This window comes from Panthera onca, chromosome D3 (assembly GCF_046562875.1).
Source record: "Panthera onca isolate mPanOnc1 chromosome D3, mPanOnc1 haplotype 2, whole genome shotgun sequence".
Classification (NCBI taxonomy): domain Eukaryota; kingdom Metazoa; phylum Chordata; class Mammalia; order Carnivora; family Felidae; genus Panthera; species Panthera onca.
The window spans coordinates 88,493,147-88,630,319 of record NC_138350.1 but is presented as its reverse complement, the minus strand read 5'-3'; the positions used below and the strand labels follow the sequence as shown (position 1 = coordinate 88,630,319).

At 44.0% G+C, this 137,173-nt stretch overlaps 1 protein-coding gene and 1 long non-coding RNA gene across 2 annotated transcripts; both read left to right on the top strand.

Moving 5' to 3' along the window:
- The first annotated feature begins 15,641 nt into the window (after positions 1–15,641).
- LOC132665033 (uncharacterized) lies at positions 15,642–77,798 on the top strand. Its single transcript, XM_078436019.2, has 5 exons — positions 15,642–15,825; positions 27,175–27,377; positions 73,128–73,330; positions 74,515–74,600; positions 77,438–77,798. Exons 2-5 carry the CDS (start codon positions 27,319–27,321, stop codon positions 77,534–77,536), a joined length of 447 nt encoding a protein of 148 aa, XP_078292145.1. The 5' UTR covers positions 15,642–15,825; positions 27,175–27,318; the 3' UTR covers positions 77,537–77,798.
- A 21,893-nt stretch (positions 77,799–99,691) lies between these two features.
- LOC144613936 (uncharacterized) lies at positions 99,692–116,313 on the top strand. Its single transcript, XR_013551432.2, has 3 exons — positions 99,692–99,901; positions 103,756–103,877; positions 116,192–116,313. It is a non-coding gene; the product is annotated as an uncharacterized LOC144613936 (long non-coding RNA).
- Positions 116,314–137,173: the final 20,860 nt, after the last annotated feature.

Genomic DNA, 137,173 nt, shown 5'->3' with positions numbered 1-137,173 from the left:
GGCCTCAGGAACCAACCTCTGCCAGCTTCCAGATGTTCTCCTGCAGTTTCCTCACCTCTCTCAGCCTTCACAGAGGTGAGGAGCCAAAGCTTCTCTCCGGATTAGGCTTCGACTTACGGGACTGCCGTGGCTGCTTTCATCTTCTATCCAGACCACGAAAACTTTCTCCATGTCAGCAGTAAGGGCTTTTTGCTTTCTTATCGTCAGTGTGTTCGCCGGAGGAACCCTTTTGATTTTCTTCGAGAACTTTTCCTTTGCATTCACAACTCCTACTTTTGGCACAAGAGGCCTACCTTTCAGCCTGTCTCAGCCTGTCTCAGCCTTCCTCACTGAGCTTAGTCATTTCTAGCTTTGGATTTAAAGTGAGAGATGCTTGGGGTGCCTGGGTGGCTCAGTCGGTTGAGCGTCCGACTTCGGCTCGGGTCATGATCTCACAGCTCGTGAGTTCGATCCCCGCGTCGGGCTCTGTGCTGGCAGCTCAGAGCCTGGAGCCTCTTCAGATTCTGTGTCTCCCTCTCTCTCTGTCCCTAACCACTCGCATTCTGTCTCTGTGTCTCTCAAAAAAATAAACAAACATTAAAGTGAGAGATGCTTGGGGCGCCTGGGTGGCTCAGTCGGTTAAGCGTCCGACTTCGGTCTGTGATCTCGCGGTCTGTGAGTTCAAGCCCCGCGTCAGGCTCTGGGCTGATGGCTCAGAGCCTGGAGCCTGCTTCCGGTTCTGTGTCTCCCTCTCTCTCTGCCCCTCCCCCGTTCATGCTCTGTCTCTCTCTGTCTCAAAAATAAATAAACGTTAAAAAAAATTAAAAAAAAAAGTGAGAGATGCTTGACTCTTCCTTTCACTTGAACACTTAGAAGCCATTGTAGGGTTATTCATTGTCCTAATTTCCGTACTGTGGCATCTCAGGGAACAGGGAGGCCTGAACAGAGAGAGAGAGACAGGGGAACGACCGGTTGGTGGGACAGTCAGAACACACACCATACTTATTAAGTTCTCATTTATGTGGGTGTGGTTCACGGTGCCCCCAAGCACTTACAATAGCAACATCAGCGGTCACTGATCACAGGTCACCATAACAAATATAACAATAACAAACGGATTTGAAATATTGTGAGAATGACCAAACTGTGACACAGAGACACCAAGGGAGCAAATGCTGTTGGAAAGGTGGCACCAATAGAGTTTACTGATGTGGGACTGCCACAGACACTTAGTTTGTAAAAAGCACATTATCTGTGAGACGCAAGAAAGCCAAGTGTGGTAAAACAAGGCAAAAACTGGACTGAGGAAGTATCTCTGATTTGAGTTTTAAGATACAAATTTATCGGGCCAACGAGCACAACATGATTGTAAACCTTTCCATCACATGCTCTGATGTCTTTTTCTTCGTACGTTAGATTACCCCACATTAGGCTACACTAGAAGTCACTTATTCAGTCCCCTGACTCCTTGATTTGAAGAGAACTTCTCTGTGTAGCTTTAGAACTGATGCGAAATGAGGAGTAATCTCTGCTAGGAGCAAGGAACTGGTGATGCACAGCTGAGTCCTTAGTTCTCGTAATCAGAGCTCTGCTGTCGCTTCCAGATTTGACTGGGAGGAACTACAAAATCTCATTAAGACAACGATGGCCCTTGAGTCACCTTGGGGCTGATTGTGACTATGTACCAATTTGCAAAGTCGTTTTAGGTGATGGGCAAGTCAAGTGGGCTTGTTGTGAACGCTACACCGTGGCTTACCTCCTGCTGCTCTCTTGTTAGAAATGTACTTCAAGGGCATTAGCATCAACTGTGGACTCTCAGAAAGAAGCCTGAAAAGAGGACTGTGCTATCTTGCAGCAGAAAGATGGAAATTTAGGTGAAAATACTAGAACATCTGCTATTAGCTTTTGAAAGCTTCCGAAGATTCTTCTCTTGGTCACCTGTGCACGGAGAGAGCTGCAGTTACAGCACAGGCTGATTCCTGCACCGGGGTGTTCAGCCACCCAGACAGAGGTGTCCACTGCATCTGTTTCTGGGTACAGCTGGGCGCTTCAGTCCTCTTGGATGGAGGGGGATGCTGATGAGTGTTGGCACACAGGATGTTTGGGCTTCTTTTCCTCCCAGAACGCTGATCAACCACAGTGCCCGGCACACAGTCAAGACCCAATAAAAATGTAATTTACTTAATGAAAAAATGAATGAAAATCCATCATTTGTCTGCCATCGTAGTCTGACTTGGTGCAGGGACATGTCAGTGGCTTTTAGTTCTGAACACATGCGGCCCGTTTTACCAAGCTTGGCAAGTTCTTTCACACTCTTGTACTTTATGTAGGTCAAGGAGATAATTGCTACTTAATATTTGAAAAGCAAATAGATGTCATGGATAGTGAAGAACGGTCTGACGCTTTGCATTTATAGCCTTATTATCCTACGTCCCCATTTTATTCTTTGACTTGTCCTTTTGGTTCTGACCATGTTCTGCTCAGTGTCAATCAGAAGGCCCTAAAGAGCCTGGAGAGAACCCTACAATTATGTCTGTAATAGGCAGGTGCTTTAAAGATAAAAACAGTTTATAAATAAAAGGTTTTGGCCTTCTCATTTTGATCACGTATTTTATTAGGAGCCGTACGAAAGGGAGAATCGCCATCATTTGCTTTTGGTTGCCAAGACCTACAAGATGGCGGGCATGAGGATAAGAAGGGGCTTCCACTGGGGCCAGGCATGGACAGAGGTCCACTGGAAGCTGGGGCAGAGTAAGATCTGCTAAGGGAAAGATTCTAACTTAGGGTCCAAAATGAGGAGCTGTAGACATCAGAGGAAACCGTCTTTACCCAGCCTTCTGGCCTTCACATTTTAGCTACGTCTGTTGGATATATTGAAATAAGTCACTTCATTATAATTTTTTTTTGTTTCATTATTTACTTTGACAAGAGGGGGGAAAGGCAGAGAGAGAGGGAGAAAGAATCCGAATCAAGAATGTGCGGCTTGAACTCATGAACTGTGAGATGACCTGAGCTGAGAGCAACAGTTGGACACTCAACCAACTGAGCCCCCCAGGCGCCCTGAAATAAGTCACTCTAAAAACCTGAATTTCTTAGAGAAGCTGCGCTTTATAAACCCGCAAAATTAGGAGGCTGAAGTGGAAAAGTGCAAGCGCTTTGGAGTTCAACAAATTCAGATTCAAATCACAACCTTGTCAGTTACCAGGATGCGATCTGAGCCACATCCTTCGCTTCTCCCATTCCCTGTGTGTCATCTGCCAAATGGACATACCGCCTGCTGCTCAGTAGTGGGTCGCTGTCACCTCTGTCACGTGGGAGGTTGCCTCTGGGAGGTGCCTGCTCTCTGTTCATTCTCTTCCCCAGGGAGCGTAGGAAATCTGAATGGATGTGAGGCCTAAAAGTGAGCTAAAGTGGGAAACGAAGACTTGTGTGTGTGACCTGCTGACTACCCAGTGTTTGGGCTTCATGTTCGGATGAGTTGTGTGTGTTTCTGTGGTGGGAGAGTGGAGGGGGGCACCTTTGCACTTTGACTTTGGCTCTGTCGCTTATATTAAAACAGAAGCTGATGGCGTTGTGTTTTTGTTATATGTGCGGGACTTCTAGGTGCTGTGTTGTGTGATGTGGACGTGAGGAGCCAGCCTGCCTGGCTCCTCAGGTGCCCTCAGGTGCAGGAGGAAACGGTGATCCCTTTGTGCCCCCAGGTTCCAGGGACACTGAGGACAACGCTGCATCGATGTGACTGAATCACGCAACTGTCTGGTTCAGCCGAGCTCTGTAATTAGCACCCTGAGAATTTTAGGAGTCATATTTTCATGAGACTACATTTCTTAAAATGTATTTTATGACTGCTGTTTGTATGGGGGTGTTTGGAGCGGTCTGTCATTGTTTGATGCAGTGAGCTTCTTGTTTCTTCTTAGGAGACAAGGAAGTGAAAATATGGAGACGTCTACTGGGCTGATGAAGGAAAAGAGAAAAAAGGAAGACAAGTAGGAAGGATAGGTCTGTGTGCTGCGCTTGCGTGTATGTGAAGGTGTGTGTACACGTGTATGTACGGACGTGTGTGTGTAATAGAAAACACACGGACACCTTTGGAGAACAGAAGGAGATAAATAAGGGAAAAGACAGGGGTGCCTGGGTGACTCAGTTGGTTAGGCATCCAACTCTTGATTTCAGCTCAGGTCATGATCTCATGGTTCATGACTTCAAGCCCTGCATTGGGCTCCATGCAAACAGTGCAGAGCCTGCTTGGGATTCTCTGCCTCACCCTCTCTCTGTTCCTCCACTGCTCATGCTCTCTCTCTGTCTCTAAATAAATAAGCTTAAAAAAGAGAGAGAGAGAAGACAGCACGATAAAATCCAAAGGGTTGTTCAGTTTTCTCACCAAACATTTTCTCCCTGAGTTTTTAGAAAAAAATTTTTTTATTATTTTTTTGAGATAACTGTTCATTTTGAGGTCTTGATGTAATGATCTGAGTAGGAAAGACTGGAGAAGAAATTGTGATAGAGATGAGATCCTTTTTATTTTTATTTATTTATTTTTTTTTAACATTTATTTATTTTTGAGACAGAGAGAGAGCATGAACAGGGAGGGTCAGAGAAAGAGGGAGACACAGAATCTGAAACAAGCTCCAGGCTCTGAGCTGTCAGCACAGAGCCTGACGTGGGGCTCGAACCCACGGACTGTGAGATCATGACCTGAGCCGAAGTCGGACGCTTAACTGACTGAGCCACCCAGGCGCCCCATGAGATCCTTTTTAAAGTTGGAGAGTATTCATCACGTTTGGGAGAAATCACCAGTAGTCTTTCAAGTGTGGTTTTCCCTGTACGTGACCTTCGGCTCAGAGGCAGGCTGGTAGAAGGGCCAAAGCATTGATTTTGGCATCACTGCTCTTCCGCACCTTAACTGAGGAGCCTGGTGTATATGATTTAAATGAGTCTCACTTTTGTCACTTGTAAGATGTCATCTTATAACAACAGTGGATTCTTCACAGGATTGCTGTATTAAATGGGATGGGAGGAACCTGGTCCATAATAAATGTCCAACTAATACAGTTATTCTGTGTGTTTTGCCGGGCAGCTTATCACAATGAATTGTGTCTGTGCATCAGGACTTAGCAGCAACATGGGCTAATGCAAACGGTGAGCAGAACTGGGGACATTTGGGTAACATAGGCTTGAGAAGCTGACAGAAACCTTATCCTAAAGTTTGGAAGCTGCTGGTGAAATATACATAAAATACACGCTTTTCTCTTCCTTTGCATTCTTTCTGATTTAAAATGTTGTCATTTAAAGATGTGTTTTCTTCATTTATTGGGTCATTTCAGCCAACGCTTTCTGAGGGCCGGGCGCTGTGCTGAATGCCAGTGGGCTGGAAACAGGGGAGGAGAAATATAAAGGGGAACCAGATGGAAGGGAGGTGCCTGGCTTCCCCCCAGACACTGGAGACCAGGGCCCGTCTCCTTGGTGGTCACATACCAAAGGGCTGGCTCCCAGGTCTTCAAGAAAGACATTCCTGGAACCGTACAACTGGCAAGCAGCTGGGAGAAGATTGGCATCTCGGAGGGGTGGATGAAGGATTTACAATGACACGTCCTCTAAAGTAAATGCTCTAAGGAAAGGGAGGTCAGGGGCTGCAGTCAGGAGCAAGCCTGTCAGAATGTCTTCGGGCTGAGGGTCTGTGGGTGGCGGGGCGGACAGGGAGGGTGGGGAAGGACAGCCATGAGAGGAACCGTAGAGCACAATGGCCCAGAGGAACTTAAAGCCACAGCTTCTGAAAGGGGCCAGTGGCTTCATTTTCTCCTCCACCACTTCCTAAATGTGTGACCTGGACCAAGTTACTTAAGCTCTGAGACTCATCTCTCTAGTGGGTCAACTGGGGATATTGTTTGAAGGATTCAAGAGTGATGCATGGAAATGCTCCATGGCAAGTGATCATGTGAAGGCTTCTTACCTGTGCAGAGAGAAGGCGAATGGTTCAGCCTTCTTAGCCACGTGGCTGGCAGCCGGCTGTCTGCCCTGGGCCCGGTGGTGGAGGGCTGGGTGTGTCCTTCTAAGGATTTCGGCCTCAGGGGCTGCCTGTGAGACCTTGGAGCAGGGAAGTGACATGGTGACAGGGAGGTAACTTAGAACAGGCGGGCGTCCCTGAAGAGGGTACATAACATACACAAAGCAGGAAGTTAATTTTTTGCTTTTACTTTTGAGAATGACAATTTTTTAAAATGTTTATTTATTTATTTTTTTGAAAGAGAGCATGAGGGGGAGGGCAGAGAGGGAGGGAGAGAGAGAATCCCAAGCAGGCTCTGCACTGTCAGCACAGAGCCCCATGTGGGGCTGGATCCCATGAACCGTGAGACCATGACCTGAGCCAAAATCAGGAGTCAGATCTCAACCGACTGAGTCACCCAGGCACCACCGATTTTTATTATTTTTTTTTAATTTAAAAATGTTTATTTTTGAGAGAGAGAGCGAGTGGGGTAGGGGCAGAGAGGGAGACACAGAATCTGATGAGACTCCGGGCTCTGAGCTGTCAGCACAGATCCTGACGCAGGGCTCAGACTCACGAGCCATGAGATCGTGACCTGAGTCAAAGTCGGACGCTCAACCGACTGAGCCACCGAGGTGCCCCTAGTATTTTTAATTTCCCTACATGATGTTGATCTGTAAATCTCACTCTTTTTCTTCTTTTCCTCTCCACTACTTTTTTTTTTTTTTTTTGCCATCCATTCATACTGCTAAATATATACTTAGCTTGTTGCTTTTAACTAGAGTGTCATGATCCACAGTATGTATTTTCCCACATATTTCTTATTTATTCCCCTAGTGATAGACAGCACATCAGTTATCTCATGCTACGTGACAAGATGCCCCAAAGTTTGTGCCTTACAACAGCTGCTTTGCTTGCTTGTGATTCTGGGGGACAACAGTCAGAGGGCTCAGCAGTCTGGTCTTGCTGAGGGTTCCTCGTGTGGCCGCAGCCATCTGGTTGCTCCCGTGGGGCTGGATGGCCTATGACAGCCTCCCAACCACATTGACAGTCCACTGGGCTACGTGTTCCAACAGGCTGGCCAAACCTGACGCTGCTGTAAGGGCCGTGGGTGTCTTATTGCCATGAAGTGTCATCATGATAATTGTGTAGTAGGATCACCAGACTCAAAAACTTAGAATTTTCTGTAAAAGAAAACTTAAACATTACTTATTTTTTAATTGTTGGAAATGGCTCGTACTTACACCCAGCACATAATTTTCTGAATTGTCGCCAAAATAGTCACTCTTGGCAAAAAGAAATTATTCTCACTTTCCGAACTTCTGTGGTGACTGCTTAAGTCCATAAGGAAAGATGAACGTATCTATAGGAGACTTACTCTGAGTATGACATTACTCTTTGAAGGAGAAAATATGAAGAATTTGAGCTTCTTCCTTCTTTCCTTGCTGGGCCATTTGTTCACTCACCAAATTCACCCTCTTGGCAAACATTTATCTAATGCTGTTTTCTACTGGACTATAGGAAAAATGCAGTTGAATGAAACAATGTGTTCTCCTGAGGAAATAATAATCCAGATGGAAGATGTGACATGTTCGTAAAAAAATACCACGTAGTGCCAGAGGAGTGTCCTATGGGAGTTTTGGACCAGGTACTATAAGACTTGGGGGAGCATTTTCCTCTAGCTGGGAAGGAAGGAACTAAAATGAATGAATGAATGAATTTATTTTAAGTTTATGTATTTTGAGTTGGAGGGAGGGGCAGAGAGAGGGAGAGAGAGAATCCCAAGCAGGCTGTGTGCTGTCAGTGCAGAACCTGATGCTGGGCTCGCACCCATGAACCATGAGATTGTGACCTGAGCCCAAATCAAGAGTCAAATGCTTAATCGACTGAGCTACCCAGGTGCCCTAAGGAACTAATATTTATTAAGCAGAGAACAGGTGTCACAACCCATTATCCGTGTAATGGATGACTCTGTGCCCACAGGAAGGTCAGAGCGAGTTAAGAGGGGACTTTTCTGGGGGATGGAGTGAATGAAGGCAGGGGTGCCCCAGAAATGGACAGTGGGCAGGCACATCCATGGATTAAGACGATGGGAGGGTGTGCGTGAGCTGAGAACAAACTGCAGAGACCTTGGACACTGGTAAGTCATTTGGACATTGCTTTGCAGGAAATGGGAGAACAACAGCACTCGTTAAGCATGAGGATGTGATCAAAATTCTGTTTTAAGAAAATAAATTTGAGTGACTTCAGAGTTTGTTTAAAGCTCCTTCCTGAGATGGGAGAGACTGAAAATGAGCCAAGAATATACTGGAAAAACACACAAGTGGGGAGATCTCCTAATGGGGAAGGTGGTGCTATTTAATATAGTCCCTGCTCCAAGATGACCCTGCTTGGTTTTCTTCCCAGTTCCCATCACTACTGGCGATCACCTTGCCTGTTTATGCATTTAAGTGTTTAAAGTTTGTCCCACCCCTACTAGAATCTACATCATTTACCCTCAGGGCCAGGAACCCTTGCTTACATTTAGAGTTAATCAAAAATAGGTTAATGTTAATGGAAAACAGGTTAGAAACACTTAAGTCCCAATTTGACTTGATTTTCTCCAGTAAGATTGGGTTTGGGCACGAATATGGAGAAATATTTAATTTCTGTATAGAGTTGCATGATTTTCAAGTACTCACACGTTTTATTTTTATGCCTCCCAACACCCACAAAAGCCAATCTGAAAGGCAGACATTCATTCACTCAACGTTTATTGAGCACTTACTCTCTGCCTGATGTTGTACTGTGTCGTGCTTACAAAGATGCATTTGAGGTAGTTCTTGCAACTTTAGGTCTTATGTTGTGGTGAAGAAAACCAATACACTCAGAGAATTGTAATGCAATATGTCTGTGTTAGCTAGGGCTCTCCAGAGAGACAGAACCAATAAGATGTGCATATATATAGAAAGAGATTTATTGTAAGGAATCGACTTACATGATTATGGAGGCTGAGATATCCCAAGATCTGCAGTCAGCAAGCTGGAGACCCAGGAGAGCTGATGATGTATTTCTAGTCTGAGTCCGACAGGCTTGAGACGCAGGGATAGCTGATGCTTCAGTTTGAGTCTGAAGGCAGGAAAATACCAGTGTCCCAGTTTGAAGGCATTCAGGCAGGAGGAGCTTCCTTTTACTCCAAGGAGAATCCGTCTTTTTGTTCTTTTCAGACCTTCAACTGATTGGACGAGGCCCACCCACCTGGGAAGGGCAATCTGCTTTACTCACTGTATTGATTTAAATATTCATCTCATCTCACCTTTACAGACATAACCAGAATTATGTTTAACCAAGTGTCTTTTCACCTCATGGCTAGGTCCAGTTGACACATAAAATTAGCTATCACAATGTCCATTGTTATTATAGAGATATAATCCAAGTTCCGTTCAAACTAATTCCATCTTGGGCAACTAGAGAAGGCTTTATAAAGGAGGTACCATAGAAATAGTTGATGGATATTACTGTCATCTCTATTTTTAAAATATATATATATATATATTTTAATGTTTATTTATTTTTGAAAGAGAGAGAGACAGAGGGAGACAGAGACAGAGACAGCATGAGTGAGGGAGGGGCAGAGAAAGAGGGAGACATAGAATCCGAGGCAGGCTCCAGGCACAGAGCCTGATGTAGGGCTCGCACCCATAGACTGTGAGATCATGACCTGAGCCAAAGTCAGACACTTAACTGACTGAGCCCTCCAGGCACCCAAATCATCTCTATTTTTTCAAAGAAGGAAATAGACATTCAGGGAGATTAAATAATTTCCCATCATACATGGACAGGAAGTAATAAGGCCAGGAGTTGAGCCCACATGTTTCTGATTCCAGTTTTGTGTTTTTGCATTAGGTAGAATAAGCAATTCGAAGAAAGAATTATATTTTAAGACAGTGAAAGAACATCCAATTTTAAAAAATTATTTTCAATTCAGGTCTTAGTTCAGTTATACCCTAAGCTGCCAGAAGGGCTTGTGAGGGTCATTTTAGGGTCATGGTAGAGAGTCTTCCTCCCCCTGTCCCCTGTGTTCCTCAGCATTCCCTGTGCTGGTTGTGGGATGGGCAGTGGTGGCCTTTGGCTTTGGTACTTGGGGTTTCCCAGTGATCGTCCTGGTTTTGGGGTAGGTGAGGGTCTCTCGTAATGGTAGAGCAGAGTCTTGTAGCTCCCAGTTGTGGGAGCCTTGGGGGTGTTGGAACATGTCCTGTGCATTCGTTCCCCCAGAAGTTCATTTCTCATGTGCACCTGCTTTGGACTGGTTTCCCTATGGGCTTTAACTCTTGCCCCCTCCTGACATCAATAAACAAGTGGCTATTGAGTGTGAGGCATGTCCACAACTGTGTGTGAGCTTGCGTGGTCAATGCCTGGCACAATCCAGTGCGGGTGGATTGTTTTTAACTTTCAATTCAAACTCTTCAGGTAGAAGTAAAATCCTGTTGGTCTACCCTGGGTCAAGTGCCCACTCTGGCACAATGCTGGGTATCTCCTAGAGCCACCCCCTAGCACAGAATGCAGATAGTATTTTAGAAGAGATGGGCTACACAGGCATCTCCGATGTATTTCTACAAAAGTCCCACCTCTGACTCCCACCTGGGACTCCAGTATGCTTATCTCAGCAGTGACTGATTGTGTCTGGGCATTCATCATTCTCCGCCTGGGAACACAGCAATTATGACTCGTCTTTCTGGCCACTCACAGGGTCCTCGAGAAACCACACTGGCTTACAGGTGGTTAAGTCCATCCTGCTTAACTACTGTTGAACTATGGAAGGAAAAACCTCCCCTCCCCTTAAATCTGCAGTCGAATCACTTTCAAGGCTGTTCTTGCTGTGGATTTTCAACTGCCATCTGAAAGGGTGTTAGTCATCTTAATAACGTGAATTAATCATAACCCAGCCTGCTGGACAATATTGCAATCAAAACAACAGAGACTGAAATGTTCCAGCCAGAATGAGAACATATGAACATAGCTTAACTCAGAAATATTGCAGCTGCATTCAACAGGGTTCCAATCAAAAGAGACTTACAAGCCATATCTAAGATGTTTTGGTTGTTAAAAGTGCTTTTGTCACTAAAGGGATGTCAGCTCTGTAATTTCAGGCTCAAATAATGAAGAGAATGACAGTAATTATGGACATTTTGTGACCAGAACACTTCCAACCAAATGATACAGTTGCAGTTGTATCTTTTTGAAGCAGCTGAATTCTGTTGGTTCTCATATGTCAATTTCTGAAGAATGGGATTGTTATTAATAAGACATTAACAGGATATCATTTCCTTCAAAGATAACTTGATCTCTCTGTAAAAGTGAGTTATTAGAACAATTAAGAACTGTATTAGAGTCTATGGTCCAGACATGATTCAGTGTTTTCTCCCCTTGTTGGCATATTTGATGCTTTTGAAAAATGTGCCTTCTCTTTTTTTTTCCCCCTGCCAATCTGCTTTAAATTGTATGGGAGTTAAAACTCCTTTGTTCTTTTTGAAGATTTTTACAAATTGCTTTTTGGAATGACTAAGCGACTTTAGAATTCTCTTTATTATCGACCCAATCGTAAAGCCTAGCAGAACAGAACAGAAGACACTGTGGATCGCACGTCAGGCACCGTGTAGACGCTTTCAGATCATTCAGTTTCTCCTCACAGCACCCCCCGGAAAGTAGGTACTTCTCTTCCCACTTTTAAAAATGAGACTACTGAAGGTCACATGACTGGCCACGACACTGCGTAACACTCAGGTTATCAATGACGGCAAGGACCAGCTTCTGCCTTCCAGAACATTCCTCTCCCTCTACCCCCTTCGCTAAGCCCCCTACACTAACCAGCTGAAGTCTGCCTTAGGTCCACTTATGGTGTTGTGCCCAAACACAGAGCGTGCTGGCTACAGACGGGGCGGGCGGCGTGGGCATCCTGCCCCTCTGATCCCAAACCCCCTCCTCTGTGGACTCAACCTGAGTTGAGGCCTTCCAGTAACAAAGCAGCCTCTAGACATCAGCGGCCGGGAGAGCTCTTCGGGGACACTGCAGGATGCAGCAGAGCAACGGGGTCCTTGGACACCGGGGTAGATTGTCTCCCTAGCTGGGCTCTCCCCTCCTCGTGTCTCAGCTGCGCTGTCTCTGAGGGAGACGTGCTGATGTGGGGGCTAGGCCAGCAAGGGTCTGCGGAGACGGTTCCCTGGTGAGAACACAGGAAGGGCAGCTCCTGTGCAGAAGGCGCTTCAGGAGAGTTGCCTGCGGGACTGGAATCCACCTTCCATCCCCTTATGGCTCACCCAGCAGGTTGCAGCGACAGGCCATGAACGCCAGTGCCACGGGGCTGACATTGCACAGTGTCACAGGAGTTGGGAAGGGTCCTGGAGTGCACTCTCTCCCTGAGGAAACGGGTCACTGTGGGGTGGGGGTCTTTAAGCATTTGTGCAAAACTCTGTAGGCACGTTGAGTTACGTCTGTGTGTGTGTGTGTGAGCACGCGTGTCCCAAAGAAGCCTTTATTCAGTGTCCCTTTTGTATGAGGACCAGTGTCACTTCTATGCTGTTTTTCCTTTGAAATTGCCTTTATCCTCAGGGACAAGATCTGCCCCTTCCAGCCCAGTTAGGGACATCCATCCTGTGACAGGGGGGCACACAGACGTGTTCTCACACCTCCTGACTCCCAGCCTCAAGCGGGGACTGACGTGAGCCTGTGGGGAGTCCTGGCCTCGGGTTCTAGGCGATGCATAAGCATATGAGAACACAGCCTCAACAGAAGCCTCAGGCAGTGGCGAGAGCCTATTCTCCACCAGCCGGAAGATGGTGAGGCCAGCCCTTCTCCTATTGCCCCAGGGGCGGGAGAAGGAGAAAAGGAGAGTGCTGGTGAGCTCCGGGGCACCATGGGGGACTGTGCAGAGCCAGGTGGCCAGCCAGGGAGCACCGTGGAGGGACGGCGACACTCCTCTCCTCCCTTTCATCTTCTGGCAGCCGCTCTGTCTGGGGCAGGTTGTGTGTCTGAGTCCCCCCACCCAGACCCACGCTCATTCTTTAAGCCCTCTCAGGGCTCATCTGAGAGCCAGGGGACTTGTGTTCTTTTAGTTCTTGAAACACAGTGGGCTGCATTCGGGTCCCCTCTCCTGCACCCCGGTGCGTGCCCGCTCTTTCTCCCTTTCTGAATAAAGCCGAACACGGCCTAGACTGGCTGAGCTCGCAAGAAGAGCAGGGTGTCTACCCAGAATTGTCCTGGGAAAGGGTAACCTGTCTGCCCTGCCATTCCTAGAGTGGACATGAGTACATTCAAGTTTGTTTACAACGCACGCTCTTCTAGGCAGGAATTGAAAGCAGGTTAAATCTTCGTTCATTTAAAAACGCCTGCGTTATAATCAGTTTTTTTTTGTGATGGGGAAGGACTTACCTCTTGTTTCCTGGAACTGGCTGCCAGTCCCCGCTGTGGGTTCACCATCCAGCAGGGGGCGCTCACTGCAAAGGCAGGAGCCTGGCTGGAGGGGGGGGGGGTAGACCAGAGACCCGGTGACGCTTGTCTTTATTGTGCCCCCCCCGCAGTGGTCCTTCAGCCCCCCATGACAGCTCGACAGCTCGGAGGAGGATCCCTGGCTTCTTGGCTTAGTTAGAGGTTTGTTGACAGACTAGATTTGTAGGCGTATTCTTTTCTGAAATGATGCCTGTGGAAATCATAAGTAATTAGAGAGAAGTGCACCCAGTAGGTAGGTAGATGAGTGGAAAGACAGTGGGACTCTGGGGGGGACCCTGAGGAAAGCCCTAAGGGCAAGGAGGGGCACCCCACCGAGCAGTGGGCTGGTGTGACCCTTTGCCTGGAGCAGCGGTCTGGCGGGAGGAGCTGAGCTGAGCTGGCAGCCATGGGGAGCCTCCAAAGGCTTTGAGCAGGGACTTGATCAGCTGTGTGGTTTTAGGAAAAGGACTCCTTCAGCAGTGTTGAGGGTGACTGAAGGAGAGAATGGAAGGGAAGAAGCAAGTCAGCAAGCTGTGCCCACACTCCAGACGGAGAGGAGACAGTAGCTTTGGAAGACACTTGGGAGGGAGAGTGGACAGAATTTTAAAATCTGGCTTCTGCTCCCTTGTTTCTGTCCACTGCTTCCTCCCTGCAGGCGGGCACTCTGTCAGCCTCTCTGCCCTTCCCTCCTGCCCATGCTGTTCCATCTACTCTGGCTTTACCCACCTTCCCTTTCCTGCCCCCTCGGACACCTCCTCTCCCCACCGCGCCCTGACCTGACCTCAGTCTGTGGCCTGCCCTGTCATTTTACACCATTTACTCTCATCGTAACGACTTTGGTTTCAACTCCACTGGGTTCGTCCATCTTCCCACCGGAATATGAGTGAGTGGCAGGGCCTCTGTGCACAGAGTCTTGTCTGCTGTTGAATCTTCAAGGTGCAGCAGTGACCGCGGGCACAAGTGAGCAGGAAGAGAGCTCGGAGGTCAGGGGGACTCCCGGGAGTGTCTAGTGATGCCCCACAGCACGAGGACATGTGGCATGAGCAGCAGGTTCAGGAGGAAAGACCACGGTTGCGTATCAGTTGTGTCATTTTGGCAGTGCTGTGTGTGGGACGTGGAGGGAGCAGTGTTGATCACGTGGCTTGCTGTGTGGCGCCGGCTCTCAGAGACAACTGGGGACCAAAGATCCAGACCTGGGAGCTCTCTGGCCTCACGCTGGCATTCACATTAGCTGATGACACTGGGAGAATATTCTCAGGGACAGCATACTTTTGTGACTCGGGCAAGTCTCTTAACCTCTTTAACTTTGACTTTCCCTGTGTGTCGGCTGAGGCTAATCCTACCCATCTCTAGCTCTCGTGATCATTAAAGACTGATGTCTACACGGAGCTCAACCCAATGACAAGTGCACAGCACGCAAGCAATGAACAGTAGCTAAAAGGAGGGAAAAAATGGAACTCGGGGAATACGTAGTGGGGCAGGGGAAGAGTTTACATGAAAAAACAGAAAGGTAAGAGCGAAGCTAGCAAAAGCTTAGTTGCTTTTCTTTTTAATAATAATGTGAAAATTCAGCATAATTCTAGAGTTGTATTTGCAGCATTCTCCTAAACGATAGCTTTAAGTCAAACAAGTATGTAAAGGTTTTCATTTTTTTGGTTCTGTATGATATTTCAAATAAGTAAAACTAAAGAAACATTTTCAATGAAGTAGTTTTGAAAAATTGTTTGTACAGCACGTCACATTATAAATGACGTTTGTTCAGATCTGGTTTTTACTTGATTATATTTACTTATCTTTAGTGTCAAGACTAACGTTTCACATAAAACTTCTCCTACATGGCTGCTGAAGGCTAGTCAGAGTTTATTTAATTAAAGTTTAACTTGTGTAGAGGAGGAATTTCAGAATTAATTCCTATTGCCAAAAGTTAAGAGTATAAATTAATGGTTTTAGAAGTTTTATCAGGCTGAAATGTATTTTCTCAGTTAATGGCTTCCCGAGAAGTGATTTACAGTTCTCTACAAATGTAGGTAACAAGTGTAAGTGGCGGGTGCAAATGCTTTAGAAACGTCAGCATCCATCCATGTGATTTTAAATCAATGGGTTGTGAAATTTTTCTGTCAGAACAATGGATTATGACTCTTTAGGACCCACTACAAAATTATTCCTGTCATTCACGAATTAAAAATAATCTTTCCGCCATGTCTTTTCCCAGTAGCCTTGTCCACTTACCCTTGAATGTCAGACATTGTGTTCGACGTCGTCACGCGGTTGAGGCAGCAGAGCGTGGTGGGCTTGGGCGTCTCACACTCGGGAAGAAAGGTCTCACCCTCTATTAATGAAAGACAAATTAGAACAGCAATGAGAGACCAACCGTCTTTCATCTACCAAGTTGGAAGCAGGTAATAAAAAGCATACCTGGTGGTGTTAGATTGTGGGCACAGAGGTGACAATCCTCTTTCACAGCTGGTATGAGTGAGAATTAGGATGATTTTTGTTCAGGACAGTTTGACCAGAACCATAAAGAACATTTAGCCCTTGGAGGCTCTGATTACGCACCCAGAATTCATCCAGAGAAAGTGAAATATTTGGGCACAGATTTGTACACAGGACTGCTCACTATGGATGCCGTGTATCCTAGTGAAAATGTGCAAGCCACCTGCCTGCCCGTCACATACAAACCACGAGAGCCACACAAGGAGATCTATGTAGACATTAAAAAAGTCACATTATGGAAGAATGTGAATATTTAGTGAAAACGGAAAGAGTTTCTAAGTGACGAAAGCAGAGTACAACATAGGTTTAGAGTATGCACATAAACATATACTCATGCATACAAGAGAATATGAGGATGAAGTCTTAGTGATCTTTTGCTGTAAAACAGCAATAATTTATTGCTTCTTGTGATTCTCTAGCTTGACTAGGCCTAGCTGGTGCTTGGGTTGGGGTTCCTTCCTCCTGGGTTTGGCTGGGGTCGCTCACATGACTCTATCTCGCTGGGGGTTGGACGTGGCTGGTGGGACCAAGGAGGCTTCTCTCCCAGGCCTGGGGCTTCAGCTTTCCTCTGCGCGGCCGATGCATGTGGCTAGCTTAGGCTTGCTCACAGCAAGGTGGTCTGGGGTAGTTGGGCTTTCTACCTGGTGGTCGGCTTCTCTTCAGATAAAAGGCAGAAACTGCCAGATCTTTAAAGGCTAGACCAAAAGCCAGCATTGCGTTGCCTCTGCCCAGTCCATTGGTCAAGATGCGTCACGAGGCCAAGTTCAACGGGAGGGTGGAGTGTAGGAACCTTTAGGGAGAGAAGGAATAATGGCAGCCATCTTTGGGTCCTGTCCAATGCAATGTATACCGAATTTTACTTTTTAAAATTTTTTTCAAATTTTATTTATTTTGAGGTGGGGAGGGGTAGAGAGAGTGGGAGAGAGAGAGAGAATCCCCAGCAGGCTCTGCACTGTCAGCGCAGAGCCCAACGCATGGCTTGAGCTCATGCACCATGAGATCATGACCTGAGCTAAAATCAAGAGTCCGATGCTTAACTGACTGAGCCACCCAGACACCCCTGTACACCTGAATTTTAAAAGCAGTTTTCTCCAGGTGATGTGATGATACACTTATTAACATCTCTCTGTATATTTATATCTGTCTATCTGAATGTTATCTATATCTAATCTATCTGTCTGTCTATCTAGATACAGATCTGTTTCTGTGTACTTTCAGTTTTCTTCGTAATTACTTACGCTGAATTTCTACTTCATCATCATCAAAAACAAAAACCAAAAAGCAAAAATCCTGACTGCCCCAAATTGTAGTTGTGTGTATAGGGCATTATATAGAGTTTGAATTATAACTGTTATTTGCTTTATTTGGGACAGTTACTTACATCTGTGAAGCCACAGTTATGTCATATGTTAAGTGGGGATAATAAGACCTTATGAGAACCAAGTAAGACAAAGTCTGTAAAGTGACCAGTACAGTGCCCACCTAGAAAGTACCCAAGAAATAGTATTTTTTTCGCTATGTGACATCTTTTCTTAAAGTTTTTATATGCAACTGGTAGAGCATCACTATGTTCATATTTTTTTGTTCTTTTCCCCCTGAGCTTTGTGATTTTGCACATCATTTTATTTATATCAGTAATACAAACTCAGATTCCTTTCTCAAACAGAAAAAATAAAATTCCTTGGTCATGTAGTATTTCTTGCCTGGAGAGAAATCCCTGCATCTCCAATCTCCATCCTTAACTGCTATTCGTTCAGGTCTGTAGACGTGCCCAGAGAACCGAGGTTTTCTCTCACAGATGCTGACTGCAAAATGCTGGGCCTCTCAGGATACAGTGTGACTCGTCTGGGTGTCCTGTGGAAGGGGCTCAGTTCTGGGATGCAGAAAATCCAGGATTCTTATTTTTGTTTTATAGCTAAACAGGCGTGTGGTTTTAAGAATGTCATTTCCTCTGTTTTGTTTTTGAAATGTTCAAGAGGGGAGAGATTGGGCGAGGGTGATTTCTAAAGCTCCTTTCAGCTTTAAAATATTGATTCTACTAGTTTAAGCTTATGTCAGGAAGACCAGATGAAGTGTCCAAAAGTTCTGCTTCTTCTGAGCAAGAACTGAAGGCCAATGCTTGCCAAGGGACTGGCATCGTTTAATGGATGGGGCAGCAATGGGGCATTGGACACTCAGTCTCTGTTTTAAATATTACCGCTGACCTGCAGGTTGGCACTTGGGAAATTAAATCCTACCCGCGTGCTTTACTCACTTATGGATCTAAGAGCAATTTTTCTTCTTACCTCTAGAGGTTGTTATGAGATGACTCTATCCAAGGTATGACATTTTCCCCCCAAAATATGAGATTTTTATGGCCAGGTGATGATATTTTACTATTAATGAAGACTCTATAGGAAAGTAACCAAAAATTACAGGCACTAACACAGACCTAGAAAGACACCAGCACAGCACTTGTTTCCCGGGGTCTCTAGTTCTTGTCTGCACATTGTCACTGAAACCGCTCTGAACTTATAATTAGATGTGGAAACAAACATTTTGGGGGGAGGGGGTCACTGGGGGTGAACAGTGTTGGAAAGGCTGCCGATGAATTCTCTCATTAGGAACTATGCTCCCGTCATAAACTACTTTTGAGACATAAGATATTAACATCAAATCACGTCTCATGGTTTTTTACAAGTTGAAAAATCAATTAATGCAAGACATAAGTAGTGATGCTGATAATAGTAAATGGAAATCAATCAGTGAATCTATCTACCTATCTCTGCAGTACGATACAATTTCACACCCAGCAGATAGGTAAAAATGAGTGATGATATCAAGCTTTGGCAGATTAGAGGAGTGGAAGGATCCCATTTTACACTGGTAATACGTATGGAAATTGGCACATACACTTTCCAAACCACCTCCACAGAAGAAACATGCAGTTTTTGATCTGGCGATTCTAGTTCTGGGCTTTCTAGAGAAACCTTGTCCATGCACACTGAGAGGCATGTATTATCGTGTTTATAACAGCATCACTCCATGCTGGAAAACTTTGGAAACAGTCCACCAATAGCAGATTGGATAAATAAATCCTGGTATGTTCAGACAGCAGTGACACGAACTATAGGTACACATATCAACATGAAGGAATCTCATGAAATTATAGTATTAGTTTGCTAAGGCTGCCCTAATAAAGTACCACTGGCTGTGTAGCTTAAACAGAAGAGTTTTATTGTCTCACGCTTCTGGAAGCCAGAAGTCCAAAATCAAGGTTCTGGAGGACTGGTTCCTTTTGAGGCTGGGAGGGAACACTCTACCCCAGGCCTCTTTCCTTAGACAGTAGATGGCTGTCTTCTCCTGTGTCTCTTCTCATCATCTTTCCTGTTACGTATGTCTCTGTGTCCAAATTTACCTTTTCTATAAAGAAATTAGTCATATTGGATTGAGGTTCATCCTAATGTCCCCATTTTAGCTTGCTTACATCTGTGAAGACCCTCTCTCCAAATAAGGTCACATTCTGAGGTTCTGGAGATCAGCACCTGAGTTTTGAGAAGACACAATTCAGTTCTTTGAGAAGACACATATGTTACTCCTATCCACCTGAAGGGATGTCCCTGGCTTTCAGAAGATTCTCAATAAGGTCTGTGACCTTCAAAAAGTTCAGAAACCCTTGCAAATTAAAAGGAACCTTCTACTATTATTACTTTTATTTACCGCTGCTCTATTAAAAGTAGAACCAGGAATTGGGCTCCTGGGTGGCTCAGTCAGTTAGGCGTCTGACTTCGGCTCAGGTCATGATCTCGCCGTTCGTGAGTTCAGTCCCTGTGTTGGGCTCTGTGCTGACAGTTCAGAGCCTGGAGCCCGTTTTGGATTCTGTGTCTCCCTCTCTCTCTTCCCGTCCCCCACTCACACTCTGTCTCCTCTCTCTCTCTCTTTCTCAAAAATAAGTAAACATTAAAAAAAAAAAAAGTAGAGCCTGGAAGGGTTGTTAAATGTTACAGAAGCTCATAAGAAAGGCACGCAGAAGCCTTTTCTGTAGGGCATCTGAAAATCAGAACACTGCTCTTTGAAATGGTTTATATACATTACTGTGGGAATTTACTTGGCTAAATAGTCACCTTCCTGTCTTTGAGAAGGATTAAATAGTTGTCCAGTTTTCCACGAGAAATCTCCTCGTATCTCTTCACTTATCACCTTACATATTTCCTTAGTGCGTACTTTTGGATGTAGGAAACGTTTAAAAGACTCCAAGGGGAATCACGTGGTTCACACACTTCCTACCAAATCCTCGCAGGCAGGAGTCTGTCTTCAGGGTCATTCTTTGCAGCTTTAAAGACTCGCAAATCCAGGGAGAGCCACCCTGCCAAGTGCTGCTGCTCTTTCTCTGGGCCAGGGCTGAGTATCTCTGCTCTCCCAGGCGGGAAGGGCCCTACTGGGTGCAGGCCTCCGCCGGTTAGCAGTACCGAGATGAAGGCTCCACACCGAGACTTTATAAAAAAGGCAACAAAGATTTGTCGAGAATGACTGAGCTCATATCCCAAAGTTGGAGCCATCTAAATTTACTATATATTAGCTAAAGTATATAAAGCAAACACTAGAGAGATTCCCACTGTGTTCTGATGTACCTAGAGTATCATTGCCCTAAGTGCCATGAATTACGGCTGATGACAATAGTGTAGGGTGGGGGTGGGTCACTGAATGTGCAGCCCCAGGCGGCCGGGTGTGGAGAGCCCTGGAAAAGGAGGAAACGCAGTGGAGCATCCAAGGGCCTCGTGTCAGAGTTGAGTGTTCCCAAAGGTGCCCACGTGGCATCGTGGGTGCCACGTGTCTTATATGGACATCCCTACATGAACCGCACTTAGCAGTTGGGAGTTGTTTTAATTGACGCACAAAGACCTTTGGAGAATTCTGGCCTCTTTATTTCATATTTATCGGGTGGAAATGCACTCGATTCCATCGGGAAGGACTGGGAACCTACATTTGGAACTTTGCAGAGGTCAGCAGCATCATCAGGAAAACTAAATTCTGTGGGGAGGCCTGGGCAAGATGTCGGGACTCCGAGGGGGGAGCCCACACAGGCAGCAGCCTCAGCCCTCGGTCACAGAGCATGATGTCGGCCCAGAGAAACATTGGGGAGTGAGAAGAAACCAGGAGGGGATTAAGGGGGAGCCCAGGAGGAAGGGGCGTACCCCTCTCCTCTGGTTTGCCCTACATTTAATAATCTCTCAGCTTTATGCAGATGGCTCTTTAAATTCTTGTTAAATTCATGGAAAGTTCCAGTGCCCTTGCTGAATTCATGGAAAGTTGCTACTTTGAAAAATTGTGCACATTCTCATGCAATATAGTTAAAAAATAAATTTCCTTGTTTTATGGTTGCAGAAGCTGTATTTCAGACAAGGAAGCCCTTTCTCAGCTGTGGAGGAGAAGGAAAATTTAAGAAGTATTGTTGAAAAAATGAAGGAATTATATTCTTTGTTTTAAGCCAGAGGAGAAAACTGAATGTTTTAAACATATGCAGTACTGAAAAGCACTGTATTTTAAAATAGACCACAGTGTGACTTAATCATCACTAATCTAGAGTAGAATAAATTTTGAGCAGCTCCCTGCTGCTGACTGTGTTTAGTTTAGGATTTACTACCTTTTATTAAATCCTCGGAGAGTATGAAGTCGGAATAAATTACCTCTAGACCCTAGCCCTCTGCCTTCTAACTTGTTTTGCTTCCTTATAATTGCTCGTAGAAGAAAGATAAATAAATCAGTTGGATGTTTCACGTTGCATGGGATGTGTGTCTCATTCACAGGAGGGAGGTACAGGATGGCATCTCACTGAGCTGCCTCACTGTGACCTCCAGTGGATTCCACGTTTGTACTTGTCAAAAACCGCGCCTGGCATCTTGGGCATCACAGAGTAGGTGGTCATTAAACGTTGCTGACCCAATGGTGACCCTTTGGCTAAATAACCTTTTAGAGGTGATGTCACTGGGGCTCTATGTAAGCAAGGGTAACGATTCATGGCGTGAGTCTCTGTGCTGGTGACAACCTCTGATGGCAGAAGAGAAATGTTTTAATACGGTGTTTTGAGGAAAGCCAGGAAGCTACAAGCCGATGCCTGAAATCCTGCTGTTACATTAGTCAAGAATCGTTTCTTAATATTTCTACAAATGCATTTCGGTGGTAAATCGCTTTGCCCTTACCAGCACTAGCACCTTGGTGTGAATTAGTTGTCAAATCCTTTATTTATTTATTTTTTAAATTTTACTTTGCTGTGATGAGAACCCAACATGGGATCTTGCCTCTTGAAAGGTTTTTGAGTGTGCAGTGCAGGACTGCTGATTATAGGCGCAGTGATGGTCAGCGGGCTTCTAGGGCTCATTCATTGTGCTTAACTGAAACTATATGCCCATTGACTGGGACTCCCCAGTCCCCGCTCCCCCCAGCCCCTGGTGACCACCAATCTACGCTTTGATTCTACTTTAGATACCTCATATAAGTGGAATCATGCTTCCTCAAAAAATCAAAACCAGAACTACCATAGGATCCAATGATCCTGTGTCTGGCAATGTCTCCAAAGGAATTGAACTCAGGGTATTGAGGAGATATTAGCATTCTCATGTTCACTGCAGCACTAATCACTATAGCTGAGATACAGAAACCACCTAAAGACCACTGATGGATGAATGGGTAAAGAAAATGCTTCATGTATGTTCATACAGTGGAATACTACTCAGCCTTCAAGAAGAAGGAGTCCCCATGATCTATGACAGCACCCAGGGAGGTGAGTCCTGAGCACCCCATCCTGAGGGGTCCAACCCCACACCCGTGACACTGTAAGGACCCCTCGCCTTGCTTAGCTGGTTGCTGGCTGGTGTGCGCTCCTGTTTTATTTGCTTTCATCTTCGTGAGCTACGTCTTACCAGTGGGACGCAGCAGGAACTGCGTGTCTGGCTTGTTTCTGGGTCTCTAGTGCCTGGCACAGGGCTGACCCCACGGCCCCCACGTTGCCCGAAGGATTTGTTACTCTGTTAGCTGAGCCACAGAGCCTCCCAGGGTGAAGGAGACGCCTGCCTGGTCTGCACTGACGAGACAAGATCAGGACACAGCGCATCCCAGGCCAGCATGCCCTGACCTTGGCCTTGAGTGTGACGATGGTTTCCCCTGCAAAGGGAGCCCCCAGCAGATGGATGTCCCTCCACCTGCCCACCGGCTGCACTGTGGCTGCCTCATGTGACAGTTCATGTCTTCATCCCAGAGAAATGACGCCTGCCTTCTCCTATTTCTTTTAATGGAAACTCCTTACGAGCTCTGAAATGAAGGGCTGTTTTGTGAGTAACCAGCTTGATGGGCTCTCTCTCTCTCTCTCTAAGAAAGAAACCCTAGTGACTGAAAGAAGGAGCTGTGCCACTTACTGGCCCTGCAGTGAGGCGGGGGCTGTGTGGGGGATGTGCCACAAACCCAGAATAGGAAGCTCTGGGAGACGAAATCATTACACTCTTGGTCTGAGGATAACACCCACCAGTGAAGAAGAAAACCGTGACACGAGGAAATTTCGCAGTGAATCTTTTTTTACTATTCAAACAACGGATTTCAGCTTTTTGTTTCCTCAAAAGTGTCCATATAAAAAGAGGGATTCTTAAAAAGTATATTTACACTTACTGTGTGTGGACTGTCCCAATACCGAAAGCCATAGGAGCGAGCTTTCCATGGATGAGGAAATCGCCATGATTTTTATTTTATTATTTTTTTTTTTTCGTTTTTAACGTCTATTTATTTTTGAGAGACACAGAGAGACAGAGAACGAGCAGGGGAGGAACAAAGAGAGAGGGAGACACGGAATCTGAAGCAGGCTCCAGGCTCTGAGCTGTCAGCACAGAGCCTGGCACGGGGCACGAACCACGAGATCGTGACCAGAGCCGAAGTCAGTTGCTTAACTGACTGAACCATCCAGGTGCCCCTATTTTTTTTTTTTTTTTTAAGTTTTTATAAAGATTTTAAATAATCTCTAGACCCAACATGGAGCTCGAACTCACAACCCTGAGATCACGAGTTGTGTGTTCCTCTGACTGAGCTAGCCAGATGCCCCGTCCATGATTTTAATCTGCATGAAAAGTAACATTTGGGGCGTCCCTCCCTTGGGGCCAGGAGACATCGTACCTGTGTCGACGTTAGTGCCCATGGCTTCTGCACAGAGTGCGTCAGACCTCATCAGCACGTGCGGCCGAACCACTGCTCTGATTCATCTCATGAGACTGTGAGCTTTATGTTCGAACTTACACGAAGTTTCTGAATTGGAATCCTTTGCGGCCAGAATTCGCTGTTGAACTTGCTGGCACCACTTCCTACTGCCTAGTGGCACAAGTGGTGGGTCTGCTGTGACCTCCCCCACGTAAGAAGACAGACAAGCGTCGGGGTTCACTGTCACAGCGAGTGCTTTGCAGAGCTCTGTGGAGGTGGTGGGAGGGAAGAGCTTGGAATATTTATGAAGCCTCTTGATTGATTCTTTTACATTTGTTCTCAAGTGACAATTCCAGCTATGTACTGAGACAGGCAGATAGCTATTTAAGGGAGCACCTTATTTGGGAATTTTTTTTTTTTTTCCTAAAAGGGTAAGAGACTTTAGTGACATTTTTGTTGTTGTTGTTCCTAGAGAACTTTGTCAACTTGATGGGTTGACAGAGAGGAAAGTCTCAATGAGTGTCGTACAGTGTCATTGGATGTGGAGTCCAAAGGGCTCTCGGAATCGTTCATGCCAGCCGCCGATATCTTGGAGACGGAAGAAGAGTTGGTGCAGGGAAGTGAGGTGGTCTCTCCAGGGTCCCGCTGTGTGCTCGGCAGATGGAGACACTGGCCCGATGGTTCCTGGCCCCTGGGCTGCTCGAATTGTCTCTCCTTCGTTTTGCAAATCTTAGACTCCTCATTCCCTCCCTCCCTCCTGCGTAGCTCCCTCCTTCAGAGACTTTCCGTGTTGGTTAAGTCTGGGCTGTGGGTTCTTAACCCAGGTCTGAGGACTTCTAGGGACTCCAGGAACTTGCTTCCGACGGACCATGGCAGCACTGATATTGTGCAAAATATCATACAAGTCAGCACATATGCGCTTCCCAGGAGTAGGGTCTATAGCATTCATTATGGCCCCTCAGAGGAAATTGTGCCCTAAAAAAACTTAAGGACCCCAAATCTAGGGAGAGGTAGATGAGCTCTGTGTTTTTATTCGTTTGTCAGTGCCTGTTTCTTAGTGCTGACCATATGTCTGGCTCTGTGCTGGTCACTTGGCTCTCTGTAGCTCTGGTAAAACAGCTGAGTATTGTCCCCAGTTGGGTAGCCTTGAGTTTCTTTCTATTATTGAATTTCTCTCTTTCTCTCTATTGGTCTCATTTCCAATTCATCTATTGGAGGCAGAATACTTTATCTCATTGGATGGAAGCATCCTTAGCAATGGGTGTAGTTCTTTTTTTTTTTAATTTAAGTTTTTATTTTTTTAAATTTACATCCAAATTAGTATATAGTGCAACAATGATTTCAGGAGTAGATTCCTCAGCGCCCCTTACCCATTTAGACCATCCCCCCTCCCACGACCCCTCCAGTAACCCTCAGTCTGTTCTCCATATTTATGAGTCTCTTCTGTTTTGTCCCCCTCCCTGTTTTTATGTTATTTTTGTTTCCCTTCCCTTCTGTTCATCTGTTTTGTCTCTTGAAGTCCTCACACGAGTGAAGTCATATGATACTTGTCTTTCTCTGACTGACTCATTTCACTTAGCATAATAGGAATGGGTGTAGTTCTAAACCTACTGGTCTTCCACGTATGCACAAAGGTGGAAAGTCCTAGAAAAGCCAGGAGGAAGAGGGCACATGGAACCACTGTGCCTGGTGCACACTGGACAGATTAGGGGCTCACCATCAATCCTGGTCCCGATCTTCCTCAGATGCTCGTCAGTGTGTGACGATCACTGGGAACAAGTGTACAGGAGCCTTATTATGGTGGAATTCGGTCTTTGCCCCAGGAAAGGACACTGCAGACAGGGCTTTGTCCTAGAGGCCTTGAGGGGGCATGTCATATGTGGACGTGATTGCTGAGTGGCCTGCACCCACAAGGTATTAGGTAGCTTCACAGCTACCAGATTTGTAGTTCGTTTTAGATACTTCTGGCTTGAATTCAAATGGATGAATCAGAGATATGTAGCATTTGGTCTTGGCATCAGTGTCTTTACCATCTCAAAATCCCTTCAAAACTTTTTTTTTAATCTTACTTTTTCCAGAATTTAAATATAAATTGGTGACTTTCTTTTTAAATCTGCAGGAGTGTCTTTGAGGCTATAAGGGAGAATATAAAATACAGAATATTTCTGTTCATAAGAGGCTTAGACTCACTTCAATCAGGTGACCAATATTTATTGAGAACCTACTAAGTACTAGGCTCACACTGGTGAGGAAGGCACGTTTTCTGCACCGACTCTACCTCTTTAGAAGGGAAGATGGATAGAAAACATGTAAAAAAAAATACACAAAGAAATTAATTTTGGATAGTGGAGAGTATGAACCAGTCAGAGTTCTTAGTGGCAAATAGCACAAATTGGTCAACTGAAACAGAAAAGGCGTTTTGGACGTGTGTTTGGCTGCTTCCAGAATCCACCAGAAGGCTTGGCCGGGAGTAAGGAGAGGCGAGGCGCCGCCGAGGCCTTGTCATAGAAACACGTGCCTTCCCTCTGCGGTCCGCACAGCGCTGGGGAGGCTGGAAGCAGGCCACCCCTGGACTCTCAGCTCCGCCCTCTCCGCGACTTCTGGCCCCTCAGCTGAGGGCAGAGTCCCTCGTGGGGGCAGGGGTCCCGGGTAGACTCTGTTTAGGTCACGGGGACGATGCTCCAGCTCCTGGAGGATGGGAGAGAGACTGCCTCCTTCTTCACGCCTTCGGCTTTGCAGTGGGGCACCTTGTGATCTCTCTGCACTCGGTAGGGGTCCTTGGAGATGCCAGGTGATGGCTCAGACGGTCGCTGGGGGAGGCTGAGGGCGCCGGGGGGCCTCCCTGAGTGGGTAACCTTTGAGTTGAGATCCACACGATGAGAGGAGGCAGCGAGATGGCCCAGGAGGGAGCATTTCGGCAAGAATCCCCAGAGACAGAGAGGAGCCCAGCACCGAAAGACAGGGAGGCAGGCGAGAGCCGGTGGCTGTCTGAGGCGGAGGCGGGTGAAGGGATGAAGTCAGGCGTTTGCAGGGGCCCTTTTCACGGGACCTTGCAGATCCCAGCAAGAGCTTTAGCCTTCTCTCTTCTTGTGGTGCAGACCGCCACGAGTCTCACTCTGTTTGCGAGGGGGACCAGTAACCAGAGGATGCCCTGAACCAAACGGTGGCTTGAATGCAGACCGCGCCGTCGCCGCTGTCCGTCTGAATGCTGACGGCAGCCTGGAGCAGGTGAAGTTGTGCAGATGGAAAGATGTCAGCTCGCGGGAGGAGCGAGTCTGGCAGCGGTCGGAGGTGGCCTAAGGTGAGAATCGGGAGCTGAGTTTTGGCCGCGCCGAATAGAAAACGAGTCTCACCTTCTCGAGTGGAAATATTAAGGACGCAGATGGATACGTGAATCGGGCGCCGGGGGGAGAAGTTGGCGACTCAGCTTTGCGAGTCCTGGCCGTGTGCGTGGTATGTCAAGCCACAAACCGGGACCCCCCCCCCCCCCAACCCCGAGAAGAGGATACAGAAGGGCAAGAGGCGTGAGAGAGGAGCTTGCAGCAGAGGAGGGTCTCGGAGGGGCCTGGGAAGCAGGTGCCGGCAGGTGGGAGCATTTGGGGGCGAGTGTGGAGCCACGCCAGCCTGGAGCAGGGCGTTTGCGCTGGGTCTCCGGGGGCGCCACTTTTAAAACGAGGAATTCGGTTCGGTCTGCGTTATTTCAAATAGGCATCGCTGAAGCACCCTGTGTTTTTTATAGCGCCCAGTTGTTTTCCTTCGGTGAATTTTATTTATTTATACGTACGTGACATTTGCTTCCCAAAAAGCCTTTGAGGCAATTTGGTATGAAGTGATAGTTGAGGAAAACCATTAAAATGCAAAATCAAACCAATATGGAAGGCAGAGGAAGGGAAATGCCGTCAGTGCTAATGTGCCATATACGTGGTTATCTTGACTGAATATTACATTTAACTCAGTCTCCCAGCAGCCAGTGTCGAAAGGAGCGGGTTAGGTTATATAACTGTCTTCAGCTCTTTGGGAGGATGCCCGAATGTAAGGGAGACAGATGATTTCCTCTTACCAAACGCTGTCAAAAGTGAGTTGATTCTGCTCATCCCATACCTAATGGTAAACAACGTGTCTCCCAGATAACAGCACCCATCGTTATTTTATTCTCACGCAAGCTCTTTAAGGGGGACTTCACGGTCATCCCCATTTCATAGATGAGGCTGGGAGAGGGTAGGAGCTGAGAGGTGGGGGGGCTTGGATTTGAACTCCGTCTGATGCCAGTACTTGGGTGCTTAGCCACTGAGCCACCCTGCTATCCCGGTGGTGCCAACCTGCTGTCCTACCACGGTGATGTGCTGGCAGTCACCATGCCGGACTACCATCTGTAGGGCAGACCGCTTTCCTTGAACCTCTGTTTGCGATTGCCAGCTGGATATCTTCAATTAAATGATTATAAGCATCCCACATTCAACTTCTCCCTAACTTGTACGCCTTATCTATTCCGATCTGCCTTTCTTGTATTCTTGTGTTATGGGCCCACATCCTGGAAAGTCATCTTTGCATCTTAATAAATGGGTCCGATGAGGATGAATTACTGGGTGAAATAATCACACTCCCTCACTGGACAATGAACTCTTGGTAGTGACCACATCTGTCCATGTAATTGCGGGCCCTGAGACAGTGTTTCCTTGTCGAGCAAACGCTGTGACTGCATACTTGGTTGTGTGTAACTGTAGCCTAGGAAGGGCATGGAGAGAATAAGGAGAAAGTAAAGCTGGAAGATATGGGTAGCGTTCGACGGTGAAGGTGCCTGGATGTGTACTTCTTCCCTCTCTGCCGCCCTCCTCCACCACTCCTTATCTTTCGAGTCTCAGTGTAGACATTCCTGTCCCTGGAGTGAAACACTTTGCTCTGGAAAACTTCTCTCACCCCCCTTGGAAACTCCTCTGACTACCCTCTCCCACCCCCATGTCTCCCATGTTAGGCTAGGAGTCCCTCCTGTGCTCCCTTTGCACTCGGTGATCTCCCTCCCATGGTGTTCATCACTCAGCCATGTCAATACATTTCTTTTCCTTGTCTTCCCACATAAGAGTGAACAACCCTTAAGGAAGGATGTCTGGTGGTCAGTGCTGTCAACTGGGATGTCAGCTGGGGTTGCCCCCTCATGTCCTTCTGCTGTGGTCTGGACTTCCTCGCAGCATGGTGGCTGCGTGCCGAGGGTGAGAGCCCTGGGGGAGGGAGGGATAGAGGGCTCATGCGCTGTATCGCCCTTTGTGAGTCACCTTAGAAGTCACGTAGTGCCACTTCTCTGTACTCTAGTAGTGGAGACAGTGACGAAAGTCATCCCAGTTCATGGGGAAGGGGCATCGACCCCGCCTCTTAATGTGGCTGGGACAAGGTGATAAGATCATATTGTTAGAACAGGAGATGTCTTTGTGGTTCTTTTCAAGAAACCAGCTGCCACTCCAGCAGAGCTTAAACAGGATGCAAATCCAGTAGGCGTGAACAGGTGAACCTGAAGTGTTCTCAGAACAGTGGGAGCAAGGGTGGACTTGAGAATTAAGCTAGGGGACAGGAGTTAGGGCCACATGCAAGGATTATCCGTGGGGGAGTTTGGCAAGAGGGGAGAGATGGGACCACGTGCCTATTATAGAGTGTTTTTATATAGGTGTATTTCATAATTTCTCAGTGTGTCCACTGGGTTAACCATTGCTAATCTGGTTTTGGTTGATGGATGTACCTGACATCATTAAAAAATAAAAATTCTGAGCTTTTAAGGATTCATATGGCTATGAAATGCTTCCCCCATTTCACTAAATTCATGAGATTTTTGTGATGTTAACTTTCTTTTTAGGTTCCCTGCAGGAACCAAAAAGAGCTACATCTATCATGTCCAATTGCTGATTGCTTTTCTATGTTACATTGAGCTTGCCGGTTCTTTGGGGAATAACAGTAAACTGCTTTGGAACAAAACAGACCAGACTGCTTTTAGATTTTTAACATATCTTTCATGTCAAGTGTTAGAATGTGGAAGAGGGTCAGTAATGCATTCTCCAGACTGAGAAGACACTTTACTGAAAAGCAAAAGCAAGTTATTCCATACCATTTACTCAGTTTCATTCAGGGTGACTTACTGACAAGATCTATTGGGCAGGTGTGGGGGGAGGACCATCCAGGGCACGCACAGCTGCCCCTGTTCTCTGCCCCTACGCGGACCATGAATCCCCAGCTTTTATGGAGCGAGAGACATGGTGAGGTGACAGCATAGTTATCTCATGTGGCGCCATCTTTGTGCCAGAGGGGAGAAAGAGCTGGAAGGCCAAAGATGGGGTCAGCTCCTTCATCAGGCTGCCAGGATTCATACAGACCCTTGAGCAAATGTTTATATCATGGATAATTTAAGGCAGCATGCTGAGGTTTTTACCCATCCAAGAGACTTTGTGCACAGATAGTTTCACATCTGTGAAGTTTAAGATAGTTTCACATCTTAAATGCGTCCACATTTCCTACCTAAGCCAGTGCTCAGGTGAGGGGCTGAAGGACGTCGCTTTATCTGACAATCCCAGGTCCCAGTTCTTGCCCCCTACTCCACCGTCAGCCACTCCCCAGGGTACGGCATTCCCTGACGGCACGGGCTGCTTTACCCGCACCTCTCTGGGCCTGGTGATGTCCTTCCCTTTTCCTGTCCCTTCCCACTGTGCCAAATAAAGGCCTGTAAGACATGATCCCAGTGGTGCTTCTCATTTCCAGGGCTGATTTTGTTTTCCTCCGCACCCTCACCGGACCCGTGGGGGTTCTGAGCACATTTACTTCGATCTCTGGGCTCATTTACTATTACTGGTGGACTATGAAGCCGTTAGGATGGAATTCTACCTTATTTATCTTTGCTGCTCTGCCACCAGCATGGTTCCTGGCCACGGACAAGTAGTATTCAACACATCTTGTTGCACACGTAAAGACAACATTAATTATGTTAGAAACATTTGGTGCATTAAATTGTAATTTTGGATAATTGGTAATCTGAGGAAGGTAGCCACTTTCCAGCATTCAGAATATTTAATTTTGCAACATGCAAAATGTGAAGCGGAATAGGTCAATTTCTCTTCAAAAGTTGACAACACTCAGGGCACCTGGGTGGCTTACTCGGTTAAGCATCCAGCTCTTGGTTTCGGCTCAGGTCATCACCTCAGGGTTCGTGGGATCGAGCCCCATGTCGGGCTCTGTTCTGACAGCTCAGAGCATGCTTGGGATTCTCTCTCCCTCCCTTTCTGCCCCTCTCCCACTTGCTCTCTATCTCTCAAAATAAATACATTTAAAAAAAAGTTGACAACACTCATTCAGTTCACATACTTAATATTCAGACATGCACTATTTACTTTTTGGTTTGTTTTGCGTGTGTGTTCAATACTGAGAATCTGTCTTATTTCAAATTCTCTTCTCAGAAATATATATATTTTAGACCCGTGCAGGGAAAAAAAATTGGCTTCTGTGGCCATGAGAAAGGTTGGCCATGACTGTGTCAGTGGTCAGGTAACGAGGAAGATGGAAGAATTGAAATCGGGGAATGTTTACCAGCCATTAACTCACCAGCCTGAATCTTGCTAGGTGAATGATGCACTAATTAAGAATGCTTTTCTGGGGTGCCTGGGTGACTCAGTCATCTGAGCATCCGAATTTGGCTCAGATCATCATCTAGCCGTTCGTGAGTTTGAGCCCCGCGTCGGGCTGTGTGCTGGCAGCTCAGAGCCTGGAGCCTGCTTCAGATTCTGTGTCTCCCTCTCTCTCTAACCACTCCCCCCCCCCCCCGCCCCGCCCATACCCTCTCTCTGTCAAAAATAAATAAACATTAAAAAAAGAAAAAAGAAAGAAAGCTTTTTTAATAATATCTTTTTTTAAACGTGGCAGTGAACTATGTGTATGTAATATAGCTGGGTGAAATGCTAAAAGCAGGAAATGTATTTCACGTGCATCCCTACAATAGTCAACCAGCATGAGGCAGGCATAGTTCATGTCGAATAAGGCAAGAGGACCTCTACATGAAATGAAAAATTGTAGATCTGCTGGTCTTTCCTTCTTTCTTCTTATTATTTTAGATTATTGATGCAGCTCAAGTAAATAGACCTTTAATGCAGAGGATTTTCAGATGCCTGGAAATAAGACAAACTCATCTATTTTAGCATTAATGGAATAAAACTTGACACGATGGCCATACTGTCATAAATATCTTCAGCATGATCAATAAGAGACATTGCTTTTTGTGGTGTCTCTCTGGATTTCTATTAAGCCACAGTGACAGGTAGAATATTGTACCCAGCATGTCTGCTATCCAGATGAAGGAGAGGGTTAGCAGAAGGTATATAATGAGAAAAAGACAATTTCTAATTTCTTTCTCAGATAACTTTTCAGCAACCTTGACACAAATTATTTGCAGGATGTTTTATGTTGAGCGTAAGGAACTCTTTTTGGCAGTCAGGAATCTTTTTCCTTCTTGTGTCAGAGAAAAATGAAACTTCAGGAGATCTTGGGCTGAGAGATTTAGATTGACAAGAAATTTTACTTCCATTTCCAAGAGGATTGAGTAACTTGGAAACATTTTACAATTCGTAGGAGCGGACACAAACAATTCTGGGAAGATGGCAGACAAAAAGGGGTAGGTAATAAAAGCCAGGAAAAAAAGTGTGTTCCAAACACGTCAAGCCCATTTTGAAAAGCAGTACAGTTTATTCTTGTTGTATTTTTTGTTTCAATTTTTAAAAATTTGGAACAATCTTAAATTTATAAAGAAGTTGGAAACCCAGCATGAAGAAGACCTTTTATTTTCCTGATCTATATGAGAGTCCGTTGCCAACCTGATGCCCCATCACTCTGGAATATTTCAGGTGTGTTTCATACATGACACAGTCATCACAGTCAGGAAATTATCATCAATACGTGATTACTGCTCCGTTCAAACATCACCGGTTGTCCTAGTAATGCCCTTTGTGGGAAAACAGTCCCCATGAGAATCACAGGATGCACGTATGTGTCCCCTGTCTTGAGGCTCCTTCGAAAACCGGAATGGTTTTCAGACTTTCTTTGCTTTTTACTCCCCTGACACTTTTGAAGATCACAGGGCAGTTGTCTTAGAGAGTATTCCTCAGTTTGGGATTTACTGCTGTTTTATCATGATTACATTCAGGTTATCTGTCTTTGGCAGGGACACCCCCAAAGTGGTGCTGTGTCCTCACCATGTCCCATGGGGTGGCATGCAATTTCAAATTGCCCCATTTCTGATGGTGTTCCCTCGGATCACTTGGTGAAAGTGCTTTCTGCCAAGATTCTCTCCCCGTCCCTCTCAAGTTTGAAACTCCTCCGTCTTGTGTGCTGGAGCCTTGATAAAGAATAAATCTCTCTGTGTTTTAGTGATTGTAGGCCACAGTGTGAAAGTCAGATCCAGAAACCTGCCCAGTTTGTCTTATGGAGCCTCCCTGCCTCAAAGCCTGACCCCCATGGAAAGAGGGGGCTGCCCACAGAAGCTAAAAGGGCTGCCATCACATGAGCCTGCGTGAGGTGGGTGGCCTGGCCTTGGGGACTAAGGGCATCAGCTTACTGGGGAAAGGACATTCTCCCCAGTTCTGTAAGGAGCACCATGGACAACTGTGAAGCTTGGGGAGGGCTGGAGGACAAGCGTCAGGCAGGCAGAATTCTCACAGAAGACGCCGGAAGCAGTGCTCCTAGTGGGGGTCATCCTGGTGTGGCTGTTGTGTAAGCAGATGTGAGTGAGGACCTCAGAGACTTGCCCTCCAGAACGTATGGGTACTTTCTGAGGATTCCCAGAAATAATTGAAATTGACTTTGATGGAGGGGATTATACTGATGGGGCCAAGGGCTTGATAATTCTGGAGATAAATGATAATGTGACCTTATCATGCTCATAGCCTGAGGAGGTTTGGTAAAATTCAGATGTTTTGTATTTCAGACCCTAAATCATGCTCATAAAAGGTACTTGTACCAAAGGAAAATCCTAGTCCAAATATACATCCAAACAGATACAACAATTCTCCGTAAAACCTTAACATGTATAATCCACATTGGAAGAGTAATATGCTGTCCCAAGTACACAGAGCTAATGTATCACATTAATACTAATACAGTAAAACCTTGGTTTGTGAGTATAATTCATTCCAGAAACATATTTGTAATCCAAAGCACTCACATATCAAAGCGAATTTCAAGAACCATTGGCTCAGTTGTGATCATGTGACATTCAGCATCATGTTCTACTCATTACAAGACATGGCTCATTTATCAAGTTAAAATGTATTAGAAATGTTTGCTTGTCTTGCAGAACATTTGCATAACAGGTTACTTGTGATGTAAGGTTTTCCTGTACTTGCAAAAATAATACAGTTTAACACCTACTGATACCTGCTGGTATTTAACAAGTCAAGGGAGTACAACCTGGGTGTGAGACCAGGATTCAAAGTCATCCAGCACGTGTGAGCGACAAATTCGTCTCTGTCTTTGTACGTAGTGATTGAGAGGTATGGGTTGTCAGGGAAGATCATTTCTATTGATACAGAATCTACATCCTGAGAAACTAAAAGTGTAAGGAAAAAATGTAACTGGACATAAAAGTGAACTATCATTTGTGCCTAGATAACCCCGAGGCAGAAAGAAGAGTCAGAATGCGAGTTATCACCTTTGTTCCATGCTTTGTTGATTACACTCTTACTTGCCAATGCATGCGGCGTGCTGGTCGACTCACAACTTTATATAAATTAAAGGAAATAATGTGTACTGTTATTGAAATGACATGTCTTACTGACAGTGAATTAATAGCATCATCATTTCATAAGAAGAAATTTTATATAGCCGTATTGTATATAATATGTCACCTATAAATAATTGATGTATCATATTAATATAGACTCAGCCTCCCCATAAATTTGACATTAATAAATTTTCCTACTCCCATGACTAGCGGCCAGAACAAAAAAAATGCAGCTAGGAGAATGAGAAAGGAATCTATAAATACCAATAAGGTCACTTATTCGGGGCTTATAAATGTTTTCTGTGTGTGATTTTTTTTAATTTAAGTCAAGATGTGGGCAAGTTTCAAAATGCAAAAATGCTACAGCAAGTTTTATTTTTAATTAAAAGTGTAATCTGTCCATAGTAAATTATAGACATTTTAAAGTATAAACTTGAGGAATTTTGAGACTACTCTATCAACATGTAAAATAATTCCACAACCCCAGAAAGTTCCCTCATGTTTCTTTCCAGACAGTTGACACCCCACTTGAAGCAACCACATACATTTTTATCACAATAGCTCAGTTTGTGTAATTGTACAGCTTCACACACGGGACAGAGAGTATGTACTCTTTTGTGCGTGGCTTTGCCCAACAGTGTCTGTCAGATTCATCTCAGTTGCCTGTATCAGCAGTATGTTCTTTCTTCAAAAACTCAGTGAGCGGTGTGCCGTTGTGTGAAAATACACTTTGTTTATCCATTCACATGTTGATGGATATTTGGGTTTTTCTCACTTTGGGGCTATGATGAATAAAACTACTATAAACATTCAGGTACAGGCCTTTTTGTGGACACGTTTTCCCTCTTTTTGAGTAAATGCCAAGAAATGGAATTGTTGAGACTGGATAGTAAGTGTGTATTGAACTTCATAAGAAATTGCCAAATAGTTTTCCGCAGTGGTGGAGCCCACCGTCTGCTCCCATCAGCAGGTGCACGACAGTTGGGCCGCTCCACGTCCTTGGCAGCAGGAGGTAATGGCAGCCTTTTAAATTTTGGTCATTGTAGTGTGCGTCATCCTGAGGGCGAAAACCTACTACAGTCTTAAAAGAATGGAAGTCAGAAGCTGGGCTCAGATTGTGGCACTGCCATTTATTAGTTACTGAAACTCAGTTAAATTTTTAAAACGTTTTAATTCCAGTATAGTTAACATACAGTATTATATTACTTTCAGGGGTACCATGTAGTGATTCAACAATTCCACATATTACTCAGTGCTCCTCATGATAAGTGTACTTTTTTAAAAAGTTTATTTATTTATTTTGAGAGAGAGACAGAGAGAGACAGAGAGAGAGAGAGAGACAGAGAGAGACAGAGAGAGAGAGAGAGAAAACCCCAAGCAGACTCTGAGCTGTCAGCACAGAGCCCAACCTGGGGCTTGATCCCATGAACCATGAGATCATGACCTGAGCTGAAATCAAGAGCTACCCAGGTGCCCCATGATAAGTGTAATCTTAATCCCCATCACCTATTTCACCCATTCCCCACCGACCACCCCTCTGGTAACCATCAGTTTGTTCTCCATAATTAAGAGTCTGTTTTTTGATTTGTCTCTTTCCCCCCCCTTTGTTTGCTTGTTTTGTTTCTTAAATTCCACATATGAGTATTTTTCTCTCTCTGACTGACTTATTTAACTTACCATTATACCCTCTAGATCCAACCATGTTGTTGCAAGTGACAAGATTTCATTCTTTTTACGGCTGAGTAATTTTCCATTGTGTGTGTGTGTGTGTGTGTGTGTGTGTGTGTATGTGCCACATCTTTATCCATTCATCAATAGATGGGCATATGGGTTGCTTCCATACTTTGGCTATTGTAAGTAATGCTGCAATATACATAAGCATGCATATATCTTTTCAAATTAGTATTTACCTAATTTCATTAGGTAATTTTTATTACCTAATTTACTAATTTCAGATTAGTATTGGTATTTACCCAAAGAATACCCCGTAATGGAATTACTAGATCATATGGTAATTCAATTTTTAATATTTTGAGGAAACTCCATACTGTCTTTCAAGGAGGCTACACAAGTTTCATTCCCACCAACAGTTTATGAGTGTTCCTTTTTCTCTGCGTCCTCACCAACACTCGTCTCTTGTGCCTTTGATTTTAGCCATTCTGAAAGACATGAGGTGATACCTCGTAGTGGTTTTGATTTGCATTTCCCTTATGATGCGTGATGTTGAACATTCAGTGTCTGTTGCCATCTGTATGTCTTCTTTGGAGAAATGCCTGCTCATGTCCTCTGCCCATTTTTTAATATATTTTTAAAGTATATTTATTTATTTTGAGAGAAACAGAAAGTGTGAGCAGGGGAGTGGGGAGAGCTAGAGAGAGAGTGAGAGAGACAGAGAGAGAGAGAGAGAAGACAGAAGAGAAAATCCCAAACAGACTCTGCAGGGTCAGTGCAGAGCCCGACGTGGGGCTTGAACTCATGAAACTGTGCGATCATGGCCTGAACTGAAATCAAGAGTAGGATGCTTAACTGATTGAGGCACCCCATCTTCTGTCCATTTTTAATTGGATTCTTTGTGGGTTTTTTTTTTTTTTTTTGGTGTTGAGTTGTATTAAGTTCTTTATATATTTTAGATACTAACCCTTTTTTGGATATGCCATTTGCAAATATCTTCTCCCATTCAGTAGGTTGTCTTTTAGTTTTGTTGATTGTTTCCTTTGCTCTTCAGAAGCTTTTTATTTTTATGTAGTCCCAATGGTTTATTTTTGCTTTTGTTTGCCTTGCCTTAGGAGATGTATCTAGAAAAATGTTCCTGTCTCTGATGTCAGAGAAATTACTGCCTGTGCTCTCTTCTGGAATTTTTATGGTTTCAGGTCTCACAGGTCTTTCATCCATTTTGAATTTATTTTTGTGCATGGTATAAAAAAGTGGTCCAGTCTCAATCTTTTGCATGTAGCTGTCCAGTTTTGCCAATGCCATTTGTTGAAGAGACTGTCCTTTTTTTACTGCATATTCTTGCCTCCTTTGTCAAAGGTTAATTGAGCATATAATCATTAGTTTATGTCTGGGCTTTCTTTTCCATCCTATTGATAAGAACAGATCATTGTGTCTATTTTTGTGCCAGTCCTATACTTCTTTGGTTACTACAGCTTTGTAGTATAACTTGAAATCTGGAATTGTGATGCCTTCAGCTTTGTTTTTCTTTTTCAAGATTACTTTGGCTATTTGGGGTCTTTTGTGGTTTCATACAAATTTTAGGATTGTTTGTTCTAGTTCTGTTAAAAATGCTGTTGGTATTTTAATTGGAATTGCATTAAATCTGTAGATTACTACTTTGGGCAATATAGACATGTAACAATATTTGTTCTCCCAATCCATGAGCATGGAATATCTTTCCATTTGTTTATGCCATCTTCAGTTTCTTTCATCAGCATTTTATAGTTTTCAGAGTACAGGTCTTTCACCTCCTTGGTTAAGTTTATTTTTAGGTATTTTATTATTTCTGGTGCAGTTGTAAATGGCATTGTTTTCTTAATTTCTCTTTATGCTACTTCATTATTAGTATATAGAAATGCAACAAATTTCTATGTGTTGACTTTGTATCCTGAGACCTTACTGAATTCTTTTATTGGCTCTAGTAGTTTTTTTTTTTTTTTTGGTGGCCTGCAAATAGTGAAAGTTTCATTTCTTCCTTACCAATTTGGATGCCTTTTCTTTCTTTCTTCTTTCTTTTCTTTTCTTTTCTTTTCTTTTCTTTCTCTTTCCTTCCTCCCTTCCTTCTTTCCTTCCTTCCTTCCTTCCTTCCTTCCTTCCAACTGCTTGCTGTGTTAGGACTTCCAGTACTAGTTGGATGAAAGTAGTGAGGGGTGAAAGTAGTGAGGGTAGACAACCTTGTCTTGTTCTTGATTTTAGGGGAAAAGCTCTTAGTTTTTCACCACTGAGTATGATGTTAGCTGTGGGTTTTTCATATATGGACTTTATTATGTTAAGGTATGTACCCTCTAAACCTACGTGATGGTTTTTGTCATGAGTGGATACTGTACTTTGTCCAGTGTTTTTTCTGTATCTATTGAAATGACTGTGTGTTTTTTATCCTGTCTCTTGTTGATATGATGTAGCATGTTGATTGATTTTGATTGAATTGACTATTGGGCCACTCTTGTATCCCAGGAATAAATCTCACTTGAGTGTGGTGAATGATTTTTTTTAATGTATTGTTTGATTTGGCTTGCTAATATTTTGTTGAGGATTATTTCATCTATGTTCATTAGACATATTGGCCTATAGTTCCTCTTTTTTTTTGTAGTGTCTATCTGTCTTTATCTGCTGGCCTTATAGAATGAATTTGGAAGGTTTTCTTCCTCTTCTATTCTTTGGATACTTTGAGAAGAATAGATATTAACTCTTCTGTAAGTGTTTGGTAGAATTCATCTGTGAAGCTGCCTGGTCCTGGAGTTAGTTGGATGGGAATTTTTTGATTACTGATTCAATTTTATTGCTGGTGATTGGACTGTTCAAATTTTCTATTTCATCTTGATTCAGTTTTGGAAGGTTATATGTTTCTAGGAATGTATCCATTTCTTCCAGGTTGTCCAATTTGTTGGCATGTAATGTTGCATAATATTCTCATAATATAATCTTTTGTATTTCTGTAATATTGGTTGTTATTTCTCCTCTGATTTTGAGTCTCCCCACCCTCTCTCTCTGTCTGTCTGTCTCTCTCTTTTTTTTTCGATGAGACTGGCTAAAGGTTTATCCATTTTGTTGACCTTTTCAAAGAGCCAGCTCCTGGTTTCATTGATATGTTCTATTGTTTTTTAAGTTTCTTTATCATTTATTTCTACTCTAATCTTTATTATTTCCTTCCTTCTGCTGGCTTTGGGTTTTGTTTGTTGTTCTTTTTTTAGCTCCATTAGGTATAGAGTTAGGTTGTTTATGTGAGATTTTTTTTCTTGCTTCTTGATGTTAGCCTGTATTGCTATGAACTTCCCTCTTAGAACAGCTTTTGCTATATCCCAGAATTTTGGACTATTGTGTTTTTATTTATTTGTCTCCATGATTTTTTGATTTCCTCTTTGATTTCTTCATTGCCTTATTCATTGTTTAGTAGCCTGTTATTTAACCTCATATATTTATGTTCTTTCCAGATTTTTTTCCTGTGGTTGATTTCTGATTTTGCAGCATTGTGGATGGAAAAATACATAGTATGACCTCAATGTTTTTGAATTTGTCAAGACTTTTTTTGTGGCTTAATATGTGATTCATTGTGGAGAATGTCCCATGTGCACTTGAGAAGAATGTGTATTCTTCTGTTAATGTCCCTTACTATTATTGTACTACTATTGATTACTTTATGTTTGTTATTACCTGCTTTATGTATTTGGGTTTCTCCATGTTGGGTGCATAAGTATTTACAATTGTCTTATTTTCTTCTTGGATTATTCCCATTATTATCATGTAATGTCCTTCTTTGCCTCTTGTTACAGTCATTGTTTTAAAGTCTATTTTTTCTGGGGCGCCTGGGTGGCGCAGTCGGTTAAGCGTCCGACTTCAGCCAGGTCACGATCTCGCGGTCCGTGAGTTCGAGCCCCGCGTCAGGCTCTGGGCTGATGGCTCAGAGCCTGGAGCCTGTTTCCGATTCTGTGTCTCCCTCTCTCTCTGCCCCTCCCCCGTTCATGCTTTGTCTCTCTCTGTCCCAAAAGTAAATTAAAAAAAAAAAAAAGTTAAAGTCTATTTTTTCTGATATAAGCATCACTACTCCAGCTTTCTTTTCACTTCCATTTGCGTGATAAATGCTTTCCTATCCCTTCACTTTCAATATGCATGTGTCTTTAGATCTGAAATGAGAATCTTGTAGGCAACATATAGATGGGTCTTGCTTTTTTAAATCTATTCTGTCACCTTATGTCTTGTTATTTTGTTCCTTATGGTCGTTTTTGTAGTTCTCTGTTCATTTCTTCTCTTGCTTTCTTCTCCCACAGTTTTCTGGCTATCTTTAGTGATATACTTGGATTTCTTTATCTTTACTTTCTGCATATTTCTTACTGGTTTTTGATTTATGATTACCATTAGGTTTATATATAACATCTTATGCATATAGCAGATTATATAAAGTTGATGGTCACGTAAGTTTGAACCAATTCTAAAAACACTAAAGTTTTACTCCTCTTCCCCCTCCCCCACATTTCAGGTACATGGTATCATAATTTACATCATTTTGTTTTGTGAGCCCCTTGAGTGATGTCCACTGAAAGAGTCCCTTTAACGTTTTTTTTTAGGGTGGTTTAGTGGTAATGAATTCCTTTAATTTTTATTTGTCTGGGAAACTCTATATTTATATCTATTCTGAATGATCGCCTTGGTGGATATAGTATTCTTGGTTGTAGACTTTTTTCTTTCATCACTTTGAATATATCATGCCATATCTGGCCTGCAATGTTTCTGCTGAAAAATCAGCTGATAGCCTTTATGAAGTTTCTCTCATATATAATGGTTTTCTTTTCTCTTGCTGCTTTTAAAATTACTTCTTTATTGGGGTGCCTGGGTGGCTCAGTAGGTTAAGCATCTGACTTCGGCTCAGGTCATGATCTTGCAGTTTGTGAGTTCGAGCCCCATGTCGGGCTCCGTGCTGACAGCTCAGAGCCTGGAGCTTGCTTCAGATTCTGCGTCTGCCCCTCCCATGCTCATGCTGTCTCTCTCAATAATAAATAAACGTTAAAAAATTTAAAATTATTTCTTTATCATTACTTTTTGCCATTTTAATCACTATGTGTCTTAGTGTGGGCCTCCTTGGGTTGATTTTGTTGGGGGCTCTCTGTGCCTCCTGGATCTGGATGTCTGTTTCCTTCCCCAGATTTGGGAAGTTTCCAGCTATTATTTCTTCAAATAAATTTTCTGCTCCCTTTTCTCTCTCTTCTCCTTCTGGGATCCTTATAATATGAATGTTATTACAATTAATATTACTGAGTTACCTTAATATATTTTTATTTTTTATTAGTATTTTTTTCTTTCTCCTGTTCACTTTGATTGCTTCCCGTTTCTCTGTCCTCCACATCACTGATCCATTATGCTTCCTCTAGTCTACTATTTATCCCATCTGGTGTATTTTTCATTTTAGTTATTGAGTTTTTCATCTCTGATTGGTTTTTATGCTCTCTGTTTATTTTGTTGAGGGTCTCATTGAGGTCCTCCACTCTTTTCTCAAGGCCACTGAGTATCTTTATGACCATTGTCTTAAATTCTCTATCAGAAAGATTGCTTATCTCTGTTTCGTTTAGCTCTTTTGCTGTGCTTTTGTCCTGTTCTTTCATTTGGGACATATTCCTCTGTCTACTCATTTTGCCTAACTCTTTGTGTCCCTTTATATGTGTTAGGATAGTCAGCTGTACCTCTGACTCTTGAAAGTAGTGGCCTAATGAAGAAGAGGTCTTATAGTGCCCTGCAGTGCAGTGTCCCCTGTTCTCCAGAACCTGGCACTTCAGAGGCGTCTCCTGTGTGTTGCATTTGCTCTGCTGTTGTCTCTGAGTTGCCTTCAGTCTAGTTGTCTGCAGTGGCTCTCTGTGTGTTGTGGGCAGGGCTTATTCCTGTGTTGTTAGCAGGTCACTCTGGAGCTTCTTCAGGCTTGAGTTGAGTCAGACCAGGTGATCGCCAGAGATGCAGTAGCACCAAACAATAGGGAGCTTTTCATGTGTTGTGCCCTAAGATGTCATTGGTTAGTGAGGCCTATAGTCAGACCAGCTGTCTGTCCCCAACCCACTGTTGGGACTGTAGTTGGATTGGTGTATGTGGTTATCTTACCTTCTCCCCCAAGCAGGAGCAACTTTGAAGTGGCTCTGGCCCGTGCTGGGGCTGCTTGCACACTGTCACACTTGTGGTGCCGATTTGGATGGATTCCTGCTGAGGATGGGTCTGCAGGAGAACACAGGGGTAGGGCGTGCTGTTGGCAAGCTAGGTGGAGAGTGTTCGTGTTTTGCTGGTTTCTGCAGGTGTCCATGTATCTAGGCTGGGGAGCAGGGGAGGGAAATGGTGCCTGCTGGCTCTTTTGTTCTTGGAAAAGTCTCCCAAAGATCTCTGCCCCTCCAGCACAGGCTCTGAGATTGGTAAACAAATATCCCCCCCATATACTCCAGGAGTTTTTCCAACTGCTTCTTCTGTGCTGTGTGGGGCTGTTTGTTGTGCTATTTCTTTAAGAATGGGGGCTCAGTTTCCTATTGTCCTCTCAGCTCTCCCAGAGCAAAGCCCACTGATTTTAAAGTTCTGGGTGTTAGGCTCCACTGATTGTAAGAACACTTGAAGTTAGACATCTCTGGTTTTCAAAGCCAAATGTTAGAGGGATTTGTCACCCCAGTGTGGTTTCTCCATACCTGGGGTGCCTGGGGTGTCTGGCATGGGGTTCTGCTCCTCTCTCCTCTCCACACCCATAGGATCCCTCCCTCCTGAGGACAGTTCCACATGTCCATTTGGCTCCTGCGTGTATCTCCACCCTTCCTATTCTCTCTGATGTGGCCTTTTCTCTACATTTAGTTGTGGAGAGTGTGCTCTGTCAGTCTTTGGGTCATGTTCTGTGTTATTTACACTGATATGGGTGCTTTCTAGGTGTGTCAGTGGGATGAGGTGAGCCTAGGATCCTCCTTCACCATCCTCCCCCTCGTTAAGTTTTAATTTTCTCAACTGTGAAGTGGGAGTAGTACCCGTTTCATAGGTTGGTCCTGAGATGACCTATGGAAGGTGCACATGAACCACACTTGACAAATGCCAGTTTCCTGAGGTTTCTCCTGCACTTCCTGGATCGCATGGATTGATACTAGGAACTACTAAAATATTGAAATGGCAGAAAGCAGGAGAACTACAGGTGAATAATTATGGTTGGTTTATGTTGGAGGTCTTTAATTAAAGTGATAAACTCTGAACTGTTCGTAATGGAAAGCTCTCTAGAACGAGCACATCATTTTGAGCAACAAACCTGGAATGGATTAGCATGGAGCAGCTTGAGGAAGCCAAGGGAACAAGTCCATTAGTGATAAAATAGTAAAGAAGAAGATCTGGAGGAAGGCAAGGGTAAAAGATATTATCCTAGCAATTCCTGACTAAGAGCTTGGCCAGCACTTCATGGAGAGACAGAATGGAGGCAAGGCACCTATTTGCCAAATGCTTACAGCGCAGCCTGGGTTTGGACAGGAAAATAAAGCCACTTAATACATGTGCATTTAGTATAGGATTTCTGTTTATACAAATGTGGGAAGAATCCAGGACTTAAGGGCAGTAAGGGTAGGGCCAGAAGGTTGGGAAATAGTCAGTGAAGACCTCAGCCAGAAGCACCAACATGGCTGCTTTTCATTACTTTGCCAGGAAGTTTCTGGGAGAGTTGCCCCAACTGAAACTCACTGCAGTGACCTGGTGGGCTAAAGGAAGCCCAAGAAGCCTTAATCAACCCGTAGTTGTCCATGTCTGTGGCCGCCAGGAGCCCCAGGAACACTGGTCTGCGCACTATCACTCTCTGCTTATCCTCAGGAACCTTCTACAGAGAAACATGGTTCTTGGCTTCTCCTCTGCCACATGGAGGGACAGCACACCCACTAAGCATAAGATACTTTAAATATGCTGTATTTTCATGCAATCCATGTGATAGAGGCACATTTATTAAATATATTTTTCTGAGATGGAAATAGGCAAAGTCATAAGCCAAAAGCAGGGCTAATTTTATTTTATTTTATTTTTATTCATTTTATTATTTTTTTGTCTTTCCATTGTTTCTTCCTTCCTTTATTTATTTTTTTAATTAATGAAGGTAAATAATATTTAGGGTCTTTTGAGGTATAATTGATATACAACACTATATTAGTTTCAGGTATACAACATAATGATTTGATATCTGTATATATTGCAAAATCATCACACAATAAGCCTTGACACCATCTGCTCCCATACAAAGGTACAGAACATTTTTTCTTGTGTTGAGAACATTTAAGATTTAACTTCTAAGCAACTTTTAAATTTGCAATAAAATATTATTGACTATAGTCATCAGGCTCTACATTATATCCCCATTACTTCTTTTTTTGATGTAATACTTTTATTTACTTATTTTTTATGATATGTTCTATTTATTTTTTATTTTAATTTTATTTTTAAATTTAAATCCAAATTAGCATATACTGCAACAATGATTTCAGGAGTAGATTTCTTAATGCCCCTTACCAATTTAGCCCTACTCCCTCCCACAACCCCTCCAGTAATCCTATGTTTGTTCTCTCTATTTAAGAGTCTCTTCTGTTTTGTTCCCTTCCATGTTTTTATATTATTTTTGCTTCCCTTCCCTTATGTTCATCTGCTTTGTGTTTTAAAGTCCTCATATGAGTGAAGTCATACGATGTTTGTCTTTATCTGACTAATTTCACTTAGCATAATACCCTCTAGTTCCATTCACGTAGTTGCAAATGGCAAGATTTCATTCTTTTAGATTGCGGAGTAATACTCCATTGAATGTATATACCACGCCTTCTTTATTCATCAATCGATGGACATGTGGGGTCTTTCCATACTTTGGCTATCGTTGCTAGTGCTGCTATAAACATTGGGGTACATGTGTCCCCTCAGAACAGCATACCTATATCCCTTGGATAAATGCCTAGTAGTGCAATTGCTGGGTCGTAGGGTAGTTCTATTTTTATTTTTTGAGGAACCTCCATACTGTTTTCCAGAGTGGCTGCACCAGCTTGCATTCCCACCAGCAATGCAAAGGAGATCCTCTTTCTCTGCATCCTCGCCAATGTCTGTTGTTGCCTGAGTTGTTAATGTGAGCCGTTCTGACAGGTGTCAGGTGGTATCTCATTTGGTTTTGATTTGTATTTCCCTGATGATAATGATGATGATGATGATGATGATGACGTTGAGCATTTTTTCATGTGTCAGTTGGCCATCTGGATGTCTTCTTTGGAGAAGTGTCTATTCATGTCGTTTGCCCATTTCTTCACTGGATTATTTGTTTTTTGGGTGTTGAGTTTGATAAGTTCTTTATAGATTTTGGATACTAACTCTTTATCTGATATGTCATTTGCAAATATCTTCTCCCATTCTATTGGTTGCCTTTTAGTTTTGCTGATTGTTTCCTTCACTGTGAAGAAGCTTTTTATTTCGATGAGGTCCCAGTAGTTCATTTCTGCTTTTGTTTTCCTTGCCTCCAGAGATGTGTTGAGTAAGAAGTTGCTGCGGCCAAGATCAAAGAGGTTTTTGCCTTCTTTCTCCTCGAGGATTTTGATGGCTTCCTGTCTTACATTGAGGTCTTTCATTCATTTTGAGTTTATTTTTGTGTATGGTGTAGGGAAAGTGGTCCAGGTTCATTCTTCTTCATGTCGCTGACCAGTTTTCCCAGCACCGCTTGCTGAAGAGAATGTCTTTATTCCATTGGATATTCTTTCCTGCTTTGTCAAAGATTAGTTGGCCATACGTTTGTGGGTCCGTTTCTGGGTTCTCTATTCTGTTCCCTTGATCTGAGTGTCTGTTTTGTGCCAGTACCATACTGTCTTGATGGTTACAGCTTTGTAGTATAGCTTGAAGTCCAGGATTGTGATGCCTGCTGCTATGGTGTTCTTTTTCAAGATTGCTTTGGCTATTTTGGGTCTTTTCTGGTTGCATACAAATTTTAGGATTATTTGTTCTAGGTCTGTGAAGAATGCTGGTGTTATTTTGATAGCGATTGCATTGAATATGTAGATTGCTTTGGGTAGTATTGACATTTTAACAATATTTGTTCTTCCTATCCAGGAGCATGGAATCTTTTTCCATTTTCTTGTGTCTTGTTCAATTTCTTTCATAAGCTTTCTATAGTTTTCAGCATATAGATTTTTCATCTCTTTGGTTAGATTTATTCCTAGGTATGTTGTGATTTTTGGTGCAATTGTAAATGGGATCAATTCCTTGATTTCTCTTTCTGTGGCTTCATTGTTGGTGTATAGGAATGCAACCGATTTCTGTGCATTGATTTTATATCCTGCAACTTTGTTGAATTCATGAATCAGTTCTAGCAGTTTTTTGGTAGAATCTTTTGGGTTTTCCATATAGAGTATCATGTCATCTGCAAACAGTGGAAGTTTGACCTCCTCCTGGCCAATTTGAATGCCTTTTATTTCTTTGTGTTGTCTGATTGCAGAGGCTAAGACTTCCAATGCTATGTTGAATAACAGTGTCGAGAATTGACATCCCTGTCTTGTTCGTGACCTTAGGGGGAAAACTCTCAGTTTTTCCCCACTGAGGATGATATTAGTGTTGGGTCTTTCATTTATGCCTTTTATGATCTTGAGGTATGCTCCTTTTATCCCTACTTTCTTGAGGGTTTTTATCAAAAAAAGATGTTGTATTTTGTCAAATGCTTTCTCTGCATCTATTGAGAGGATCATATGGTTCTTGTCCTTTCTTTTATTGATGTGATGAATCACATTGATTGGTTTGTGGATAGTGCACGAGCCCTGCATCCCAGGTATAAATACCACTTGGTCATGGTGAATAATTTTTTGAATGTATTGTTGGATCCGGTTGGCTAATTTCTTGTTGAGGATTTTTGCATCCATGTTCACCAGGGAAATTGGTCTGTAGTTCTCCTTTTTAGTGGGGTCTGTGTCTGGTTTTGGAATCAAGGTAATGCTAGCTTCATAGAAAGAGTTTGGAAGTTTTCCTTCCATTTCTACTTTTTGGAACACCTTCAAGAGAATAGATGTTAACTCTTCCTTCAGTGTTTGGTAGAATTCCCCTGGAAAACCATCTGGCCCTGGATTCTTGTTTTTTGGGAGATTTTTGATTACTATTTCAATTTCCTCACTGGTTATGTGTCTGTTCAAATTTTCTATTTCTTCCTGTTTCAGTTTTGGTAGTGTATATGTTTCTAGGAATTTGTCCATTTCTTCCAGATTGCCCATTTTATTGGCATATAATTGCTCATAATATTCTCTTATTATTGTTTTTATTTCTGCAGTGTTGGTTGTGATCTCTCCTCTTTCATTCATGATTTTATTTATTTGGGTCCTTTGCTTTTTTTTTTCTGATCAAAGTGGCTAGTGGTTTATCAATTTTGTTAATTCTTTCAAAGAACCAGCTTCTGGTTTCATTGATCTTTTCTACTGTTTTTTTTTTTTTTTTGTTTTGTTTTGTTTTGTTTTTTGGTTTCAATAGCATTAATTTCTGCTCTGATCTTTATTATTTCCTGTCTTCTGGTTTTGGGTTTTATTTGATGTTCTTTTTCTAGGTCTTTAAGACATAAGGTTAGGTTGTGTATCTGAGATCTTTCTTCCTTCTTTAGGAAGGCCTGGATTGCTATATACTTTCCTCTTATGACTGCCTTTCCTAAATCCCAGAGGTTTTGATTTGTGGTGTTATCAATTTTATTGGCTTCCATGAACTTTTTATTTACTATTTAACTTCTTGGTTAGTGCATTCATTCTTTAGGAGGCTGTTCTTTAGTCTCCAAGTATACGTTACCCTTCCAAATTTTTTCTTGCGGTTTATTTTGAGTTTCATCATGTTGTTGTCTGAAAATATGCACGGTACGATCTCAGTCTTTTTGTACTTGTTGAGGGCTGATTTGTGTCCCAGTATGTGTTCTATTCTGGAGAATGTTCCATGTACACTGGAGAAGAATGTATATTCTGCTGGTTTAGGATGAAATGTTCTGAATATATCTGTTAAGTCCATCCGGTCCAGTGTGTCATTCAAAGCCATGGTTTGCTTGTTGATATTTTGAGTAGATGATCTGTCCAGTGCTGTGAGTGGGGTGTTGAAGTCTCCTACTATTATGGTATTACTATTGATGAGTTTCTTTATGTTTGTGATTAATTGATTTCTATATTTGTGTGCTTTCACATTTGGGACATAAATGTTTACAATTGTTAGGTCTTCTTGGTGGATAGACTCCTTAATTATGATATAACTCCCTTCCTCATTTCTTGATACAGTGTTTATTTTAAAGTCTAGATTGTCTGATATAAGTATGGCTATTCTGGCTTTCTTTTGTTGACCATTAGCATGATAGATGGTTCTCCATCCCCTAACTTTCAATCTGAAGGTGTCTTTAGGTCTAAAGTGGGTCTCTTGTAAACAGCATATAGATGGATCTTGTTTTCTTATCCATTCTGTTACCCTGTCTTTTGATTGGAGCATCGAGTCCATTGACTTTTAGAGTGAGGTATGAATTTATTGCCATTATGTTGCTTATAGAGTTGGAGTTTCTGGTGGTGTTCTCTGGTCCTTTCTAGTCTTTGTTGATTTTAGTCTTTGTTTGTTTGTTTGTTTCATCTTTTCTCCCCTCAGAGACTCCCCCTTAAAATTTCTTGCAGGGCTGGTTTAGTGGTCACAAACTCCTCTAATTTTTGTTTGTCTGGGAATCTTTTTATCTCTTCTTCTATTTTGAATGACAGCCTTGCTGGATAAAGAATTCTTGGCTGCATATTTTTCTGATTAAGCACATTGAATATATCCTACCACTCCTTTCTGGCCTGCCAGGTTTCTGTGGATAGGTCTGCTGCAACCTGATCTGTCTTCACTTGTAGGTTAAGGACTTTTTTTCCCTTGATGCTTTCATGATTCTCTCCTTGCCTGAGTATTTTGTGAATCTGACTATGATATCCCTTGTTGATGGCTGGTTTTTGTAGAATCTAATGGGGGTCCTGTATGCTTCCTGGATTTTGATGTCTGTGTCTTTCCCCAGGTTAGGAAAGTTTTCTGTTATGATTTTCTCACATAACCCTTCTACCCCTATTTCTCTCTCTCTTCCTCTTCTGGGACCCCTATGATTCTAATGTTGTTCCTTTTTAATGAGTCACTGATTTCTCTAATTCTTAAATTGTGCTCTTTTGCCTTAATCTCCCTCTTCTTTTCTGCTTCATTATATGCCATAAGTTTGTCCTTTACATCACTGATTCTCTGTTCTGCCTCATCCATCCTTGCTGCCGTGGCCTCCATTCGAGATTGCAGCTCAGTTATAGCATTTTTTATTTCATCCTTACTAGTGTTTACTTCATTTATCTCTGCAGAAAGGTATTCTAATCTATTTTCAACTCCAGCTAGTATTCTTATTATCGTGATTCTAAATTCTGGTTCAGACATCTTGCTAGTATCTGTGTTGGTTAAGTCCCTGGCTGTCGTTTCTTTCTGCTCTTTCTATTGGGGTGAATTCCTTCATTTTGTCATTTTGAAGGGAGAAAAAAAATTCATGAAGTAACAAAAATTAAAATTAAAAAGAAATTAAAATTAAAATTAAAAAATTAAAAAGAGAGACACACACACACAAAATCGAATAAATGATGTTAGATCCTAGGTGTGTTTTGATCTGGGTGTTGAAATGGGCTTGATAGATTAGAGAAAAAAGGGGAAAGAAAAAAAACGAAATCGTTTGAAAATTTGAAAAAATTGAATACACTGAAGTAGACTAAAATGAAATGATGGAAGTAAAATAGAATTTGAAAAAAAATTACACAAAAGTAGAAAATGTAGAAGAAAAATATTTTTAATAAAAATTGAAAATAAAAATGAGTTTTTTATCCTTCTGTATTCAAGAAAAGGAAAAGAAATGAAAAAGAAAAATGAAAGCAAAAAAGAAAAGAAAGAGAATTGAATAGATGGACCAGTGAACAGATAGAACTACTACTGAAATTACTTCGTTTTCCCCTAGAAGTCAAACTGTGTAGCACTTTATAGTCCATAAACTACGGAGCCAGAGAGACTTGTGCTCCTGAAGACCGAGGTTGGCCCACTTGGGAAGGGCTTAGTGTAATGGCTCCGTTCTCCATTAGGTGGCGCTGCTAGCCTACTGGGGTGGATTGCTGTGGCGCTTGTAGGTGTGTATGTGCATGCGTGGGAGCATTGAGAATGGCGTCACCCAGCTATCCAGTCTCTGGTATCAGAACTCTGTTTTCCCCGATCAGCAATCGCGTACCCGTCCTTTGTCTTCAGCTTCTGTCCACTCCCTGCTTTTACATAGTCTGTGACCAAGCTCAGGCAGCACCTCCCTCCTGAGTTTTGTCTCAGATGTGGCTGTTTTTCCCGACCCCTTACTTCTGAGGGACTGTGACTTTGACCCATTCCGCCCCTTTGTGGAGGGTCTCACTGAGTAATGGCCAAATGCTGGCCGCACCCAGGAACGTTCACGGGACTGTGCTGCTGCCGACACCCAAGGACTGTGGCCGGGTGTCAGCCCGCCCCAGAAAAAGTCGGCAAGACAGTGTAGCAGCAGCGTTTCAGGGATCATGGAAAGTCACAACACACATCTGGCACCAGGCTCCGCCCTTAACGACTTTGTTCCAGCACCAGTGAATGTGGTTGTTTTCCCTGGTCCTCTGGGGCCTTGCCTTTGGGGACCCACACAGCCTCTACCAGGTGTCCTTCCAGCAGGGGAACCGCCTCTCCCCATGTGGCCCGAAGAACCCCAGTCCCCACTCTGCTCCTGGGGATTCGCCCTTCCCACCAGAGCACCGCCAGGTATCGGGCTGCAGAGTTGCAGACTCTGTTCTCCCCCTGTTTATAGTCTTAATGGAACTTAAACCCTCTTCTTTCTCCTTTATCCCTTTTTAGTTCAGGCCCTGTGGCTGTTTCCACTTTTCTACTCTTTCTCCAGCTGCTTTGGTGGGGTACTTTCCTGTATTGTCCCCCACTGTGTCTCCATCCTCTTTCTACATGCAAAAGAGGCTCCCTGCCCTCCATGGCTTCTCTCTCCCCCAGTTCACCTCTAGGCAGGGCCTTTTTTAAACCCAAGTCTCTCTGACTCCCAAGCCTTGTGTATTCATGTCTATATATTTGTTGTGATTTGCTGAATAATTGGGACTAATGTTAACCATGAGTAAATAGTGAGTGGTTAATTCAATAGTGTGACTTTTTTTCTTCACTAACCTTTTGGTATCCTTATAAAGTTTCCATGAAAAAGTATCTCTGTGTAGCATTAAGAGGAATTTCTGGCACTGGGGGACCCAGCTGATATTATGGTCAATTCCTTAGTAACTTTACAGATTAGGTTTATTACATAGACCTAACACTTTTCTATCCTTTCCCTTTTTAAACATTGTTTTTCTCTTCATTTGGCTATTTCATCTGTATATATGTCTTTTTAAGTTCCTTGAGGTCAAAGACTATATTCTATAGTTCTCTTTTTTCTTTTCTTTTTTAAATAAAGATTTCATTTTTTTAAGTAACTTGTACACTCAATGTAGGGCTCAAGCTTACAACCCTGAGATCAAGCATCACATGCTCTACTGACTGAGTCAGCCAGGTACCTGTGTTCTGTAGTTCTCTTATCATGCATTAGATTATTACAAACGCATGTTGTTGACTTGCTTCTTTGCCGAATTTCATGCAAATTGTATGTTCAAGCTATAAGACACCTCCTGCATAAATATGTTGTAAGTGTTCCATTTAAAGCAGTTTGTGAAATACTGAAGTTTGAAGTAATTTGTGTCATTCTATTGTATTTTTAAATTACTACGATTTAATATTATACATTTAACAAATTTTAACGTAAGTACAAAAATAAAACCAAATTATTCTCCAATTATGAATATAGATTTTTGTTCAGAAACCAGTCAGCATTACTATATGGCATACAAATGGTAGAATGTGCCAATTGTATGTTAAGAATCATTCATTAGAAAAGTTACAAGGGAAGTAGTGATAAAAGTTACCTCATTTTACTAAGTTGTTTATTCAGGTAAATATTCTGATTAGAAGGTGCATGTTAGAAGAACTCATGATTTGCCTGGAGTTTTCTGTTTGAACTGTGTACATGAAAGGATACACAGAGCCATGTTTCTCTTCGGAGAGGTCAGTAGAGAGAAAAGTGTCAGCAAAACCTAAATGGAAGTCACTGTATGCAGTGGACCAGGTTGTGGATGGGTAATAGAACACAGGTGTAATTAGTGTTGGGGAAATCTATCAGGAAGGGCTTTTCATGTTGAAATTTAAGTATATTTATAAAGTTTTATGGGCACACTAATACTTGGATGTCAACGAGTTATCCCAGAAGATGAACAAGCAACCTAGTTGGAAATTAAAAAAGGGAGATACTTTTTCAGAAACAGATGTTGTTGTGCGCATGTGCACGTACACACACAATATTAGTGATGCCTTCTGGAGCACTTTTTATGGTTACCGTACACTGAGATAAAGACATTCCTAGAATAATCCTCGTAAACAACTCTGAAAGACTTGTGTCATTATCCCGGTTTATGGACGAACGGACTACCCAAGTACCTTCCAGATTCACACAGGGAGTGCAGAGCTGGGATCTGAGTATGTGCCTTCCACACTGTGTGATGTGGTTGAGTCATGTCACCTCGGCTGAGTTGAGCCCCACTCCCCAGAATTGCCTATCTAGTGCATTTCCAATTAGTGTGAGCTGTTAGTGTATTTTGTAGCCCACTCATACCTTCCTCCAGTTATTCAATCAAATGCTATTTGGTGCTGCTGTGAAAGGATTTCACAGATGTAGTTAGAGTTTTTCATTAGTTACCTCCGAGTTAATCAAAAGGGAGATTATTCTGGGTGGGGCCGACCTGATTGGATGGAAACCCTTTAAAGAGGAGCTCGGCTCTTCCTGGAGTCAGTGATTCCAAGGTCAGGTTGTGCTTGTGGGCTTCCAGCCTTCCCCAGTTTTTCCTTGCCACCTGCCTGCCTATAGACTGAAAACTTCAGCTCGTGCTCCTGAGGTCCAGCCTCTTGTGTTCTCCCTTCCCGGCTGCCTGTCCTGTGAACCTCAGGTTTCTTAGCCAGTGCCCATAAGTGTGTACGTCAGTTCTTTGTTACATACATCCTCCTGCTCTTGCTTCCTGGTTGAACCCTGACTCAGCCACCCACTGCTGTATTTCTGTGATATTATTCCTTTAAATCTTGTTCAGAATGCTATTTCCTTTTTGTTTTCCGTGTTACCCTACATTTTTACATTGTTATGCTAGTAATAAACAGGATAATTTATTTTTCATGTACAAAGTATGTTCAAGAACGGAAGACAGTGCTTCATCACAGCTTATTTATTTCTGCCTATGAGAACTACTCAGTCTTTTCTGTAGGGCGTGGGAAATACTCTTAAATACTGTATGTGTTAAAGGGGCCAAATATTAGGAAGAAACCATAGGATTTCTCTTAGGATTTAGCACTCTGAAATCTATTGGGCTTAGAAACTGACGGTGTGTTTTATTTCTAAGCCTTATTGACATTTTATCTTGCCTCTAGTATCATTTAGCATTGTGTACTTTTCTTAGAAATATTAATGAACAACCAGGAACAAGTTGTATTGTACCTCATGAGCATTGAATGACACATTTAGTATGTCCTGACTCAGCAAAAGTGCTTTAGTTTTTTCAGAAAGGCAAGCATTTGGCTGTCATACAACTTAGTGAACGGTGCAGATAATTCAATGTCAAGGGTAGAGCTGGTTCTAGGCATCAGTGAGCAGCAAGATAATTGGTGATAACTCTGACAGAGTCTTGGAAAAGTGTGAATCTTTTGTCAATATCCTAACATTGCTGCACTTCTGAGCTTGGTTCACTAAAGAAATCTCATAATTGCAGTCTGGCTGGGTGCGCCTCAGTACCTAGAGGTTTCTGGGATATCTAATGTGCTAATATTAAAATAATTTACATTTGAGAGAGTATTGGGGGAGGCAGTTGGCCGAGAACCCCGAGTGTTCTGCACATACTGGCTCAGTGTGCCGGGCTGCAAGACTTACCTGCCTCCATTTCTAGAGCCAGTTACCTAAGGAGGTGAAGGCCATTGCTTGCCCCCTAGAGGATGGGGAACTGGCTGGTTTGCTTCTTGTTGCAGTGTTTGCTGTTTGTTCAAAAAGTACTGGGACTTGGGTTTCCTTCCTATACAGCAACACTCTCTGTGCAGGATTCTTCCAGGCTGGCTACCACCTGTATGGGGCAGGTGGGGCAGGAGGAACCAATGAGAACAGGAAGGTCTGTCTGCTGCTATAGCAACAAGCAATAAAGTCCTTTGTCTCTGTCCAGGAATCTTGTGTCTCTTGCCAGCTTTCATTAAATAGTAACTCATTAGCTTATGGCCTCTAACTAGAGTAAAATCTAAGACCCTTAAAATTTGTATTAAGTGATTTACCTTTGCTTAGAACCATGATAATGCTGCTGTTCTGTAGCAGTCAGTGTTGACCATATTAACAACCACCACAGCCAAACGTTTATAAAGCACTTACTGTTCCAGGGGTGGCACGTAGAAACACTGTACTTAAAACTTTATGGTCGTGTATGTTAGGTATTTCACTGGGCTATGTTCAGTGGGAAGTTAAGTGTTAAATAAGAGGTCCATTCCTTTCTCACATGAATGAAAAGTCTAGAGTTCGCAGTCCCACCTCTCACTCTTAGCTAATGACTTTGCTTCTTACTTCACTTAGCAGGAGGAGGAGGAGGAGGAGGAGGAGGAGGAGGAGGAGAGGGAGGGAAGGACAGAGGAAGAAGAAATGAGAAGTATCTATTTCAGACACATAAAAAAATTCAGAAATGCCAGAAATATCTACCAAATCTCTGCCTATGTCTCACTAGCTAGAACTGAGTCTGTGAAGATATTTTAACTGTCTTGTTACATTGAACAAGATTTGGATTTTGCCAGTAATAAAGGAGAGAATACTGATTAGGTAAATAGTAGCATCAAAAATGTTAGTATCTATGTGACGTTCGAATCTACCCTTTACATAGCTGTTATTATTTGCTTTCTGTAGAGGTAGAGTAAAGGGGTTCACTTGCCCAAGGTCACACTGGTGAATTGAAGACCTAAGACTGAATTCTAGTCTCACCACCTCCATGCTTGTATCGCTAGTAATCATATACAGTTGCTAATGGCAACTTCACTAATTCAATCAACTAAAAACTATACTTCGAGGACTACTGTCTTAGTCTAATTGGGCTGCTATGACAAAATGCCATTGGCTGTGTGGCTTAAGCAGCAGGATTTACTCACTTTTTGAGAGGCTGGAAGTTGAGAGGAGGTACCAGTGAGGTTGGGCTCCGGGGAGGGTCCTCTTCGTGGCCTGCATATGATTGCTTTCTTGGGGTGTCCTCACATGGCCAGGTGCAGGGGTGGTGCATAGAGGGGGTGAGCGGGAAAGAAACGGTTTGGTTTCTTCTCATAAGGGCACCAATCCCACCATCAGTCAGAGGTACGGTCTCTTAATATCATCACATTAGGGGTTAGGGCTTCAACATATGGATTTGGTGGGGGGCGGGACAAACATTCAGTTCACAGCAACTTCTCTTGGTAAAATATTATGGCAGGTACTATGGGTGGATGTGTGTGTATATATATGTGTATATATATATATATATATGTACATATATATACATATACATATATACACACATGTATATATACATGTATATATATGTATACATATATATACATGTATATATACATACATATAGACATATATATATATACACATACATATACATATATATATATATATATATATATATATATATATATATATATATCCTTTTTTTTTTTTTTTTGCCACTGAGAATTTTATACTCCAACAGGCATGGTAAGATATAGTTACATGAAAATAAGGCTAATAAATACTCCACAAGTTCATGTTGTCAGAGTTCAGAGAAAAGACCATCTGGCTGGTCTGAGAAGGCTTCAGAGAAGGGGGAGATCTGCTCTGGGCCTCAGAGAACAGGTCCACATAGAAGAATAGGGGGCGGTGTTTAGGGGGCAAGAAATGGTCTGTGTCTTGGTAGAAATGATATGTCCTTTCTTAGGGCAGATTCTGAGAAATAATACCGGGGAGATTAATTACAATTTTAATGCATCCTGACACAAATGGAGACAGATAATTTTAATAAGCATGCTGTTGGTAGATTTACCAGTCGAATGTGGATGAATGTGGATTTATAGCCATCTCCTCTCAATAATGAATAGAAAATTAATTCAGTTGGTGAGTTGGGGGGTGTGGAAGGCCCTGAAGGCAGAGATCATGCTGTCTGTATGGCAGTTAATCTTATTCCTGGGCATCTGGCATATTACCTCGATCTGTCGGGTGGGCCAAGGTTGAGTGCATCGGGTTTCAGAACACGCCGCACAACTTTTTAGTAGTGGCCAATTTCTTAAGTTACTATTTTTTATTTATTGTTTTCTATTTTTGTAACTATTGCTTTGCTATATAGGCAACACTGGCTGCTACTGTGGCCACAGTTGACTGACTCGGAGTGGCTGCATGGGCCAGAAAGAACCATCCGTGGGCTGGTCTGATGGCACCAGCCACCCTGTGGTGGTTTCTCAAACCTTTCCTTAGAGGTGGTCTGATCCGGTAGGCACCCACCCACTGCAGTCCAGTGTAGCCGACCTCAGTTCTTGCTGAAGCAAAAGTAAAAGGCGTTCAGGCTGATAGGGACAATTCCCGGTTTACTGCACACACATGGACAGGTGGGGAATGTCTAGCTTTTGACACACTTGAGTTGTACCCGTATGTTCGAGAGAAGACCCCAGGTGTGTTCACTGGATATTCTTTCTCAATACCCTGTTCTGTTCTTTGGTGGACTGGAGGCTGTTCTAAGAACCTCCTGGTTGTCCGCGGACCAGACACATCTGCAGCAGGAGGTGTAGGAGAACAGAGATGTGCTCTGCACAGGCATGTTCCACGTAAAGGGGCGTGGTGAGCTGGGTGGCCAGACCCACAGTGGCTGGCAAGTGCACTCATGCTTTCTGGAAGCAGTGGGAAGTGCGGCCTCCCCCAGGGCCCTGGTGTAATTCTCAGCTTGGCCATTGGTCTGACCGTGCCGGGGGCTGCTGCCCAGGTGAGGCCTCCCTGCCCCCTGTGGCATGTCACGTGCTGGAATGGCTCTTTTTCAAAGGTCTAGAGCAGAGCAGACTCTCATTTATGAAAACACCGCCTGGGCGGCCCTTCCCCTTGCAGCCCCCCAGTCTGAATGTCATGTCCACTACTCAATGTCAGAGGAAGCGGGATGCCTGGTTCTGCCTCGTGTCCTCTGTCCACTGACCTCACCTTGCTCTGGGCTCGCTTCCCAGCTCGCTCACAGTTCTGCTGCCCAAGGGCTCTGAACGCCTCTTTACCTTCTCAGCTCTGTGCTGGGTCTCTTGGCTCACTCTGCTGGCCACATTCAGGTACGCTGGGGGAAAGGTCAAGGTGCCCTTGCCAGACCTGCCTTGTCTTCTGCCAGCATGACTTGTCTTCTTTACCAGAAGGTAGCACATGGCTTGTGCTCATCAAAGCTCCGCTTTTTCTACTGACTTGGCACAGAGAAGACTCCACCTCCCAGGCCTGTGGCTGGTTCTAGACAATGGAGCACCGGGAGAGTGACACAGGGATCTCCCAGCGTGAGGTGCCTAAGAGCTTGTCCAAGCATTGTAGGTTGTCCTTTTCCCTATGGGAGCAGCACAGGTGGCCTCATGTTGGCAGAAATGCAACCTAGATACGGAATGGCACGTGGAGAGATGACCTGGAGTCCCTCAGTGTTGTGTGGGTTGCACATACGCTTCTTCAGTAAGCTGTTGATCACCGAGATTTGGGTCTACGTGTTACTGGTGCTGAGTCCAGCCAGTTCTTACTAATCTAGAAGCCATTCATGAATGTTTTCCCGAGTGACGTGCCATGAATCCTGCTGTGCTCCTCCAGGGACACAGTCCTAAGGTTGACATGAAGTCTACTACTAGGCCACATATTCCTAGAAGATGCTAGAAATGTGTTCTAGGAAAAGGAGATAGTCCAGAAATAGAGTTGTTTATAAATGAAAGAAGAATAGACTTAGAGAAGCAGGAAGGATTCAGCAGTTCTGCCTGGAAAGCTTCCTGAATAAGGAAAGGAAGAGAATTCAGACTCTTAGATTCAGAGGCCAATAACTGGGGTAGGAAGAGGGGGATGGATGGAATCCACACATTTCAGAGCACATATACTAAGGGAGGGAGAAGCAAGAGAAGGGTAAATGCAAAAGTGCACAGCAAACCTGTGGAGACCTCCATGGTTCCATTTGTTAGGGTATGTTTGGGACCCTTGGTTCCCCTCAGGCTCTCATTAGATGCTCAGTAAACTGGATCAAGGGGTGTATGAAAGAGGAGAGGAAAAGGCAGAGCGGAGGAGTGGAAGCAACACCACCTCCAGCACAGAGACCCCTTCGGGTGCATCTGAGGGCCGAGTGGCCATCTGTGAACGCCCAGACCAAGAAGCACAGCCCCTCATCAACTTATTAGACCGATGCACCCAGAGCGGTAGCTGCAGAGGACTGCTCAAGTTTTCCACCTAACGCTTTCCTTCTGCAGATGGAAAGACGTGGGCCAACTGTGTGGTTATGGTCAGGGAAGGACGGACATGGGGACGGCATGGCCCGTGGTCAGGGCACCTTTCCAGTCTAGACCCCTTTGATTTCTGAGCACGGCGTCTAGGCTTTGGCATATTGGCTTCTTCACGGGATCGCGGGTGTGACTGGTACAGCACAGACTCTGGAGGAACAAGACCTCTAGCTTTCCTGGTCCAGTGGAGACTTCCACCTTAACTAAGAGCATCTGGGTATTTTCCCCATCATTTCAGAGTCTTGGTCAAAATGTGGACTTTATTTATTTATGCGTTGTTAGTTCCATCACTGACTTTTGGGACCAAATAATGATTACTTTCACTTTGGGAACTTCCTTTGTTGATTATAAAGTATGAGACGGTTGGGGCGCCTGGGTGGCGCAGTCGGTTAAGCCTCCGACTTCAGCCAGGTCATGATCTCGCGGTCCGTGAGTTCGAGCCCCGCGTCAGGCTCTGGGCCGATGGCTCGGAGCCTGGAGCCTGTTTCCGATTCTGTGTCTCCCTCTCTCTCTGCCCCTCCCCCGTTCATGCTCTGTCTCTCTCTGTCCCAAAAATAAATAAAAAAAAAAAAAAAAGTATGAGACGGCAGGGCTGCCACGATTGTGAAAAGTAAGTACTCCAGTGCTTACCACCAGGGCCACCGAGTGGGTTGATGCTAAGTACTCTGGCTCAACCTAGAGAACTCTGAGTGATTTACTAATAAATCTGCAATAGTATACTTTATGCATAGTGACAAAGTAACAGGAGAACCTCAAGGAGTAAATATTTTATGTAATGAATTAACTGTGCCAGTTTCAGCCATGACTGTTAATGAGAATCCTGAGATTAAACTCCTGTGTGTTGAGCAGTTTATGCTAACAAATGAAGTCGATAGAGGGTAATGATGCAGCACTTGTATTTTAATTTACTGTGGTCTCTTCCTACCAAAAATGTGAGAAGGCCCCTAAGAGTTAAACAAGCACCTCCCCTGTGCCTGCTGTTCCTTCCTAAGAGGAAACACGTGCCTGCCCTCCTCTGGTGGAGGCATGCTAGTACCTTTCCTCCAGTGGTACCAGATTAAAGGAACATCGGCCGTGTTGGCCCAGAGATGCTGGGCAGCAGATTTCCCATGAACGTGGTCCACGGGGCCAACTGTAAGAGGCAGAATTGTCCCCTCAAAATGTCCCAGGAACCTGTGGATATGTTACTTTACATGGCAAAAGGGATTTTGCTGATATGATTAGAGGATTTTGAGATGACATTATCCAGCATTATCTGGGTGGGACCAGTGGAATCACAAAGGGTCCTTAAAAGTGGAAAGGTGGGGGGGGGGGGGCGTGGATCAGGGTGGCTCAGTCGGTTAAGCATCTGAGTTTCACTTGGGTCATGATCTCATGACTTGTGGGTTTGAGCCCCGTGTCAGGCTTTGTGCTGACAGCTCAGAGCCTGGAGCCTGCTTGGGATTCTGTGTCTCCCTCTCTCTCTGCCCCTCCCCATTTGCACTCTGTTTCTCTCTTTCTCAAAAATAAATAAAAACATTAGAAATTTGTTTTAAATAAAAATTAAAAAAATGAAAGTGGAAAGGCGGAGCAGAAGAGGTTGGAATGATGTCGTATGAGAGGGGCTCAACCTGCCGTTGGTGGCTTTTTGAAGACAGAGGACGGTGCCGTGAGCCGAGGAGTGCGGGCCGTCTCTGGAGGCTGGAAAAGGCAGGGGTGTAGATTCTCTGCAAGAGAATCCAGAAAGGAATGAGGACTTGTAGACACTTGGATTTCATCCAGTGAGACCCATGTTGGACCAGTGCCTCCGTGGGGCAGGTCCTTTTTCCTTGTCTACAATGGTAGCCTTCATTCCCATCACTCTCTGCCCCTGTTTTATTTCATCATGGGACTTACCGCCTCCCGAAACTTCCGTGTTCATCTCATTTCTTGTTTATTTTCTTCCTCACTTTCCCGGAGTGCACACTGAGAACAGAGGTCTGACCTAGGTTAGCGTTTTGGAGGTGATAATCGATCAGGCTCCTCGAAAACGGACGGATCGCATATCAGCATTTAGGAGACCCAGTGGAAGTGGGGAATGTGGCACCCCTCCCATTTCATTTGCGCCTCTCTGTAGGCTTGTCCCTGCAGCTCACCGGCAGGAGCTGAGTTTCCCCCAGGAGCCCGCAGAGAAAGTGCTGAGCCCATGGCGGCTCCTCCTTTCCAGCTCACCCACCAGGTAAACTGCCTGGTCCCCCTTGGAGGAAAACAAGTGATGGCTCAGGGACAGGCCCAGAGTGTCCTCCTGCAGGAGACCCCCAATGAGGAGACAGAGGTCCAAGGGAGCAGGAGTTCCAGATTCACTGCAACCTTGAGCCCCTCTGCATCTCCAGTGCCTAAAACCGCTCCTGTCATGTGGGAGGCACTCAAAAAGGGTTGAAGGAATAATGAGTGAATGCATCATCTCATTTAATTTTGAGAACAACTCCGAAGAACATGTTTTGTGTCTACTCTATTAGGGAGTCCGAGGTCAACTTCCTGAGTTTGGATAATTGGGTTCAAATCCAACTCCGCCTCCTCTGCAGCCCATCATGCTGTGTCCTGGTGCAGCTCTACGTTGGGAAGAGGCAACTGTCTGATCCGTGTGGGGGAGTCTTGTTGGCCGTGGCTGCTCGGTGTCTACGCTGACCTTTCTGGGCAGCTGTGGGTGCAGGGTCTCCACAAGGGGGTAACACTGCCATTTCAGGCTGTGGGAAGTGCCTGCTGAGGCCCAGATGCCCTTGCTGGGGCGCACAAATATGCAAACTCACTCGCAAATCAATTCACTGCTGCTCAGGGCGTTCATGATGCCGACAGGATATTGAGGAACATTTTTGTATTTCCCTTGACTATATAAAATTCCTCTGAGGAACTCAAACCCTTCATAGCTACTGTTCTAACAGTGTCCCCCAAATTCCTGGGGAGGAGGTAGGGGAGGGCACTGACTCCTATGAGAAAGGAGCAGGTGGGAGAAGTACCAATTGTCCTCAGCATCTCGAGGACTAAAGCTGGTGCTGACATTACCAAGTTTGTGGCCCGAGCACATTTAATTCTCTGATCTCCCAGGACTCTTTGCATTTGCACCAGAACTCAATTGTAGAGAATGCTCTGGAGAACACGCTAAGGCCTGTGACCAACGGGAGCCTGTGTCCTGAGGAGTTTTATAAACTAAGAGGAAATACCGATTTGGCTAAGAATATAGCAGGCGTGTTTTGTAAAAATGTTTTTGTGCACATGTCCCCTGTCCTGTGTCAGCACCCACGACCCACCTTGTCCGTAGTGGACCCTCCGCGGGTACGTGATGCCCAAGTTAGCAGGTCGTCCAACGCAAATTTTCGCCAATTTAAGACCACGCTGCCTCATTACACCACGTGATTCCTTAGTAATCACTGGCTCCTTCCTGTTCCAGCATGGAAGAGAGAGCCTCTGTCAGCATCCCCCTTCACCCCGGTCTCAGCCAGTGAGCACGTGTGCCTGCCTTCCCTCTCCTTCTTATAAACTCTCATTCCAGCTCCTCTTCCCTTCTCGCCATGAAGTTTAATGCTCTCAATAAACTTTTATCTTGAATTTTATGTGGTTGCTACTAAATCTCTTATGCTGTCATTTTAATGATGCACTCTTACACCCTATTCCAATTGCTCTCAGCTCGGTGGCGTGGGGACCCCGGCAACTGGGTCTTTTCTGAAAGACGGCGATCCTCCCCAACACCATTTCCTGTTGTGCCATGCTGGGACGTCTGCTTTGAGAAGGGATTTCGGGGCTGAGTACACAGATGTCCTTCCTGTTGTCATCGTGTGGAGTTGCCATCCTCCAAAGACTTGAAGGCGTAAAACTCTGTTTTAGAAACATGTTCCAGTGCGCGATGACATCTCTTTGACCCTAAACTAGTGTCTGGGCCTTTCACTTGGCACTTGACAGTCTCCCCATTCACGTGTTTTGGCACCTCACATACGAATACCCTGTATGCCTGCCAGGACTTCACATTCCGTCGTGAGGGGGTCCCCCACTTGCAGTCAAAACACTTCTGGCAGCATTGAGTGCTTGGGGTTCGGTCGGTAGACACTGGCCTGTCCGTGCATCTTGTTGCTTATTGTGGTTCCCAGGGCTTCCCTGTATAATTAGAAGGAGAAGCGTCTCCACCAGAAAGAGTTCCCACTGACTTTGCGTTCAGGAAGGGGCAGCTGACCTGGTCGTCTAATCCGATCGCCAGCTACCCTCCTAGTTACTCTGGAACGTTTTAGGTCCCCTCTACAATCTGAAGGGATGTTTTGGCTCAGAACTTTATAGAGACCACTCAACTGTTTGTCAACAAGCATTAATCCATACTTTGTAATTAACTATATAGTTTTTTAATGGCACACTCAAGGATAGAGCCGATTATAGTAATATACAAGGATAGTTAACTTTAATGTGTCCTAGTGTTGAAACTCATCCTCTCAAATTAAATTGCTTATAAACTGCATAGCCAGGGATGTTTACGCAGTTTCTACTTTGATATGTACTTTTGTTTGTTGTTCTGAGTGTCTCTATATAGCCTATGCTGGTCTGCAGCAATTTATGGGATAGCCATGTCCTTATCTTAGAGTTTATATTAAAATTACATATTTCACAAAGAATATTACTGATAGGTGTCATATAATGAAAGTCCTCCGTACAAATGGGTTTGTAAAATGCCTAGTTAGATATAGTTCTTTACTACAGGATTTCTTAGAGCCTCTAATACTGTAAATGCAGTGCCAGGGGCTCAGCCGACTGCCAGGTGTTGTGGTAGCTGATTAAGACAACAAGCCAAAAAGCGAGTTAACAGTTAAGCCTTTACTCACTTACTGGGATGGCACATGCAAGGGAGCAAACCCGAGGCAGTGCGACTCCTTCCTTTCCGTTTTCCCCCATGGAACAGCACACTGGCCGAGGGGCAGGTAGATCAGCACAGATGTGGGGTTCAGTCAATCAGATCTCATTGTTAAGGAAGCCCCAAACAAAGGCTCTGGCAGTTTGGAAGATGTGGGGCTGGTGGGGGGAGTGGTGGGGGTAGGGCTGGGAATGGAAGGGTCAGGATGACCTAGTCAGGTGTAGAGTGTCTTTGAGGCTTCCTTTCCCGATGCCTAGAAGAAGGCCTCCCAGAGGTTGATGGCTTCTGTTGAAGGTCCCAGTAAAGAGACTCTGAGAGGAGGCACCTGGGCCAGGAACCCATGAGTCTGGCTGGCTTGGTGGGGGGGGGGGGGTGGGGGGGGTGGGCTGAGTCCTTGACAGGTAACTCCTGCCAGAGACTACAGTAGACTGGCACCTCTTGCCCCGTGAGGTCTGCCAGGTAAAACCTTTGTAACTGCCCATGGCCAGGCCTGAAAGCCCACACAGTAGGATTTTAGCCAGAAGCCAGACTCTACGTGCATAGTGGCCTTCCGAGAGGATGTGATTTGTAGAATTCTGAGAGGATTCTATATGATAGGGCATTTCTTAAACATCATTAACCATGACATTCCTTACTGTCTATTCCTTGTGGCTGGCACTCTGGTTACTGAAATAGCAGTGTTTCTACCTGCGATTGTTCAAAGTGTAGTCTTTATGGAACACTTTTTCCCCCCTAAATGCAGAGATTTCGTTACCAACATTTCTTTTGATCTAGCTAAAACCTCATACAGCTGTGCCTTGCCTAAAGGCACCTGCAAAATGCTATATCTGGTGAGCTGCCCATGAGAGCCAGACGGCTCTCTCAGGTCAGCTGGGTCAGCTCAGGCTGGAGGGATTGTTACAGAACATCCTGGTTTTGCAGCAAGAAGTTCTCTGCCTAGATCGATGTGTGGATTACCCCCACCTTAAGTTTCCTGACATCCACCATCAAGCCAATGATGCTGAAACACCTGTGCCATATGGCACCTCGGGTTATGTTTTTATTTTATTGTAGACATCACGGGTGGTGGTGGTGGTGGTGGTGGTGGTGGTGGTTGTGTGTGTGTGTGTGTGTGTGTGTGTGTGTGTATGTGTACAACTCTTTATCATCCAGTACTTGGGAAGGAATCAGTGCTAGATAATAAAGTAATTTTTTATTTGGTCTGTAATGTCCTGGGTTTGGTGATTCAGCAGATTTAATGGCTACATTTCCTTTTGCTACTTTCACATTAAAATTCCATTCTCCTTAGGGAATTGGCAGGAGAGCGAGGCTGCCCAAATGATCAGGTCCGTTTAGACTGTCCTCCTATCCCTGGGCCATCATTCAAATCGCAGCAAGGGGTTTTAGATCAGGAGTCAGATTTGCCTGCTGGCTTTGGCTTACTTCCGTCCAAAGCAGATTAAGCTATGGAAGCTAAGAGCCTAACTGGTCGTTTATGAAATGCACCCGTACGTGTAAGGTCTTCTCAGGTATGCACATCAACACTAGATTACAGAATTTGGTTGTGCAAAACCAAGTTGGCTCACTCTGGACAGGATCTGTAGCTTAGAGGAATGGTTCTTGTGGTCATTTTTACCAGTGGAATGCTTTCTTCACAGGAAGTTGTATGAAGAATTTCAATGCCTACAAATCAAGGAAGGTCATGGTTGAAAGTGTAGGGGAACTTGAAGACTTTCCTCTTTGTGGTGCTCTGGGGGGCTTCTGCCTGGAGCAGCATTAGTCTGGTTGAAGAGAATGGGGATCAAAATCAGATTTCTTTAGCAATGCATGCATATTGCCCAGTCCAGGATTTTAACAAGAACAGCAAATACCCAATATTGGTTAAGCTCTACTAGCTGGTGGGCACCATCCTTAGGACCTCTTATGGATTGTCTCACTTAATCTCACAACAAATGGAAAGGATGGTTTAAAATTGGGAAGCAGTCCCTTCTAACCCTGATGGCAGCTTTGGGTGTGGTCGAGATCCCCTCCACGTTCACAGACTTGCTGAAAGGTATTATCCACATGGTTATGGTTTAGTCTGGCAAAAAAGAGGAGCTATATAGGGCGAGTCCAGGCAAGTCCTGAATTGAAACTTTCAGTTGTCCTCTCCCATCAGTGATGGACAGCAGTGTGTACAGAATATTGCCGACCAGGAAAGCTCATCTAAGCTCTGGTGTTCAGAGTTTTTACTGGGTCATAGTCCTAACAGCCCATGTTGCTGATCTGAGTCTCCAGCCCCCCAAGGTTGAGCTGATACCTGTGAGACGAAGCCCCATCCTTAAATCACACTGTCAGACTGCCTTGTGTGACCCAAGAACCTGCATCCCACCCCCTCCCAGCCCCCCAAACAAAGACACTTTTATCAGGCAATAGATCGAAAGGGCTGAGAGATTGTCCCCAGGAGCTGATGGCAGAGGCCAGACTTCTCTTTGGTCCAGGATAAATTCTTTACAACACAGACAGCTACTATAATTATATTTCATTTTATAGATGGGAAAACTAAACTTAAAAGAGTTAAGTAACACTTTGTAGCTGAGGAAACTGGGTCTCGAAGCCACAGATTATAACGCCAGAGGCTCAATCTTTTGTTTTGTTCTGTTTTGTTTTATTTTTGTTTTTATTTATTTGTTTTGAGAGAGAGAGAAACTGTGAGCAGGGGAGGGGGAGAGAGAGAGAGAGAGAGAGAGAGAGGGAGAGAGAGAATCCCAAGCAGGCTAGTGCAGAGACAACGTGGGGCTCGATCTCATGACTGTGAGATCATGACCTGAGCCAGAATCAAGAGTTGGACGTTTAACCGACTGAGTCACCCAGGTGCCCCCAGAGGCTAAATCTTACCTACAATTTCTTACAAAGGTACTATCCAAAAAGAATCATCCATACTTGACAAAATGGTTAATTTAGGTGTAACTGTACATCATATCAAATGAATCATAGTTAGATAAGCCAATTGCATAATCCTGGTCTTACTAAGCAGTCTTTCATATCCAGTAGTAACTAGGGAAATGTCCCTCCTTGTTCTTGTCCATTTGGCCAGTGTCATTCCAGGCCACTCCCAGGGATCGTCAGGATTGCCTGTCTGTGACTCCATGCTGCCTGTGGCTGCACCTGCTCAGTGTTGAGCCTTGAAAGTCTTCATTCGCTTCAAATGCTGTAGCTGTCTCTGTTCTTTAATTGCTAATTCCACAGTGCCAGGGTGAGACTTCCTTCCAATGCATATGCATTTGAAAACACTTGTTACAAAACATTTTTCTGCAAAATGCCTGTGGCTGCTTCTAATTGTTTCTTTTCTGTACTGCTATCACTGAAGAGTTTATAAAATATACCGTTGGCTCTTCCACATCCTGCAATAATTATGAGAGACTCTGTCCTTTCACCTTCTACCCTAGAGTTGGTTCTGATGCCTCGCTTTCTGTCAACACCACCCGCCACAGCCAAATGTGGCCATGCACATCACTCGTTCCATTGCTCGCGTTTTGCGGGAACTGTGTATGTATGTAAGCTATGGTGGCCATATTCTCTCAGCCAAAATTTGGGACACACGGCCAGCCAGGATGACTGTACATATGGGTACACAGGACATAATATTTCTTTCCCAGAAAACCTGAGACATATGGTCTCCATATGTACAGCATCCATGGCCTCTCACTGTCTATTTATTGATGCATTTTTAGTCACATGAATATGTAACAATAGTAATGTGATTTTTATAGCCTCGCTGTCAGGGCCTTTCCATTTGGGAAAGATATTCATCATTTCTGCTTATGGCAAAATGACTTCTCAATTTAGTGTCCAGCCTTACATTATAAGCTATATATCTTGGATTTGATGTTCTTTAGTGAATATAGTTTCTTCTATTTTAGGAATCTGTGTTCTGTCTCGTCTAAAAAAAAAAAGAAGAAGAAGAAGAAGAAAAAGAAAAAAGGCTGTGTGTATTCATTTGTTCTGAAAATGTCTGTGGAGGAGGTTGTGTGATGGGGAACCAATGTGGGAAATGATTTCAGGGGAGGCGTGTGGGGAGGGGAAGCTTTAGAAAGTGTATTAAAGTTTATGAAGTCATTTCTCTGTTGGAGTCCACAAACATGGGTGTTTGGAAAGGCAGAATAAGTGATTAGTGAAGGGAGGACAAGGAAATGGCGGAAGATGGAAGCCACAATGGTGTGGAAGGTGTTACTTTTTCTTGCCGGCATCTACCCGTCGGCCTGTGTCCAGGTGGCTAATGGAGAACACAAGTAAAGGGGTGGCTTTCCTCCACAGCAGAGCCGATGGCAGTGATGGGAAGTGGGGCCGATGTGGAGAGACCTGGCGGTGTTAACGAGACGTGTCTGAGTACAGAAATGGCAAGTGTAGCCGGCACGTGTATCCTGTAAGCAGTAACTAATGGCATTCTGATAGACGGAGATAACCTCCCAAGTAAGCCAGAGATGATCTGTTTGATCGGAGTAACTGGAACGAGAGACTCCACGGAGAAAAATGAACACTTCATAGCTGTGAAACCAAATTAGACACGATACAGCTCCTTGCAGCGACACCTGGAGCTTCCGTGATTGGCAGCCTTTATATGTTACACTGACCTTCAGGTAGACCCGAAATTCAAGTCTGAAGCACCAGAGCGATGGATGAATGGGACAGGAACCCCCTTAATGTTTTTCTTGTCATTAGGTGGTTTTAAACTAAATACATGCTGCACTCAAAATTCCGTGGGTTTTGGTAACAACAATTATGTCGCGTCTCTCTCCAATTTAGTCTCATCTTTCACGGGGCTGTGCAGATCATTGTTTTCCTTCACCTCTTCCATTCTGTGCAGGGAAACAGTTACAACTTGCTTAAAACTGGAACCATTTCCCATTATTCGTAGATAAGGAAGAAAATCCTCAACCTGGCTTGTGTGCCTTGCCTATCTCCCCCCCAGTTCAGTGAGTGGTCACCCTAATGTCCCAGAGTGCCATCTGCAGTGCCCCCTGGCTTCTAGGACCCGCGCTGGTGCCACCCCGGGAAAGCTCTTTCATTTATTAGCCTAGTTAGCGCCTGCTCAACTGTCGGGTCTCTGCCCCTGTGTCACCTCCTCAGGAAATCCTGTTGTCCAGGCTAGTGTGGGCACCCTGCTATAGAGCTCAAAGTGCTGCGAGCCTTTCTTTGTCGTATTCAATACAACCATGTACTCATGTCAACATCTTTCTTCCTCACTAGACCAGGCTCTGCAGGGTTCGGGTGCCGTCTTCTTTGCCTCTCCACGTTTAACCCGTTACCTGGCACGGTGTGTACCCTGTAGAGTATGGGCTTGTCACTAGGTAGGGAGTGTGATGCCAGGTCTGTGCTCATGACCTCCTACACAGTGTGGTTAGAGGAAGTGCCCATCCCCTGTGTGGCATATGCTGTTGAGTACATGCCCATCCCCCAGTGTGAGGTATGCTGTAGAGTATGGGCTCATCAACTGGTGTGCATTAGCTCGTTTAATCCCTAAGAGAGAGGTGCTATTATAACCTATATAGTTCAGATGAGGAAGTTGAAACATAGAAAAGATACATAGCTGGTAAATGTGGAAGAGGGTTAAACTCATTCAGTCCCTTTTCACAACCTGTGTATTTAATCGTGGTGCTCAGTTGCCCTTCAAGGCAAGAAACTCAGATTTAACCTCGTTGATTTTCTGCATGAGTGCAGCCATATTTACTTGGGCTCTTAAACCTGAATGGCATCTTCCTACCTGTCCACCTATCCATTTACCCATCAATACATCCTTCCCTCTTTCTTCCATCTGTCTTTCCATGTATCCATTGTCCGTCCATCCATTTTGTCACTAAACATTTTCAAACACCTAATACATACCAGATGCCATGGTTCGTACTGGGACACAAAGTTGAGAAATATTAGTCCTGTCTAGGTGTATGGTGTGTGTGTGTGTGTTTCAATATGTACCTATTAATCTCTCTATCTTTCTGCACATACCCATGCATTCAGAGCAGTGGTTAGGAGTTTAAATAGAAGTTTTAACAAATTATTATGGCCAGCTACCAGCAGTTGTTAAATTATTGTGTCTGAAAAGGTGTGGATGGGAAAAACTTGATGGAGCAGCTAACATCTGGATCTGGAAGGACAAATATTAATTTGGCAGGTAAATAAGTAGAGAAGAGCATTAAAGGAAGTGAGAATTGCAGGGTAAAGTGGGAAGTGATCAGGGCTGTGGGGAGGGGCTCAGGGAGGGCTCTTTGGGGAGTAGGATCTAGTAGCAGGAGGTGCGGTGGGCAGTAGACTGGGGCCCGGACGGGAGAGTTTGTAAACTTGGATTTTCACTCCCCAGCGAGGGGTCCACAAAGGTTTGGAGGCAAAACCAGCTTTGTCTCTCAGTAGGACAAGCAGAGTGACTCTGGATGAGGGACCGGAGGGCAGGGGGTCACGTAGCCAGTAGCATCAGCTTGTCCAGTTAGAGAGGAGACTGAAATGTTGCCGCCCTACAGGGTTCTGAGTCCCAGTGCTTCCCCTGCTGCTCCTGGGCCCCACAGCCATCACGCGGGGGGTGTGTCTGCGGGTGGGCTCCCTTCCAGGTTCGGGCAGTTCACCCGGCCGTACCTTTATTAACCGAACGACGCGTTGAATGTCTAGCACCTGTTAGATACTTGCAACCATGATTCTAAAGACCAATTTTTATTTTCTGTTCTTCCAGAAGTTAACTTACCAAGGTGGGCCAAAGATCGGTCTGGGTGTGTCCAGCATGGTTGTGTGTATCTGTGTGGCTGCACCCATGTGGGTGTGCACGTGCGTGTGCGTAGGCACGTACGACGTGTGTGTACAACCGATGTCCTGGAGAAAGGGTACATGGGCCACATTTCACGGTGGATGTGGGTTTTCAGAGTTTTTAGAAGGATCGTGGAGCGGCAGTATTACGTGTGTCGGGGGATGGCCGCCACGTCAAGGACCGGGGCAACCTCAGCTGATTCACACGTGGCAGCAGCGACCGTGTCTGGTGCACATGCCGGGCTGTGAGAGCTTTACAAAGAACTTTTATAACAGGTGGTTCACCTTGGTGCGCCCCAGGGCACGCGGTTAAATGCCTGCGTGTTGGAGTGTTGCCCTAAACCCTGGTGGTGCCTATATGCCTCGTCTGCAAATTAGGGTTACAAAGATCCACACACCAAATGTGATGATGTCTATAAAATGTCCAGGGCAGTTTCTGGCTCATGGCAACACCGTGTGGCAGCTAAGTGCATGGCCTGTGGCCTCGGGCTGCCTGGCTTCTTCCTGCCCTAGTTCTGACGCTTACTAGCTGTGTGATCCTGACTGAAACAAGTGACCTCTCTCTGCCTCCGCTGTTTCCCACACAGGCCAGTAGTAATCGTTCCTACCCTGTCAGGGTGTTAGAGGAATAAACAAGCAGCACTTGGCATGCGGCCCTAGGATTATTATTTCCATGCTGTCAACCCTGGGAGCAGAATTCAGCTTCATAGAAAATCGATGTGATGCCCAGCGTCCAGATCTAGAAACCCTGATCCTGTGCTTTTCCTCCTTTCAGTTTTGATGATATTTAAGGTTATTTTTTTTTTTCTGGTCACAAATAATTTCTGTGTATTTTATTGACATAGCGCCTGTCAGTTTATTATGGGGGTGCTGAAACAGTGAGCTATTTTGGTTGCCAAACAGTATTTTGGGGCTGACACGGTAGAGAAGGGGAGGAGAGACCTACTCTGACAGGGAAACCGGCCAGATTATGCGGGTCCCTGCTGCCGTGCCTGACACGCGGGACACAGGAGCCCAGACCCCTCGCTTCTCCAGCCCTGGGGGCATTCTGTTCTCGTGGATGTAAGTATCCCAACAAAGTGGCCAGACCCAAGTCACTGCGTTCCTCCCGGCTGGGCCATTTCCAGACGAGGCAGGAAGGGCAGCCCTGTGCTTCTGGAGGAGGTGAGCCCACCCGGGCACAGGTACTCAGGCTCCTTCCTTCAGTGTCTCACTGCCCGAGAGACCATTTTAAGGACCGCCACTAATTCTTTGTGCTTTGGATGAAACAATAGATCTTCTGGAATGTGAGCTGCAGAGGCCGCGTGATTTTAGGACTTAACAGCATTGGGTGCAGACACAACCTGGAACGAGTTTGAATGGATTCTGCTCTGCGGAATGGAATGGAACGTCTTTGTAAGGCTGGACGGTAGAGAGAGGGTTTCGTCTGATTATGTAATTGTTCCCCTACCACGTAGGGCAGAAACAGGAGTTCTAGGACCTGGGGAGAAAAATCCAATTTGATCTCTTTTTTTTTTTTTTTTTTTTTTTTTCTGCAGCATGTTCATTTCCACAGGAAGATTCAATTATTCCCTCATTTTCAAGGCTATAAATGAGTTTGCTGGGCCGGCTCCTGACACCGGCTCTCTCATCATTATTCAGATTGGTTTTCGCTTTCCTAAACTGGTCTTCTGCCTACTGCTCTTGGAGCCCAGCCAGCATTTCAGAAGAGGATTAAATAATCCTTCTCTCGCAACTTCCTACATGTTGTGCTATTTTGTTCTCTCCCAAATGTCACCGTCTCCTCGCGCGCACATTTCCCGCGGGTGAGGATCGCAGGCGTCTCCAGGGCCCGTGTCTCCGCGGACCGTGGGGTGGCCGTCCTCCACGTGGGGGCCGAGCCTGGCGGTCTTGCCAGCACAGGAAGGCAGAGACCACTGTTTACCCACAAATGCATCAGTTTGCTCGGGCAGAGAGAATCCACGCGAATCCCTCCCCAGGACAGGAAGACAAAATGCGAGCCTCTTAGCTGCTGTCCGGGGACCCCTTGACGGGAGCGGCCAGCCCAGCTGGTGCGTCCCTTCGCTCTGTTCGTGGTGGGCTTACCCCACAAGTACTTCGAGACTCCTCCAAGCACCTGGAAGACGGGGCTGTGAACACCTCTTGTGTTTCAGGTGTGGGCCATTCTTAACACCAGCAATACCCTCCTGCATCCGGGGGGGAGGGTGAATTCATGCCACCCTTCAGGCTGCTGTCCTTGCCCACAGCACAGAGTCCTTCTACCTCCAACTTCTCCATCTGGTTTGAGCCCATGGAGGCCAACTCCAGCCCCTCAGACACGCCTCGGGGTCTCCAGCTAGCTCGCCAGGCCGCCCTGCCAGCCCCGTGGACTGGGGCCTTCTGTCGCGTGTGGGAGTGCTTCTTCCCCTCTCTCTTGGTTTCAGAATTCCTCTTCCGTGGAGCAAGCCCTGCCCGCTTCTCATTCGGCCTCTCAGCTCGAGCTGCCCGTTGCCCTCACCTGGAGGCCCTCTTGCGGTTGAGGCCTGCCCCCGCGGTCGAGCCAGAGTCTCTGCGGACGGTGCCCGGGCAGGGCCGTGTCTAAGACGTGTGCCGGGTGGCTCCACAGGGCAGCCAGGACTCAGAACAGGTGAACTGATTGGCGGCTGAGCCCGTGGCTTCTCCTGTCCTAAGGATGCAAAGGAGGGATTGGGGACTTTTGTAAATGTGGACAGCCAAACAGATAAGTTGCGAAACACGGTGATAAATGTGACCCGCAGTCTGTGAGCGCTGCTTGTGGAAGCCCGAGGAAGGAACACACGGTCACCTGGAGAAGGCAGGGAAGCTGAGGGAGAGGGGTGTGCTGGGCGGGGAGTTCGCAGGCGGCAGGTGGAGGCCAGTGGGAGGGCAGCCGAGAGACAGGTGCTGGATGGACGGGAAGAGCCGCTGGCAGCAGGACAGGTTGCAGGCCCAAGTGTGTGTCCTCCCACCAGGGGCCTGCAGGGGTTTTGCAGCCAGGCTGTGTGCTCAGCTCCGTGTGCTCGAATAACCCCCCGGTGCGACGTACAGGAGGTGCCGCGGTGAGAGACCCTGGGGCCAGCGAGGTGACGAGGGCCTGGACAGGGGAGGACAGAGGACCCAGCAGGCTGGTCTCAAAAGGAGATTGGCACATTTTTACGAATGACTGGTTTTCAGGAGCCAAGGAGGACGGATCCCATATGTGGGGGCTGGGCATCGAGCAGAGGCTACTGCCATTAATAGAGGTTGGAAGCCCTTTTCCCTTTCTGTTGTTTTTCTCTCAGGGGAGAGAATAAGCTCAGATTTGTGTTAGTTAAGCTTAAGATGCCAGCAGGACCCCGGAGAGAAGGCCGCAGGTACCCGGTTGTGCTGTGGGGTCTGCACTGCAGGTGAATGGGGCGGAGACGAGACGTAGGGGCCTGGGCATTTGGACAGAACTGCAGGAGGCGTGAGGGTGGTTCCCTCCGGGGGGAGAGACCAGCAGGAGAGGGGCCTCGGGAGTGAAGTGTGCGCATGCTGCCGCCACCGCCGTACGAGGAGACCCGAGCTGGAAGGGTGCCGGGAGGAGGCTGGGGAGGGATGTTCCGAGAGGGAGGAGGGAGAGAGCTTTTAGACAGCAGGGCAGTAATGTTTCCTGCCCCAGGCTGACTCAGAGCTCATCTGCAGGACAGCTCAGCTTCCTGTGTCCAAACTGAATCTTCTTCCCCTTCCCAGGGCACCTTTCCGGGACCTCTTCACATTCAGTCACTAACCAAAGCCTCTCCCTCTCTTTCTCCGATACACCCCCCCATCCCCTTGCCATCGCTCTGACTCAAGGAGGAGCCCCCGCAGCAACTTCTGGATCGGCCTCCCCGCCACGCACCCTTGCCCACCGCCAGCCCGCCATCCGGGCGGCACTGAAGGTAGTGTTGTGAAAACGCAGACCTTATTATGTTGTCCGTGGCCTGCTGTGACCCTGGATTCAAAATCTTGATTGTGGGGGTGGCATGGTCTAATGTGGCCAGCCTTCTGCCCTGTCACACTCCCTTGGTCACCCCCCTTGAAAGGGGCCATGCCGGCCCCTAGCTCTCCCTGGGCCGTGGCATTTGCACACGGCACCCTTTGGGTATCATACTTGGCCGTCCATCTAGTGAACTCCCCCGTACCCATCACGTCCCAGCCAGAGTATTTCTTCAGGGAGTTTTTTCTTTGTTCCAGAACAAGGGAGGTTCCCTATGATGAACTCTCAGAGCATCTATTTTTTTTATAGCACTTACCACAATTATATTTATACAGGGATATATGCATAATTACTTGTTTAATAGCTGTTTCCCACTGGGTTATAAGTTTATGGAGAGAAGGAATCATGTTCATTTTACCCCTGAAGCTTAACATACTGCCTGAATGTGCTTAAAACTATTTGCATTAAAACAAAGACAGTGCACACTGAATGTGCCTTAAAAAATGAAAACATTCAAGTAGCTGAAAATCTACGGGTAAATCTAGTAGGATGATGGTTGAAAAATAAGCAATTTGACTGGCCAGTTATGAGGTCACTGTGACTTCTATATTAAAAACAGTTTCGGGGCGCCTGGGTGGCTCAGTTGGTTGAGCATCAACTTCGGCTCAGGTCATGATCTCACGGTTCGTGAGTTCGAGCCCCGCATCGTGCTCTGTGCTGACAGCTCAGATCCTGGAGCCTGCTTCAGATTCTGGGTCTCCTTTCTCTGCTCCTCCCCTGCTCACACTCTGTCTCTCTCTCAAAAATAAATAAAGATTAAAAAAATTAAAAAAAATAAATAAAAACAGTCTCAATGAAGCGATGGAAAGAGGATCAGGCTGTATAGAGATGAGGAATTTCTGAAAGTTTAAAGTCCTTCTCCGCTGCTTCTTCCCCCAAACAGCTTTTCACAATCCCTCCATCGCCTCCTTGTTCCCTTTTCCACCTTTGGTGACCTCTCATTCATAATAACAGCAAGAACATCTCCTGTTCAGTCACCACTCGGATGCAAAATCTTACCCTAATCAAGGCCTTTTTCACGACTCCCGTGTCCTACAGTATCTCGATTGTCCACCTGATTTCTGCTCTAGCTTTATCAAAGTGACCGATTAGGTTTATGAAAACACTTCTTTCATTTTGTAATAGATCTGTTGGTCAAAAACCTTTTGTGGTAGCCTAAGTCTGGTATTCACGGCAAGTTGTAAGCTGGTTCCCAGCTCACTTTCCAAATTTAGCCCCAGTGCTCCCGGTACGAATCCTGTGCCCCGCTGTTCTCTTGATCCAAGTTAAGTTTGCTTTAGCAAAATGCCTGTGCCCTGCATCCTCCTATCCCCCCCTCACTCTCCCAGCCCTGACTTTTCCTTGAGGGTCCAGACGAAGTCACAGCATCTTAGCGAGGTCTTACTTTAGTCCATCGTGATTTCTGTGTGCTGATGGTTCTTGCTGTCTACCTCGTGGGAGTGTAGATGTCCTCCCATTGATGTGTCATTGCCACGTGCCTGTGAGCTTCCACACTCCTGGAGGGAGGGGACTTTGTCCTCTTTGGGAGAAAAAGTGTATTCTGTCTACCAGGTGCCCTTCTGGGAATGCCCTTCTGCACAAACAGCAAATAGATTCCCAGTGTTCAAACAAGGAAGACAATACTTGAAAGCCTCATGTAAATTAAAAAGATGCATGACAAATATAGGTTCAACATCTTAAATATATTGGAGATCATGTTTGTGCCGATAAGCAGATTGGTTTAAAGGTAGAAGAGGCCTCGATCCACCTGTAATACAGCCTATTTGCCTGCACCTCGATTCCTATGTTGAAATAATCCGCAGTGTGATGATATTTGGAATTGGGGCCTTAGGGAGGTGATTCGGTCGTGAGGGTGGAGCCCCCATGAATGGGATGAGTACCTTACAGAAGAGACCCAGAGAGCTCCCTTGTCCCTTCTGGCCTGTGAGGACGCAGCAAAGGCACCAGCTGCGAACCAGGAAGCAGGTCTTTGCCATGCGTCACGTCGGCCGTTACCTGGATCTTAGATTGCCGGCCTCCAGAGCTGGGAGAAATAAATGTCTGTTGTTTACAGGCCATCCAGTCTTTCCTACTCTGTTAGAGCAGCCCAAGTGGACAAAGGCCTGTCAACGTAATTATTTTAACGCTTTGAAAGTCTTTAGAACAGTAAGTGTGGGGTGGGCGTTCTCAAGGGCTGGTTTCTCCCCCTGGGCTCTGTCGATATTTTGGTCGGATGACTCCTCGTCATGGGGCTGCCGGATGGTAGCATCCCAGGCCTCTGCCCCCTGAATGCCAGAAGCAGCCCCTTCCCGTCATGACTTCCCAAAATGTATCTGGTCATTGTCAAATGTGCCCCCTGGGGCGGGGGGGCGAAGTGGCCCCTGGTTAAGAACGGTACTCTGGTCATAACTTTCAGACCATGAGGGAAGTTTGCACCCTTGGGAAAGGTGGATGGACATCCTGTGTTAGTTCCACGGAGGGCAGTGGGAGATCTGTCACCACGTGTGCGCAGAAACTGGCCGCTTTCAGGCAGCTGCCCTCAAGAGCACTGTGTCTGAATACAAGCCTTCTTGGACACACCTGGAACTGTGCCAGCTCAGTGTCAGTCTTGCACAGTGGCCTCTCAGTTGGAACAGTGACTTTTGTGGTCAGGAGACCATGGAACTGGGGCTAATGCGCCAGCCAGTCTGACCAAAACGCCAATAACTCCATTCTTGAGCAAGGACCTTCCCTCCCTGGTGCGCCCGTGTGTCTCTGCAGGGTCCAAGGAGATGCGATGTCAGCCGCTCCGCGCCCTGCTCTCATTGTGGTACCAGAATGTCGAAGGCTCATCGAGAGAACGTGTCTGAGCAGTGGTGAACTTTCAAAGTTGGAGGTGCCTCTCGGGGTTTGGCCACTTTTACTGCCCATGATCCCAGGGCCATCTGACTACACTGGCATTCGTCTGATTTGTTATTCAGGGACCAATGTGTGTGTGAGCAAGAGTGGGGATGTTCAGAGTTTAATTAAGCATCTGTCTTGGGCTTGTGCCCAGATGCTCTGTGATGGGTGAGTCCGAAAATCAATAACAACAGTGAAAGACAGATAGGGTAACGCTAATGAGCTCAATAATAACCACTTGTAAAACACGTCCGAACTTTGCAGGCTTCCTGGGGGGGGGGGGGGGGGTTGGCGCATATTCTGAATGCCAAGGAAGGCTGAGCATGGAAATTCGGGTGGGAGTGAACAGGGCCACCTGTGAGGGTCACCGAGAAGCACTTCTGAGCCTGGTGACTGGAGAGCGACGATCAGACGCCCCAGGGAAAGGCAGGCCCAGCCCAGCCACCACCACTTAGTAATTGTTTCATCTTCCCCGAGTAATAACATGCTTCGCAGTCAGTAGTGGAGATGAGATGAGACGTGGAGAATACTTGCTACGCTGAAGCACTCCTCCCAGGGTGGTTGAAGGTACTCCACGAGCAGCTCCCTCCCCAGAGAGGAAGAATCAGGCCATTCCCCACCGATGAAGGCTTTGAATGGGACCAGGAAGTGGGTCCTTCTATAGGCCAGGAAAGCCCCCCTCCGGGTGTTCTGGGAACCGGGAATCAAATATGGGCGCTGGAGCCTGGGAAGGGGCTGGGAAGGAAGGGTCAGAGAACTGGTCACCTCCGGGGCTCGCAGGCAGACAGAACAGGGCCTCTGGGCCGCTGCAGGAGGCTGTGTGGGCAGCTGCGGGGCTGGAGCCTCCGCAGGGGTTTGGGGAAACTTCTGGACTCTGTGCCGACAGTGGCCTGCGAGGCCCCTGCAAAGGACAGGGGGGAGTCCCCACAGCAGTGATTTCTGCCCGCCGCCCATTGGCCTATCCCATATGAGTTCTCCTTGTGGTGAAATAAATGCACGTTTTGCCATTTTAACTATTTTTAGGGCAGAACTCAGTAGCGTTAACTACATTCACATGCTGCACAGCCTGCACATCTCCCCAAACCTCTGATTTCACCCCAAACAGAAACTAACCATGAGGCAGCGACCCTCTTCCCCCTCCCTCTGCCCCTGGCCACCTCCAATCAACTTCTGTTCCTATGAATTTGCCAAGTCTAGATTTTTGTGGAATCCTACATGATGTGACCTTTTGTGTCTGGCTTTTTGACTTAGCACACTGTTTAAAGTTCATCCATTTTGTATCAGTACCTCGCTTCTTGTGACTGAACACTCCGTTGTATGATAGACCACGTTTGTTTGTTTTTGTTTTTTATCCGTTCACACATCCGGGACCCTTGGATTGTTTCCACCGTTTGGCTATTGAGAACAATTCTGTAACTACCACTGGCCGACAGGTTATTTGTTGGGTACCTGTTGCCAGTTCTCTTCGGTGCATCCCTGGGAAGGGGGTTTCTGGGTCACACGGGAACTCTGTGGTTAGTGCTTCGAGGTGCCTGCTCTAACCTCCACCCGGTCCTGGAACCTACGGAGAAGGGGGTAGGTAGGGAACATAGTGGTCCCAGCGGTGGGTTGGCAGCTCAGGGTCTCCCTAACAGCATAGTCTGGCCAATGCCTGGTCCATAGTTTCCGAAGGAGGGCTCTACAGGATAGACTGATGAGACCTTTAACCCGTTCAGAGTACTGCAGACAGCTGGAGATTACAGAGGTACCAGAGGGGGGACGGTCACAAAGGGAAATGGAGCATGGATGCCGGTGGGGCCTAATTTCCCTGTGTATTTCTCCAGTAAATTCTCTGCCTCTTGTCCTTGCAGACTCAGGGACCCTACTTCAAACATACACCTGACTCACACACGCGCATATGCCTGAGCTCGCCCCTTGCCAGGGTGGTCATTAGCAAGCCTGGCCACGGGATTTCTGCCCAACACCTCACCCATGACTCACATCTCTTGGCTACTTCTCTTTGCTCCCATAAATTACTTATATACCAGTTTCATTTTCAGGTTGTAGGCTTACACAAATCCAAACTGAATGAGGAAGCATAAAAATCATGCTATAAATTTAAGGCTGTAGAGAGTGCCAAACTGGTTAATAAAAACAAAGCTAACAAAAATCTTTCCAGGGGTTGAATTAGTAAATCTGGACAGGTGCCTTCACTTATTTCTGGACCATATGTCAATAGAATATGAATAATGGATTTTGGCTATTTGTTCAAAATAACTGATAACCAAATATTTCTTTGTTCCCAAATGCTTTTGAAAACTGTATCTTCCCACTGCCTTTTAAATTTATAGCCAAGGGATTGAGGGCAGGTATTAAATCATGCGGCCAAGACTTGACTGGGAGGGATTTGGTGCCCAGTGCTACATGTCCCGGGCTGCACAGGGTCCTGCCTATGCTATTCTGGAGCCATTCTGAGACTCACAGACTCAGGTCAGAGGCCTAGGCCTCCTGTGTGCTGAGGGCTATTATTTTGTTAACTGGATTCATTGAAATCGTGTTCCTCCATCCTGTAAGCCAGAGTGAGCACCACCCTCTAATTCCACCCAGGAGGAGGAGGGTGCCACCCCACCCTGGCCTCTGGGGTAGGTTTTCCATCATTTGCCAGCTGTGCCTCCAGAATCAATACAGAATCATTCTCTCTCAGCCTGTTTGCGGGTAATAATACTCATTGCATGGAGCCGACAGCCAAGAAAGAATTCTTGAAGACAGCTTTGGTGCATAAAATGTGATCTTATTAAAGCACAGGGACAGGACCCGTGGGCAGGAAGTGCTGCACTGGGGTTCTGAAGAGTGACTGGTTATACACTGTGCAGTTGGGACAGGTAAGGTCAAGAGGAAGTTTCTTAATGGGATTTCCATATGCCAGAGAAGACTCACAGATTACTGGAGGCCTAGCTATTGTCAAGCTAAGGTTGTTTTACCCTCTAGGAAAGCATGATCGTGCTTATCGGTGGGAAGTTCTTGGAGATTAGACTATTGATAAAATTTCCTTTTTGTAATTTACTAAGATATTTGTAAACTGATGGAGACTCAATCAGTCCAGTCATTTGGTTTCTGTCCTTTCCTTTGTCCTTGGGCAGCCAGGAGCGCCTGAGGACTATCACACATGTCCCACCTGGTGGGGGGGAGGGGGTGTTGTTACCTTGTGCTTTGCCCTCCGCTGGCCTTATGCTCCCTCATCAGGGCCATTAGTGCTATTTTCATTAAGAGTTTCTGTGCTGTACCTAAAATGAGGGCAGAGGGGCTTCATGGGCCCATCAGAAGTGACAGTTTGCCTTTCATGCAGCTTAGCCTGGGTCAGGGCACTCTGCAGGGTGCCCTTGAAAGGCCCAGCCTTCAGCTTTCAACATACTCTTAAAATAATCTCTCAAAGTGTAGGACACATTGCTCTTGTGTTTTTCTTTCAGGAAATGCTATTGCGATCTCTTTGAGAGATTCTCCAAAGTTCTTTCTATTATTAGATCCAGACGCAGCCTCCCACTTGGCCATTAGATTTGGCACTGACAATGTCAGTGAGTCCCATGCTGCCGGACCCCTCTGTTTCAGAGCACTTACTTGGCCAGCCAACCTGGGAAAAGAAAAGGCTTTTGCACTGGGGAGTAGGTGGTACCCAGTTAAAAGGTGGCTCTATTTCAGCTAGCCTTTTAGCTCATTGTTTTGATCAAACTAATTTTATAAATAGCTGGCCCTCCCCAATCAAGACACAAGCCAAATGCCTCTTTCACACAGATTGATTCATGGACATTTTCTTCTATTTTTGACCAGGGTGGGCAGGTAATGAAACTCAGTCCCCATGTGTGCAATAAACAGCATAATAAACTCTCCAGTATGAAGTCTATCTTTTCCTGTGAAAACGCATTTGAATTTACAACAGCTGCTAGTACTCTATCCGGCTGGTCGGCTAACTCAAATTCCTCTAACTGGGCAATGAAAGAATTTGAATCAGGTGCGTAGTTCATTATATTACATATAAGTATGAAGGCACTTTGGAAGAATATAAGGAGGCCATAAAAATGAATGAAAATTCAAAAGGTTTAGAGGCCTTTTCTGTTTATTCAAATGCAATAAATGATAGATTGAAGTCATAGTTTATTTGAACCAAACATTTCCTCTCATATGAGTGCCTTCCCTTCATATATTTGCATTTAGTGAGTCACGGGGCATTAATAAAATATTTAAGGAACCAAAGAAACAGTGAATGTAAACCCAGATAAATTGCTTCTCTTTTGGCCTTTTGCACAGTTCCTACAGAATGTGTGTGTGCACGTGTGTGCAGGTGCACACACACATTTCAAATACACTTACTCTTCTGCATGATTGGGCAAAGGATATCTGTGGAAAATTGTTCCTTGAAGGAAAAGGCAAAATATATAGGAAGGCAGTTCTTCAATTTAGGAGTTACAACCTTTAATCTTGTTTCTGTCTCTTTTGGTTGACCTAGGAAAGGGAAGATGGTGGGAGGGACATACCCTCTTGTCTGCATAGATGTGGGACCATTCTGTGTTTCTTTGTTGAAATGATGTGTTTTTTTTTTTTAAGTTTATTTATTTATTTTGAGAGAGAGAGAGAAGGCCTGCGTGAGCAGGGGAGGGTCAGAGAAGAGGGAGAGAGAGAATCCCAAGCAGACTCCATGCTGTCAGCATGGAGCCAAAAATGGGACTTGAACTCATGAACCCATGAGATCAGGATCTGAGCCAAAATCAAGAGTTGGATGCTTAACCCATCGAGCCACCCAGGTGCCCTGAAGATACATGCATTTGACAAAACTCAAGCTTTCTAAAGGCAGGAGCTATGCCTTAAACTAGTATTAGGGGGAGTTTAATAGATATTTTCACTTCATGTTGCAGGAAGTTACCTTTCTCCTGTGTTCTCTGGGTTTGGTCCATCGTTGTAATGATCACTGTCTTTCAGTGGAGTTGGTGTCCCAGGCGCTCATAAGGTCACGCGCAATGGGTAAACAGTATTTAAAAAAATAAAACATGGTACATTATTAGACATGGCTTTAGGTTAAAACGGGCCCTTAAGGAGTGTGCCTTGTCCACTCCACAATGAGCAGCAGGAAATGACTTCTGCACTCTGAAGGGCTCGAGTCTTCTCTAAACACAAAGTTGTACTGTTAACTGAACTTGCCCATTTAATATGTATGGAGCGCTGAGTCTACAAAGGTTAGTATTAATTCTGTTGTTGACCGATTATTCAGTTAATCCTTATATGGTGGAAAAGAAGTGGAAACTTTCCCCCCCGTGTTTCAAATTGGATAGACATGAAGCTGGGAAGGAGGTACAAGTCTCAGGGAGGTTTCACAGGAATCCCATGAGGGAGCTTTTAGGTTTCTCAACTTCCCACTTCAGCCACCTATCAGGCAACATCATCTTCAAAGAGGAGAAGAGAATTATTTAAAACATGACTCATTTCAGTTATTTAACAAAAATTTAAAATTTTTTGAGGCAGTGGATAAATGAGTTCTCAAATATTGAGTCTAATTAAAAATAAAGGCCAAAAATTACCCAGGAGGATTGTTTGCAAATTTAGAAAGACAGTCATTTTCTGATGCTAAGACATTGCTGCTGTTAAAATGTGAATTTTACTTAGTTTTTATTAGATTCCTTGCAATGGAAAAGAGGTCAGCCCGATCCCTGTTGAAGTTTTAAGTTGGTGCCATAAACGATGGCAAATAAATTGTAGAAGTTTTCAAATTAAAAAAAAAAAAAAACAAAACCACAAACAACAACCAAACATTCTCTGAAGACAAATTATAGGACCTGCTATTATAGACTGTCCTTGGGAATGATTACTGACAACTTCTTTGTGTATATAAAACTTAAGATCATTTAATGCCTTAGATTATCAAAAATGAATGTTTATCCTGAGAAAAATGTTTTTAGCTCAATTAATATTAAAATTTGTAAATGTTAACACTCATCTGTAATAAAGTATTCCTGTGTTTGGAGCCCAACGGGATGTGGACATATAATGCTGAATCCTAATCATGGTTTATTAAAGGAGAACCAAGTGCATATAGGAGACCAGATGATGTTACCCCCAATAGGCCTTTTGGGCTTAAGGATTATTTTGAACTGATTATTTTGAGAACAGACACTGGAGGAGCTCTGAGCACAGAGTAGAAATTACCCCTTTGTAAGGGAAATTTACATTTATAAAGGAAACCTCTCCATTTGTAAGGGTCTCTCTCCAGTGTGTACCAGGAAGAGAAAGATGTCTCTAATCACAAAAGGCCAGTTAGTGGAGAAGGCAAAGACTTAAATCTGCATGACAAACTTCACCCTTGTTTACCATACTTTTCCTCCTCACCTTCCCACAACTCACCACTCCCACACCCTGCATCCTTTGATTTAGCTAGGGGTGGTACTATAGCCCTAGTTCCGGCCACCTCTTGGAGTTACTTCTCCCATGCTTATGGGAGATACACGATGTGGAGAACAAAGGCAAAAGAAACATAGAAAAAAAATTAAACTTCCTTACAACTATAGCCCTTTGAAAAGTCCTTGAGGCAGGCAGAGTGACCTTCCTCCAAGAATTCAACCACTCGATGTTAATGCTTTGCTAGAGGCAAAATACAACCTTAGCTTGACATTAGCCTGACCTCCAGGATCCTGTAAGTCTTCTTCTTTTTTTTAATGTTTTATTGTTTACTTTTGAGAGAGAGAGAGAGAGAGAGAGAGAGACAGAGACAGCGTGTTAGTGGGGGAGGGGCAGAGAGAGAGGGAGACACAGAATCAGAAACAGGCTCCAGGCTCTGAGCTGTCAGCACAGAGCGGGACGCAGGGCTTGAACTCACAGACCCTGAGATCATGACCTGAGTTGAAGTCAGACACTTAACTGATTGAGCCACGCAGGTGCCCCTGTAAGTCTTCTTTAACATGTGAAAATCCCTTTGGAAACTTCCTTTATCTCTACCCCCACGCTTAAGATACAGGTTAGCAATCATCCTCCAGGCATGTAGCCCACTGATAGACATCTGAAGGTCTCAAGACTAAGGTTTTACTAGACAGTAGTACATGACCTTGTCCTCTAACAACAGCTAGCCCCTCAAGGTCCCGGCTTAGAGACTTACCTTATCCCTAACTCCTCCCAACTCAAAAGTATATAATCAGCCACTCTTCACAACCCCGGTGAAGCTCTTTCTGTCCACTGGTCCTGTTTCTCTGCTTTAATAAAACCATCCTTTTTGCACCGAAGACATCTCAAGAATTCTTTTTTTTTTTTTTTTTAACGATTCAAGTTTTATTTAAATTCTAGTTACTTAAAGTATAGTGTAATAATACTGGTTTCAGGAGTAGAATTTAGTGAGTCATCACTTACATACAACACCCAGGACTCATCACAACAAGTGCCCCCCTTAACACCCATCACCCGTTTAGCCCATCCCCTGTCCAGCTCCCTCCAGCACCCCCCAGTTTGTTCTCTATTGTGAAGAGTCTATTTTATGTTTTGTGCCCTCTCTCTTCTTTTTCTTTCCCCAAGTTCATCTGTTTTGTTTCTTAAGTTCCACATATGAGTGAAATCAGATGGCTTGTCTTTCTCTGACCGACTTGCTTCACTTAGCGGAAGACACTGTAACTGTCCTCTCTTGATCATGCTCCTGGACCCCAACATTCCACATCAGTACACAGCTTAATAAACTTCAGTTCGAGTTTTTTCTCGTTTGTCTCTTGTAACAGGGATCCCCGCTGAGAACCTAGAAGGATAGAAGGAAAAGATTTTCTTTCTCCCCTAAAGGAAATGCCTACCACAGATAGCTGTGAGAAGTAAAGGAGATGATTCATTTTCAGAAATACCAAATAAAAACTGTGCTGTCTAGTTAACAGCAGGTTTACAACCTATTGGAAATATGTACAAACACACCCACCCCCCAAGGGAGTCCCAAACCTTTAGATACTTCACTTCCTGGTTCTTCTTCCCCTCTGTGTTTCACGGGCTTATTTTTGTGGGATTTGCAACGAGCATGTGCCAAATAACAAAGGGCGGAGGGACTGAAAGTCTCTGTGTCACCTCGGGGATCGTACATTTGTTCCAGACTACTTTTTGCCTTACATGGGCGATGTCTGGGTAAGTCTGTAACATCTTTAGTACTCAGCCAATGAGGAACCAAGGAAGGGACTTGCAGGCGGGGAAATAAATTGTGCGCTCTAACTGCCCCGGGTGTGCCTGTGCATCAGACACCTGCTCTTGCAAGAATGTTGATTCAAGCCTCGCTTCACTGTGCTCTGAGTCTCTGGGTCCCTCCTTTGATTGGGTTGGTGGGCTTAGTTCTCACAATAGCCACGCGTTCTTATCTGCTGTCCCCTTTCCTTCAGAATCTTGTGGAAATTAGACATCGGAAACCTCCCTGAGATGCAGTTGGGAGGTTTTGGTAGGCAGTGGCAGAACTAACAGGAAGAGCCGGACTTAGGGATTTGAACTCGCACATGGATACTACTCCACTGCTCCTGCAGAAGGAGGGCGCTTTCCTCCTCCTCTCCCTTCCCCCGGCAACACCTCCACTGGTGTTCAGAATTTCCTCCAATGGACTTTTAGTTCATAGCAACTCTTCCAACTTACCCCTTTCCTACTTAACAAAAGCATGCCTCTCCTTTGTCCTCCCCACCCAGCGCCCCGACTTGCCTAGGGTTTTGCAGCAACTTGTTTGTCCCGGATTGCAATTCTCTTTTATTCCTGAATAAACCCATCCTTTGCTGGTGAAATTACCTGCAGTGTCTATTTTTAAGGTTAACAATCTTAAGATGCATCTTCTGTACTTTTAAACTGTAATCAGGATTGTTTTTCTTTTAAGCACTTAAGTCATTACATAAGTAATGTTCATTGCAGAAGATTCAGACAAATCAACAAAATTCAGTCATAATGTCACTCACCTATCAGAGAAAACAGTGATTAAATTTCTGGACATTTTGGACTTTATAGTTCTTTCACCAACTATCAATTCAGAAACAAAGCAGGATCATATTATAAAGACTTTTCTGTGTCCTCCTCTCAATTAATATATCATAAACATTTCAATATCAACAAATATACATATTTGTTACCATTATAAATGGAAATTTTGTTATGACTTAGGTTGTCTATAATTTACTCAACTAATTGCCAGGTGTATATAATTTTTTCTTTTTATAAACAGCAAATACACATCTTCTGTTCAAGTTCATTGTTTATTATGCAGTAATTTGCTTAAGATGAATTTCTATATGTGAAATTTTGGGTTCCAAAGGTTGTATATTATGAAAGCCTTTGCCAAACTGCTCTCAAAAATATCTGACAATTTGTATTCTGTATGTATATTCTGTTTATTTCTTTTGCCATTTGCCAGTTTGGTGGATAATTATTGCATTTTGTTGATTTTGGTTTGTACCGTTTATACTGTGAAGAACATATTTTCATATATTCACTGGAAATTCTATAATTAGTCTATTCATGTTCTTTACCTATGTTTTCATCAGGTGGTCATCTACAGTGTTATTTATTTCTCAGAGTTTTAGAACATATGTTAAGCATATTGACTCTTCGTATAGCATATCTTCTGTAGGCTTTTTCCAATTTGCCTTCTGGTATTCACCTGTGTGGACTTGGTGCACAGGGGCCGTCCTTGTATGTGTTGAGTATGGTTTAGCAATTCAGACTGTCTGTCCTCTTCTCTACAGGTTCTATGTTTTTATCAGAATTTAAAAGTAGTTCTCCACAAAGGTATGGGAATATTCCTCTACATTCCTTCCTACTAATTGTAGGATTTTAATACTTAGGATGAAAAATTTAACCGACCTGAGGAAAAAAAAGAATCAAAGTTGACCCGGAGTTGACCCTATTTATTGAAAGTTCTGTCCATGCTTCCTTTACCGAGTCAGCCATCTAAGCAGCGTGTGGTGTCTGCTCTAACCCAAAAGAAAGCTGTGTCTTCCTTCAAGGACACTGCAGATCCTTCTTTTGATTTGAGAGCAAATGGCTCCAAGTGGGCCCTTTGTCCCCTTGTTTCAGGCCTCAGGATCTCAGCCTCCTGATTTGAAGCTACTTCCTAGTGTAATTGGGGTAACCCCAATTTGGATGCTCCTGCGTTCTTTCCTCTTTTCTTCTCTGCCTCATCACCGGGCTGCTCAAGAGTGGGTTTTGGTGCACCTCCCCCTCCTGGCTGCCCTTTTATGTGAGTTAAACTGCTTACCACTGTGGGGAAACAGCCAGGAACTTCCACAGACAGTAGACAAAGAGAAGCTATGAGGTCCTCAAAGCAGTGGACCCTGACCCTAGTTTCTAGTTTCCCACTGAGACCCACACTCTTGTTTGTACCTCTACTATCCACCATGCCCTAAACTATTCTGATTCCACTTTTAGGGCACACCAAGACAGAAGTGTCATGTTTCTTTTGCTGGGAAGGCAAGTGGCACCTTGGATTGGGTGACACTCAGTGCGCTTGACCTTCCTGACAAGGAGCTCTGCTGGGCATTTTCTCAAATTCTACCCCTTATAGGAAGTCAGTCCCATTTATCCATTCAACAAATAATTATTGATCCACCGCAGTGTGTCTGGAACTGATCGAAGTGTTGGAAATAGAAAATAAGCCAAAGTTCCTGAATTTGTGGAGCTTGCACACTGTCGAGTGTTTCTTTCGCTCTTCTCTGGATTGCAGATAATGACTTTCGCACCTGTCCTCCTGCTATTCCACCCACCTCATCACTGGATTATACTTTTCCTGAGGTCAGACATCCAGGTCTTACTGATCTCTGGTTTCCCCATTGCAGCTGGCACACATCAGAGATTCAATGGTTCCACTGTATATAAATCATAGAATAATTCTGACTTTCCTATGGATGCTGTTTCTGTTCTCATCCCAACTGTAGGGATTAGAAGAATCCCAAGGGGCATCTTGGGAGAGAGGGATGCAGAACAATAACTCGTCACTTTTATTCTACAGAAACACCGTAGAGTGGTTCTTTCGATTTTGGTACTGTGGACGCCTTGGGCCAGATTATTCTTATTGTTGCAGAACTGTCCTCTGAGTGGTAGGGTGTTTAATAACATTCTCAGCCTCTGTCCACTAGATGCCAGTAGCACCCACCTCCCGGTTTGTGATAACCAAAATGTCTCCAGACATCACTAACTGGCCTCTAGGGTATAAATTTGCTTTCATTGAGAACCACTGCCTTAAAGATTTGTGGCAGATTAAATGTGGCCACAAATCTTTGACTCTCTACTTTTTGAGACATTAGAGGGTCTGTGTTCCCTCAAACCTGGGTGGGTTCTGTGATCACTTTAACCAAAATTATACTGCAGATGTGATGCCAGGCCGGCTTCTGAGCCAAGGCCTGAGGGAACAGTTTGATCTTGGAGTTTTTGGTCACCATGTAAGAAATCTGTTTGCCCGGAGGCTGCCATGCTATGAGAGCCCAAGGCATGTGGAGAGGTGGAGAGGCTCTGGGAGGTGTGTGTGTGTGTGTGTGTATGTATGTGTGAAAGTGAGAAAGAGAGGGAGAGGGAGATGGAGAGAGAGAGAGAGAGAGATACACACACTGAGAACGCTCAGGTGCTGTCTCGGAAAAGGATCTTCCAGTCCCAGCTGCCCCAGACCCAGTGGGTCAGAGATGAACTGCTAAATGAGCCCTTCCTGAATTCCCCACCCACAAAATGATGAGCAAAATAAAATGATTGTTTTAAGTCCCTAAGTTTGGGGATAATTTGAACACAGTGATGGATAACTGGAATGATTTTTTTTTTTTTTTTTTTTTGAGGAGAAAGCAGTTCAATAATTGATTATTTACCATACATAAATCACTGATTTAGGTCATCAGCATAGTTTCTACAAGCCAAGTGCAGAGTCTGTTGTGACACTATCATTACTTCTGTTTCTGCCAGGCAATCCTCATGATATTCTGTCCCTTATCTTCCTCCTATCGGGTTGACAGTATGAAATGAAGAATTGTTAATGTGCTTTCTTCTCCCCATTAATATTATTTAGTTTTTAAATTCAAAAGTACTTTATCATTAGCTAATTCATTTAATAGCCTTCTAAAATATGCAAATTGATCTATCTCAATCAGCATTTGATAATAATAGAATAAATTAGAAGAGAACTCTTATGTTATTCTATCCTCATTACATACAGATACTGTTAGCGAAAAAGGACTATTTGCTAAGGGAATTATTTTGCTCTAAGTCACTAAGTGAATTTAATTAGCGAAAAATGAAATGTACCAAATGACGGTAAGCATGAAATTGTTTTTCAAATGCAACTTTTTAAGAAAACGTTTTCCTCCTAACTTGAGTAATTATGTTGTGAAACCACATCACACTGCACTTTAGGCACCTGTGATGACCTAGCAAAATAACTGATACGTGCATCAAGATACAAGTCCCTTTGGGGCTGCCTTGGAAGTGGTACTGAGTAAAGGAAAATTTCCTGGCTGTGGGAGTTCAGACACCTCTGAATCTCAGTTCCTTTTCCTGGAGAGCAGCGTACTCAGTCCCTGATGCATATAACTGTAAACTTTTAGGTTGAGGTATTCCCAATTTTCAGTACATATAATCTACATTGAAATTGGCTCCGATTATAGTGACAATAAATAGATGAGAAAGAGTTTCTTACTAGGAAAAAAACTTCTGGGCACCTGCGTGACTCAGTCAGTTGAGCAACAGAGCCTTGATTTGGGCTCAGGTCATGATCTCATGGTTCTTGCCTTCGAGCCCTGCAGAGCCAACAGAACAGATGCAGCCTGCTTGGGATTCTCTCTCTCCCTCTCTCTCTGCCCCTCCCCTATTCATGCTCTCTCTCTCTCTCTCTCTCTCTCTCTCTCAAAATAAATGAATAAACCTAAAAAAATCTCTCACGATTGGCTTATTTAATATATGGCAGTAGTCTATCCACATTCTTCCATTTAATCCTTACCATCCGACGCTGTTGTTTTCATCATTTCTATTTTATAAATGGAGAAACACACTCTGAGAAGTGAGGTAAAGGTATGTCCCAAGGTCTACAGTCCAAGTGGAAATCTACACTTTGGATTCTGGTTCTCTGGACTCTGGACTCTGGACTCTGGACTTGTCTTGCAAGGGCCCTGCAGGATGATTGTTCTTTGATCAGCAAATGTCACGCAGGATGGAAGTGCTGTGCACGAGGCTCACCGGGTGGGGGCACGGCACAATCAGGAGTAGAGCTCTTGGAATCATGTATGAGCAGGTGGGTTAAGAAGGGCAAAGTTCGTTGTTTTGGATATTCCTACTGGTAAAGACATCATAGCTGCTGGACTAAATGCAAACTCCTTAAATACAGGCTGGTTAACTTGTTTGGAGTGCTGGCCCTCATGGTGCCCCGAGCTGAGAATCTTGCCCACAGTCGGTGGGTTGAGCTAACAGTAAGTCCAGCGTGTGATTTCCTGGCTACATTAAAATCTCCTGGGAACTTTGAGAAATCTGGGAATCCTGAACCTTTCTGATTCAATTGCTCTGTGTTGGTGGACCAGACATTGGTGATTTAAAAATACCTGTTTTCAAAAGGAAAACCATTGCTTCGGATGAGGAATTTTCTTTCCTTCTTCTTCCAGTGGATATACTCAGCGTAATAACTGTGTTTATTGCCAGCTGTCTCCTCCCTCCTATGCTAGATTTGTGTAACAAATACTTCGCAACAATTGTTTGTCCTACAATTACTTGTCGTGTGATATCATGATGTTTTGGTGACTTTCCATCCTTCTTTTTAAATTTTTAAAAAATTTTTTTAATGTTTATTTATTTTTGAGAGAGAGGGAGAGACAGAGCATGAGCAGGGGAGGGGCAGAGAGAGAGGGAGACACAGAATCCGAAGCAGGCCCCAGGCTCCGAGCTGTCAGCACAGAGCCCGATGCAGGGCTCGAACTCGCAGACCGTGAGATCATGACCTGAGCCGAAGTCGGTCAGCCGACTGAGCCACCCAGGCACCCCTAAGTTTTTTTTTTAATGTTCATTTATTTTATTTTTGAGAGAGAAAGAGAGATAAAGAGTGAGCAGGGAAGGGGCAGAGAAAGAGGGAGAATGAGAATCCCAAGCAGACTCTGTGCTGTCAGCACAGAGCTCGACGTGGGTCTTGAACTCATGAGCTGCGAGATCATGACCTGAGCCCAAACCAAGAGTTGGATGCTTAACCGACTGAGCCATCCGGACGCCCTCATCCTGTTTTCAGTCGTCTTCACGATAATTTCATCTTCAGTGATAAAGTCGCTGTGAGGTTTACCCCTGTCAAGGCCGTTGGAGAGCTTGAATGTAACTCTGCTGTTGCCCTGCCAACTGCAGAAGGAAGTCTGTCAGCGAGTGGCCCCAAGCTGTCTCACATGTTTCCTGGTGTGAATGCTGTGATCATGCATTTCCAGCATTTGCTCTCAGATGACCCTTGAGTGTCTTACTGTTCTTTTTAACTTGGAATGAGTCCTAGAAAAAATGCCATCTAACAAGGCTCCTCCTGTCCTTCCCACATTCTGCACATTTTCTTTAATATGTAGGATGGGATAGCCAGTAGCTGATGGTGCCCCAGCTCTGGACCTTGAGACCCACAGGGCGCTCTTGGCAATGAGGGTGGAGGGAGCTGTGTGGCCTCTGAGCTCTTTCCTGATGGTTTGCCCTTCCCTCACCTCACAGGGCTCTTCCAGATCTTTAGGGCCCCACTGTCCCTGTGGTCTAGTCACATGCTGGTCTCATGTTTCCACGGGCCGCTTTTGATATAGCCTTAGACTCTTAAGAAAACAGTGCATCTGGGGCGCCTGGGTGGCTTGGTCGGTTAAGCGTCCGACTTCCGCTTAGGTTATGATCTCACGGTCCGTGAGTTCGAGCCCTGCGTCAGGCTCTGTGCTGACAGCTCAGAGCCTGGGGCCTGTTTCGGATTCTGTGTCTCCCTCTCTCTCTGCCCCTCCCCCGTTCATGCTCTGTCTCTCTCTGTCTCAAAAAATAAATAAACGTTAAAAAAAAAAATTAAAAAAAAAAAAAAAAGGAAACAGTGCATCTGATCAACCTGGCCTGCCTGGTCAGCCTCTCGAAGGCAAACTAAACAGGGCTTGCTCACCTTTTCTGTCCCTGGATCTTTGGCCATCTGGTGAAGTCCATGGACCCATTGTTAGATCAAGGTTTCTAAATGCATAAAATGCTAAATTTATAAAGGAAACAAATTGTCTAAAAATGCAGTTATCGACTTTTAAAGCATAAATTTGCGATATGCTAACATAGGTGCTTTATTAATGAATGAAATGACGTCTGAGGTGCATCAATGACTAAGATAATTTAGAAGCGGTGATGAATGACATCTGCAACAATTGTATGTGAAATGAAACAGTGCTAGAGACCCGAGGCCCAGGCCCTGTTCACCTGGGTGGGCAGCCTCCACTAATAATCGAAGGCAATGCTACAGTTTCCGTAGCGGTGAGTGCAATAAAGACGTGATTTTTTCCCTTCTGAAGGCCCCGATACGTTGTCTCTTCAGCCTCTTTACATAGTTATGAAATGGAGTTTGGTAGAGTGTTAACAGGCATTAGGATTTAAAACAGCTCTGTGGTTAGAGACACTTGGAACATGGTCCGTTGAACAAAGTAAAACAAGTTCCTTTATGGCAGAGCTTTTAAGATCCTTCAGATCCATGCAAAATCTCCGAGGGGCTGTTTTCAAACCATTGCACCGAGTAACTCTTCAGAGGAGGACATCCTGAGGCCGGAATGCGCTTGAGGAAGTCCTCTTGTAAGCAGGGGAGCGGATCGGGTTCCCGATGCAGTGCGCCCCAGCCCCCGCCAAGGACACGCAGGAATGGCTTCCTCCTATGGGAGGGGAGGTTGTCCGGAACACCGGCAATCGTGCCTTTCCAAGGATGCGGTGCCCTGCCCGCATCTGGTGACCTCGGAGCCTGGATCTGTCGAGTGTGCCCCTCAGGAGTGACTTTAGATGCTTGAGGAGAGAGGGGCCAAGCTGCCCACGGACACCCTGCCTGTGTCTAGTGTGCATTTCAGGCCCTGTTTCCTCCTCGTGGCCTCGAACACTTCCCTCAGAGACTTCAGGGGAATGAAGGACACGTCCTTCCCCTAAGGGGCGTGCGTGTTCTTTCTCTCTCTTCTTTCTCAAACACGGATACGTTGTTTCACTTACGGGACACGCGGTTAAATAAGAAATGCGACTCACTGAGCATGCGTTTCGTGCCAGTCGCTGTGCTAAGAGGTTCGTTCCTGCCCGGTGCCCTGGAGATTATGATACAGTTTCTGAATAACAGTCTCCGTTGAGGAGAAAGCAGGTGGTGGCTGACTTCTGCAGTCCGGGCCTGATTGGCTGCTACAGGCTACGTGGCTCTGAGATTGGTGGCCGCCGTAGGAATCCAGAGGGTTTAGGTGACAGCTTTCACTGTGTCTTGTCTCCCATAGGTGGGGAGGGATGGGATGGAGCGAGGAGAGCGGGTTGGGCGTTTCGAAGAACGAGGGGTGTGGGGACATCAATGTTCAGACTCTCAGCCTGCCTCCTTGAGAGGCCCAGCTGCTGTCTCTTTCTAGAGCCCGCCATCTTTCTTTTGGATGACCAAAGAAATCATTCAAGAGTGAAATGAAGCAGTCCTTATCTCCCTTCAGGATCTGAGCTCAATATTTTGAAGTTGGAGGGCGATAATTGACCAACTACACATCAGATGAATAAATCAGACCTTCATTGATCACCAGCAATTTCATGCCATAATTGATAATAAATCGCTGCTCTTGAAAATACTCCTGCAATAACATCAGTGCTGGACATTATATTTTTATTTCAGAAAATGCAATCTCTTTTCAACCACCTCAAGCTCACCCTCCCAACTTAGTGCTTTTACATACTCCCAGAGTTTCAATCTCCACTTATCAGCTTTTGCTTGTTTGAAGTTTGAAAAATTTGAAGCTTGAGGCAACATGTCCACTACTCAGAAAATGTTTTCTTATCATTGGTATGTGCCATGTACATACGCTAGGTAAGTTGGCATATGTTTTGTATCTAAGTGTTTGCTATTATAGATGTAGTTTCTTACATATACATCAGATAAGTGATTTGAAGCTCTTTTATTATATGGTTTTGGTTGAGATAGAATTTTATTTTCTCCAGAAAAACACAAGTCCTTTAACATTGTTTATTACAAGCATTCATTTATTGAACGTGTACTCCAAGCCAGGCACTGTTTTAGGCATTTGGATACAGAGAGATGTTTAATGTAGTCCTGCTTTTGAGAACAGAACAATGGAATAATTTCTGTGTTATCTAAGAAATAGTTTGATCCAGATGTCTAGGAAGAAAAGAAGATTAAAAGACAAGATTAAATAATCTAGTTATTCTGAAGAGATTATCTGGGGAAAGAGACATTAAATTCTCAGAAATTATTGCATAATCTTATTCTGACAAAGAGGGCTAAACGTAAAAGTAAAGCAGAGTTTATTGCCCATACTTGAACCTGCGCCCATTATATAACATGTTTAAGAATATTAAGTGTGCACGTAAATACAGTGGAATCAAGGCCAAATATCTTCATTAATATAATTTCAAAGACTCTGGAGAAAAAGCAAGTTGATAATTTAATGAAAAATTTGGAAGATCCAATGAAACTAAGCCTAAGCTCTATGCTGGCAGAGGTTTTTCTAAATTCTTCAGACCTTTTTTTAGCTTCAGGTATTTAAAAGTCAACGCTGTTTTGATTTAAAGGTTTAAACAGCTTACCGTTTTCTAACGGAGATTTAAAGAATTTGAGGAAGGGCAGGCCAGTTAATCCTAGATGTGAATTTGTCTGAAATAGTGATTCAGGGTTTAAAAAATCATAATAGTTGGCAGACATTGGGAAGCATTTTATTCACATGATCTACCTTTGATGTTTAAATTAATCTTCAAATGCTTTTTGGAGATCGAAGGTGCAGGACTCATCCACCTTGGCCCTCTGCTGACGACAATCAAAATATGCACACAGCCTTTGTGATCCCATCCCCAGCCCCCAGTTTACATAGCCGCTGGATTCTTGCTTCCCAGGTGAGTCAGTGTAGGGCAGTGACATCCCAGACAGGCTCTGTTTCCATCTCAGGGAGGGGAGACAAAGCTCTGGTGAATGGAGTAACATGCGGCGAGACATTGTGAATATGGACAGTGAGTAAGAAATGCTCAAAGCCAACACTGAAATAACTCTCGGTTTCTTGGTACAGTTAGGATGGAGTCTGAAATAGTCACTCTCGCAGTTTAGAATTTAAACTCCAGATAAGAAAGGAAGAGCATCCTGGAGGCTCCTGAAGTGCAGTGGGAAGCACTTTGGACAGAGAGGTCTGGAAAGCTGGCCCATCCTAGTGAAGACCTTCATAGGACAGTTATTAGTGACAGGAGGTCGGAAAGGATAGGGGACTCTTGGAGATCGTGGCTTTAGTTTCCCTCTTGCCCTTCCAACAGCCCCCATGGGGACACTGGTTGTGGCTTCACCACTGCTGATTGGAGTGTTCTTGAAAAGTCACTGCCCTTTTCAGCCTCAGAACCCTCTGCTCTCCAATGGAAATAACCCTATGTGCTTCGTGCAATACGATGTTGCTGTAGCATCATGTTAAACCCAGTAGAGTAAGTAGCATACTTTTAATGACCATGAAACACATTTTAGGAGTGTGTGTGTGTGTGTGTGTGTGTGTGTGTGTGTGTGTGTGTGTGAAAGATTTTCCAGTCCCCTGTATTTGCTTACTTTTGACCTTGATTCTCTGCTATATTTACTGTACCTCCTCCTTTTTATTTCATTTTATTTCTTATTTGTTTATTACTTTTATGTGAAATTTATTGTCAAATTGGTTTCCATAAAACACCCAGTGCTCATCCCAACAGGTGCCCTCCTCAATGCCCATCACCCACTTTCCCCTTCCCCCCCAATCGCCATCAATCCTCAGTTTATTCTTAGTATTTAAGAGTCTCTTATGGTTTGCCTCCTTCCCTCTCTGTAACTTTTGGGTTCCCCCCCTTCTCCTCCCCCCTGGTCTTCTGTTGAGTTTCTCAGGATCCACATATGAGTGAAAACATATGGTATCTATCTTTCTCTGCCTGACTTATTTCACTTAGCATCACACTCTCCAGTTCCATCCGTGTTGCTACAAATGGCCAGATTTCATTCTTTCTCATTGCCAAGTAGTATTCCATCATATATATAAACCACATCTTCTTTATCCATTCGTCAGTTGATGGACATTTGGGCTCTTTCCATAATTTGGCTATTGTTGAGAGTGCTGCTATAAACATTGGGGTACAAGTGCCCCTATGCATCAGCACTCCTGTATCCCTTGGGTGAATTCCTAGCAGTGCTATTGCTGGGTCATAGGGTAAAAAAATTTAAAAATAGATCATTTTATTTTTTAAATAAAGATTGCATATATTTAAGGTGTACAACGTGATGATTTGGTATACATATGCATAATGAAAAGGTTACTACTGACAAGCTACTTAACATATCTTTTCACATAGCTACTATTTTGTGTGTGTGTGTGTGTAGTGAGAACAGCTGAAATGTACTCTTCTAGCCAATTTCCAGGATTCAATATTAACTGTATTATTATTATTATTATTATTATTCGTAACTATATTATTAACGTAACTATAATTATCATGCTGTACATTAGCTCTCTAGACTTATTAATCCTATATAACTGTAACTTTTTACACGTGGGCCCACATCTTCCCATTTTCCCAACTTCCCACTCTTCCCACTCTTGGCCATTGCTCTTTTACTCCATCTATGTATTTACCTTTTTAAGATTCTGCATATAAGTAAGATCACACAGGGTTGTTTTTTTCTTTCTGTGCCTGGCTTATTTCACTCAGCAGAAGACCTCCATGTTCATCCATGTTGTTGCAAATGGCAGAATGTTCTTTTTTAAGACTGAAAAATATTCCATTGTATGCATCTACCACGTTTTCTTCACCTGTTCATTCATTGATACGTAGGTTGTTTACATACCTTGGCTACTGTGAATAGTGCTGAAGTGAACATGAGAGCACAGATTATCTTTTCCAGGAACTAATATCATATGGTTATATAACCAAAAGAGAGATTTCTGGGCCATATGGTATTTTTATTTTTAATGTTTTGAGGAACCTTCATACTGTCTTCTACCATGGCTATGCCAATTTATAGTCCCATCAACATAGTACAACAGTTTCCACACCTTTGCCAACAATGATGTTTCATTTATTTGAGAGCAGACAACCTAACATGTGAGGCGATATTTCATTGTGGTTTGGATTTGCATTTCCCTGTTGAGCACTCTTTCATATACCTGTTGGCCATTTGTAGGTCTTCTTTGGAAAAATGTCTATTAAAGTTCTTTGCCCTCTTATTAATCTTTTTTCTATTGTTATATGGTTGTATGACTTTATTATATATTTTGGATATTAACCCCTTATCGGATGTATGATCTACAAGTATTTTCTCCCAATCCATAGATTGTCCTTTCAATTTGTTACTTTGACTTTGTGGAAGCTTTTTAGTTTGATGAGATCCACTTGCTTATTTTGTTTAATGTTTATTTATTTATTTTGAGAGAGAGAGAGAGAGAGAGAGAGAGCAAGGGTGAGTGCATGTGCATTGGAGTGGCAGAGAAAGAGAGACAGAGACAAAAACAGAAACAGACATTGAGAATCCCAAGCGGGGCTCAATCTCGTGACTATGAGATCATGACCTGAGCCAAGATCAAGAATTTCAGGCTTAACTGCCTAAGTCACCTAGGCACCCCAACCCTTGCTTATTTTTGCTTTTGTTGGCTGAGTTTTGGGTGCCATATACAAAAAATCATTGCCAAGTCCAAATTCGAAAAGCTTTTTCCCAATGTTTTCTTCTAGGAATTATGGTTTTTAGTCTTTAATCTATTTTGAGTTTATTTTTGTGTATGGTGTAAGATAAAGGTCCAATTTCATTCTTTTCCATATGAATATCCAGTTTTTCCAACACCATCTATGGAAGAGATTATCTTTCCTCCATTTAGTATTTTTGGATCTCTTGTCAAATATCTGTTGACTGTGTATGCAGGGGTTTATTTGGGGGCTCTCTGTTATGTTCCATTGGTCTGTGTGCCTGTTTTTATGCCACTACCACACTGCTGTGATTACTATAGCTTTGCAAAGTAATTTGAAATGAGGTCTGTGATGCTTTCAACTCTATTCTTCTTTTTCCAGGTTGTTGTGACTGTTTGGGGTCTTTTGTAGTTCCATAGGAATTTGGTAATTATTTTTTCTATTTCTGTGAAAAATGCCATTGGCGTTTTTATAAGCATTGCACTGAATCTGTGGATTGTTTTGGGTAGTATGAACATTTTAACAACATTAATTCTTTCAATCTGTGAACACAGAATCTTTCCATTTTTTAATATCTTCAATTTCTTTCAGCAATGTCTTATAGTTTTAAGTGTGTAGATAATTCACCTCCTTGGTTAAACTTATTCCTAAGTATTTTATTCTTTTTGATGTGATTTGAAATGGGATGATTTTCTTGATTTCATTTTCAGACACGTTATTTGTATGAAAAATGTGCAGCGAATTCTTGTATGTTGATTTTGTATCCTGCAACTTTACTGAATTTGTTTATTCTAATATGTTGTGTGTGTGTGTGTGTGTGTGTGTGCGCGCGCGCGCATGTACATCATCCTTCTTATGATGCTAAATGTGTAACCTGGAGGAAAGTAAGGGAGACTATAGACTAATTATAACTAAGTTGGCCAAATAAAATTTCCTTTTTTTCTCAGTTGTTTACTTCAAGCCAAAACATTTTTTGAACCGAACTATTTAAAGCAACCGCGCCTTCACTTTCCTGTTGCAGACCAAATAAAAAAGGCAGCAGTACTTGATGAAACAGAGCACTCAAGAGTAGTTTCTTCTCGTTTGCCAGGTGCCTTGGGAATGCTACTCACCCTGTGCAATATCCAGGCCTTTCCCCATTACAATGAGCAAAGTTAACCTATTTCACATGATTTTTGTGAGAAAATGAAAAACAGCTCCATTGCTCAGTTAAAGTGAGGAGCCTTTGTAAATGCCTGGTGATGATGACAATTTTGATAATAATTATATTGGAGACACCTCAGTGGGAAGTGGTTTTGCCGATACCGTCATTCTCATTTCCTCTCTTAACTTGGGCAGGTCCGAAGGGAAGGATGCACGCCAGTCTCTGCTGAACGGCGTATTGGGTTTGTGTCGTGCAGTAATAAGAGCTGGGATCCTGCTGCGATAGCAATCAGCAATGTTGACCTGTGATGAAGGCCGCACCCCCAGGAAGCTGACTTGGACTGAAATCAATGTTGGCTGGGTCATCAACTGTACTCTCCCAGGATTTCTGGACAGAGTTGTATACAGGTGCATGGATTTTGGAGGCTGACAGGAGGGAGTTATGTTAAATATTTAACAACTATTAAGGCACGGGCATGGGCACAGCCAGTCAGAAGGTAGAGGTGGAGCAGGGGCCAAGTCATCGGCTTTGGGTTGTGGGAAGGCGGGAGGGTCCTGGAGAGGTGCCCAGGTAGCTAGAGCAGTGGGAACGTAGGACTGGGGAGAGCTGGGAAGTGGCCATTTACCAACCAGTACAACACTGTTTCAGTATTTCACTAACCGTTGCAGCTCTATCAGTATGGGCTGTCTGCCTTGTGGAAAGACCTGCTTTTGATCTTGGCTGAAGTGTTGGCCTTGGACAAATTGTTTTACCTCTCTAACTTCCAGTTCTTTCATGTGGAAAGTAGGGATGTTAGTGATACATTTTTTATAAAGTTGCCCTGAAGGTTAAATGAGATAATGAGTGAAGAATGCTAGCTTAGTGCCTGGCTAGCAGAGAGTGTTCAATAAATGGCAGCTGTTATATTGTTATGGTTATGTGCTTTCTGCCTGTTGTGACTGGTATTTTAAAGGATTTTAAATGGAAACAGCTTGGTATGTATTGAGCCCTTCTCTGGAAGAGATTAGACATTGCTGTTTAGATTTTATTTGTGCATAGATTTCTGCTTAAATTTTATGATAATCTTAAAAACACTGATAGGAGAAAATGCAAAAATGATGCTTTAATTTGCTGTGTTATTACTACCATAACTAAATAATAACTGGCTCACAGATTAAGAGTTTCTGAGACGTAGAAACAGTCTTCACTGTGTGCTTAAAAACAGTTTCTTCATTTTTTTTTCAAGTTACTGGGGCTCCTCATGTGAAACACAGCTATGTTTAGAGGCTTTTTTGTTATCCTGATATTGGACAAGGGAAAGGATAAAGGAAATGAACTCAGATGGGAATGACTTTTATTTAAGGTTTCCTTAATCTTAACAAAATGCCTTGGAACATTCAAGACATGTGTATCAGTCACAAAATGTTATGAAATAATATGCAAATAAATTATTTTGAATGTACAAAGGAGCCTACAAACTAAAATAATATTTTGAAGGGAATCAATTTTTCAAAATTTTTTTTATTTTATAAAATTTCCCTTTCACGTATGTACTTAAATTACGGTAGGCATGTGTGTGTGAGCGCGTGTGTGTGTTGAAGTATATATTCTTTTTTAATAAACAGATTTTTAGAGCTGTAATTCACATGCCTTGCAGTTCATCCATTTAAAGTATACAATTCGGTGGTTTTCAGTATAATCACAGAGTGATGCAATAATTACATAATCAGCATGTAAATAGAGTATTTAATTTCCATGTATTTGTGAATTTCCCCCAAATCTTTTATCCATTTGTAATGACTTTCCATTATGGTCAGAGGATACCATTTATATCTTTTCAACCCTTTAAATTTTGGGAGGATTGTTTTATGGCCTCATATGTGGTCTATCCTGGAAAAAGTTCCAGGTACACTTGAGGAGAAAGTGCATCTGTGGATGCTGCGTGCAGTGCTGTATACACGTGTTATGTCTTATGGCTTATGGTGTTGTTCAAATCTTTGGTTTCTTTGTCATCTGCTTAGTGATTCTATCCACTGTCCTTTACTCTGTCTAATATTGAGGTGTTAAAGTCTCCAGTGGGTATTGTGAATTTTCTATTTCTTCCTTCGGTTGTGTCTGTTTCATTTCATGTATTTCAGGCTCCCTGTCAGATATCCTGGGTCCCAGACTGGGAGCTGGGGAGAGGGAGCCCTGTGGTCTTGGCAGCTCTCCTCAAGAGAAGCGTTTCCATCTGTGGAGCGGATGTGGAATTTCTCACCCACTTGGTGATAGAGACCCTCCCACCCAGATAATTCTGATAATTGATTATGTGTATATTAACTTTTTGGCTGGGGGGGTGTTCTGTAGTGACACTGTTTCAAATGCATTTTACTCTGGGTTAACTTCTCATCTACCAAAATGGCATCCTTAGCATTATTATCTAATTACTCAGACATGTTTGTATATAAGCTACATTGGTAAGACTATATGGTTCTGGAGAACATTTTATACAAAATTGGTTTTATGATCCTGATCCAATCTTTTAAGTTTTAAGCACGAAGTTCATCTCCCCTGGGCACCGACCCCAACCGTTGCTCGGGTGATCTGTTCATTGCTGTTACCTGTGATGATACTCAGACTTTTTTTGGGTCTTACTTTCTGGCAATTATTTGCTGTTTTGAGAATGCTTCCTAAATAAATCTTGTCTGCCATCCCTCTCCCCGCCGGTTTTTGTGTCTAAGTCAAGTCTTTTGTGGATGTATAATAATGACTCTATCGCTAGTTAGCAACAGAAGGATCTCTGAAAATTATGGTTTCTGTCAAAGCACACTGTTACCTCAGTTTACCCTCTGAATAATTAGCCCTTGGCTTTACATAATGCAAGTAATTGTAAGTATCCTTTCCCTGGCCTGTGCATTATTGTCTGTGTTCAGGCAGGAGCTTGCTCTGTTTTTGTTTTGTTTTGCAAACAGATTATAACTGGGCATTAAAATGTAAGTTGCTTTTACAGGGCCCGGGTGGCTTCGACAGTTGAGTGTCCGACTTTGGCTCAGGTCATGATCTCACGGTTGGTGAGTTTAAGCCCTATATTGGAAGCCCGCTTCGGATCCTGTGTCTCCCCACCCCCCCATCTCTTCTCTTCTCTCTTCTCCCACTCATGCTTTCTATCTCATAAATAGACTTTAAAAAAATAAATAACATAAAATGTAAGTTGCTATAAACATTTCTTAAATAGGACTACTCTTACACTTTTTAATTTTTTAAGTTTACTTATTTATTTTGAGAGAGACAGAGATAGTGTAAATAGGGGAGGGGCAGAGAGAGAGGGAGAGAGAGTTACATTTTCTGACCTAAAGTATACACACATTCTCAAGGAACCTTTCTCTCTTCTTATGATAGATTTTTATTTTACACAAAATGAACGTGTGCAACTTGTAATACTTTAACACCATGTAATATTTGGCTCTTCATATCTTATTTCTTTTTTTTTAAAGTTTATTTATTTATTTTGAGAGAGAGAGAGAGAGTGAACAAGAGAGAGAACATGTGCACGTGAGTGGGAGAGGCACAGAGAGATTGGGAGGGAGAGAATCCCAAGCAGGCTCCATGCTGTCAGTGCAGAGCCTAACGCAGGGCTCAAATCATGAACCATGAGATCTTGACCTGAGGCAAAATCAAGAGCCGGACACTTAACCAACTGAGCCACCCAGGCACCCCCTTCATATCTTATTTCTATTTGTGGAGAGAGATTATTTAGGAATTAAATTTCTCATTTATTGACTCACCTACACCTATTTAAATACATAATTTCTCCTGTTGATTATAGAGACTTGGTACTAAGAATGAGAGAGCTATTTTGAAAGTATCTTAAAATTTATAAATTTCTTTTTAGTTACTTAAGAATAAAACGCCCTTGATTCTTTGCTTTGTATCTATACCCTCCCTCCACACTTAGAGGCAGATGAAATAAACTCTTCACCAGCATTAATGAATCAATCAGCCTCACACATCTTCAGCTTGAGTCCAGAGATAAGAGAATGGGCCAAAATACTGAGACGAGCGGGCCTTATTTGTGAAGGAGCCACAGAAGCCGGGGGCATGCATGAGACTTTTTTTTTTTGGCTCAAATTGATGTAACCTGGAGTTTGTTTGATCTTGGGAGTTAAGTGGGTCAGTCTATCAAAAAGCCATTGTAACAGAGTGCCTTGAGGAAGTTGGTGCTGGAAAGAAGACATTTTTAAAACATGCACACGGAGTGAAGATATCTGGGAAACAGAAACCCTTTTAATATTTTTATTCATAGATACAGTAATTCACTATCCTGTGTCAAACGCCTGGAAGTGCTGGCATGGAGTGAGGACAGGACATCTGCTCCCTGGGGCTGGGCACGTGCCATCAGACTGCAAGGAGGCCCACCGAGAATGGGTGAGTACTTGGGGGTGAAAGGAAGTCTCCCCATCCCAGCAGACACATCGGGAGCACCCAAGAAACTGAGCACATACTGTCTCCAACCTCAGGCAGAGACTCAGAAAGAGCCAAAGTTGTTGGCTTTGCTGGAATTTATGGCCCATTGAGCATGTTGGAAGAAGGCATGGGTATGTAAGGGGCAGACACTTTCATCCTGTGGGACACCAGGGAAACAATGGCAAAACTAGAACACAGAAGACATGGTTCAATTAACGTAGCAGGTTGTGGGCAGTGTTCTGCCTGAGCTGAGAAAGGAATTCAAAATCCTTCTTGCCGCAACTTTCTCAGAGACAGAATTTCTGAAGTTCTTGTAAATAAATAAACAGCTAACACGTAATGAGCACTTACTGTGTGTGCAAGGCACTATTCTAAAGAGTTTTATGTGCAAATAATTAATTTTCATTACAGTAACTCAATATGCTGTAACATAGTATAGAGCATACTGTTCTTTCCCATGGTTTATTGATGAGACAATGGATTCTGTAATTGAAGTCAATACGGCATACTGCCTCTGTGGTTTCCAGAGGTGGCTAGGTACTTGGTGAGCGTGGTCAGTAATATTGATCAGGAGGTAATAAAGCATTACGTGTCAACACTGAACGTGGAAGAGGAACTGGAAGAACCTGGAAGAGTGTGTTGCTAAAAACTCATCAATTTAGTACGATGACCTACTTGGAAGTGATCTTTTCCTTAGCACAGAGCTTCTGGGATGTGAAAGGCACCCACCTCCTTGCTCAGAAATGTCTGAGGGCCAACTTTAAAGGTTCGTTGGAAACCCCATTGCACATTTTTGATTGATAAAGCCATTGAAGGAGAAATTTAACTCCTTCTTCCTTTGTAAAAGACCCTCCAGGGAGGCAGCAACTGGACTCCCAAGAGGGTTGATCGTGTGGTCAGTTAACAGATACCAGCAGACTTAGAATTTGAGGCTTCTCTCCAATACTCATCAATTTCACCCTAAATTCATTGAAATACTAGCATGTGTTGGTTTACTTTTTGTAAGTCTGGTGTCTTCTTTCCCTTTTCTTCCCTCCCCCCTTTTCTTTCCTTCCCCCACCTCCCTTTCCTCTTTCTTTTCTGTTTTCCCTTGCTCTTTTATTGAAGGAATATTCACTGAGCACGTACTATATTGCAGGCAATGTTAGGTGCTGGGTATTCACTGATGAACAGCAATAGATATGGTCTCTGAACCCCATGAAGTTTATCATTTAATGGGTGAGGCCACCAAATAGCCACATAGATACATAAGGAAAATCACAACTGTGAGAAGAGCCCCAGAGAGAGCATATGATTTTGTGAGACCACGGCAGGGCTCTTCGGCCTAGTCAGGGAGAGCAGGGCAGGGTTGTCTGATGAGACAATGATTAAGCTAAGGAACAGAGGGTGGATTGGAACTGGACAGACAGGTGCATGAAGAAGCAGCCCAGGAGAGCAACTCATGTGGCAGCCTGGCCACCGAGTCTGTGACAGCATCAGACCGAGAGAGCTCTGTTTGGGGAGGTGCAGAGAGCAAACGGAACTGGTAGGAGGTGAATCTGAAAGGTAGGGGGCAAAGACAAAGAATGGAGGGCCTAGTGGGCCACATTCAAGGTGTGTCTTTGTCGGACGAGTCATAGGTCAGAGGCATGGGGTGGTACAGCCAGATTTGCATCTTGAAGAGAGCACTCCACCTCCAGGAAAGGCAGACTTGGATGGAGAGCAGGGCTGGATTTGCATGGATCCTTTTCAGGTTATCGTGCACGGCATTTTGGGCCTGATGTTCCTCTGCGATATCCTTTGAAGCATAGGTCAACTATCGGTGCATTGGGGCTTCAAGTTCTCCTGTTATCATACATTGTCTTTTTATGAAAAGTACCCAAAAAGAGGGAAGTCAGACAAGTCTAGGTGTTATTGCTTAATAAGACTAACTATTACAGAAATCTCACAAAGTCTGGTTGTTGGTTTAACAAATATAATCGGAGAAAAAAAGACCTTTGGTTCATGCTTGTAGAAACTTTAGTATCAAGGATACAGGCATCGTTTTAAACTTATTATTCAGGTAGTTTTATCTGATTTTTTGGACTTGTGTTTATGGTAAAGTGAAGGTCTAAGTGAAGCCTATAATGACTACAACTATCTCCACTTAGGCCACTTAATAAAAATAAAATCACTAGATATGTATTCTCTTCTCTCTCATCTCAATTCTTAGCTCCTCTGGTTGTCCCCATCTGCAGCCTCTGCAGCAGAATTCAGCATCTCCAATGTGTCCTTTGGTTTTCTCTGCTTAATACTTGTGGGTTGACAAATCCCAGAGGGCTTACTAGGCTCTGAGGATGGCGATGAGGCTGAAGAGGCAGATCGCAGATGGTCTAGGGATTTGTGATGTGTGTACCACAGAGTCTCGTAGCAACACTATCTGCACTTAAAAGAGGGCTAAAAGTTTAAGTAAGTCCCTGGATGGATGAGATACTATCGTACAGTTGATCCTTGAGCAACACAAGTTTGAACTGTGTGGACCCACTTATATGGGGATTGTTTTCTGTAAATATGGTATGGTGTCATGTTATTTTCTTAACATTTCATTTCTTTAGCTTACTTTATTGTCAGAATACAGCATGTAATACATATAACATACAAAATAGGTGTTAATGGACTGTATATGTTATTGGTAAGGCTTCCGGTAAGCTGATAGTAGTTAAGTGTTTGGGGAGTCAATAGTTACGTGAAAATTTGTGTACGTCATGGAGGACCTTGCTGAACCCCATGTAACCTACTAGTGTATTTGAGGCAACAAATACCCTGCAACTGAGGACAATAATTTATGTCACAATAAATCTGAAATGCAATTTTTTTTTTTAATTAAAAAAACTTTAGGTGCACAAAACATCAAAAGTCAATGCTTCCTCAAAGATCCATTAGTTTTCAGAGCTTTCTTGGCTTTGCTTAAGGTACATAATATTGCCAAGACCATTGTGAGAACACTCAGAGGGGCCATGGTGATATGAAGGAACAAATTTGGGACAGGAACTTTTATAGCAATAGCATATGCTGTAGGTACAGAAATCATCCAACTACCACAGCACAACTGTTTATAGTAGATAAACAACTGCTTTATCTACTATAGTCACCCCCCACCCCCACAAAATCCCACTTCAACTCTAACTTGAAGCCAAATTCATTACCATTTTCTGCCTGTGGACTATATACAGGATATGAAAAGTAAGGAAATTGTGATTATTTTAGGAGGGAAGACTATTTGAGGTAGACAGACAGGTTCATTCCTTCAATAAATATAAATACACATTAGCCAGGTATAATGGAAAGCACTCATAAGAGAGCAGTGAACAAGGTATAAGTCTTATTTTCAAGGAGTTTACAGTCCAGTGGGGAAGGTTGACCATTAAAAGAGCAATTGCATACTATATATAATAAATGCTACGCTATATTCAAATGGAGAACACGTAAGAGGGGGCACCTGCCAAGATAGACTTTCTGGAGGAAGTGGCTTCTACACTGATAAGAGTCAGTCAGGGACAGTAGGGAGGAGACTGAGGAAGGGGGTTTTTCATACAGAGGCAACGGTATGTACAAACACCTGTAGTATGGCGCCAGCTGGGAAGTGAGGAATGCTTACCACACCATATGGAATAAAGGACTTAGGGAAGAACCCCAGTGGCACAGGACCGTGAATATTGCCAGGCTTAGCCATGGCTGGCTCCTGCTCTTGAGATAGATGAGATGAAGCAGGCAAGGCCTTGGGGTTTCAGCAGATTAGGGTCTGGGGGTGATAACAGTGTCTGACACCTCCCAGGGCAGCCACATGGGTTTCCTAAGGCTCTTGTCCCTCCCACACATTGCATTCTGTTATTTCCTTACACAAAGGCTTGATATTAAAAAGGGCTATGATGAGTAAAAAGAGAGCACCGTTTGTCCTAGAGACCTTATTTTAATGGAGGAAAAGTACTTCGATATATTTTTTCCTCCTGAATTTTTTGTCTGTTGCTTTCATTTGTGATTCCTTCAATTTCCTATACTTTCTGTAATTTATCAGAATTTTTTGGGCATTCATTATTTGGGTGATCCCCTTTGTTGTTTAAAGGAAAGAGAGCAGGAACCTCACACAGAGACCCATGGCATGGCCCTAGACAGGGGCAGAATCCTGGCATCAACTCTTGGGCCAGAAATCAGCCCCCCAACTTGCCAACTGAGGGCTCTTTGCGGATGAGGCCTAGGTCCTTCGTTGTGGACCAGTACTTGCTCCTGAGAGGCCTCAGAAAGAATTCTCCGGCTTTGCTGGTTGGTGGTCAGGCTAAGGCAGCAGGTTGAAAGGAGGGCTGTTGGAGCTGTCCGTGTTACTTACCCCATTGAGTGCCTTGTCACCTTTTTCCGGGGCTTTGTTGCTCAACCTAGCTGCAAGCCATTCTGCCTTCATTCTTGATCAGGACCCTTATCATATTGGTCAAGCCACGATATTTTTGGTTGCATTTTAATCTTGACCTCATCAGCTCCTTACTCAACTGACCACACTTTCCTCCACTCTGCCTGGATCTATTGCCACATTGTTCTGCTCTGGTTTCTGCTGAATGCCCTTGGATTTCTTTTCTAGTCAAAAAATAACTCTGTTTTATTGAGAGCGATGAACATGCTCTCAGGTTTTGTTTTGTTTTGTGTTTTTCAAATTTAAATGAACATCTGAAAAAGCTTTCTGGCTATTTAATTTCTATGGGATGAAAGGCAGCTCTCATCAAAATAATAATGGAAACTGAGACAAGTCACTTTTATAAGCTGTTGTCTTCTAGAGCTGAATATTTGATTAAAAGTCATAAAATAGCATTTGCAGCCAGTATATCTAGGGTTGTATTCCATAGATGTGAAGGGAAAATGTCAGCTCAAATCTTAAAAAAATGTGAGGAATCCTGAATTGATTAATTTTTCAATTATTCTTGATGACAAATGACTTGTCTTTCAATTCTAGATGGAAATCAAAGGTGTTCATCAGTTCCAGGTAAATGTTGACTCTTCTGTCTCATAAAAAAGCACTTAGACTTGATGGATGGAATTAAAGGGTGAAATGGGGTCTCTTAGCAAAAACAAACATTCTGACAAGATTGCTGATTTTTCTTTCTTCTTGCAAATTAGTTAACTTAGAAGTATTCTGATAGCAATTATTAACCAAGTTTTAGCCTATCAGCATATTAAATAACCTGGTGGGTCTAAATTAAAAACTACCTATAATGTAAAAAGCACTGAATAAAATATGCCACAGATTTGAGGCTTGACATATATATGAAATAGTTATGCCATATTTCAGATATTCAAGATGGCTTACTGGAGCCTAAACATATGTGACAATGCAAAGTCTACAGAGTTTGTTTTTTTTTTTTTTAATTTATTTATGTATTTTTAAATACTTCTTCCCCAATTGCTCTGGATAAATCATAAAGATTTTAATATTTTTGCCCTCCCTTTTATGATATACTACCTATAGTTAAGCATGTATGTACTACCTTTCTGAAACCTTTTGTGCTTTTGCTCTAATTCCCTGTCTCTCCGTACGTACACCATGAGGATTCTGGGGAGATGGAAGTTTGAATGTATCCCAATGCTCCCCTTTATTAACTGTTCACTATTCCCCACCTTTCCCAAGCCAAATAGCAGTAGGATTTATCAGAAAGAGTGGCCCAAATGTGAGCCAAGAGTGAGGCTCAGGCTCTGCCACAGCCTGGACAGTCCCTGTATGGGGTCTGGGGATTAAAAAGCAGAGATCACTGGAGTTGGAATTTGGTGGGATTATGAGGAAGTCTGAGCTCTTGAGGATCTGTGAATTTCTCAGAAGATGGCTAGAACTTACCCATGTGCAAGAATCCCTAAGGAGACCTGCTACACTTCTAGAAATAAAAATTGCTGAGTATATGGGCCGAGTCTATCCCATTTACCCTTCTCTAGGCTGGAGACTAAGAAGACCAGAGAAGGGAGATGCTTCCTCCTGGTACCATGGACAGGGACTACTGCTTACCTGCTGGAACACTGCCCCCTGACTGGGGAGGGCCTGGATTTCTGTGCACACACACATGCATGTGAATGCACATACATTCACATGCATAAACACACATACATACATGCACACACATGCACACAAATGCATACACACATGCATGCACATGCACACACTCACATGCACACACTCTGTTATAGGAGGGGTTGCTCTCACTTGAAGCCTCTCAACAGCTTTATCTGAGCCCCAGTGAGTGGATAAAAACAGACAAAATGACAAACAAGAAGAGAAAGGAAGGACAGAATGACATGTGAAATTACAAAAATAATTAGAATGTATAGATTTATTACACATAGCACACAAGACTTTCAGAACTGAAAATGTGACATTTTTTCTTTAACTGGTGAGATGAAATTAGTGCTGGGAAGACTAAGGAAGGACTGTCTCAAAACATAGAATAAAAATATAAAGAGGGATGAAAGGGACAGAGCCCAGCAATGTAACACACAAAAAACATCAGCCGTGAAAAAAACTTCTGAAAGTTTCATAATTAAGCAAATAATGGAATAATATTTCTCTGAGTTGAAGTAGGACTTAAGTCTGTAGAGTTAAATGTGTCCCTGAAGCTCATCGAAGACTGATATAAAGGACACACACGGACATATTCTGGCTAACTTTCTGTTGCTGAGAATAAAGAGAAAAACCTTAACATTCTAAGAAAGAATGAATAGGTTACTTATGAGGGACAGACAGAAGATTAGAAATGGCTCATTTGCAGCTTTGGAAGCTCATCAGAGAATATGCATAGATTTCCAAGAAGAACTCTTATTCCAGGATCCCTATATGCAGCAAAGATATCATCACCTGCCAGGGTGAGTGATATTTACACATATTCGGGATTCAGAGATGGTATCATCCATAAACCCCATCTGTAGACAATACACAGAAATAGACTCTAACTAAACAATAAACGTACCACCACAGACACTTTACGTGGGAGAGGATTAAAAGGAGGAGGAAGCAGAAGTTAGCAAGAATAATCCTGCGGTAGTTACTAAAAATCTACAAGCAAAGGAAATACAAAGAGAGAGAGACAAACCAAGAAACCGACTCTCAACTATAGAGAAAACGCTGAGGGTTGCCAGAGGAGGGGCAGATGGGTTAAATAGTGATGGGGACTGGGGAGTGCAGTTGTGATGAGCACCAGGTGATGTATAGAAGTGCTGACCTACCACAATGTACACCTGAAACTAATATAACACCACATGTGAACTGGAATTTAAAATAAAATAAAATAGAATTAAAAATAAATAATTACATTCAAGTTTAAAAAAAATCTAATCGTCCAGAAGCAAAAACATTGAAAGTATTAAATTACATCATTAGAACCTAGGAGTCAGCGTTGTGAGTGATGGTACAGAAAGGGAAAGAATAAGTGAAATTTCTCATTTAGGGGAAGAGAAAGCAAAAATATCCCAAAGATTTCCCATGATACAGCCACAGGGGAAGGGGCAGAAGAAGAAGAAGGGAGAATATAATGCTAGGAATCCCCGATGGCTGACAAAACAAATAAATGTGTGTTTGATAATGAGTCTGAGGAGAGGTCACTACTAGGAAAGTGTCAGAGGACAGGAGGACCTTCTACATAAACAATAATCTATAGGGATATGAGTGTTGGGGTGCCTGGTTGGCTCAGTTGGTTGGGCATCTGACTTTGCTCAGGTTTGTGGGTTCGAGCTTTGTGGGTTCGAGCTCAGGTTTGTGGGTTCGTGCTTTGTGGGTTCGAGCCCCGTGTTGGGCTCTGTGCTGACAGCTTGGAGCCTGGAGTCTGCTTCGGATTCTGTGTCTCCCTCTGTCTCTGCCCCTCACCCGCTCACACTCTGTCTCTCTCTGTCTCTCAAAAATAAAAGATAAATATTAAAAAGAAATTAAAAAAAGATAGGGACATGAGTGTTTACTTGACCAAACCCGTGACAGAAGAAAAAGAAAAAGGGAAAACCAGAAAGTGAAATTAATACAAGATGGAATGGAAAAAGCCAAAATTAGAAATAAAATGGTGGGAAAATAGTTCTTGGAAAACAATGGAAACAGAAGGAGGGCAAGGATGACAACAGTATCAGGCAAGGTGAAACCTAAGGATAAAAATTAAAAATACTCAGTGTAACAGAGTGACATCTTACAATCACAAGATACCCGCTCATGAAAAAGAAATATCATGATGGGCACCTGGATGGCTTAGTTGGTTAAGCGTTCCACTCTTGGTTTCAGCTCAGGTCATGAGCTCATGATTTTTTCATTTAAGCCCCACGTCTGGCTCTGCACTGACAATGCAGAGCCTGGTTGGGACTCTCTCCCTTTCTATCTGCCCTCCCCTGCTCATTCTCTCTCTGTCTCTCTCAAACTAAATAAGTAAACCTAAAAACATTTAGAAATGAAATAAGAATCTGATTAAAATAGTAGTAAATTTTGGGGTGCCTGGGTGGCTCAGTTGGTTGAGCATCTGACTTTTGATTTTGGCTCAGGTCATGATCCCAGGGTCATGGGTTTGAGACCCATATTGGGCTCAGAGTGGAGCCTGCTTGGGATTCTCTGTCTCCCTCTGCCCCTCTCCCCCACTCTTGCTCTCTCTCTCTCTCTCTAAAAAAAAAAAAAAAGGTAGAAAATTCTAATGTACTTCTTTCGAAATCAGGTTCAGTGGGTCAAAAATCAGTAAAGGCAGAAAGAAATTGAATAATGTAATAAATTTAAATATATAATTTATATCTTTGGATTAAGAATATAGTTATTTTTCTCTTCTTTATGTTTAGGGAAATAATAAAAACTGGTCATGTACTGGCCACAAGGGAAACCTTAGCAAAATAACCAAGATACTTCACAGGGCATACTCTCTGGCAATAATAAATGAAATTATAAATTGACAACAAGAATATGAAACATAGTTTTAAATAATATGAGAACAATGGAGAAATCTAAGAAAGAATGAAAAGGATTACATGACACAAAAATATATGGGATAAATGACAGTTGGTCCTTGCTGCCTTGATTAATAAGAGTATAGGCCAAGAACATAGGAGTTTATACTCATTTGTGAAATTATAATAGAACAAAGTTAAGAAAAGAAAGTAGGAAAACAGAATTAGCAAAAATAGAAGTTGAAATATATGTGAAAATGTGTACTAAAGTTAAGTGAAAAATATCTTATTTTTTGAAAAGCCCTATAAATGCATAAGCCCTCTAAGGAAAAAGATACAAATTAAACAAGACTTAGAAACAGGAAGGAGAAACAGAAGAAATGAAAATAATTATAAGACATTACTATGTGCACTCGTTGGCATCAAATTTGGAAACCTAGAGGACATTGATGATTTTACAGTAAACAATAAATTGTCAATTTGGAATGAAATAGGAAATTCAAATAGATGTTAGAAGATACTAGAAATAGGATGAAAACCTATTATTAAAAAAACACTAAGAGTTGATAGTTTCATATCTAAGTTCTATATAATGCTTAAAGAAAAGATAATTCCCGAGTCATTTACATTAACCCAGATTATATGTCAAGATGGGAAGATCCCAACTCACTTTCTGAAGCGTGTAAAAATTAAATACCGAACATATACAGGTGGTACAAAAAGAATAATGTAGATCAATGTCACTTATGAATAGGGGTATAAACATTTTAGATACAGTGTTAACAAATAGAATAAAAAGAATACTACACTGACCAAGTCGCGTTAATTCAAGGAGAGCAAGGAAGGTTCAATATTAAGAAATATATCAACATAATACATCAAAAAGTGGAGGAGAAAACCAATATGGTATTGTCAGGGGTCATCGAAAATATTTGATATTAATAATTAATAGTAAAAATATTTGTTCATTTTTGTTGTATTGGTAAAGTAAAAACACTAAGATACAAATAAATGGAAACTACTTAAATATATTGAATTTTTTTCCTTTCTTTTTAAATTTTATTTTAACTCTTGTGTAGTTAACATGCAGTGTTATATTAGTTTCAGGTGTGCAATGTCACTAGTGATTCAACACTTCCGTGCATCCCCTGGTGCTCATCACAAGTGCACTCCTGAATCCCCATCATCTATTGAAATTTCTTCTCAAAAATTGTCAATGATTAAAATGTAAAACCACAGACTGATTTCTAAACACAGACAAAATTATTCACTTTTTAATGAATAGGTGAAATTAACGAATCAGTGAAACCAAAATCACTCAAATTGTTTTGCAGATTCTACTAAATTTCACGGGAGAAAAAATGAAATAATTGCTGTGCAGTTTGGAAAATAAAGCATCCTTGCAGAAGGATCCTTTCTGGGCTACCTCCTGTCAGGGAGGAGGTCAGGGTGAATTCTACAATGTCACAGGGTACTGGTTAAGGAATAGGTTTTACTGATAAAAGGGAAAACTCAAAGACCAGAGTTTATAAGAGAACAGCGGGATGTGTGGAGACCCAGTTTTTCATCCTGGAAAGCCTAGATGGGCCTGGGCATCTCTGAACATGGCCCGTGTTCCATCCCCCAAGGATGCTGCTATTCTCGTCAATCTCTCTTCCTGCAGGATGAACGCAAGGAAGGAGCTTCTTCTGTGGAAGGTCACAAAGACTGCAACCAAGCAGTCTGGGTGTGCAATGATAGGTATTTCCAGTAGTTTCTGGGAGAGCCAGTTGCCCTGCACCTGCAGATCTTGGTGGAAGCATGGACCTTGATGGCCATGAGGCATCACAATGACCTTTGGCCAGAGGAAGAAGGTCTCAGCTGAGTTTGAGTACAGCTTGGCTTGCTGGCAAAATGGGACACCCTAGAATGAGTATCAGGGTTGCTTCTGCTTCTTGAATAATGGAGAGAAAAAGCAAACTATTTCCTTTGCCTGGAAATATGATTTTATAAAAAGAAACCCAGAAGGCTTGACTTTAAAAGATAAGTATAAAAATAACAGAAATATCAGTAGCTTCTTAATTGTTATCAATTACCAGCTGAACACAGAAATGTGAAAAATGTAATTCACAATAACCACAAAAGCTATGAACTATTCAGGAATGACTTTAATAGGGAATCTATACTAAGAATTATTATAGAAGTTTTAGGGGGGATAAAAAAAGTTTTTTTTCAACTAGCATGAAGATATACCTGACCATGGATGGAAATGTTTAATTGCTGAAAATCATTACTACATTTTTCTAAAATTTATACATTATAGACAATTAAATCCTAATTAGAATGACAATTTAGATAAAAGCTCGCTATAGAAGATAAATGTCTGAGAATGAGCAAGAAAATAATGTCAGATATCAAAAGGTAATACATAGTCTTACCTTTAGAAAAGGTAAATAAATTAATAAAGCTTAATAAAAGCTATTTATAAAATAAAAGAGAATCATAGATCTCAGATATATGGGAATTTAATATGTGACAAACTTAGTATTTCAATTCAATTGTTATACATATTATATATATATATATATAAATGTTGCTAGCACAAATGGAAATTTATCTAGAAGAAAATAAAATTGGACCCTTACCTCATACACACAAAAAACACAAAATTTCATATGAATTCAAAAAGTAAATGAAAAAAAAACACTTAAATCTTAAAAAGATGATTGAGATGACTAGGAATTGAGGATACCTTTCTAAGGAAGATAAGAAATCCAGAAGCTATAAAATAAAGATCCTACATAAGCAACATAAACAGACAGTGGCTTAGAAAAACAATGTGCAAAGCATGTTCTATCTTTTCTTCAAGATATAAATCCCTGAATGTCATGGGAAGGAATAATATAAATACAATCATCATATATGATATGATTGCATTTGTGTGCATGTGTGTGTGTGTGTTTATAGAAAGATGTGTGAAATATGTTCACCAAGTATCCATGCTGGTTCTTTCGGGAGAGTGGTAATTTACACTTTTATGTATTTGCTAAAAAAATGTTATCATGATCCTGTTTAATTTATATATCCAGCAAGAAGCTTTTTTCTTAAAACAAACAAACAAACAAAACAAACAGAAAGAGTCCACATCCTTCTGGGCATGGTTGTGGGCATTTAAGCCCTGAGACCTCTGGTATTCTGAGATTTGCACGAGACTGGCGCTGGTTAAAAAAAAATTAACCTGTCGCTTCTGAAAATGCTCTCCTGTTTGAACACTGTCATCAATATTGGATTCATTTTTAGACAGAAACCCTTGGTCAGGCAGCATAATGAATCTGGTATTGCCCTGTTTCTTAGGATTTTGACATTCATATTTGTATCTTTTGTTCTCTCCTTGTTGATGGCTGCAGCCTCTACTCCCCAGTCAGTGCCTTGTGGGTTTCCTGGGGCTCCTATCTTGTGAATACATGCATCACAGGACAAAGGGACAAATCGCCGGAATGCCATCAAAGGTACTCTGTCATTTATTTTGTGGGTGTTGAAAGGCACCAGCTGCCCTTCAGAAAACCAATAACCCTCAGGAAGAAAATGGTATATCGTACGCTTTCTCTGCTTTAAAAATATGACAGCAATTGTGTAATGCTCCACAATTTTAGATTATTAGTATGGGGAGTGACTTTTGGTCAGATACTTCCTGACTTGGGTATAAGTGGTTGCTCTCCAGGTTTTGAAGGAGGCTTGCAGAGACCCTGAAGGGGACATAAAAATTTGGTGAAGGATCTGGACAAGGAGCCCTCCATAGCTGTAAGACTGATGGAGCTTGAAAGGAATTTAGGGGACCCTCAGTTTCTACTTCCTGACTTTAAACAGGGATGTGCCCACAGCCTGAATTTTTCAAATCAAATATTTTTAACCACATGCGAATTTAGATTTTTCTTGTTTCCCACATGTATGGTGGGACCTTCAGGGACAAAAAATGTCTTTACATTGAAATTTGTTAAGAGGGTGCTATTTATTAGGACTTTTTTTTTTTTTTTAACTAATGTTAATCTGTGTTTTTGGAGTTCATAAAAATGGTTAAACAGAGACTGAAGGACATTCTTTCACTTGGGATATCATAAAGATGATGGAGGTGGACTGAACTGTACTGTAGAGTCAGAGACACCCAGATATTACTTGGTTAACCCAGGCATAAGTAGCTAAGTGCACATGTATGAGTGTGTGTGTATGTACATATCTAAGGACGGGTGGCCTCATCTTTTACAAAAATCACCTCATCTCTTACTGAAAACACCGGTGTGTAACAAGTAGTCTGAAGAGGCTTGAACTGTGATGCTAATTTTCTGTTTCTTCCAGCTCTGAAACTAGGGAAAACCATCCATTTTCGTTCAGTGCTGGTTGATTTTTCTTCATCATCTTGGCTCTGTGTTCTCTATTAATCTTCCCTTTGTTCACAGCAATTATACTCCTGAATAATTACTTACTTGCATCAGGGCGTTGAATACCAGTTGGTCTATGATTGTTTATTCCACAAGAATGACTCTCCATCTGTACAGGAGGGTGTCTGTCCCTGAACTGAGGGTCCTTCCTCAGCCTTGGGGTGCAGGAGCTCAGGCGTCTACTCTGGCTTTTGCCAAAAGCTGGTGTGACACCAGGAAGGGTTTTCTATTACAGAAACAGAAGTTACCAAAGCTCTTTCTTTTTAAGTTTATTTATATATTTTGAGAGAGAGAGCAAATGGGGAAGGAGCAGAGAGAGGGAGAGACAGAATACCAAGCAGGCTCCACACTGCCAGCACAGAGCCCAACAGGGGGCTCAAACCCACAAACCATGAGATTATGACCTGACCTGAGATCACGGGTTGGATGTTTAATGGACTGAGCCACCCCAGGCACCCCTCTTGATACTTTGGGCACCAGTATTAAATACCACTTTTGGCCATTGGCAACCGGGATTTGTGCCTAAGCATTTTAAGTCAATTAGGCTAGAGAGTCATAGCATTAAAAAATGAAATGAATTTCCATTATATAATAGTCATCACATTTTCATTATACCTGATTGTTATTGTCGTTGTCGTCATCGTCGTCGTTGTCGTCTTCTTCTTCTCCTTCTCCTCCTCCTCCTCCTCCTCCTCCTCCTCCTCCTCCTCCCCCCCCACCTTCCCCACCTTCCCCACCTTCCCCACCTTCCCCACCTTCCCCACCTTCCCCACCTTCCTCACCTTCCTCACCTTCCCCTCCTCCTCCTGCTCTTTTCCTGCTTGAGTGTAAGACTGTAAAATCCTGGGTTGTTCTTCTGTCTTAGTGCAGTCTTGGTCCATGTTGCAATGCAGTACATTTTAGTTTCTGGGTGTCTCTTGCTGGTGGATTTTGCCATCATTTACTTGAATGAAATAAATCACGTTAGCAAGCTTACTTATATTCCCTTTTCATTAATTAAAACAGCATATTCTGAGTGTTGAGATCAAAGACTGTTTGTCATTAAGAAAATTTGGATTTCTGTATTGGTGACTGAGTCCCAGATTAAAGATAGTTTTGAAAAATGTATGTGGTTTTAAGAACAGAGTGAGTAGATGGAAAACACTTTGAAAACTGAAAACTGCCGCTCTATACATTTGTAATACCATTATTTTGGAAAGAACTTGGAAGATTATGTATAATTTTTTTTTTATCATCATCAAACCTGTGCAGCAAACATGGCGGCAGGTAAAATGCAAAGGCATAGGAATGTTTTCTTGTTTTCTGATTCCTAACTCAGTTATGAAAATTGGTGATAAACAGGAAGGTTATCACTTACTCTTCTGGATTCTTTATAGCACAATACCACGTATGGAGTCTGAGTACCAGAAAGGAAAGAAAACACCTAGTAGCCTTTACACCACTGTCTTGCTTTATGAAGTAGACTTGTTTTCCTTATATTCATGGGAAAACAACTGGATTGTACCTGTTTTCTTTTCTTTTCTTTTTTCTTTTCTCTTTCTTTCTTTCTCCCTTTTTCTTTCTCTTTCTTTCTTTCTCTCTCTCTCTCTCTCTCTCTCTCTCTCTCTCTCTCTCTCTTTCTTTCTCTCTTTCTCTCTTTCTCCTAATGGTGGAATAAAGAGTAGGGAGATGATTAGATGAGGCTGTCGTTTTTTTATTGCCATGACATCCCTTGTACTCAAAGTATATAATTGTTTCTGTGAGCAGTAAATCCACATCTATTGATCCTGTTTCAAGGCAGCATTCTGAAAAAAGATGGAGAAAACAACACATTTACTGAAAAGAATAATAATAATAATAAAAGAATGCTCAGGTTTCTATAAAACTGCCTTATTATAAATGTTTCTTTGGCACATGAGCCCTTTAAACACAGACATTTACTGTATGTATAGTTGCCTTTCCAGGAAGTGGTTAGTCTTGAACTGAAAGCTTCGGGAACTTGTTCCCACACTGGATGGTAATAACTAGCGATCCTCTTGGGTCAGGACATGGCGATCTCACAAAGTCCTGGCTGCTGTATGCCCAGATGCATCCTGGGACGGGATATCCACAGCTGAGCATGCCCCTGGCCCTGCTGCCCACAGGGCCAATTCACTGCTTGGGCTTTGTGACTCTGCCTGCTGTTTCTCCTTCAGACATTTGACTGGATGCCTGCTCGGCTCCTGAGATGCCCAAGGGAATGCCTGGAGAGGGTTTTGAGGTGAGAGCCTATGTTGCTCTTTATTTCTCACTGTGTCCTGGGATTCAGACTTGATTCACAGTGTTGGCTCTTTCGTCCAATATTCATGTCTCCATTTGACCCTGTCTCAGCTTTCTCTTTGTTTCTGTGCCTTAGTTCCTTCTCCCTGGGAGATATGGTTTTGGAGACACAGAGCAACGTCAGTGTTTTTGTTAGAAAATGCGCTGGGTGATATTAAGTGGCTTAGGTCATCGTCAGTAGGAAGAGTTTATGCAAGCTCACGGGGCTCTTCCAAGTGCCTGTGCAGCAGACAGAACAGCAGAGCATTTATTCTATGCTGAGCCGTGAGAAATGTAGTAGGAAAGTGCTGAAAATGCAGAAAGAAAGTGCTCCCTTCTCCCTTCCCGTGCTAGACAGAAATCAGACGAGAGGCTCATTGAAAGGCCACTGGACTTTTTTTTTTTTAATTCTCAACTTCCTTTATTTTTCCAACACTAAATCGCAAGATCTGTTCTCTCTCATCTACTAAACATACTTTATCTCTTCTCAGCCCTCAACATTCTTACATATTTATGGCGGTATAGTCTTTTTTTCCTTTTCTCATAAATAATTTCCTTTGGGACTTCAGATATTTGAGGAAGAGTAGGGGAAAAAAGGCTTGAGAAATTTCCTGAAGGATATTTATAGTGGACTTTTACTGAAAAATTGCTCTGAAGATGTTAAATAAAAGAAAGGAATGCATGGAAAAGTTGTGTCCCACCTGTGTGAGCACTGGTGAGATTCAGTCATCACTTCCTGAAATTCTTGGCCCTGGTTCTCCATAGGAAGTAGAGCTAGGTGGGCATATAGGTGACATCCTGTGGGAAGTGGTTCCTGGGAGCAGAAGCAGGGATCTAGAAGTCGAACGGGGCAGGTAGGGAAGCCAACCCAAGTGTGTTTTCCCAGGTTGGTCACTGCTATGAACAACTAGAGCTAGACTCATTCCAGGAGCCATGTAGGACGGGCCTCAGAATGAATCTGCCTGAAATCTGGACACAGGATGGTGTATTTGCCGGCCTCCCTTTGCCATTGGTCAAGAGCGGGTTCCCAGCAAACCTTACACTTTCAGAAAGTGCGATATGTGCAGGGGCAGCTGCAGGGAGGTGCTCGCACTGTACAGAAGCCGTGGCTGCAAGGGTGGGCTGTGTGCCTGCGAGATGGGACACAGGAGCTGTCCAGTACGATGGACTTGTAGTCATTGGTTCTCAGAATACTGTTGATTTAGGAACAACACGTGGCAGCCAATGAAATTAGCAAAAGTTTAGGAAAAGGAAAATGATTGGGAAAATGAAAAGTTGAAGTTAATTGCTTAAAAAAAAACTGTCGAGGGTAAATTACTCTTTAGGTATAACGCCAATCATAATTATAAATTCCAACTAATTTTTGGAAGTCGCTCAAATGATTTTATAGGGTATGATTTTTTTAAGAATTTTATTTTATTTTATTTATTTTATTTTATTTTTAAAGTTTATTTTGAGAGAGAGAGAGAGAGAGAGAGAGAGAGAGAATCCTAAGCAGGCTGCACTTCTGTCAGTGCAGAGCCTGACTTGGGGCTCAATCTCACACCATGACATCATGACCTGAGCTGAAATCAAGACGCTACACTGACTGAGCCACCCAGGTGCCCCTATTGAATATGATTTTAAAGAACAGGTGTTTAAAGTGACCCTGTAATAAGTTAAATTTTGAGGCTGATAGGGAGTGGGTCCAGGAGCTGGACCATTTGGAACCATTCATAGACATCCAGTCACTTACTCTGAGAATGAGGACGTGTTACATGATGAGCTTTGTGTGGAGCACTCAGTACATTAGGATTCATCTTCTGTTCCCCTCTGAAGTGGTTTATGGGCATAAGAACATGGTAAATAATTACAGTGTGATGTCACAAGCACTTAGCAGAACAAGTACTGAAGCAGTGGGGGGAGTGGGCGACGTCGGGAAGGGCTTCAGAGAGCAAGAGATAATGATGTCCGGGTGACATCCTGTTGTCCATCTCCATTCATGAAGCTCTGAGAGGTTTTAAGGACCTTTCTTATGGCAATGACAGCTGTTTTGGTTTACCCTGGCCCTCCCAGATTTATCTGCGGAGTTGAAGAGCGAATGAATGAACCAACCATCCCCTAACTCTGCATATTTTGCGGGGAGGATCTGGGTCCAGCTGGTTGCTGGCCCAGCTGCTGAGATGGCTTGCTCATAGCTCGAGGTGGTTCTGGTCCCTACTCCCTGAGGAGGCTGTGGTTGATGTGACCTTGACAGAGGACTAAAATAAGAAAGGAACACAAAGTTATCTAAACTCACTGCACCCATTCACCCTGTTCAAAGTCCAGCTTCCTTCTAACAGTGATACTGTTGGGGTTGTTCTGGCTTCACTGTTATAGGGGTGCCATCCAAGTACTATGACTGAGGGCACTGTTTTCCACTTCAAAACCAAAACGACAGTGTGCATTATGGGAAGCCAAAGATACTCTGTCTGGTTGGAGAATCTTCCTCTTGTCTGTGTGTTGAGAAAGGGGAGTCTGCAAATGGGGATGGGAAGCTGCTCTTATGCACAGGGATGGCTGCTGTGTGGGTAACTGGTGGTCATCCAGTCCATAAATAATGGAGAAGAGGGGCTTACTTTTCCCTGTTACCACCCACCAAGGAACTTGCAGTCTCATGTACTCATCAGTGCGTCAGCATTGCATGTGGGGCTTCAGCAAGAGAGTTCTGAGAGGTCAGAGATCAAACAGTTGCTTGCATGTAGCAGGAATTTTAGGCCCCAGAAACAGGGAGTCCCTGTTTGGTTTCCAGTGTTTACTAGAACCAGGAAGAGAAGCCCGGGGCTGTTTAGTAAACAGGGAAGTGGCTTTAGTCAAAAGTGTGAGGAGATAAATTTGTTGCTATTCTGGACTATTTTCTATTTTCTTCCCTTGTCAAAACTTGCTCCCAGGTATCTTCTAGAATATTCTTTCCTGTTAAGATGGTGAATGGCTGCTAATGGCAACAACAGTGGAAGTACCCCCCCCCAAAAAAAAAAAGGCAACTAATTAAAGCGTGTGTTCTAAGCACTGTATTCTGTCCCTGTACCCCAGTGTTGATAAAAGTGCTTTCAACAATAGCCAAATTATGGAAAGAGCCTAAATGTCCATCAACTGATGCAAGGATAAAGAAGAGGTGGTTTATATACACAATGGAATACTACTTGGCAATGAGAAAGAATGAAATCATACCATTTGCAGCAATGTGGGTAGAACTGGAGGGTATTACACTAAGTGAAAGACGTCAGTCAGAGAAAGACAGGATATGTTTTCACTCTAATGTGGAGCTTGAGAAACTTAACAGAAGATCAGGGGGGAGGGGAAGGGGACAAAGATAGTTACAAACAGAGAGGTAGGGAGGCAAACCGTAAGAGACTCTTAAATACAGAGAACCAACTGAGGGTTAATGTTGGGGCGGGGAGAGGGGAAAATGGGTGATGGGCAGTGAGGAGGGCACCTGTTGGGATGAGAACTGGGTGCTGTGTGTAGGTGATGAACCACGGGAATCTAACCCCTAAACCCAGAGCACACTGTATACGCTGTATGTTAGCCAACTTGACAATAAATTAAATTAAAAATCAATCAATCAATCAATCAATCAATCAATCAATCAATAGGGGTGCTTACTGTGTTCTAAGCATTGTACTAGGTGCCTTTTTATTTCATTTCTTCAAATCCTCATTTCATTCTATTTCATTTCTTAAGATGTGCTGGAGAGTAGATCTTGCTATGCCTGTTTTAGGAACAGGCAGTGGGGGCTCCGAGAGATTGGCTAACCTGTCTGGGGTCACACAGCTCTGCTCACTGGCGCATCTGGTTGGAATTTCACCTCAGACCCCCCCGCCCCCGCCGCCACACACACCCTCCAGCTAGTTTTGTGAACATAGGGACCTACTACGTTTTAGGCAGGTAGCTTCTAGAACACTGCCTATCACATGGTAGGCATTCACTAAATATGTGCTAAACAAAATAATGAAAAAGGCGTAAAATGTATGTCTTTCCACGAATTGCTTGCTTTCTCTTACCAGACAATAACTTGCACGCAAACAATGTTTCCCTTTTGGTTCTGACCATCTGCCAATTTCAGAATTAAAGTTTATATTCCAGTATACAGTGATGTCTCTCAATTTGTGATTTCCAGCATAATTTTCTTTCACCTACTTTTTTAACTTGGCTCATTTTGTTGTTGTTCTGTTTTTGCTCCTACTATTTGAATTTTTTACCGCAAACTGCGTGGAATCATTTTTGAACAGGAGGGTCTGGGGTGGGACCAGGATCTTGGGCTCCCGGGGATGGAGAGAGAGCAGGGCCTGTGTTTCCTCAGAAAGCAAGACAGTAAGAGTCATAGTCTGTCTCTGAAGACCAAAATGTAAACCCCACTTTCGTGACATAGAATTTTTTCCAGCCAAATCCATAGATCACATTTAATTTTCCTAACTTTGCAACTTAGACTGGAAGGGTGTGTGGCTGCAGGTGCGCTTTGATGAGCCGTGAGTAGCAGTGTCCTGGGCTCCCCTTCTGGGTGACTTTGCAGCCGGATTTCTACATTCATCCCTATGAATGTAGAGACCCCCTGTCTTCTTCCTATTTTTGTCTTCCGGACCTGATAAAGACGACAACAGCCAACATTTAACGTGTACTTACTCTGCGACACCATCTTTCACACAAGTATTTCTTTCATGTAATGGATACTCAAAAGGTCTGTTAGAAAAACTACATATTGCGGGCTGAGTCTCTCCGGTCCTAGCATGGCTCTGGGCCATCCAGTCTCCCTCCTCCCCGACTGTCCTGCTCATGCAGGCAGAATGCACACGTGAAAACCCACTAACCTAATGTGCTCTGGAGACTGTCTCCTGGATGCCGTCATCGGCCCTCCGTGCTGAGGAGCCGCTCACGGATTCTGCGCTTGGCTGTGTTGTGGTAGGAGGAAGGGAAAGGGCTCGAGGAATTGCAAGATGTGAGAAGTCTGAGTGACTTACCGTCAGGAAGATTAGTTAGAACATCTCTGCAAGGTCGAAAGAGAGACATGTCTCTTGTGGGAGCACTAATTCCCAGTAGAGAGGAAAACAAAGGACAAAAGAACAGTCATTACCGGAGAGAGTTGTGACCTAATGTCTGGTGGCTTTGGGCAAGTCACAGCGGCCAAGACCCAGTGTGTTCTAGGCCTTGAAAAGAAGGGATTGGCTTAGGGTGGGCAGGGCAGGAGCAGGGGCTGTTTTCGTTCTGTGGACGGTGCCTGCCAAGTCATCTTTGCCCTGGCTTGTTATGAAGCCGGCTCTAAAGAGTGCCCCCTTCATTTGTGAGAGGGCCCTCCGCCTGTAGATGGTTGATGCCGAAAGCATGGGTAGACCCAAGTGGCTGAATGGCCCCAGCAGAGCTCAGGGGTCGAAGGCTGCGGGACCCCCACCTAAGAATCGTGGAGGAGATAACTTGCCTCAGAGTGTCTGTCAGTTCGTTCACTAGTATGGTAACACCTCACATTTTTATTTCGTTTTTTTTTTATTGTGATAAGAATACAACATGAGACCTACTCTTCATAAAGTTCAAAGTGTATGAGCAAGCATTGTTAAGCATCAGGCATCGCGTCCTACAGCCCATCTCTGGAACGCATTCACCTTTGTCTTGTCTCATGAGGCTTTATGCCTCTCGGTTAGAACCTCCGGTTTCCATCCCCCAGTCCCTGGTGACCACCAGTGCACTCTGTAATGCTCAGTGTCTGACTGTCTTCTGGCCTCACATGAGTGGACATGTGCAGTACTTGTCCTTCTGTGCTTATGTCCCTGAGCAAAATGTCCTCTAAGGTCACCCATGCCATGGATGTAGCAGGATCCCCTTCTTCGTTAAGGCTGAATGATATTTCTGTATGTATTTACCTTATACTTTAAGGAAGTTGAACAGTATTTTAACAGTATTTAAGAAAAAGTTAAACAGTATTTTTTAAAATTTTTATTTTAGAGACACAGGGAGTGTGTGCACATGAGCAGGGTAGGAGCAGAGAGAGAGGGAAAGGGAGAGAGAGATTGAGAGAGAGAATCCCAAGCGGGTTCACACTGTCAGCACAGAGCCCAATGCAGGGCTCGGACTCATGAACTGTGAGATCATGACGTGAGCCAAAGTCAAGAGTTGGACACTTAACCGAATGAGCCATCCAGGTGCCCCTAAACAGCATTTTAACACTAGTCCCGTCAGTTAGCCAAGTTTCACAAAATAATGATGCCAGAGGCTGATGGGCCCGGGTTCCAGGCCCCCTGGGCTCTCCCAGTGCCCAATCTTGTGGCTGTGGCTTGTCTCGGTGTCTGCCAGTGCCCACGGGGAGGGAGGCCCCATAGCTCCTGTTCCAGAAGGCTCTGCTGGTGGTAGGGGGTGGTGATCACAATTTTAGTCCTTTTATCACAATTACACTCATCTCCACCCCCCAAAGGACAAGATTTAAACACAATACTTCTCAGAGAATCTGCTCTGTGAGGTCAAAATGTGGAAGGCCATCTATGGGAGTGCTGCGTGGCGGGGCGGAGAAAGCCCCTTGGGCGTGTCCCTCGTGTCCCTGAACGCCATCATCTTCCTCCCCACAAAATGGTTCTATGGGCCTGAACTGCAGCAAATTTGTCTCTTGGACTGATGTCAAATAAGTTAATTAGAATCGACCCCTTTCCCCTGACCTGTGGTTGGACACATCATCTACTCCATCACCGATCTTACTGAACCTACACTTACTTGTTATTCATTCCGGAGACCCCACCTCATCCGCTTCTCTTTTTGTTTGTTCTCCTGTGTGTTTGCAAAGCTGGAGATGAACTTCACTGAGATGGTCTGATCAGGTGTCCTTCTGTCCCGTCTCCGGTGTCTTCAGCCATGGAACAAATGACATTGAGGGACCAAGAATCGGAGGAGAAAGAAATCCTCCCCCTGATTGTGTTCGGTGAGGTATGCCGTGTTCACTGCAGCCTCCCCCTCTAAAAACCCTGTACGCAGAGGGGCTTTCATGCTGGTGTGACAAATTGAGGCCCATGGAGCTTGAGGGGTGTTATTCTTCAGAAAGTTGTGGAGGGTAGGGGCACCTGGGTGGCTCAGTCGGTTGAGCGTCCGACTTCGGCTCAGGTCATGATCTCACGGTCAGTGAGTCTGAGCCCTGTGTCGGGCTCTGTGCTGACAGCTCAGAGCCTGGAGCCTGCTTCGGATTCTGTGTCTCCCTCTCTCTCTGCCCCTCTCCTGCTTGCACTGTGTCTCACTATCTCTCTCAAAAATAAACATTTGTAAAAAAAAGTTGTGGAGGGGCGCCTGGGTGGCGCAGTCGGTTAAGCGTCCGACTTCAGCCAGGTCACGATCTCGCGGTCCGTGAGTTCGAGCCCCGCGTCAGGCTCTGGGCTGATGGCTCGGAGCCTGGAGCCTGCTTCCGATTCTGTGTCTCCCTCTCTCTCTGCCCCTCCCCCGTTCATGCTCTGTCTCTCTCTATCCCAAAAAAAAAAAAAAAAAAAAAAAAAAAAAAAGTTGTGGAGGCAAATTCTGGTGTGCAGGTGTTGACTGTTGTATCTGCGGTTTCGAAGAAATCACCGTAAATCTTTACCCCTACCTCCTAAATACAGTAGAAACTTGGAATGTCTGCAAGTAAGCATTGAGTTTCTCTTCTTTTATCCTGGTTTAAAATTGTAGGATTCTTTTCTATTGTTTCTTTGTTCTAACAGTGCCTGTAATGTGTTCCGTCTCTCCACCCCAGCATTAAACATTGACTTTTAGGTGAACAGCAATGGTGGGGGGGGGGTGGGAGAGGGGCCCCTGGGAGGCTTCCTCTGTCGTCATTCAGCTGCCGCTCTGTTCTTGGGATGTGAATGGGGGCGACTTCGTGCAAACCCACTTCCCCTGTTATGAAACTGACCCAGTGTGTGTCTCTTGGGTGTCACCTGGCATATGAGGGACAGCTCATGAACAAGATGCAGGTCTTGGAAGGCATGTTTTCTAGAGCCCTGGAAGCTAGCCACCTGTCCGATGTAAACCTTCTCCACTGGCCGGTCCTCAGGACAGGGGCTGACCATGATAGACCCTGAGACACAGGGCTGGTCAGAATCACAGTGTGTTCTGGAAAAAATGGACCCCGAGAGTAGGCATTCAAACCCTCCTCCTAGAAAAGACGGAAAGGACTAAAGGAAAAGCAAAACAGGCAAAGAACACATTGAGGCTTGAACCATGACCCTTCGTGCCCTGTTGCTAAGACGCACCAAGCCTAACACACAGATGCCCTTCAGAGAAGGCGGGGTGGGCCAGGCGACTGTAATGCTGATCCTGGCACATCCCCAGCAACGCAGCCACTCGCAAGGGCAGGCTGGGGCCTGTTCCCGCTCTACAGGAGCTCTTGCTTTATGGTCTGCTTTGTTTTCTCTTTCTTTTTTTTTTTTGCTACTGTACGAGCGGTGGGGTGGCAGGTGGGAGGAGCGAGACCAGACCTGGTAGAACGTCATGTGGGCAGAGGGTTTTCTCTGATCAATTCCCTACTGATTTGGGCTCACCCCGACATGGAGGCATTCTTTCCTGACGAGGAGAACTGCCTGAATTCACATGGAAGGTTTGCACATGAGGACAGATCAGAGAGGCAGACAGCACTGCATCTGGGGCTCCCTCGGCCTGGGGCGTGGAGCTGTGTGTACAAGCAGGTGTCCCAGATGGGCCCCTGTAAATGGGCATTCTTTAAATATTTGCTCAGTAAGGGACAGCTATCTACTTTCCTGTGAGCACATTTGTGTTTCTCTTTTCATAGTTAAAAGAAGAGATTCCTTTATGTAGGAGAATATAAAGTTTTAATCTCATTAAAATTACCCTTAATTTATATATTTCCTGTCACTTATCACTGCATCATGCTGGTTTTTCACATGTATTAAAACTAGAGACACCTTAGGTAGATACAGTGACCAAGCGAATCAGGCCTTGTGTCTGGAGAAAAACTGACCAATGCAACTGTCGTGGGTTTTTTTCTTCACCTTTTTTAAGGCAAAGGGATATAGTTGATATACAAAAAAGTGTGCATATTTAGCATATGCTGTTTGATGCGTTTGTACATGTGCATTAACCATGAGACCGTTGCCGCAGTCAAGGTAACAGACATGTCCTTCACCTCCACAAGTTTCCTTACGTCCCTTTCTTTTTTGTGTGAAGACTCTGTTTTCTTATTAAGTTTTTTATTTTAATTCCAGTATAGTTAACAGAGTGTTACATTAGTTTCAGGTGTATACTCTAGGGATTCAACAATTCCATATGTCACCCGGTGCTCATCACGACAAGTGCCCTCTTAATCCCCTTAACCTACCTCCCCCTCCCCCCACCCACCTCCTCTCTGGTGACCATCAGTTTGTTATCCATAGTTAGGAGTCTGTTTCTTGGTTTGTCTCTCTTTTCTTCCTCTTTGCTCATTCGTTTCGTTTCTTAAATTCCAAGTATGAATGATATCATATGGTGTTTGTCTTTCTCTGGCTGACTTATTTTGCTTAGCATAGTACACTCTAGCTCCACCCAGGTTGTTGCAAATGGAAAGATTTCATTCTTTTTTACGGCTGAGTGATATTCCATTGTATATATACACCACACCTTCTTTATCCATGGACACCTGAGCTGTTGCCGTAATTTGGCGATTGTAAATAATGCTGCAGTGTGCTAAGAACTCTTGATATGAGATTTACTCTGTTAAATTATTTTTAAATTTTTATTTTTTTAAAGTTTACTTATTTATTTTGAGAGAGACAGAGACAGTGTAAGCAAGGGAGGGGCAGAGAGAAGGAGAGAGAGAAAATTCCAAGCAAGCTCCGCACTGTCCGCACAGAGCCCGATGTGGGGCTTGAACTCACGAAATCGCAAGATCATGGCCTGAGCTGAAATTGAGTCAGATGCTCAGCCAGCCGAGCCCCCAGGTGCCCCTACTCTATTAAAAGTTTAAGTTCACGGTGCAGTATTGTTAACAGTAGGTGCTGTCTTGTGCACCGCATCTCAAGAGGTTATTCATCTTCTGTAACTGAAGCTTTATAGTCTCCCTTCTAGCTTGTGTCTGATCTCAACTCCAGCAAAGTCAACTTTCTGTTTCCCTGCTTTCACCCCATGCTTTGTGTGAGCTGCCCCTGCCAGCTGCTTCTCTCTCCCTTCTTCCATGCCAGGAAGTCCTCTCCTCATCTGAAACATCATCTGACCGCAGCAGAGTCAGATTTCATTTATCCCTCCCTGTCATCCTAAATACGGTGGCTCTTCCTCTCATCAGAGCTCTCTTTCCTCCTGCCTGTTCTTTCATCTTTCAGTCTAGAATGGTGTCAAGGGCAAAGCTTATGTCTTGTTCATCATCACACTCCTCAGAGAGCATAACACTGAGCCTTACAACTGGGAGCTGTTCCGTAAATCTGGGCTCTTATTACTGGGAGTACCAATGACATGGCTTACGATGTTTTTGTAGTGACTTACAATGTGAATGAGCAGAGCAAACACTTATGACCTCACTTATGGCTCTTTGCTACCAAAACTCAAAATTTCCATTATTTTCTATAGATGGCAACATACTTAACGGAGTGGTTTTAATTAGTTGCAATCAATGCAACAGATGATGGTTCACTTGAATATATTAGCATCTCTCTACTGAAACTCTACACTTTTCTCCGATTGCATTTTTACTATAGAAGCATTTACCCCCATGGACTTTTGTAACCTGCAAGCTACAGTCATCATCGTATCATCACCCACCATTTCAAGGATCAGACACCATACTACAGTCATTTATAAGCATCTAGTTATTTTGTATTTTACCGTATCTTCCCATACTTTGCAAGGGAATGATGCACAAAAACTGAACAAAACAAAACACCAGACTCTGGATTGAAATGCAAAATTAAGTGCAGTCTTACCTGTGGGTTTGAAAGGAGGAGAGAATGAAGACAGCCTTAAGCAACTTATAATCCGTGGCCAATGATGAACATGTAAAGCAATGTGGACACTGTGGTCCTACGCATAATTCCATACAGTGAAAGCAGCTGGTTTTATAGAATATGTTCTGAGATATGTTGGCTTTATTTTAATTACGTGGGAGAAGCTTGAAGGAGAATAATGTTATAGTTATATATAAAGTTTGACCCCAGAATTTCCTTTCAAAAGAAGTGTGCACATTACAATTTCAGCAAACAATTGGCAAACCTTTAGTTGCTGTTTTTTCGGGATCAGAGGTAGGGCCGACCTTCAGGGACTGAGGCTGGAATGTTTCCGGGGCTCCAAGTCCCATCTCTCTTGACATTAGTACAGCAGCCTGAGCTATGAGCGACTTAAAGGCTGTGGAGCCTCCGTAGTACATGTTCTCTTCAACCTGGGCAGAGCACGTGGGAGATGTGTCCCAGGGGACGAATGTGCAGGTGGAGACTCAGGGCTGCAGCACGCAGGTTCCTCAATGGCTGTGGCCCCAGCTCTTTCACTTAACTAACCACAGTTTGTCTTTCTGTGGAACTCAGTAGACGGGTTTATTCACCTCCTCTGATAGTGGTAGCCAGCAACGGTAAGTGTGTACGAAAGTGGCAGGGACTTCCAAGTGCCCTCAGCGTGGCAGAAGCTGGGATATGGTGGACCCTCAGGGAATTCTGCCCTGGTCTGAAAAGCATTATGCAGAGTAAACAGCTGACCTCTTAATCAGTCAGGACGGGCCCCGGGCAAGGGCAGCACTCCCGATGGCTGCAGCCTTTTCTGGTACTGCTGTAGCTCACAATTCCCAACCCCGTGGGTCTCAGCACTTGGCAGAGTTTCCGCTGAGAAGAAGGGCCCCTTGCAATACGTGGTCTCTGTGTCCGGCTTCCAGCAACGTGACCTGGGAGGGAACGTATCCATCACCAACTCCCTACTTGCTAGAGGGCTGTCTGCAAGGCCCTTGAGTGACCTCAACGCTACCCCAGTTTCCGAAGGCTTTGGGGACTGGCGTTCCAAGTTGCACATGACATTGACTGTCCTCCGTACCTGGACTTGCAGGAGGAAAGAGGCAGGACACTCTGATAACAGGAGAAAAGTCCATGTTCCCTGGTTCTATAGAGTTCCTGGAATTAGAGGGCTACCTTAAGGCTTATTTAAAGAGCGAAGGAAAAACAGCAATTCACATTTGTGGCGTGACTTTGCACATGGTAAGTCACCTTGTCAAGGAGCCATTGCGGTCTTTGGGGTCAGTTTGTGTCAGTTTGTGTATTGTTGTTCCCGCTCGCAGATGGTAAAGTCGTAGCCCCAGGAGATTATGACTTGCCAAAGGCGAGTGTCCCCCCAAGCCTGGTTGGTAACAGGCCAATCAGAAAAGAAAACAGATCTCTGAGCTCTAAGGGTTAACTGTGCCCAACCCGGCTGGGCCCTGACTGGGCAGCAGGCTCCGCTGGAGGGGTGGGATGCCCAGGTCACAAGCAGAGCCAGAGAGGGACAGGCGAGGAGAGCTGGGGGAGTGGGGTAGCAGCAGACAGAGTCCTGGGGGGAGTTTGCCAGTGGCCTGGAAGCCCAAGGCCCACCAGAGCTGGGGGGGGCGGGGAGTGTCCTCTGCCCCCAGGGATGATGCTGCTACGCTGTGTCCCACCTCTTAACCTGCTGCCTGACTCACACTGCTTCTCGTGACATACTTATAAATCCATGAAATGATCATGTGTCATCGTCATGAACAATGAGTATTCTTCCCCTTGGGGTTACTTATTTAGATTTTTAAATTCGAAATGTACAGATTCTATAACTTTGAATGACCTGAAGATAGTTCTGAAGTTCTCTTAAGTGGCTTTTCATACGTAAAAAATGAATTTCAGAACTCAGATGATAATCTTGCTGCTCTAATCAAAAATGGCATTTGAATTTGGCAGGAGAAGAATACTGTTACCGCCTTATTTCTAAGGAAGATCCTCTGGAGATATGCTCACTTAAAAAATTCTCTATCAAAAAAAAATATTTCTCTATTTTCTTCAGATAGATAATTCTAAAGGAAGTCACACATACATTTGCAAATGTGACAAAACTTTTTTTCCCCAGGCAGGCACTCTAGCGAAGAGAAATCACTGGCCATATTCTTGGTATGCCTGAGAGCAGGGTTTCACAGGGGTAAGGGGATGCGCCTTTCAGCAGGTGCTGAATTCAAGGAGGGGGCGGCTCAGAAGAGCAGGGTAGTGGGGGTCAAGTAGACTGCAGTGCTATTCAGTTTAACTGCTTTCTTTCATAGCCAAGAGAATAAAACTCCATGCACGACTTTCCCCAGGCTACACGGCTGGCTTAGTCAGAACTGGGTTGGAATCCGGTTTCTTCCAGCCCAGTGCTTTTCCCCATATGATCCAATGCCCCCATAGATCCTGCCCTTTGGTCAGTATCTTAGAAGACATTTCTAAAGCTCTGGTCACTACTCACGAATAGACACTGTGTATTTATTTATTTATTTGATGGCTCATAAGGGACGATGGAGTGAAACAGAACAATTGATTACATCACTATGTCTGTGTTTAGGATATTGGTACTAAATTTTTTTTTTAAGTGTAGATGAAACTATATTTTGTTTTTATGCAAAACACTGTGAGCTACTAAGACATTGGTCTACCTGTCGATTCAGCAAGTACTGGATGCCTAATATGTGACCACACGCGTATGTCTGGGGACACACAGGTGACTCGGGCATCGTCTGAGTCCCTGTAGACCTTCTCACCTACCTGGCACAAGCGTGGCCATGCTAATGTTGTCTGTGATGTTTGCCTGGTTGTCTTTACAGGTAGACTTGTAGGGATTTTGGTTCATCCCCCCCTCTCTCTCTCTTTTTAAAGTTTATTCATTTATTTTGAGAGAGAGAAGAATGCACAAGTGGGGGAGGGGCAGAGAGAGGGAGAGGGAGAGAATCCCAAGCAGAGAATCTGACGTGGGGCTCGAACTCAAGGACCACGAGCTCATGACCTGAGGCGAAGTCGGATGCTTAACCGACGGAGCCACCCAGGCGCCCCGGGATTTTGGTTCCCCTCTTAAATTGTGCACTACTTGCTGCCAGGCACGGCTGGGCTATCAGCAAATATTGTGGGCCTCACTACTGATTCGTCGTGTTAAAAGGGAGCAGATGTATAGCAACAGCAGTGCTGAAACATTGGTGCTAATTTCTTTAACATGCTTTGCGGCCATGCTTGTTCATAGTCCTGGATGTTCACTTGGAGTCTGAGCTACAGCAGCTCCTTTTTGCACAAATTGGGGGGATGGTTTTCCTTGGACTCTACACCCTCTCCCGTTCACCTGCCCACCGGCTGCTGCCCTCCTGGTGCGACAGGCCCGGGTGGCATTTCCCGCGATGGGAACCCCTGTGGCCCATTCTCTAGATGTGCATTGCCTCGGCAGTGCCAGGGATGGAAGCAGTTAGTTCCAGCAGGGCATCCTCGACCTGCCTGCGTGTGATCAGCGCCTGACAGGGTCAGGGTCATAAAGTGGAAGGATCCGATTTCATGCTGAGTCGGTGCACCAGCATGTCAAACATCTTGCTTGAGGGACGGGAGTCTGATGATTTTATTTCAGGGACGAGTGGCATTTGAGCTGGTGAGCACCGCAGAGCCTTCTGGGGTGACACGGACCTTTCGGCAGTTCCCCAGGAGGCCCCCTGCCCCACTTCTAATTGCAAGCTATCTTTGTGTTCAGACTCGGTTCAATGTCAGTACACTGTCGGATGACATCTGGGCTCCTGGATGACAGTCCCGGTTCTGGGAATGAGCTATCTGAGCTCTTGGTGATGGGGGGACCCTCACCCCGACCACGCCCCGGCCACAGGGAAAACCAAGCCCCTCTGGGCACTTTGGAGGGTGTGAGGGCCTGCCTGGCCGCCCCAGATGGCCTCAACCTGTGCGTGGTAATTCTCATTCACTCTTGGTGTGTGGTGTCAGCAGGTGCCACGTCTGAGCCGATTTGCACCCAGTGAGGAGCAACCACAAAGCCCACACGTTTATTTCGACTCTGAACCCAGGTCACTCAGCACAAAATGAAGATTTTACTTGTGTGTACTGGGGAGGGAGTAGAGAAGAACATTCTTTTTCCCTCTTTGCAAAGTATTTAATAGAAGCTTACGTCCACTCTCTTCTTATGCAAAGTAATTAAATTTCTCTACTTCTGCATCTACAGCTACACCAGGAAATGACAATAAAAGCATTATGAAGGTGAGAGCCCAAAATGATCTTTTAAATATGAATAAAAATAGGTGACAGAGGGATAACATTAAGGTTCATAATTTCCAGGAAGGTTTTGTAAGAGATGTGAATGGTAACCAGGGATCTGGATTTCTCCAGATCGTCTGAATTTCATATAACATATAGTACAGCCGTAGTGATGGATGACTCTGTGCATCTCATCGTTTTAGTCCGGAGACCTTTACGTGAAGGCAAATCACATGGCAGAAATGTGGCTCCCCCATGGGGAAGACCACGTTAACACCTCCCCATGACTCTGGCTGGTCCTTCTCTGAGGTCACACACATAGGGGCCAGGAGGAGCCGTGGACTGCGGTTCAGCCTCCCAGAGCCACGCTAGGGAATGGTGATCCCACTGCCACATGGTTAGGTTGCTCCGGAAAAGGGGAGTGGGCTGAATGGGCAGGCATGGTGCTTGTCACAAGAGTGTATTGACAGTCGGCCTCAAGGGTCACCCCGGCTTCTCAGTGGGTCTTTCTGCAAGGCCCCGTCCCCTTCCTCCTGCTACCACATGGCCCATGTGGGTGTGGAGTCCCCTGGCCCTGCTGCCTGTCAGTGTGCCCTTCCTTTAGGCTCTGTTTCCACTTCTTAACCATTCTCTAGACTTTAATACATGTCCAATTGCCAATTCAATTCCTTTATTTCTTCATTAAGCATGAGGGGGTCCAATTGCCCTTTAAACTGACATGATATCTACTACTGACTTTTAAATACTCATCTAACAAGACACCTTACTTACATACTATTTAATATTTATATAGGACGTTTTAAGAGAAAAGACACCTTGCCCAAGAGGAAACAGTTTTGCACACTGTTCTTGCTCATTTCCTTCAGGAAAAGCGAGTTAGAGCTAGTGCTTTCATTTTTATTTATTTATTTTTAAATGTTTGTTTATTTTTAAGAGACAGAGAGAGTGCAAGCAGGAGTGGGGCAGAGAAATAGGGAGAGAGAGAATCCCAAGCAGGATCTTTGCTGTCAGTGCAGAGCCTGACATGGGGCTCGAACTCATGAACTGTGAGATCATGACCTGAGCTGAAGTTGGATCCTTAATTGACTGAGCCACCCCGACGCCCCTCATTTTTATCAATAGTAGGGAAACGGAGGCAAGGGGAGTCGGTGACTCTGCTTTCTGTCATGGAACCTGTTTGTTGAGTCACTGTCGACCCTCAGCTCAGCCTGGGCCTCTGTCTCATGCTCACGCCTCTGTCCCACCTTCAGAGTCTATGTGGCCGGACCCCGTGTTCGGGCTACATGTAACTCGTCCTAGGAGCCAAACGCATCTTTGCCTTTCAGGGTAATGTCTTTATTCAGAAAAAAAAAAAAAAAAACCTTTGGGAGAGTTTTTCTCCCAGTAAAATTCATAACACCAGATGAACTTTCCTGTGTTTGTATTCTTTTTTTTTTTTTAATTTTTTAATGTTTATTTATTTTTTTGAGACAGAGAGAGACAGAGCATGAACAGGGGAGGAGCAGAGAGAGAGGGAGACACAGAATCTGAAACAGGCTCCGGGCTCTGAGCTGTCAGCACAGAGCCCAACGCGGGGCTCGAACTCACGGACTGCGAGATCATGACCTGAGCCGAAGTCGGCCGCTTAACCGACCAAGCCACCCAGGCGCCCCAGTGTTTGTATCCTTAAGATACGTTCTGATCTAACATTTGATGTTGTCTTTTATTTGCTCACACAATCACATGGCCTGGAAAATACCGTGGAAAACCACCAGAAATGTGAGTCTCTGCAGTGTCCCCATTTCCGCTGGTGGCAGAGCGGGAGAGAGTTGGAACTACATGGGGGCCTCCTCAGATGTTCTGAGAACTAGAGCAGAAGTTTGAGAGAGGAAACTGGAAACAGTTCACGGCAACAACCCTCCACTGTCCAGCTATTTGATTTGGGTCTGGGGTCTGGAGGGTCTGCTCAGTGCATCGATTTGGTGCAACCACTCCAGTCACTCTATCCCTGGAAGAGGGTATGAGCCGGCATATGGTGGGAGCTTGGGGCAGTTCCATCCCTGTAGGGCTCAGTCCCTCTCAGCGGGTGACCCTGTCAACGGTGGACGTCCACCAGCCACCATCAGGCCTCAGTCAGCTTGGCCGGAGGCCCTTCACCAGTTCCTGGCTGCTGGCTGGCCATCACACATTTCTCCCCATTGACGATGACCTTAAAGAATCCTTGAGCCCTGCTAATGGCAGGCTTTTGAGCAGCTAGCGTGACACCTTTCTTTTGTTTTCTGGTGACAGGTATGTTTTCCCTTGTATACCTCCCATGAACTTAGATAGGTCAAAACCGTTTGCCAGGAAACAGGATAATTACCAGAAAGAGAGGCCCCGGAGAGGAAGTGGCGTGTGTGATACACACACTTGTAATATATCACAGTGCTTTCACTTTCTGTTAATTGATTAATCAATCAATCGATAGATCACATAGTACTGGAAAGGACTGCTTATGTACATTGTAAAATAATTTTAGAATAGTATTTCAGAAACAGGTAGCATTAGAGATAATCATCACTACTGCAAAGTC

What these genes read in the sequence shown, in the direction of transcription:
- LOC132665033 (XM_078436019.2), top strand. Translation starts at nt 27,319, where the DNA reads ATGGAAAGATGTCAGCTCGCGGGAGGAGCGAGTCTGGCAGCGGTCGGA. An exon ending in GCGGTCGGAGGTGGCCTAAG is followed by an intron (nt 27,378 to 73,127) that starts GTGAGAATCGGG and finishes TCTTGGTTTCAG; the next exon opens with AATTCCTCTTCCGTGGAGCA. An exon ending in GCAGCCAGGACTCAGAACAG is followed by an intron (nt 73,331 to 74,514) that starts GTGAACTGATTG and finishes CTCTGACTCAAG; the next exon opens with GAGGAGCCCCCGCAGCAACT.